Below are 144179 nucleotides of genomic sequence, written 5' to 3' on the forward strand. Positions count from 1 at the left end.
CTCAAATAATAGAGAAAGGGAAGAAAACCTTTCTGTAACCTAATTTTAAACTCATAACCTATTTCCTTCATTATATCCTTCACCATTTAGAGCAAGCAAAACAAGTTCTCAGGTCATCATTTTCCCATTAGCTGAGGACAGCAAGGATTCACTTTATGTGAATATTCTTTCCCTTTCCCACAAAGTAATTACCTAAGATTTCTAGCTAGGAAAAAAAAAATGGTGTCATTTCCAACCTGGAAATGGCATTGCTCATTAAGGTTGAAAAAGTGACTGGGGCTTGCTGAATCCTATGCAAATCAGTCCTGATGAGCCCTTAACTAATCTGTTTACAAACCAGACCTGCTAGACAGGCCTCAGTGATTTTCTATCAAAGCAAAGCACTGCTCTTTATGGGCATCTGGCTGTCCCTGAATGGGTAGTTTAAACATAGACTCTTTCCTTCAAAGTAAGATCAAAGGCTTTATTACTCCTAAATGAGTGCATTATTTCCACTTACTACCTTCTTGTTTGCAATTTGTGTTTATTAACAGCACTGTCTCAGGTTTACTTTGTGAATTACTAGTTTCTGAAAACAGTATGGCAGTTTTATGGAGCACAGTATCCATTTGTGGAGATTATGTAGCATATAATACATAGAATGGCCCATCAGATAGGACATCAGGCAAAGAAAATTCTCTACAAAGATGACAATACCTGACCAAGCAGAATTCATTTAGGATTTTTTATTTTTTTTTTTAGAAGAGGAAACCATCTGGCATAACAGGCTAACAAGATTCCCCAGCTCTAAAGAGCTGGAGATTAGATCGCTCTTTGACTGCCTTGAGGAGAATTTTCTTTGAAGTTTTGTTTCTTCTGAAGAGAGCAAGTATGCAAAGCTGGACCGCGGACAAGGGATGCCATCAGTACCATTCCGGGAGAAGCACAGCGAGGTATTTTCAGAAAAGAATAAGCAGATTGTTTTAAAAAACTGACGTTGCAGCATGTGCTAGACCCTCGTCTTGGAGCCCTCAGCCAGCGGCCTCCCAGGGGCCTGGGTGAGGGAGGACAGAGGTGCCAGCCCTTCCTGGTCCTAACATGGAGAGGAGAGCCCCGGCCTTCACTCCCGCCCTCCTATTCATCTGAGGAGGATGGAGCTGCCCAGAAAATTGCATCTTTTAAGATTCGTGGTGACACAGGTATATAAACTTGAGGGTGTCGCCGACCTGCAGAAGGAGCCAGGCTGAACTGCTTTGAGTACAGTGCAGTGCAGGGAACACCCAACCTCGGAAGGGGCAGCTTTTAATGTTGGGCCAGCCAGAAATTAAATGGGACGGCCACGGCGGGCCATAATCAGGGATCGAGCCACCACTCAAAGTCATACCACGTTTTAATATTTTTTTTTCTTTTTGACATTGAAGCAAGCATAAATTCACAATGATAAAAACACATTTATCAGCACCCCATGGTCAGATACCTACCGATCCAAAATGAGTTGGGCTGAAAGTGGTAAGTTCGACAACAGGGAAACTAAACCCATCGTAAATCTCTTTTAAAAAGTCTCCTCCTGCTTATCACCTTGTACGTGTCCTTGATGGCCCAGTTCTGCCACTGCCACATTGGGGAAGAAAGAAATCAGAGAATATGTATGAAACACTAAGTGAAAAACCCATTCCTGCACACACAAACAGTATCAGAAATTGAAGAAATAGGACATTCAGTTTGCAAAGACACCAGCAGAGAAATGTGTGACTGGCACACATTAGGAGGCCTTGAGCTCCAAAGGGGAGTTCTGAGCAGGAGGGCGTGAGGCAGTAACTGCATAATAAAATACTGTTCTCAGTATTTTATGTATACTGGATCTGTAACGTGGTAGCTGAGGCACAGAATTTGATATTCCGTCTCTCTCATTCTCCAACAGTTTGCTTTATCTTTCTTTCCAGTGCAGTGTCTGTCTCCTGACTCGCGTGTTAACGTTCACTGTTCGAATCTCCTTTGTCTAAAACATGGACCTTGCATCTCTGAGACAAAGGGTCAATTCTAGGCAAAAGGAAAAGCCAAATAAATGAGTTAGGAGTTAACTAGTAGAGCATACTTACATTAGCACAAATAAGCTATCAGGTCTCCCTGGTCATCTTGGCTCATTAAAGGGACAAAACTAAACCAAGCAAGGAGAATGAATCATGTTTGGCACTTACAGAGAGCAGACCTGGGGTCAGGGTTAAGGTCATTAAGAGGAGGAGAGAGAGACAGGGATTAAAGCGACGTTTGCTCTTCGAGTCTCTGAGATTGGAGCTCTAAGGTGACATTTCTGGGAAAGGCCTCCAATCGTCTAAAATTATCATGTTTCAAATTCTATCCATAAATGGAATGAAAATTAAGTTCAACAGGCCCAAAACAAATGTAAAAGAATAGTGAACTTGATATCATCTGACCGCTCTGCTCAGGGGCTGAAAAGCTCCATCTGGAGGTGGATTAACTCTTTCAGGGGCACAAGGCTATCTCTTAATGGTGTCGGGAGGAGTAATTCACTTCCAAAAGTAAGTCACTTCCAGACCATTCATTTTTATAAGGAGTACTGGCAACAATTATGCCCAATTTCATATGATTTAAAGGGAAAATAATGAAGGGTTTTTTTTACTTTCTGGTTTGACAACATCAGTGAGAAGTTTTCAACTCTAAGATAACTGTTGGGTACTGAAGCAATATTTGTTCTAACCTACAATAAACCCAACTCTAAAGCATTTTAGGCATTTATCATTTTTAATGACTACAGCAAATGCCAAATTTTGTCCTTTTGAAGATAAAATGCTGTACTCAAAAAGTCATGGGATTTGCATATACAGCCAGGGCTGGGAAGCACACCCCAAACCTGCCCTTTGATTTTATGAATCTGGCTGTGAGGAAGGTTTCCATCGTCTTTCCCTCTGCCAATGTCATTATTTTACAGAGAGGCCTGCCAAAATGCAGCTCATAGCTAAGCTTGTGTGTCAGGTTTATTCAAGTGGCTCATTCTAGATGAGCTCTCTTGCCATCTCTTCACCAGGCATGACGGACCATCATTAATAAAAATGTATTGATCTCTGACTCTAATCCCGGCTATAAAAAAAACCCTAATAAATGAGATGGCTATATGAGCAATAAATAATACCTGACCAGAGAGAGTCCAAAAACTGTCAGAAGCATATGCCTCACATTTTCTCAAGCCCTTAACTAAAAGGAAGCAGAATTTTAGAGCTAAAACAAACTTTGGAGGTCAGTGCATTGCTCTCGTTTTCAAAAGAAGGAAACTATCCATACGATATTGCACAGGTTATTGTTGACCTGGGGCACGGGTCTCCTGTCTCCCCACTGGGGACAGTTCTGGTAACCAAGACACTCGAAAGCACTCCTGCAGTGTGCTTCTGGTTCACTGTATTCTCCTATTCACGTTCTGAAAGAGGCAAATTCCAGTTTGAATGAAGAAGTCTTCATCCCTTTCAGGTATTCTTGAATTATGAAATGATGAATACAATAAATAGTAAAAGGTCATCTTCAATCTCTTTGCCACCGATGAGAGGCGATTCCATGTGCGCACTGGTGCGATGGACATGCTAGTTTATGGGTCTGACACCTTGCAGGGAACATTACAAATCCCTCTGATGTCCTAAAGCTTCCTCTTCAACTGAACTGAAAGATGGCTAACCAACCCCCACAACCCTCCTCCCCGGGGGAAGGTGCCTCCCCACTGGCTGGCCATTTGAGAATGCTCGAGGGTGCAGTTACTGCAGCTGAGGCCGGTAGTAACTTGTGCTGTTTTCCCCAAATAGCAGGCTCCTGACAGTAGCCTGGGTGGAATTCATGCACTTGGATAACGCTGTCCCATTCTCCGCTCAGATCTGCTGTTCTCCCCTTTGCTTCCCAGTCCCCACAAGAAGTGGACAGATCACACACATTTCTGACTGCCTGGAAGATAAGATCAAAATTCATGCCATGAGAAAAATGATCAAGCGGTAGGCCCAGTCCCTTTGGAGCTCACTTAGCGCTGGACTTAGCTGGGGCTGAGCATATGCTTCCTTATCATGATGTCAGATCAACAGGAGAGCAAAAGATTCTCCCAAACAGCTAACTAGTCACAGAATCCCTTGAATAAGTCAAACCTGTGTTCTTATGAAATTCACCTTATGCCTCAAGGTCTGTGTAGCATGTTACAGAGATTATGTTTGGAACCACCATGCTTCAAAAAGGGGAATGTGTGCATGCAAGTTGACGTTTAAAGTACATAAACAGGGGTGCCTGGGTAGCTCAGTCAGCTGGGCACCTGGCTCTTGATTTCGGCTCAGGTCATGATCTCGGGGTTGTGGGATCAGCCCCACGTTGGGCTCTGTGCTCAGTGGGGACTCTGCTTGGGATTCTCTCTCTCTCCCCCTCCTTCTGCCCCACCCCCCACCCCACACTCGCTTGCTCTCTCAAATAAATAAATCTTTTTTAAAAAAACATAAAGTACATAAACAGACAAAATCTTGCTACCAAAAATGCGTATTTTTCCCCAGAAGTTTCTTTCGACTAACAAAAATATATCAAAGTTTCACATTCTGCAAGACTTCTTGGGCAACCGTGTGTAACAAACTGCATCATTGATAACAGAGTAAAATAAACCTGATCTGCTACGGAAGACTCTTTCAGAAAGTAGTTTGCATGGTTAGTTCACCAGACACAAATGCAATGTCATAGCTTCCACTGACTCGGTCATTCACATGTTCACACATTCACCGAGCTCTTACTCGAATGCAAGGTGCTGAACTCGACGCAGGACTCAGAGCTGAACATGACACTTTCTCTGCCCTCAAAGAGCTCAGCAACTGGTGTGGAAGACAGTCGGGCAAGCCAGCACATATGATGTAATAGGATAAGACCTATGATACAAGAGATATCATCAAAGAGCTCTCTATGGAAACAGAGGGGAAGTGGTGTGGCCTGCCGTGGCTGAGGAAGGCCTTTTAGGATATATGGCGCCTGAGCTGGCCAACTAGGAGTGGAGAAGAGCATTTCAGGTGAAGGAAGTGACACGTGCAAAGGGACTGAGGTGTGACAAATGTGGCATCCTTGAAAAATGGCAAGTGCTGTGGTTCACAATCTTTGGCACCCAGGGTTATACCACAGACAAAGCCAAGGGCAACAATGCTGGTGAAGTACAATAGGAGTCGGAACATGAAGGGCCATGAACACCACGCTGCGGAGCTCAGACCGCATCCCAGCCTAAAGGATTTTATGCAGGGGAATGATGGGCCTGGATGTCAGTCTTAGAAAGATCTCTCTTGCAGGGGTGTGAAGGACGAACTGAAGAACCAAAGTGGTGGCCAAGAAGGAGCTGTGAATCTCCTGAGACAGAAAGATTAGTGGGTGCCTCTGGCGAGAGGGTGGGGGGTGAGAACAGTCAATGAAAGTGAATGGGCACAAGAGATTTGGGGGGGGGGGCGCGGTGATGGAAATGTTCTAAAATTGGATTGTGGTAATGATTGTACAACTCTGAAAACTTACTAAAAGTCATTGAATTTTACATTTAAAATGAACAAGTTTTATTGTATATTTATTATACCTCAGGAAAGCTGTTAGAAAAAAAGAAGAGCAATTGCAAAGATGCTGAAGCATCCCAGACAAGGAGCGATGAAGCCCTGAAGCAGGCTCTAGGGGTTTAGACCTCACAATGCAGAGTGGGTGGAGGGAGAGGGGAGTCAGGAATGGCTCCTGGGAACCTGGATGGGACTGGGACCAGTCAGAGAAGCAGGTCTGCTGGGTGGGACGATGGGGTATATCAGGTTTTGATATGCCAAGTTTGAGGTATCTGTGGAACCCACACCTGATCAGGGTTTCTCAAACTCTGCATTATGGACATTTGGGGCAGGATAATTCTTGTTGTGGGGCGTGTCCAGTGCACTGCAGGATGTTTAGCAGCATCCCTGACATATAACCACTGAATGCCAGGAGCACTCCCACCCCCCCCCCGTATGACAGCCACAAATATGCCCAGACATTGCCATATGTCCCCTCAGGGCAAAACTGCCCCAGTTGAGAACCACTTATGAAGAGAGAAAGATTGTAACTCATGATATTTTTCCTTAGTTTTTCTTTTTCATAGGGATATAATTCACACATCCTAAAGTTCACCATTTAAAAGTATACGATTCAGTGGTTTTTAATACATTCATAGTCATGCAACCATCACTATCTAATTCCAGAACATTTTCATCACCCTAAAAAGCAACTCCATACCAAACAGCAGTCACTCCCTATTTCCCCCTCCCCATTAGTCCCTGGGAACTACTCATCTACTTTGTGTCTGTGGATTTGCCGATTTCTGACATTCCATACGGAATCATGTAATATGTGGCCTTTTGTGTCTGGCTTCTTCCACATCGCATCATGTTTTCAAGGTTCACCCATATTCTATCACGTGGTAGTACTTCATTCCTCTTTATGGTCATTCTTCCATTGCATGGATTTGCCAATTTGTTTATGCAGTCATCAGTGGGGGGACATTTGGATTGCCTCCACTTTTTGGCTCTTATGATTAATGCTGTTATGAACATTTCGTGTACAAGTTTCCATGCAGACGTATATTTTCATTTTTCTTGAGTATATATCTAGGAGTGGCATTGCTGGGTCCTGTGGTAACTTTATGTTTAATCTTTCAAGGAACTGCCAAACTATTTCCCAAAGTGGCTGCACCGCTTTATATTCCTGGCAGGAACATACGAGGGTTTTGCTTCTCTCCACATGCTTGCCAACACTTGGGATTGTCCTTCACTCTTATTTTTTTGTTTGAAGTTTCCAAGCAAGCACTGAATAGTCAGCTCCATTGTTTATGACAACTTTATAGATGAGAAAAGTAACGGTCAGAGGAGGCTGAGAGGCTGGTCAAGTCCTTTCTAGCTCTACTACCCTTCACGTAAGATGCTTACAAGTCCGACACCTGATCTGTTTGTGCTGGTTGTTTTCAGAGATCCAGCCCTGCCTGTCCACTTCCCTCTCCGCTGCAAGATATTGCTTGGCAGGTGTCCTCTCTTTCGTGCACTACTTCTTTCCCTTTACTGGATTATCCCACTTTCATCAGCATAACCCTATAGTATCCCCAATCTTAAAAATACCAATAAAATTTCCCTTGACCCCATATCCCTGCCAGTATCTACCCCATTTGTCTGTTTCCTCTAACAGTAAAACTTCTTGAGAGTTGTCCCTACTCTTTGCTTCCAATTTCTCTTCCCTTTCCCTCATGCTCAATGTCATTTCCAACACACCCCAGCACACCTGCCAGAGCCACCAATGACTATGCCAAATCCAAATCATTAATTCTCAGCTCTTAACATTCATTACTCAACTTGTCAGTAGCTTTTGATACAAATAACCATTCCTCCTTAAGACACTGTCCTCATTTGGCTGCCAGGTCACGACTCCTATTGTTTTCCCACCCACTGTCACTCCTCCTTAGTCTCACTTGCTGGCTCAACCACTGAAACTGAGAGTAACACAGGGCATGGTCTTGGACCTTTGCTTTTCCCCACTTACGTGGCTCCTAGGCATCTCAAATACAGTTTCTTTTCTCCTAATACCCCCCACATCTTCCCCACAGTAAATGGTAACTCCTTTCCTTCACTTTGCCCACCAACCTTGGATTCTTCTTTGGACTTCTCCCCTTCTCTCTCATCCTATCCATCAGTTCGTGGATCTTTTATATTCAAATCTGACCATTGCTTGCCTCCTCCATCATTAACGTTGTGGCCCCAGCCCCAACTGCTTCTCATCCGGATTATTACAATTCCCTCCTACCTGGTCTCCTTGCTTCCACCCTTGCCCGCCCCCCGCCCCTCTCCACACAGCACCCAGAGCAATCCTTTAAAGAGTAGGTCAGACCACATCAATCCTCCAAATGAAATGCTCAGTGGGGTTGGCATTAAAGGATGTTTGCAAAATGGCCACCCTAATGCCTTTCTTTGTGTCCATACTCTTATGTCGTCCACTCCTATGTGGACGCTGGGCTTTGGCTATGTGACTTGCCTCGGCCAATGGGACAGTCTAGCCATGAAACAAGCAGAACCCTGCAAAATGTCGGTTCACTGGGGCTTGTCCTATGTTGCTGTTGACAGCCTTTCAGCCACCATGTGAAGAAATTCAGATTAACCTCCTGGACCATGTGGAGAGAAGCCCCAACCATTCTAGCTGTCCCAGCTGAGTGAGGCCGAACTAGACCCTCCAGCTCCAGAGGAGTGGGCCCGCTGTAGAAGAATATAGCCAACCTAGAGAATCTTGAAAAATAATAGACATCTGTTATTTGAAGCCACTAAGTTTTGGGGTGGCAATGTAGCAGTTAGCTTTTGCTTTGGCTAACTGATACAATGTTGATTTTGCTCAGAATAAAAGCCAAGGGGTGCCTGGGTGGCTTGGCTGGTTGAGTGTCCGACTCTTGGTTTCGGCTCAGGTCGTGATCTCAGGGTCTTGAGATAGAGCCCTGAATCAGGCTCTGTGCTGAGCACAAAGTCTGCTAAAATTTCTCCCTCTCCCTCTGCCCCTCCCCACATCACTCTCTGTGTGTGTCTCTCTCAAAAAAAATAAGTAAATAAAAATAAAAATAAAAAATAAATAAAAAAGAATAAAAGCCAATATCCTAACATAGCCTACAAGGCCCTACAAGTTCTGGCTCTCATCTCATGACTTCACTTAGAGCCTCCTTGTTATTCCTCATATCTAACATTATCCTACCTCTGTGCCTTTATACGTTCTGTTCCCTGTTCCTAGAATATTCTTTCCTCAGATACCTGCATGGCTTGTTCCCTCACTTCCATGTTATCTCTGTTCAAATGCCATCTTACCACCCTAACAAAACACACTGGGCACTTCCCATCCATCCCCCTTTTCCTGCCTTCTTTCCTTATTATTACCTGACATATTCATTAAACATTTATTTCTTGTCTGTCACATCCCCTCACACACACACATGAGACACCAGAACTTAGGGTCTACAAGGCAAGATTTTGTTCTGTTCATCAACATAGCCCCAGCACTTATAATAGTGCCTGGAATTTTTTGACCATGAAAATCGTAGTACTTCTGCCAAATTTGGTGTCTAGGTCTATCAACAAAAATTCCTAGGGGCTGTGGTAGGGAAAGTGGCAACTGCACTCAACACTGGGGGACATTCCATTTAATGCAGGCTGAATTCCCATGCACCCACAATCTAGAAAACATTCAAATGAATGCCCATTAAGGATTCAAACAGAGCCCAGCAGGATGCTGGCTTGGCACTGCCCAGTTGAAGCTCTGTTCCTTTTGACCTCCCCTCCCTTCCTTTTCTTCCTACCCTTTCCCCATCAGTCTGTAACACTAGTTTGTCAGATCATTTGGTTGCTCAACAAATGGCTGGGAAAACACAAAAACTCCAAGAAAGTATTATCAGCATAGAAATTTATTTGAATTCAAAATAATACAGTTATATTTAGAATAATGTAATAATTATCTAAAGCAAATATCATTGGCTCTGAAACAGCTCTAAAGATGTCATTCTTTTGAAGTCAAAAAATATGTAGTAAGAATGTACAAGGAAGCAAAAATATAAAAAACAAGTTTGCTGAGTATTGGGAACTGTAACAAGGACAGACTAAGGTAATGTAACAGAGTCCAAATTATAAAACATGCAGCAAGGAGTTCTCTAGCTTTATCAACTCCCTGGAAAATGAGTGACCTCAATACTGCAAGAATACCACCACTTGGTTAACAGGACAAACTTCCCGAGGGACACAGGTAGTCATTCACTATACTTCCCCTTTTTCTACCTCCTTTCCCCACATCAATTTCTTTTCTTTTCTTTCAGCTTGGTTCCATCCTGTTTGAAAAATATTTGGTTTTATCTGTGAAGTGGAGTAAATAATATCCTGACTGAAGTATGCAACAATGTAGCTGAAGATGCTCAGGGATCAAACTTTTGAAAAAGGTTAATCAGCTAGTTAGCAGAGACCATCAGTGGCTTTCAGGAAAATAAATTCAGATAACACGTTTGCTAAATAGATAAAAAGAATAAGCAGTTAAAAATGGGTCAACAATCCTAGGGTTCACTGGAACCTAGATAATCAAAAGCAGACAGCTGACCTTTGATTAAACCCATTTACTTGTGGAGTGAGCTATAAGGAGGCTCCAAGATAGAGTCTGGTGTCCAACAGTGTCCATGGCCAAGGGTAAACTCAGAAGCTCTCCTCCTCTCGAAGAAACTGGAAGACGGATGAGAAGTCTTTCTTTGAGTAACCCTTTGCACACATCATCCTGTAGATTTGATGGGCTTGACTGCCCAGAAGGATTGGGCTCTTTGTGCTGGTGGCAGAGTCTTGTGCTAAACCCAGATCCTAAATCAAACAAGGGCAGGAGGAAACACATTGAGACTGGTAGTTAAGGCTCTTTGGAACTGTGGCTCCTAAAGCTTTGGTTTCAAAGAAGAAACGAGGTCTGAAAAAATAAGATACTTACGAATACTGTGGTAAGTTATATATATTTTTATAAGTACTTTCATATAGCTGCAAAACTGCTCCAGACCGAAACCTTAATTTCTGAGTATCCTCTCCACTACTCCACCAGACCCGTTTGTTTTGTTTTGATTTTGGACAGGGGTTACTACACAGATGAGATCACAGAGGGAAATGCTTTTTCAAATCTGCAGAAGCCTGGAAGCCTAAGACAAACCCCATTATGACTGAATATCCATTCAATATCTTATGCAACAAATATTTAGCAACTGCTGTGTGCTGGGCACTGTTCCAAGGGCTAGCGATACAGGCATGGTAAGACCCAGTCACTGTTCTCATCAAGCTTGGGGAAGATGGACAACAGAACAAATACTAAAACTTTAGACAAGGACAAGCACTATGAAGAAAAATAAAGCGGGGCAAGGGGTTGGGAAGTGGCGGAACAGCAAGGGTTGGGTGGAAGGAAGGGAGTCCTAGTAGATGAAATGTTTAGGGAAGATCTCTCTGAGGTGGAGACACCTGATCTACAAATTGAATGTTAGGGAGTAGTGAGTTCTTTGGAGAGTAGGGGGAAGAGAGTTTCAGGTAGATGGAACAGCAAGGTAAAGTCCATGTGGGGGGACATGGCTTGGGTATTCAAGAAATAGCAAGCAGGCCAATGAGGCTGAATGTGAGCCAGGGGGCTGGAGAGGGAAATGAGTCCAGGATGGACACAGGTAAAACACAGCATCTTTAATGCATTTGGTAAGGAGTTTGGATTTTAAGTGCAATGGGACATCTGCCTTCGTGACAGTTAACATCTCAGCAAGTTAATGCTTCATTCTGAGGGTTTCAGAAAACTTATGGCTGTTTAAAAGTAGACAAAAGTGGGGTGCCTGGGTGGCTCAGTCCAGTTGAGCGGCTGCCTTCGGCTCAGGTCATGATCCCAGGGTCCTGGGGTAGAGCCCCGCTTCGGGCTCCCTGCTCAGCAGGAAGCCTGCTTCTCCCTCTGCCTGCCACTTCCCCTGCTTGTGCTCTCTCTCTCTCTGTCAAATAAATAAATAAAATATTTTAAAAATTAAAAAAAAAAGTAGACAAAGTTAACATTATAAATCTTTTATAGTTAACCGGTAGCTAATGAATATCCACTACCATAAAAATGGAATCTTGTCCAAACCTGAACTCTCTGAGGTTGATGGAAGACAATGAAGTCTTGGATAATTGGAATAATATTTCATTTTTTTTGTGATTTTATAAGAGCTGCAAACTAGTGTCAAAACCAACTAGGTCTTCTTACCATTACCATCCTCACTTCTCCCACCAATGGAAAAGCCAGCAAACAATGAAAGGGTAAAAGAAGAAGCAAGATGAGAAATATTTTTACTTTCTGAGGAAGTCTTTGATAATGGAGCATTTATTGATATGCTCCACTCAAAGGAAAAAATTATTCAAAGAAAAAATAAGTCTCTTGAATATGTATGATGGTATAGGTGCAAACAGGACTTTATGCTTATTTGTATAACTTTCACAGGTAGACAACAGATTTGAAAAAACTGCTTAATCTTAAAGTCTTCTATAGCTTCCGCAAACTAAAAAGGGAGTTTAATTGTTACCCACACAGTTAACAAACATACAGCTGCACTACTGCTTATACCCAGACAAACTTCTCTTGTTGACATCGTTTTGCAGCATATCTATAAGATGAGTTAATTTTCAAAGGACGTAGAGAAAATCTACATAGACTGCATTCAACTTTTAACCTAGTTAACTGGAACAGAAGAACTCGGAGTTAAACGTAACACACCAAAGAGAACACAATACTACCGAGAAGAAAAGTCTAGAGTTTTTCAACGGGCAAGTACATAACCCAGATAAAACCTAACAAAACCAAAAACATGGACAGTAAAATAGCTTTGGTGCCTGTTACCTGAAAGGATGCACATTCTAAAAAGAGAAAAGTGATTAGTCTCTCAAAGTCTGAGAGGCTTGTTTATCTTGAAATGTTAGAAAAAGAAGGCATCCTTTGAAGCTTATGATATGTAATTTAAAATAAACAGATCTTCCACTTCACTAGTCAAATAAAATATTTATGAATTCATGAGCTAAGTAGGTAGTTCAGGAAAAAATATAAAACAATAATAAAGTTTCAACAAGTTAATGGAGGACCAAGTTGTTATGTTTTACAGGGAAAGAGGTATACTGGGGGAGGACCAAGAGTCGTGATTTTCCATATGTTGTTCTCTAGTGGCCATCACAGACCAACATCTAGGTTGGAGAGCGCAAAAGAATGATCTAGTTTTCATATTGACTATGTTCTGATTATATACACATAACACGATAGAATTTTATGATGCTGAGACCTAGAAATAAATGTAAAAGCCTCTACTTCAACGACACACTACCATCATATCCCCTCCCACAATACATTTAATGGCAGTTGAGCAAAACATCTCTTAGGAAGTAAAGCCTTGATCTGCCCAAGCAGGTATGACTGCTTTAATCAATGTAGCATTGATAGGGATTTCTTTAACCTCCATCGATTTCTCTATACGAATCTAATTAGCTATGGTGTGTTTTAGTTAACAGCAATCCAAAATGATGAAAGATTTTTTTTAAGTTCCTGTCTAAGTACTCTCATTCCAAGCAAAATTAATAAATCTTCCTCTTTATAAGGGAAATCACAACTGCATTTCATAGAGGAAATGAGATTAAAGGAGACCAGTAACTTCCATGTGTTACTCCCGCACTGTCTCATGCTGTTAGTTGAAAATGCAATCATTTATTATCAAGAAAATAGTTTTAAAGGGAAGACCTTAACCGTGGCAGATTCTTCCTGGGCAGAGCCACTGCAGCAGGCAGCAAAAGCCAGGCGAACCACACCGGGGAGGACAGCGAGAGCGGAGCCCCCAGACAAAGCCAGCACGGCAGAGGACCAGGAGGCCAGACAAATTCATCTGACCCTTTTGACGAGAAGCCTCCTACCTCTTACTACACTCTACTTGTTAGCTGCTTCCTCTGCTCTGACCATCAGCAGTATTACAGGAACTGAGTAAGCTAGCGGCTCACAACTCACTTCATATGGAGACAGAACGGAAACTGAGCATAAATGTGATTCTTCCATCCTTCCATGTGCTCTAATAAATCACCTGCAGCTTCAATGAAAACAATACACTTAGGGAGCTACTTCCTGTTTCTAACAACAACCACACAGCACAATTACAAAAGCCTGTGTGGAGGACATGCAAATCTAAATACAGGATACAGACTGGCATAAAAATAAGTATTTTCTTAAATGAAACATGAGGAGAAATCAAACTGCAAAATAAGAAATAGTTCAAACACTGCTTTATCCAATAAATATTTAAAGCGTGATGATGATACGCCAGGAAGTGTGCCAGAAGCTGGGATGGAGGGGGCAAGGGCAAATGGGGTGCAGGCAAGGGAACAGCCAGCCTGGAGGTTTGCAAGTGAGAGACAACAAGGGGCAGAGTTCAGTATGACTGAAGCAAAGAGAGGGGCTGCGAGGGCAGAAACGAGCTGGTGGGACAAGCAAAGGCTAAAATCATCGAGGGCTTTGTAAGACAACTCGTAGAGACAGACTTTCATCTACAAATGATTGGAAACCATGAGACAGACTTAGTAGGAGAAAAGGCACACTCGGGTTTTTACATCTCAGGGAGCCCACTCGTTCCCCATGATGTAGAAAATGAATCGAAGAGGACTATGAAAGGCAAGGAGACCAGTAAAGGGCTGACATGGTATAATCTAAAGGAGGCTCAGCCAAGGTACTGGTTGGGGCAGAGGAGGGGACTGTATGAATTCAAGGCATATTAAGAAACAGAATGGGCAGAATGCCATGGAGAATAAAGGAAAATAAGCTGAATACAGTGTCCGGGTATAGGCTTTATTACTTTTGTAATGGGGGGGAGCGGAGTCAATTATGGGGGCAGGGTGGGGTGGGAAATAGCTCTACACAGAAATCTGGAAGTCTATCCCCCTAAAAAGTATTTTCTGAAGTTGAGATCACAAAGAGAAGGAGGTCAACAATTTGCTTTTCAAATGACTTTACACATCAATACATGTTCTTAAAGCAGGAAGATGTATTTAGAAATCTAGTATCATGAGAAAGATCCTCTCTTCTTTTGTGATGGGTGTATCCAATGTCAACGTATTATCAGAAAATTCTTACTGCTTCCATTCTAAGGATTTGGTAAATTAACGAAAATTTCTGATGAAGAACAAATTTTGCCATCTCATATAACAAACAAACCCCAAAACCCACAAAATAAAACTCCCAGCCTATTCTTCTCATCTGAAATGAACAAGATAAGGGTTTTTATCGAAGCTAAGTTTTAACTGATTTCTAGTGAGTGAGTGAATTTTAGTAATCCTGCCTTCTAGGATAGGCATACGCTTTGTTAAAAGGGGGTGAGGGATTAGACCATTAAGCACTTTTTCCCTCTCTTGGGTCGTCTCTGCATTTACCGTACCTTAGCCATGAGTGTTGCTCCGAATCCACCCTGATAGTTATTAGCTGACGGAACGCCATCCATCACCCCAGGTACGGGATTGTAACTGTCACTTGACCAACACCGTCCTGAGCTCATATTTAGGATTTTAGCCAATAGTTTGGGGTCAAGCCCTAACCTGTCAAAGGTCAAAGAAAAGAAGTGTTAAATGTCAAAATGTACAAGTCATGCGTGACCTACTTACGTATGAGGATGCTCCATCTTCTTTCTCCATTTATTATATGTCTTCAAAAATCAAAGCAGATTGATGAAAGCAAAGAACCCAATCTTAAATTATAGGGTATTAAAAGCTAGTGATTAAACATTTCAGATCCAGAAAGTTCTGCACTGAGAGAAAACCTTTTGCACTATCCTACTTTTAACAAACACCACACAACTGCCGAAGTCTTGTGGGTTTATCACACACATGGGTTTTCTAGTCTTTTGGATATTATTGCATTTATGTGTCACATAAGAACCTTAAACCAATATGATAATCTAAATTCTACCTTCTTCACTCACAAAATGATATATTTCAGAAAGAAAGATAAACTATGCATCATGGGAGTCCGTGTGGATGCATTTATATGTATGTTTATTCTTTTAGCTTTCATGAGAATGAATGCAAGAGATGAGCCATGAGCAGTAAAACAAGCTTAAGAGAAGTTATCATTATAAAAGAAGACATTTCTTGCTGCAAACTTTTCTTTATTTATTAAATCTTCATTAGACGATCTTGCTTATGAAGCAAGTCTGCACAGAGCTGTGACATATGCTATCTATTCAGAGACATGCATTATAGTTCTGGGTCAACTGCTGATAAGGTTACTGATCCTGATAAAACAAAGCTTGCCCAAGCGGAAACATCATTTGTTCTATCACTGAGCTGATGGCATCAACGGCTGTTCAATGTGGACCCAGAAAAAAAAGAGAATCAAAATGCTATAATAATTTGATTCTGAGTATCTTAATGCAGTTTGGGAAGCAGAGTTTTGCTAAGTATCACTGAATCAAGTTTCAAATAAAACTTTCTACCCAGCAATTTATTGGTTTCTTTCATACAAAGAGCCATTATAAAACAATTGTCATAAAAGCCTTCTGCTTTTTCTTAGAACCAATCTCTTCCAGAATTAAAAGAAAAAAAAGAGACTGAAAAGAGACACAAGAAAATGTGAAACAGATTGTGCATTTTGGCATGCCTAAGTTGTTTACTTCCTGCGTTTGAAACCTATGTCTTTTTATTTCCCAATGTGAGTATCACGAGCAGTACAACAATCCTCCAATGCTACAGCAGGGGGTTGGGGCTAACAGTCAGGATAAGTATGCATTTACCACATAATACAACTGTTATATAATCAGGCTTTCAAGAAGTAGCCGTGGTTCAAGGAATATATATGGCATGCCACATATGTGAATTCATATGGTGGCCCATGTTATTACAGGGGTTTTCTTAAGGATTATAACAGAGAAGATTCACTCTAAATCAGCTGCCATACATTCCATTCAATGGTAGATTGCCAGAGAGAAAGTCAACAGTTCATTCATTCCTTTATAAAAATCCAAGTTTGTTATTGGTGTAGTTTGCTATTGCTGCCTTCTTTCCCCTTTTAAATAAAGTGAGGCTATCAGTATGCTGTTATAGCAGATGACTTGGGAAAAGATAAAGCCAATGTGCTTAGGGAATAATCTGAAAAGTAAAATCCCAAAGATATTAACAATCAATTAATCTGCTGTAACTGCAAATACATTCTCTAAGCACAACTGTTCAAGAATATCTATGTCTAATGTGTTCCATGAGTAGGGAACATTTTTAAGACCCCAAAACATGGTTCTTCCCTTCCACTTGAAATATAATTTAGGCGCTTCTGAATTTAGGTTTTCTTTTAAAATGGCTCATCACATTTAAAGCAGCAGAGATACTCCTCTCTTCATAATCTACCTGGTTATACTCAACAGAACCTCACAACAGTCTTTACTGTTCAAGCAATTCATGCTCTGTCTCTAGGACTCACCAAAATGGTGAACAAAGCTTATTATCCTTTGTAAAACCCTACATTTCATTTTTCTTGAGTGTTCAAGGAAAAATACTGGCACTGATTTATGGAACCCTGTTTGGTGAACATATTACTATTTAGAAGCATCCCGAGGGGCACGCAAAAAAGCCAGGCGGCAGTTGCTACGTGCTCACTTGCAAATCTGATGCTTCCCCACTGTGCTGACTCCCCTTTAGGAGACGGCTACTCCCTCTCCGCTTTTCCTCCCCCGACTCCCCACCCTACAGCAAAGTGTATCATTAAAAAGAGCAAGTTAGAAGTGTTTTGCATTTCATCTTTCTGAGAATTCTTCCACTGGCACATATATAACTGACAGTTAAAATTAGACATAATATTAAAATCAGTTACTGAAGTCCTCTGTCTTCCACTGTGCCTAAGGCTTGTAATGGTCTGAAACCAGCTAGAATACACAGTAATTGTCATTCAGAGAGTCTATCCTAGAACGTCATGCTTCACTGGAGAAGACTGAGTTTCCATTTGAAATCAACAAATTAATCCAAGACAGGTATCTGAAAGGGCAAGTTTAATAGGAAGCAGCTACTGGGCTCTCAACCATGATAAAATGTTATTGCTGTTTCCCTGTAAATTGGCTGGGAACATATGATACTTTCTGCATAAGAGCCCCATTGCTGTTCAGGAGATATACAGCTCAAGCCATCAAAAGGATGACAGTCTGTCAGTCCCCATAATAACTTGCCACTGGATGTGGTTCGAGAGTGTGCGCGTGCATGCATGTGGCTTTACAATTGCTGGAATGTTCTCTGATATAAACAGAGAATGAATTCATTGCTCTGACCGCATATATAATGCAACTCAAATAAACATCACTGTGTCAAATCTACTCACCTTTAAATCATAAGAATTCTAAATGAACTTTTGAGAGAAGTAAAAATGATGCATACACTGTAAAAAAAAAAAATTAAAGAGAATCCAGATGTTTGCCTTCACTGTAACCAAGGCTTTTAAAAGGACCAAAAAAGTTTGTTCACCTTATATTCTCTAGAAGTATCTATACTGTCTGGTTTTATGTAAGAACAAAGCAAATTATGTCACTGAACTGATATGTTTGTATCACAGAAACAGATCTGGAAATGAAACACTTAAGACTATGTCAGTTTTAATCAATCATTCACTTACTCATCATTGTTTACACAGATCTGCCATGTGCAGGTGCTGTGCCTGGAGCCAAGGAGACACAGTAAAGAAGCCAAGAGGCTGTGCCCACCTTCTAGGGATGGGCCAGTTAAGACACATACACACAGGGGCGCCTGGGTGGCTCAGTTGGTTAAGCAGCTGCCTTCGGCTCAGGTCATGATCCTGGAGTTCTGGGATCGAGTCCCGCATCGGGCTCCCTGCTCAGCAAGGAGTCTGCTTCTCCCTCTGACCCTCCCCGCTCTCATCCTCTCTCTCTCTCTCTCATTCTCTCTCTCAAATAAATAAATAAAAAAGAAATCTTTAAAAAAAAAAAAAAAGACACATACACACAGGTAACTTTTACCTGAGGCAGGGGAAGTGCCTCCCTTCCCTCTCTCTCCCCCTTTCATTCATGGGACAAATCTTTCTTGAGTACCTACTATGTACTAGGTATGTTCTTAAGACACAACAATGAACAGATAAAGCCAACCCCTTCCATGGAGCATGCCTTCTAGTTGGGGAGACAGGCAATAAACAAGCACATGAATAGACATGCCAACTGGTGGGGAGTGCTCTGAAGAAACTGCTTTAAAGGTACAACTCAATTCAAACACTAACCACCACCACCACCATCAATCACATCGATAACTACCATGTTGAGCACTTACAATGTGCCAGGAACTGTTTTAAAAGATTTACATGGATTAATTCATTTAATCTTAGCAACAACCCTGTAGATAGATGCTATTATTTCTCTCATTTTATAGAAGAGAACAGCTTAAGTCTGTGGCAGAGCTGGGATGCAGGCATTGACAGACACCCAAAATCCCACCATCCTGAGTCTCACTGGGTCAGGTGGGTAGTGAACTTACAGTCAATAAGCCAATACGATGGTGTTTTATCAGTTTATTAAGAAATTTGGTCAGGGCGCCTGGGTGGCTCAGTCATTAAGCGTCTGCCTTCGGCTCATGTCATGATCTCAGGGTCCTGGCTCCCTGCTCAGCCGGAAGCCTGCTTCTCCCTCTCCCACTCCCCCTGCTTGTGTTCCTGCTCTCGCTATCTTTCTCTGTCAAATAAATAAAATCTTAAAAAAAAAAAAAAAAGAAATTTGGTCAAACTTTTATTATAGACCTTTTGCCACTTGTTATCTATTATATATGTATTAGGGTATACAACTAAGAGGCTTCATCACCTAAATGAAAATGCAACACCGTCCTAAGGGCAGTAGCCAAGAAACTAAAATTATGCTTGTGGAAAAGTTCTCATCTTGAACAGTCTTCCAGAGGTTCAACTGTTTTAAGTTTCTTTTAAGGTGGAAGACAATATGGTTGTTGCTAGAGGGGCCTGTGCCCTGGTTGGTAATGTGAATGACCTGTTTGCCACCAATACTGAAAAAAAGAAAAACAAAAAAGTCAATTCCCAGTGGAGCAAAAATAAAAACATAATAGCCAAACTTCCATTATCAACATTGTTCCTTTGTGATGCACAGGAACAAAACTTCTCTAATGCAAGCAGGGTACCTTCAGTGCCATAAAACTATGTTCTAAGTCCCAACTAGAACCCAGTTGGAAGGTAGAAAGGTCCTGGGTGATAGACATTAGGGAGGGTATGTGCTATGGTGAGCGCTGTTTATTGTGTAAGACTGATGAATCACAGATCTGTACCTCTGAAGCAAATAATACATTATATGTTAAGAAAAAAAAAAAAAGATAGCAGAAGGGGAAGAATGAAGGGGGGTAAATCGGAGGGGGAGACGAACCATGAGAGATGATGGACTCTGAAAAACAAACTGAGGGTTCTAGAGGGGAGGGGGGTGGGGGGATGGGTAAGCGTGGTGATGGGTATTAAGGAGGGCACGTTCTGCATGGAGCACTGGGTGTTATGCACAAACAATGAATCATGGAACACTACATCAAAAACTAATGATGTAATGTATGGTGATTAACATAATAATAAAAAAAGAAAAAAGATTCTCAAAATATGTTGTATACCCATATTTTTTATGCTTTACTTTTTTTTATAGCATTTTAAAATTTCACTAACATCCATAAAGAGTCACTGTAAAAGATCATAGGGTCAATAAGAGTTTTAAACTATGATTTTATTCTTCTATTTTTTTAAAAAAATGGGAAAGTGTTCTAGAAAAAATACTGACTTATGAGGATGAAATTAATCAGAAATGATCACTTCATAGGAATAGGGGACTCAATTTGTAAATGTTGACATTAATGCTCTAAAAAAATTTCACTTCAGAGTGAACAGAATATAAATGTGGCTGAGCCACTTTGATGCTGTACTACTTTGTGGGAATTTACTACTTGGGAATTTATGCTTGCTGATGCCAATTTTCTCTTTCACCTTGCAAAGCTCAATAAATCGTGGCCACTCTCTATACTCTATTAGAGAACAATCCTGTCATTTTAAACCATGTCTGTAAACCATGGAGAAAAGACAATACCAGAAGCAATCATTTTTAGGACTTTCAAACCACTGAGAATCTTTGTAAGATAAACTGATAAAATCCTAATGTTATGAAAATAAGCAATTCATTCATGTAATCTGAAGCACCAGGAACTTACAAATTATTATAACAGTTAAGTAAAACTAGGGAGTTCCTAATTTGTATACATTCTTTATATGTGATATATGAAATATATACCGATATAAGTATATATAAAATATATATTATATATATAGAGAGATACATTATGTATGTACAGTTTTGGAAAACTTAAAGATTTAAAGGTTCATCTCTCTAAACGCTGTTTGTATCATAATTTAGGATTAAGGCCAATAATAAAGGAAAATCTATTTGTTGCTTTTGCTCTTAACATTTCTATTTGGACTTTTATCACTTTCCTCTTCTCTTTCATAACAAACTCACTCTAGTAGTCAATGTATATATTTCATTGTATACATTTTATTCAATTCATTTGATTCAAGTGACTTTCATACTATTCTTTATTAGCTGGTGTTTGCAGTTAGACTTCTATAAGCACTAACCATACAAAAATTTCATTTTAGAATAGCAAGTGATCATTTAATAAGAGTTTTACTAGGAAAATTATCTGAGGAAGACCACAGGATACATCATTATGCCTAAGGAATACCCTGATCCAGTAATGCTCAAAGTATGAAGCAGGATATAAAATAAACTGGCAAAGATAAAGAGGGAAATTCTAGTATAGTATACCCTAGGTTATCTACGTTTTTGCTTTTTTATTAGATATTCATTTATACCCAGAAGAATGAAGATAAAATTCTAAAGATTCATATGCATACTAATGCTCTAATCCTACTATCAACACCAATTAATTTTGTATGCAATTTTGGTTCCAGAAATTTACATCTTTCTCTTCCATGAAATTAGTCTAGAGGATGGACATGAAAACAAGTTACTGGTAACAAGTTTTTCATTTTATGAGTAAGTGACCCATAGCCTGAAACTGGCTATAATACAGACATACCACTCTGAACAGCTTCCTGTATACTACCAGTTTTATTAAGGCTTTGTACAGATATGCCTTACCATCTTACAGACATTCAATTTTAAAATGTAAATGGTACAGGATATTGATAAACCAATTAGCACTGATGCAAAGCAAATTCCTCTTTTATCTCAATTACAACATGACAACTTAATAGGTCAAGATAGTTTAACATCTGAGACAAGGGCAATTCAATAAACAGCGGCATCTTGATATGGTAATTAAGAGGAAATGTGAATCCATTACTGTGTTTTAAAAAATACCTCAAGCACTTTGGCTCTTTTTATTTCTTTTATCAAAAGCAGTGATATGAAACACTACTCTGATTTGTGATATATCTGGTAAGCAGCTTGGGGAAGTGTGAAGAAAACACCTGAATAAAGCACCTTGCTAATTAAGCATTTTCTAAAGTAAGAAACATATATTTATTATCATGAAATACAAAACATTCAAAAAAACTAATTAGGTGATTAATCATATGTAGCATTCCTAACCCAAAAGATTAAAGGCTAAAATTAAGACATTAACCTTAAGCATTCTAAAAGATGATGATCATCATAGGAGAAACAAAATTCCTGAATCACTTTAAGCAAAGTATGAATGCCATTTTATTTTAACGGAAAGATATATCCTTAATTTAAAGTAACAAAACCACAAACAAGTTAAAATGAAAGGATTATGCACATGAGTTGCAGCTTTATGAATGCCATCCAGTTTATCCCAAGACTAAACAATCAAGAGCCTTTTTAGTGTAGATTTTGGAGACTATATTTAAAGTAGATACATAAAACCAGTCATGTGATAGGATAACACTTGAATTCACTATACATTAAAATGCTGTTTTATACAAATTTGTCCTACACTGCCAAAGTACGTTTAAATTTTATAGTAGAAGTGTTTCTTGCATTTCAGTACAATAGAAGAGATGGAGGATAATGTAACTTTGAACATACAGCACAATACATTTTATGGCTATGGTAAAGAGTATTCATGCTCTCCAGGGTCCTATTGGTCGTCCAATAAGCAAAATCTATTAAAGTTCAATAATGAAGTACTTTCAAAATGCTCCTGGATCAACTCATTTATCTCTCATGAACAGTTTTTTTCAACATCAGAAAATCAAATAGGGAAGCTCATAAAAATTGTTAGTACATGAAAATATATATTCAACAAACCTGATTCCAAGATTCATAGCTTCAGCAGTTCCAATCATACTAATAGCTAACAGCATGTTGTTGCAGATCTTTGCAGCCTGAAAATAAATGGAGTACATATTAAATATTGTTATTTTCAAGTTGTACTTCACAGGAAGTTGTTCTTTACCCAACTCCACAGGTTTCTTTCTAAAAATCAGAGCATTTAACTGTTGATTCTCTCAAATGGGCAAAGGAACGTGGTGCCACATGCCTCCTTCTGAGCCTACCAGGCTATCTGGTAGCAGACCCTTCCACTGGGTAAGAACCCCATAGTGGTGACCAAGCTCCTCCTGGGAGCTCAGTCTATAAGGAATACCGATCTATGTGGCATGACAGCTCTTTTGTTTCCAGTCTCATTGATATTGAGTTGACATACAGCACTGTACAACTTCAGGTTGTAGAGCATAAAAATGATTTGACTTACACATATCATGCAATGGTTACCATAAGTTTAGTTAACATCTGTCATCTCATACAGATACAAAAAAATACATGTATATATATATTTTTCTCCTTATGGTGAGAACTCTTAGGATTTTCTCTCTTAACAATTTCCACATATATATCATATGGCAGTGTTAGCTCTAGGCATCACGTTGTACACAAAATCCTAGCACAATTGCTCTTTATGGAATGGGGCTTACATTCTAATTGGGGCAATGGAGTAACACAGTGAAGATAAAGACAACAAACACACAAACAAAAACAACTGAGTGGAAAATTGTATGGCTATAAGACAGAGACAGTAGGAATTCCAAGATCGCTGAAGGCAGGAGCAGAGAGGAAATGGAACCTGAAACCCATCTTTTAGAAGTCCAGCCAGGAATTTAAAATAGGCAAGAGAGAGAAAGGAGGACAGCAGAGAAAAACGTAAATATATAAGAGGGATTAAATATATCAGATCATGGGATGTTCCTGAGAACAGTAAGAAAACAGACTCATGTACGTATGTTTTAAGGAATAGTGAGAAATTTGATAGTTAAGACTGGGGCAAGAGCTGTGAAAGCTAGGGTGGAGAGTTAAAATTTGACCTGACAGGAAACAGGCATCCATTCAAAGTTTCAGAATGGGGATGTCTATGATGATACAAACATCTTAATGGAGTTGGTTTTGGTTTCAGTGTTCGGCAGAGTGGTAAACCTGGCATCCAGGGTTTCCGAGCGGTACACAAGGTATGAGAGACTGGACCAGGTAATGTGAGGAATGGTGAAGACTGTCAACAACGAGAGACACTGAAGCAAAAAGCAACAGAACTTGGAGACTGGACAAAAGAACGGAGACAACAGGTGTATCTGAGATAATACCAAAGTCTTTTTTTTTTTTTTTAAGATTTTATTTATTTATTTGACAGAGAGAGACACAGCGAGAGAGGGAACACAAGCAGCGGGAGAGGGAGAGGGAGAAGCAGGCTTCGCGCTGAGCAGGAAGCCCGATGTGGGGCTCGATCCCAGGGCCCTTGGATCATGACCTGAGCCGAAGGCAGATGCCCAACGACTAAGCCACCCAGGCGCCCCAATACCAAAGTCTTGAATAAGATAAAGAGGGTGCCAGCGACAGGACTAAGGATTAAGAAGAGAGGAGACTAGTGACAGCGAGCGTGTTGGTGGGAGGGGGACAACTACTTTGATTTCAGAGTTCAGTGTTCTTATTCACCTCTATCTGATTAGAGAATTGATACATTTCTAAATGAAAATTATCTGCTTTTCAAGAAAAAGATTAAAGTGTGTAGGTTACTTCTTCCTGACTATATTACAAACAGAACTATAGCAAGTAATTAGATGGAGGATAACAGCAATTCAGACACCATGAGCACTTCATATGGAAGCAGTTTTGAGAATGATTTCAGTGGCCACTAGGATGATGTATTAGAATCTGAATGATGGAACTTTCAATATCTTTTTTAATAAGTTAATCAGCTGATGTCCACTTAATTCCAACAGGAATGATGGAAAATTTATTCCAAATTAATTTAAGAAAACCTGAACAAACAAAGGGGTACCTGGGTGGCTCAGTTGGTTAAGTATCCGACTCTTGATTTTGGCTCAGGCCATGTTCTCAGGGTTGTGGGATCAGGCCTTGAGTTGGGCTCCACACTGGGCATGGAGCCTGCTTGGGATTCCCTCTCTCCTTCTGCCTCTGCCCCTACCCTCCCCCGCCCCACCCCCCCATGCTCTCTCTCTCAAAAAAACAAACAAAATAAAAATTCTGAGCAAACAAAAAATCCATAGATTGAACAAAGTAGGGAGGAATAAGAAATAAGAATGTGGTCAGGAAAGAGAAATGAACATTAGCCAATTTTATATTATCAAGTCAGTGTCATTAATGTGAAAATGTTACCTGCCCGGTCCCAATAGCTCCACAATACACCACATTGGAACCCATGCACCCCAGCAACTCCTGGGCAGCAGCAAATTCATCTTCAACTCCTCCCACCATAAACGTGAGGTTCCCAGACCGAGCAGCTCCCACACCTGAATGGTTTGGGGGTAAAGGGATAGAACAAAAGGATACATTTCTTCAAGTGTTTAAGTAGGTAGTAAAAATTAGAGAAAACCCCAAAACAAAAATATCTTGCCTCCAAACTGTATTTATGTCAGGCACATATAAGACACTCTAAATCTCTCCTGAGAATACGTGTGTGTCTGTGTCTGTGTGCGTGTGTGTATTTTTAAGTAAGCTCTACACCCAACATGGTGCTTGAACTCATGACCCCAAGATCAAGAGTCATATGCTTACAGACTGAGCCAGCCAGGTGCCCCTCTCCTAGAATATTTTAAAAATTAAGTATTGTGGAGTTTAATCATAAACCAAAAGGGACATACAGATTCAAACTCTTATTCTCAATTCATCTCAAATATCTCGCACAATCACGGCATGAGAGATATGGGAATCTGAAATGTGCACTTTATTCACGTGCACCTATTATTCCAAGAAATCTATTCAGTAATAGAAAATATATGAAAAAGGTAACTTGTGCCCTGACCAGTATGAGAACAGCCTGAGGGGTCTGCTGCCTGAGTTTGGATTTGGGGGTCTCTGGCCCATTAGCTTACTCTCCACATACTATCTGCAGATGAGATCTACAAAGAGGGACCTGGCTCTTTCTCCCCAGACAAGTAGGCATTTTCAGATGGCCAGAGTCCGTTTTAAGGTAAAGAAAACAGTTGCTTATTTAGACTGATTATTCTGATGTGCACTTTCCAATATTATTTGATTTTTCTTTTCCCTCTTGCTATATACTTTTTGGGCAATTCATTCCTAGTGATATGAGCAGGAGGAAGAAATAAGCTTTGGTTTGGCTACTCCTTCGTAGCTCTAAACAAAGGTCTGATGCATATTCATTGATTGAAATGATTGGTTAGCGCACAAAACATGTCTTAGACTTGTCTTAAAAAAGGAGGGGAAGCTTCATTCATCTAAATTTTTATTAACTATAAACAAAACCAAGAGTATTTTTATTGTTTTTAATATTAGAGAAATTTTAATTCATAACTTTCAAGTTAGGTTTTGTTGATCAAAACCAGGGAAGTATGTGGAAGAGCTATATTAGTACAGTTTTTGCCTTTACACTTTATTTTATAGTACAGCTAGGAATAAAGAAATCGTAATTGTCTGTGCTATGTATCAAACCTGGCCGTTAGAACAGACAACTGCAAGTAATGGCCTACTTTTTAATTTAATTTATTCAATGAAATACATAGTTTATATATATAAAAAGCCCAAGTGAAGAGATCCCTATTTCACTGAAATTGTGAATATTTTGCTATTGCCAAGTCAAGTAGCCTTTTCCATTTTACAGTTCATGCTATTTTAACTAATTATTAAAAGCAAAAGAGGTCAGCATTATGTTAGCCAAATAATTGTGGAAGAGGGAATGCCCATGTGTTACGAAAACCTGAGATGCTCACATATATGGTTAAATTACATTATTTCACAATATTTTCAGACACACTTTGGAAATGATTATGTACAAAAACCCAATTATAACAAATGCTTTTAATTAGCCAGTCTGTGTCCTTTGAACATTCTGAGAATGTTGAAGTTTAAGTGTCTGTCACTTTGTTAGTTTCTAATTTACTTCACTAAGATGGTAGATCATTATTACTGTTTTACAATTATTTTGCTCAATTTCTATAGCCATTTTTATTCAAACCACATAACCATCCTTACTCCTAATCCTGTTGATCTGACCTAGGAAAATTAAGTAGACGATTTAAGTCAAAGCTTACAAACAAATCCGGCACTATCCATCATAGGTCAATAGCTTTGTATCTAGATTACAGATTGCTAAACAGCTTCACAGAGTCATTTATTAAAGGAAAATTAATGCTGACAATGGTTCTCAGCTGGTTAATCTCTTGACAGGTGTACTTTCTCACTTGTTCAAACACATATTTCAAAAAGAAGAAGTAAGTTACTTAAGCAAGAAAGACCACAAAAGAAATAATAACTCATCTTTTAATTCAGAAGTCTGTGGTATTTCCACTCTCTTTCTCTCAATGTGGTGGCATCATCATTAGGACTTTTTCATAACCTACACTCCAATGTCAGGGTCTTACTAAACTGGGTAATCCTAAAGGTTTGGCATTCCTTGGGACCAAATGCTGTCCTTCCATATATATTCCTCTATATGTGTGACACTATGAAGCCTGGTCCCATTGCAAAGGCAAAATTAAGACCTAAGTAATCCTACAATAAATGTAACCATTTTGAGCTTAGGAAATACTACCTAGGAAGGTGGAACTCTAAAGTTATGTAAGACATTCTATGGATTTCAGAAGACACTGTACAGATTTTGATGTCTATCAATAATAAACAATACATTTATTATATGGCCATGCCACTGTAATTCAAGTCTACTTCCCAAAACAGGAAAACAGACTACATACTTGTGCAGTTGCTAGAATATTGGGACAAGTAGTTTAACCTTACACTTTAGTAACTGTATACATAAAATCGAAATATATCCTGTACTTAACTGTATTACAGCATTTACAACTCTAGTGCTTCTCTCCCATGACCGCAGAATCAGAAAAACTGAACTCATTTGTACAAATGAAAAGGCAAATGCCCAGACCATTCAAAACAGGTGGCTAGACTACCCTGTTTTTAAGGGGATAGCCACCTAACACTTCTGGAGTCTGCTTCAATTTCAATCAATCTTAGAGGGGAAAAACACTTTACATCTAATCCAAGTCTCAGTCAGCCTCTCTCTCTTTTTCTCTCTCTCAAAGGTATCACAGGAAGCCTCCATTACCTAACCTGTCTTCCTTCTTTCTTTCCTTCCACTCCTATTTATGGTGGACATAAAAAAATCTGACCATGGGAGAGCCATCTGTCAGTGGTTCTTAACCCTGGGAAGGAAGAAGAAATTGTCCTTGTCCTCAAGGAGTTTGAAACCTAGTGTTTGTGGTGGTGGAGGTGAGTGTGTACATGTGTATGAAGAAGAGAGAAGGTGAACAATTATAAATAGTAAAAGATGAATACTACAGGAGAGGTCTGCATATAGTCATCTGAAGGTTCAAAGAAGAAAAATATCATCAGCAATTATCTGTTCAGCGCCTTTAACAATTTGCTCCATCCTTGTGCTGAGGAGAATATTTGAAATACAACTATCCAGAGAGTCCAAAACGTAAGGTCATGGTAGGTATAAAACACAGTCTTTGCCCTCAAAAGGTATAAAATACAGTTAGGGAAAAGAGACATATACTCAGAAGTAAATGCCAAAAGGCAGCATCATGTACCAAGTGTCATGGATGAGGACAATCGCCACCAAATCCTGATTCCCTCTTTCCTTCCATTTTTTGACCTCATCATTGAAAGACTAATGAGTTCTCAGAAAGAGAAAGGGTGAAAAAGGAAACAAATTGTTCTCAAAGAGTAATGGTCTTGCCATCAACTGTGGGTAGGCTTTGAAAACTTTGGTAAGAATATAGGTATTCTGGGGGCGCCTGGGTGGCTCTGTCTGTTGAGCGTCTGCCTTCAGCTCAAGTCATGATCTCACGGTCCTGGGATTGAGCCCTGGCTCGGGCTCCCTGCTCAGTGGAGAGCCTGCTTCTCCCTTTCCCTCTGCTCCTCCTCCCCACTTGTGCTCTCTGTCTCAAATAAATAAATAAAATCTAAGAGAAAAGAAAAAGTTTACCTCCCTTCTTAAAATAAATAAATAAAATGTAAAAAAAAGAGTATAGGTATTCTGAATCTATTTGCAGATCGTGTTCAGAGCAGTTTAAAACAACACGAGCTGAGCAAATAATTTTGTATGTTTTATATATGGACACTTGAGTTCTGCCTGTTATCTAAATATACATAAAACCCTATCCCTCTTCACAAAACAACTTAAGTTTGCTTTTTTAGATGAAAACAATTAGAAAACTGAGAATCAGAATTAAGAACAAATACAAAAATGAAACCAAAAGATTTCACAATGAATTTCAAATATGGGTCTGAGTATCTTAGAAGTCCCGGCAAACACTATTTGGGAGAGGAATAAAGCAGCCTCAAGGAAAATGGAGTTCTTCCTTGAGTTACATGGTTTAAAAAATTCTCATTTGGAACTTTATGCAGGAGATGGTAAATGAAATAAGACAATGTTCATCATATTTTTATATCAAAAGCAGTAGTAATTTTTTCAAGGTAATTCAATTCTTGTTTTATATCTTTTTCTAATTCAGCCCATCTGCAATAGAGGTCAAGATTAACAATAATCATCTCAGTCTAATATTTTATGTTTATCTGTGTCCCAATCTTTGGCAGTTTTATTTGTTATAAGAACCAAAACAGGCTTAAGTTTCAAGTTATGTGTCAACATGAACATAACCAGCAGCTGAAGCATTCATTATTCACTATTACTCAGCATTTCTATATAGCGTCTCACTATTTTCTTTTTCTTTCTTTCTTTTTTTTTTTTTTTTTTTAGAGAGAGAGAGCATGCATGCTCACATGCTCGAGCAGGGGGTAGGGGTAGAGGGAGAGAGAGAATCCCAAGCAGGCTCCATGTCCAGTGGGGAGTCTGATGCAGGGCTCGATCTCACAACCCTGAAATCATGACCTGAGCCAAGATCAAGAGTCGGACACTTAACCAACTGAGCCACCCAGGCTCCCCACATTATTGTTTTCTATTAAGTAAAAGTTATTCTTTCTGAAGTACTTGTATGTTTATGTTCACCAAAAAGAAGAACTACATAACTCACTGTATCTTCCCTTTGGTCTTGAGTCGTAGGAGACAATGAACTTTCTTTTTTTTCTCCTAAAATGGTTTCTGACTTTTTAAGTTTTACTTTTCTTGTCAATGGGCTCTAACCACTTCTCTGGGTTTCTCATCTACTCCCTGCAACAAAACCCCATGTATCCATGCCTTTCTTGCACAACTCCCTTGTATGAAATTCCCTTGCTTTCCTTTGCCTGGCTAACTCCTGATTATCTCCCAACACTCGACTCATGTTAACTCTAAGAAGCAATTCATGACCATAATCCCCTTTCTCTATTTTTGTAACATTTCTAGTGGTATCTGTAATAACGCACTTACACTACTCTAATCAATGATTTTTCTGGTGTGTCTCGTAAGGATCCTTATGGGCAAGAGCTGTTTGAATCTCAGCACCCAGCATATAACATGTGTGTGATAAATGTTCATTGTCTTTTTAGGAGGTGAGCAAAGAAGAAATCAATGGTTACTAAAATAACCAAGAATACTAATTAAGACTAAGACAATGTTTTCTAGCTTATCAAAAAAGCTCAACTTTGGAGTAGGATGATTCTCCATATGCGGTAATGGCACGTTCACTTACTGCTGCATAAACATGCGTAAGTTTAAGTGCACATGTATGGAGACATTACTATGAAAACACAAAAAAATGAAGAATATGTAATCTGAGTTAAGAGACTTGGAGTGAGGTCACAATTCAAGGTCACCCCACTTGGACAAGGTATAACACCTTTCAATCTTGGTTCCTCCCTCTGAAGATAGTGATAAAATCACTTGCCATACATACTCTGCAGCTCAAATGAAAGAATACTTTGGAAAGGTATTTTACACGGTTATCACATAAATGTTATAAAAAATTTTTAAATATTAAAATAAAATTAAATATAACAAGTTATACTAGGCCTGAATATGTCAAGGTCTATGGCCTAAGAGCAACAAAGAACTGAAATTTGGAACTTATCCCTACTGAGAAGCTGAACCAAGGGTTATGACAGAAAATCCATTACGCAAGTGCCAATAATTTAGAATAACCATTTACAAGTCACAAATAAGGAGATCATTTTCAATTCTAGGACTATCAGAAAGAGGCCTTCAAATCCAGAGAGGAAAGAGATTGAAATCTAAAAAGTACAATCAAATTATATTTGTTTTTGATACTGTAAAAAATCTTGCCACCAAAGCACTCTCACTGATATATAGCAAAACGTAGTAAATCACTTAATTTACTCAAAAGAACTTAAATGTTTTAACCAGTCTGCCATCAAAAGAGATCAAGAAGAGGACCAATGGGACTTGGGCTGCAATGTGAGCCGTCTTTAAAATGCAATTGTTCTAATCATTTTCTACAGATGCAGCCTCACAAGGGGCTGCTGTCACAGGGACCATTTACGACTTGTTATGGTGTCTCTATTGTTTACCAGCGACATTCGCTGAAAAAGGCGACAGCTGGGACAGAAAGCTGCTACTCATCGAACAATATAATCCCGTGAAAGTAATCAACAAATTTAAGGGTGTTAATTAACTTTACACTTTATCATGTTCAATTAGTTGTCCTTTCTAGAAAAGATTGCCATGCACAATCAGTTTAGAGCGTGCCATGTTTGATTTGTAAGTGATCACTGTTTCTGTTTCAGAGTCCATGTCAGATGTTCTCTTGGGTTTTGGTGACACAGATGAATGGCTCTGCACATGTTAGGGGGTGATCTGGTTTAACATAAGCCAGCATAACATAACCCCTTGTTAACACTATTTCTGGCATTATCCGTGCTAGAAACAGAAAAGCAAAAACACTCTCAACACTATTCTAGAGTCAGAGAAACAAAATTTACTTAGTTTTTCCTGAAATAAACACAGACACAAATACATGGGAGAAATAAGCAATTTTTCATCATTATTTTTCAAAGTAAGACTTGTCTTTCAGGGGCATGTTTGGGATCATTTCCTCCCAGCAAGATCTCGAAGCTCTGCTGCATTATGCACAAAGCACCACTGTACCCTCGTGCTTTACATAATGCAGATAGCCTTTTCCATGGCAGGTGAACAAATGCTAGGGATGTGTTGTTAAGTACTCGCTGGTGTTAAATTCTAGAATGTGACTTTTAAATCCAGAAGCTATATTTTATAAGTGTGGGGAATCTGCAGGGAAAGTATATTAATCTAGGAATGCAATTTGCCTTTTCTCTTACCTTTAATGCACCTGTCCCTACTTGCTAATAGGACAAGGAAAAGCTCATAATGGAGTGACAATACATTCAATATTGCATTTTAATGAAAGTCACTGAAGTTCCTCTGCACTGATAGAGCTTTTGCATCAAAATATTTCAGAAGTCACTGATGAGGTGAACAAAACCGGAAACAGGTTTGGCAGCAGGTGTCTTACCTTCAAAAAAACAAAAGCAAGGGACAGGCATCTATCTCTTTTTTTTAAATCTTTTTTTTGAAGATTTTATTTATTTACTTGACAGAGAGATAGACAGAAGAGCACAAGCAGAGGGACTGGCAGAGGGAGAGGGAGAAGCAGGCTCTGCACTGAGCAGGGAGCCCGATGTGGGACTCGATCCCAGGACCCTGGGATCATCATCTGAGCCGAAGGCAGACGCTCAACCATCTGAGCCACCCAGGCGCCCCAGGCATCTATCTCTTAAAAACAAAAACCAAAAACAAAACATCTACACTGGATTCTGAAACATCTTCCTAAAGCTATACCTTGTTCTTCTACGACTAGCTGTTTCCTGCCTAATATAAATGAAACACATATAAATATACTACAGCTGGTTAGCTAGTTAATAGCATGCATAAGGACAAAGCCGAACTTCTTCAAAATAGAAAAGTTGTTAACTCTGAAAGCTAATAATGTCCTAAGTTAAATATTAAAGAAGGAAATTATAGGCTATATCTGAAACAGCTGAAACCACAATACACAGCAGCAGAAAACATTAGTTTTCTGCAGAAGATCTGCAGGGAGAAGGGAAGCGGTCGATAGATCCTTAAATTGGAAGCAATAGCCGTTCTTCTATCCCAAGTTGGCAGCTGCTACATTTGCAGACCTGGTTCATTATTTACCCATAATGACCATCAAGCTGCAGTCAAAGTCAGATCACAACAACTGTCAGCAGCTCTTTTAATTAGCCTTGTTTGAATTCAGATAAATATCACAATAGACCTGCTTATGCTGAAAGAGCAACAGAACGTTCCACATGGAGCTGGGCGGGCTTGAGAAGGACCAGTGAGTGCAGTATGGAAGCCATCAGACAGAAAGAGAGTGGGGTTTTTAAAGGGTACGGTAAATCAGAAAACAAAATGGTTTGCTTTCATTTTGAAAATCACTTTAAAAACCAATTCCCTGACATTCACCCCAGATGAAGATGGTGCACAGTGTTGGATTGCAATGAAAGTCTTGGCTTCTGATAGCTTAATGTCTGGAGTCCAAGGAGAAAGTTAACTTAATGCCTTTGGAGACTGTGATTTTAAAAACTCCACCTTGTAGACAATGTATCTTTCAGCTTTAAAATTAATTTCTAAAAGCCAAGTTAAAAAAAATCTTTCATTAAATATCTTGCAACTTTATTAGACTTTTCTAATTTCTATTTGACTTTCTTTAGGAGCTGCATAATTTGCAACATTTTTCTGTAATAGGAATCTGGTATCTTCTATACATTCCTTGCATTCAGCATTAAAAATCACAAGGCCAACAACCAGATTTTGAGTAATCCAATTCCTGCCATATTCCACACCACTCGGGCTTCCCCCCTCCAGTCTGCTTGAGAAGTAAAACAAGTGTGACGATCACCTGCCTTCTATTTTACAGAGAATTGATTGTTCACATATATTCTTTACAACTTTGGGGGTAGGTAAAAAGTGGCGGCTGACAGAGAAGGGAGGGTAGAGAGTAAGAAGGAGTAAGAAAAGGCAAGATGATAACCTCATAGCAAACCAAAGTAAACTGAGGACAGCAAGAAACTAAAGAGAAGGTGGTGCTAAAAAGCTACACTCAGCTAACGAGGAATTATCATCTCTGGAAACCACTCAGGAATCCCTTTGAGAATCTAGACTCTTGAATTTTGGAGTGGGCATAGTGGAAGAAGTGGTGCTTCTAAATGGAAGCTGGACTCAGTCCACTCTCATTCTTTCTAGGCGCTCAGCTATTATATATTGTTCTGTAACCATTTCTGATGCTGCACAACATAACATTAAGGAAGAGTAACCAGATTTGCATGAGGATCAAGGACGTGCTGTTTACACAGGGTTTGGATCACACTATTTCCTTATTGAGTAGAAAAACACTCCTATAGGAAGTAATAAAAAATCATTATATTTGTGGTCAACTTCAAGTACTAAAACCTGTGTAATAAAACTTTTACAAAGTGTTGTGAGACCAAATATGTGATAAAGGCAACTACTGAATGTTGACAGTGTAAGTGGGGAGAACTCTTCATCTGGCTTCACGAAAATGAATCATAGCAAAAAGGAGTATTTCTTGGGTGGGTGGATGGATTAGCCTGGTGATGGGTATTAAAGAGGGCACGTTCTGCGTGGAGCACTGGGTGTTATGCACAAACAATGAATCATGGAACACTACATCAAAAACTAATGATGTAATGTATGGTGATTAACATAATAAAAAATTTAAAAAACAATAAAAAATATTTCTTGCCCCTTTCATTGAAAATAAAGAACAAGCCACATACATCACCATCTCATAGATAGCCTTCCCTCCTTACCCTTTAATACACCCTACCTCCTGACTATGTGCATAGCCAATAGTTGTAACTTGGTCAGTATGTCAAATACAAAGACAACAATTAACTTGTTGTTCCAAGTCTAGACTCTGGCTCAATATATATGAATCAGAATTTATTCTTTAAGAATACCAAACAAAGCCTCATACCCATTAGGATGGCTACTATAAAGCCAAACAGATACAACAAGTAGTGGAAAGAATGTGAGATATTAGAATGCTCATGCACTATTGGTGGGAATATAAAATGATACAGCCACTATGGAAAACAGTATGGTAGTTCCTCAAAAAAATAAAAATAGAATCACCATATGATCCAGCAATTCCATTTCCGGATATATACCCTAGAGAACTGCAAGCAGGGTCTTGAGGAGATATTTGTACACCAATTTTCATAGTGGCATTATTCACAATAGCCAAGAGGTGGAAACAACCCAAATGTCCATCAATGTATGAATGGATAAACAAAATGTGATACATACACACAATGGAATATTATTCAGCCTTAAAAAGGAAAGAAATTCTAACACAGGCTAAACATGGATGAACCTTGAAGACATCATGCTAAGTCACATAAGCCAGTCACAAAATGACAAATACATTGTCATGATTACACTTATATGAGGTACCCAGATAGTCAAATTCACATAAAGACAGAAAGCAAAATGGTGACTCCCCCCAGAAGTTGCTATTTAATGAGCATATAATTTCAGTTTTGCAAGATAAAGAGTTCTGGAGATAGATGGTGGTGATGGTTGCACAAAAATGTGAATGTAGTGAATTCTACTGAACTGAACTGTATACTCAGAAATGGTTACGATGATAACTTTTATGTTATGTGTATTTTACCACAACTAAAAATAAAATAAATTTAAAAAAAACAAAAAAATTTTCTTTTTATTGGTGGTATTCTGATTCTCACACACTAAAACCCCAGAGTATTTCAGTGAGATGCTATTAACTTTTAACATGCTGATAATGTTTAATATAATGATTTTTATGAGCCCTAAATGTAGTTATCTAGAGAAAACTGAGGAAAGCCATACTAGTCTTATAATCTCCATTTAAAAAATAACAATTAATAGAAAATAAGCAAATGTACACAGTTGAGGCAAATGGGTCAAACTAAGATCCTCTGATTCCCAGTAGTATCCTAACTTCACTAGGCCAGGTGGCTTCCCCAAAGACAATATGCACAAGTTCTGAGGAGAGGTCATCTAGGAGTTAAGCTGAAAAAAGCAAGAGACTGACCAAAGCACAAAATCTACAATCAAGTTGGGTTAAACCAAAAGCTTGGGCTAAAGAAAGAAGCAAACGATTATAAATCCATAGAAACTGGTATGTGAACTTAAGCCACAAACATGGTAGTAGGGAGAAAAAAAATCCCACCATGTTATATGTGCCACAGATATATACCTACCAACATTCATAAAAATGAGATGCCACCTAGAGTCTTGGCACGGTTGGGCTGAAGGGTGGGGGTACAAAATATAAGAGGATGTAAAGTGAAGTGAAATGGCTCCAAGATTTAAGAGAAGGCAATAATCAATCCCAAGATAATAACTGGGAGCAAAGTGAGGGCTGCTGCTTTCCCTAATTGTGAAGCCAGATTTAGGCCAAGAGGCTACGGTTATTTAGTTTCCCTTTTCCCTATAGGCATGAGAAATGGTGGTGCCTTTGCATGAACTGTAGATTCATACCATTCAAGGCAGACCAACTACAAAAAGGCAGCCCCTGCGTAGAAGCAAATCAGAAAAAGGATTTACCCAAAGCAGGCAATGAGAAGAAGGTAAGAAGACCAAGTCTGGCATATGGCGAGTAGGCAGCAGTGGGGAAGGAACAGCAGACCTCGGCTCAAGCTCCAGGTCTGACACTAACAGTATTATTTTGTGCAAATCAACAGCTTGGCGCCTCAGTGCCCTCACCTATAAAATAAGCCTCATCTCCAATTCTACTAATTTGCGAAATTGATCAATTTATCGCAGCTAATTCATATATCCATTCAGGGGGTATAGCTCAGTGGTAGAGCATTTGACTGCATACATCCATTCAACTTTACTGAACTCCTACTATAGTACACAGCACTGTGCCAGTCAACTTCAAGGCAGGATGGTATTTTAATAGTCTCTAGGCTCAGAAATCTTCCAATCTAAAACAAAACAAACAAAATATTTCCAATCTAATGAGCTCCACATGTTCAAACAACTTTTGTCTTCCCATTCTCTCCTCACGCAGAACCCAAACTGGTTCTTCCTCCTACGTGTCCTCGCTCAGTTAAGACAACTACTATGATTCGCAAGCACTAGAAATCCCACGGCAGCATTTCTCAAGGTCAGTTCCCCAGCATATGACTGCCACAAGATATTAATGGATATTTACAGTGATGTGGTGGCCATGTTTTGTTTCCAGCCCATAAGCTTTCCCATCCTCCTTCTCTTAACAAATCCTGCCCCTCTGGCCAAAGGGCTGTACTCATGGACAATAAGGGCATCCCATCTTTAGGGCAAGAGTAACTAGTCCATGGGACCAAGCAAATCCAACAAAACCAAGAGTTCTGCCCTGGGTTGCTAAGCTATGGCTGCTGAGGGCTCACACGAAGACTGTGTGCAGTAAGATAATGAGGTTGACATGCAAAGCATAGCAGAAACAAGCAAATAATAAAGACAGAAAAAAGGAGAGTGTTTTAAGCAGCACCAGGTCCTCAGTTCTCGATTCCTGAAGCTCTTCTTTCCATCTGAGAGCTTTCCTAGTCATTTCCAAATCCCCATCCAAAAGTCCCTCAAATTGATTAAAGATTTTGTGGTAAAATAATATACCTGGCTAAACAAAGTTAAATGTCTAAGAATTTAAGGACTTAAATATGCAATATGCACCTTGAATATTTCCAAGAGAGGGATAGGAAAATGCACCATTTCTCAAATTTATTTGATCACGAAATTCCTTTTTGTAAGGAACATCCTCAGAATTAGTTTTCTCCGGGGCTATGCTCCAGGAAATGCTACCTTAGAGTCATTTGACTTCTTCCTACCTTTCTATATCCAGCTACTAATTTCTGTTGATTCTGGTCTGAAATTTCTCTTCTGGTTAATACTTTCTCAGTGGGTTATTTTCTTTCCGTTTTGACATAGCTTTTCCTTTTTAAAGATGCTTGGGCATATCTCATAAAGAGTAGATAGCTGGATTTTTAAATTATAATTTCATGAAAAGTGAATTTAATTTGCTTACATTTATTGTGATTAGACATATTTCTAGCACTTTTTTGTATTTACTTTCATTTTTCCTTGAAAACCTTTTTCCCTCCTCTCTTGCCTTTTGTTGTATTGATAAAAGTCTTCTAAGTTCCTTTTTATTTTCCTGTGGGCTTTGCAAGCTACCAATCACTTTTCTATTCTTCTAAATGATAATCCTTTAAAACTTTAAACATATATAACTAACTATAAATTTTTCTAATAACATCAGAAGTTTTTCAGGATTTCTATTTTCTCTCTTTTTTAAATTTTTTTAAATTTTATTTATTTATTTCAGAGAGAGAGAGAATGAGAGATAGAAAGCACGAGAGGGAAGAGGGTCAGAGGGAGAAGCAGACTCCCCGCCAAGCAGGGAGCCTGATGTGGGACTCGATCCCAGGACTCCAGGATCATGATCTGAGCCGAAGGCAGTCGCTTAACCAACTGAGCCACCCAGGCGCCCGATTTCTATTTTCTCTTAAACATGATGTGAACCTTAGTATGCATTAAGCTAGGGGATATCACTCTACTCCCCCAAACACAGTAAATCTTACTGTCCAGTGTTTTTTAAACACTGGACAAAAAAAAAAAAAAAAAAGTTTTACCTTTTTTTTTAAACACACACAAAAACAGGTTTTTAAAAGGCAATAAAGTTAATAATTTGACTTCAAAAAATCATTTTGTGCTCATGATTCTTCCTTATATTCTCTTTCTCCTTAGATTGATTTTTTCTTCTTACTAAAGTACATCATTTAATAATTCCTTACGTACAGTTATTTTGTTGACTATCTTCTTTTTTATGTATGTAGAATTTGTTTGCAGGCTCATTGTGAATGGAAAACTTTTCGTTTACTCCCCACCCCTTGCCCTGGCCATCTGTGCTCGCTTCTCCCTGTCTACTATTTTACAGTTGTCTCTTTTGGCTTCCTGGACCAGTTCTTACACTGGCTGGGGGTTGGGGTGCCTGCTCTTTAGGGATATTAGGGAAATCACAGATCCTGTCATGGAGCCAGCAGATGGCTTGGTTCAGTGCCTGGTCTTACTGTTGTAATGTCTTTCCATGTCCTAGGTTCAAAGCTTGCTAAAAACTATAGCCCTAGGCAATGGTCAGCTGGGGATTTGAGCTTCATGGTCTGCCAGCTGTGTGCCTGGGACCAGTCCCCATTACTCACATGGAGTACTTTTTACCCAGGAACAGAACTCCCAGCCACTACTGCCCAGTTCTGGACCCAGAGTTTAGCTAGCTGATGGCTTTTGCATCACTCAATATACTATATTTCCACTCTGTTTTTGGTCCATGGAGACATGTATCTTATCTTGGAGCACAACTGTGTCCTAGTTATTTTCTTGTATATTCTATTACTATTTTCTATGATTTTCATATACTTTGAACAGAACAGGTGCATTGAAACATGAATTTACTCTACCATCTTAACAAAACATATTTTATTTTTCTCCCATGTTTCTTTTCTTTCCATTCCCAGCTACTGGCTCTGGTTGTGGCTCTGTTCATCTTTCACCTAAAATATTCCAACACTTAGTTGGTCTTCCCCTGCCTGTACACTCTCCCCTGAACCCAACTGTCACCAATGCCATGAGAACCATCTTATCTGTCTAGTTGAAATCTTTCAACATCTCTAACTTAACTCAAGATTACAAGTTTTTCAGCATAGCATGCAAGGTTCTTCCAAGCTTGATCTCAGCTCACCTTTTCAGATTAATTTCTCAGCCCCTGACCCCACCACCTGGCATTCTAGCCAAACAAGATGATTCCTTCTTTTCCCCCATGTACAAAAGATGAACTTCCTCTTTCTTGCCTTCCTACACTCATGCTGTCTCTTCCTGGTATGCTATACCCACCCTCACTCCCAACTCTAGCACCCAGCTCAGGTTCTGCTTAGCTAGCAAAAATGCACTTACTCTTCAAAAGTTCAGCTCAAGTGTCATTTCCAACCCCCACCCATAAGTACTCAGTAAATTTGTCTGTGCATCCTCCACACACATTTTATTTGATCGCATCACTCTCTATTTGCTTCCCCTAGACCCTGAAGTTCTTTGCATAATAACCATCTAATAAATTTCCAGCAACAAGAGAAGTAGAGGAGGTCTTATAATGTAGAAAATAATGAATAGCATTTTATTAAGAAATTTAAAGTTTTTAAAAATTTTATTAAAATTTTTTCCATGATTTGTTAATGAAAACAGAAGGTAAGGAAAATCAGAGAAACCTGTACAATATGATTTAGAAAATACTATATCCAGAATACATAAAGAACTTACACAACTCGACACACCCATGCAAAAAAAAAAAATACCCCAATTTAAAAATAGGCAGAGGACCTGCAGACATTTTTCCCAAAGACGACATACAGATGGTCAACAGACACATAAAAAGATGCTCAGCATCACTAATCACCAAGGAAAAGCAAATCAAAACACAATGAGATATCACCTTACACTTGTCAGAATGGCTATAATAAAAAAGATAAGAAATAAGTGTTGGTGAGGATGTGGAGAAAAAGGAACCCTCATGCACTGTTGGTGGGAATATAAGTGGGTGCAGCCACTATGGAGGTTCCTCAAAAAATTTAAAAAAGAAATACCATATGATCCAATAATTCCACTACTGGGTATTTACCTGAAGAAAACATAAACACTCATTCAAAAAGATAAAGACACGGGGCGCCTGGGTGGCTCAGTCGTTAAGCGTCTGCCTTCGGCTCAGGTCATGATCCCAAGGTCCTGGGATCGAGCCCCGCATCGGGCTCCCTGCTCAGCGGGGAGTCTGCTTCTCCCTCTCCCACTCCCCCTGCTTGTGTTCCCTCTCTCACTGTGTCTCTCTCTGTCAAATAAATAAATCAGATCTTTAAAAAAAAAAAAGATATAGACACCCTTATGTTTATTACAGCATTATTTACAATAGCCAAGACAGAGAAGCAACCTAAGTGTCCACTGATAAATAAAACGGATAAGGAAGATGTGGTGGGTGGTCGGGTGTGTGTGTCTGTCTGTGTGTGTGTGTGTGTGTGTGTGTGTGTGTGTGTACACATAAATGGAATTTTATGACACCATAAAAAGGTTCAGATCTTGCCATCTGCGACAACATGGACTGACCAGAGAGTATTATGCTAGGGGTGCCTGGGTGGCTCAGTCCATTAAGCAACTGCCTTCGGCTCAGGTCCTCATCCCAAGGTCCTGTTCATCTGGAAGCCTGCTTCTTCCTCTCCCTCTGCCCCTCCTTCCCCTCACTGGTTCTCTCTCCCTCTCTCTCTCTGATGCTCACTCTCAAATAAATGGATAAAATCTTTTAAGAAAAAAAGAGTATTATGCTAAGTGAAATATGTCAAAGACAAATACCATATGATTTCACTCATACATGGAAACTAAAAAACAAAAATGAACAAACAAAAAAGCAGAATGAGACCTATAAATACAGAAAACAGACTGATGACTGACACAGGGAAGGGGGTAAGGGAAAGAAATCATATAATATTTGTCCTTTTATGTCTAACTTATTTCACTTAGCATAACATCTTCAAAGTTCATCCATGTTAGAGCATGTATCAGAATTCCATTCCATTTTGAGGCTGAATAACATTTTATTGTATGTACATAACACATTTTGTTTATTCACTCATCCATCAATGGACACTAGTGTTGTCTCTACTTTCTGACCACTGTGAAAATTGCTATTAACACTGGTGTACAAATAACTTTTCAAGTTCCTGTTTTCAATTCTTTTGGGTATATACCCAGAAGTAAAATTGCTAGATCATATGGTAATACTTTAATTTTTTGATGAACTACCATACCATTTTCCACAGAGGGTGTACCATTTTACTTCCCATGAGCAATGCACAAGGGTTCCAATTACATCCTCACTTGTTTTTGTTGTTGTTTTTCCATAATAACCTAAAGTCTAATGAGTGTGAAGTGGTACCTCGTTGTGGTTTTGATTTGCACTTCCGTAATGATTAGTGATGTTGAGCATCTTTTCATTTTTTTTTTTAAGATTTGAGAGAGAAAGAGAGAGGATGCTTGTACCAGCAGGGGTGGGGCAGAGGGAGAGGGAGAAACAGACTCCCCGCTGAGCATGGAGCCTAACATGGGGCTTGATCCCATGACCCTGAGATTATGACCTGAGCCAAAGTCAGATGCTTAACCAACTAAGCCACCCAGGTACCCCATTTTTTGTTTTATTGGCTATTTGTACACCTTCCTTGGAGAAGTGTCTACTCAAGTCCTTTTCCCATTTTTTAATTGGATTATTTGTTTTTTGTTGATATTGAGTTCATTTTATCCTTCAATACATATTTCATTTTTATTTAGGAAATTTTAATTTAAAAGCTTTTTATTTTTTTGTTAAAGATTTTATTTATTTATTTGACAGAGAGAGCACAAGCAGGGGGCGCAGCCAAGGGAGAGGGAGAAGCAGGCTCCCCGCTGAGCAGGGAGCCCAATATGGGGTTCGATCCCAGGACCCTGGGTTCGTGACCTGAGCTGAAGGCAGATGCTTAACCAACTAAGCCATCCAGGCACCCGTAGAAGCTTCTTCTTATAATCAGCTTGCTTCCTTATAATATACTTTCAAATTCCATTCAAAATTTGCATTTACTTTTTCCTAAAAGTTCTGTTAGCTGCATCCCCACTTAACATATATATATATTTTGAGTTCTAAGTATTTTTTCTTATATGAGTTCTTTGACTAAAGAATATGAATTTTTTTTTTTAAGATTTTATTTATTTGACAGAGAGAGACACAGCAAGAGAGGGAACACAAGCAGGGGGAGTGGGAAAGGGAGAAGCAGGCTTCCCGCCGAGCAGGTAGCGATGTGGGACTCGATCCCAGGACCCTGGGATCATGACTTGAGCTGAAGGCAGATGCTTAACGACTGAGCCACCCAGGCGCCCTAAAGAATATGAATTCTTTAGAAATGTGATTTTAAATTTCAAATGTATAGAAGGTTTTATTTTTTATTTTTTTGCTATTGATATCTAATTAAATTGCATTGTGGTTAGAGAATGCAATCTATAAGATATAGATGCTTCGGTGTTGAAGACTTGCTTTGTGGTCTATTGTGTGGTTAACTTTTAATAATTTTTCAAGTCTTTTTTTGTTGTTGTTATCTCTATACCCAATGTGGGGCTCAAACTCACAACCCCAAGATCAAAAGTCACATGCTCTTCCAACTGAGCCAGCCAGGTGCCCCTAATTTTTCCAAGTCTTGAGAAATACATCTCTTCTTCAATTTCTGGGTAAGAGGTTCTATATATGTTCTTCTGATCCAACCTCATTGTGTTTGCTATTCAAATCTATCTCCTTATCAATTTTTTATTGTTGTTTGATCATCAATTGCTTAAGAGAGGTATACTGAACTGTCCCACTGTGACGGTGTCCCTTATTTGTCAATTTCTCCTTGTGGTTCTACACTTTTTTGCATCTTACATTTTAAGATTATTCTACTAGGTACAGTACCTAATGTTTTTAGAGCAGGACTTCAGGAGATAAATTCTCTTAGTTTTCCTTTAGCTGAGAATATCCCTATTTCACCTTCATTCTTGAAGGATATTTTGCCGTATTTGGAATTCTGATTTCAGCTCTATAAAGTGTTGTTCCACTGCCTTCTGGGATTCATGGTTTCTCTGAAGTCATTTCAATCATTGTTGCCCTGCAATGCATTTTTCTCTGACTGCTTTCAAGATTTTTTTTTCTTTTTCTCTGGTTTTCAGCAGTTTGATTACACTATATCTGGGCATGGGTTTCTTTTGAGTTTATCCTTTCTCAGGCTCACTGAGTTTGTTGGATTTGTAAGTTTGTCTTTTGTCAAATTTGGTGAGCTTTCAGTCATTTTTTTCTTCAAATATTTTTTTCTGTACCACACACCCTCATCTCTTTTTAGAACTCCAACGTCACAAATGTTAGGCCTTTTGATATTATCTCATAGGATCCTGAGACTCTGTTTTATTTCTTTAAGTCTTTTTTCTGTTGTTCAGAATGAATAAATTCTATTCAAGTCATTTCTGTCTTCAAATTCACTGACTCTTTCCTTTGTCATATCCACTCTGCTTTTAAACACACTCAGTGTTTTGGTTTTTTCTTCAAATTTTTAGTTACTGTATTTTTCAGTTATAAAATTTCAAGGTTGGCGTCTTGATTGTCTTTTCACTTGAGAATTTATCAGACTTTCCTGGTTCTTCCTATGTCAAGTAATTTTTCATCATATCACAGATATCTGGAATATTATGAGACTCTGGGTCTTGTTCAAATTCTCTGAAGAATATTGTGTTTGGGGTTTTGTCTGTTTGTTTTACCAGGCAAGCAACCAGGTTAGGGTCAAACCAAATTGCAACATGCCTTTTGTGGGCTAAAGTCCAAATGTCAGTTGAGTTTTTAAAGTCTTTGCAGCACTATTTGAATGTGTTCTACACATGCATCAGCCAGGGGCCAGTCTGACACTTGGAAGGCTGTCTAACCCATCAAGTTCTTACATCCTTTGGTACACTGTTTCGGATGAGATCCATGCTGTATGACTCTGGAGGATCCCAACAATTTATACAACATACGGGACCCCTTTCTTGAGTCCCCTCCTATGAACTGCTCCCCCACTGACACTCAAGTACTCCCAGTTCCAATTCTCCCTTTGTGGTCCTCTGCCTATAATGTCCTACGATTCCTGAAAAAGGGTATATATCTGGGGCCAAGGAAAAGAAGAATTAAAGAAAGTAAAAAGCAACAGGGATTCCTCCCCACTCTTTTGACCATAGTTCCTCTGGTCAGAGAGAAGGAGTCCCCTGCTCAGATCTTTCAGAGTCTGCACGGCTGCCACTGTTACCACAAAATTGCAGTTTCAGGAATAAGGCTTGTCAGTGTGGCAGTGCTAGGAGTAAACAAAAGTGAATTTCCCCCCCTCTCTCTGTCTCATAGGGCCCCTATTTCTGATTCTTAGACCAGAAAGTTCCTTTCTCTTGCAACTTTTTTTGTTTATACTCATGCACAGTTCCAGAATTCACACTGTCTTTGAGCCCAGGCTGGGAGACACAAAGGGTAGGGGAAGGGTTTCATGGAGTTTGTTGGCAGAACTTTTGTACTTCAGGTTCTGTTTTCCTTCTCCAATCTACCTGCTACCATTTACTTTTCGGAGTTCTCCAATAGCTGCTCCATGTGTTCTTCCAAGGTTTTCAGTTACATTCAGTAGAAGAAAAGGGGCAGTGCTTTTTCACCCCATCTTAACCAGAACTGGAATCTCCCAATCATTCTTGAAGAATAGTTTTGTTGGATGCAAATTCTAAGTTGACAAATTATCCATCAGTACTTTGACAAGATTGTTTCACTGTCTTCTGGCTTCCATTGTTGCTCTTAAGAAATCTGCTATTCACACAAAAGACTACATATTGTATGAATCCCACAGGCATATTTACATGATGTTGTTACCTATCCTAAAATAGACAAAACTACAGTAATAGAAAGCCATCGGTGATTACCTAGAGCTGGGGGGAGGGAGTGACTACAAAGTGGCATTAAGGAGGGGTACCTGGCTGGCTCAGTCGGTAGGGCATATGACTCTTGATCTTGGGGTTGTAAGTTCGAGTCCCACGTTAGATGTAGAGATTACTTTAAAAAAATCTTTCAAAAGGGAGGAGCATGAGGGAACTTTCTGGGGTGACAGAAATATTCTATATTTAATTGCAATGATGATTACATGACTATATCTAATTGTCTAAACTCATCAATCTTTAAAAACTTAAAATGGGTGAATTTTATTGTACCAAATTATACTTCAATAATGCTGGGAGGAAGTCTGGTATCAAACTCTTGTTCTTTTGTAGGTGATTTGTCTTTTCTTTCTAGCTATTTTAAACCTTTTTTGTCTTTTATTGTTGGTATTTTGCAGTTTTACAACCATGTAATTAGTAAGCTTTCTTTTTTTTTTTTTTTAAACTCCTATTTAGTATATCTTGTGCTTCCTGTTTCTGTGGATTTATGTCAATTCTGGAACAGTCTCAGACATAATCATGTTGCCCATTTCCCCATTCCCCTCTATTCCATCTGGAACTCCACTCAGATGCATGTTTGACTTTTTCTTCCTAGCTATATACTCATGTTTCTTAACCTTTCTTTCATATTTTCCATCTCCAAGTTTTGCAGTATTACATTTGGGTTATTTCTTTAGATCTCTCTTCCTATTCACTAATTTTTTCTTTAGCTCCCATGTGTCATTTATCTATTCATTTATAAATTTCAATGATTTTTTTTCCAAATTTGATTACTCTTTTCTGATATTCTCTTCCTTGTCCATCTATTTTTAATTCCATCTTTTATTTCTTTAAATGTCTTATATATAGGCATTTTGAATTGTATTTGGGGAACTTCAGTATCCATAGTTATTAGATATTAAATTGTTCCTGTTCACTCTTGCTCTGGTGACTTATCTGGGTCTGGGTTTTTTTTCTTTTTCTTTTTTTGGTTAGCTCATATTTACTGTGCTTAATATTTGTGAATTTTGAGAGTCCTGGATTAAGGATGATTTTCTCGAGAAAGGATTTTTATTCTTTTTATAGGTGACAGGCCCTACCAGCCTTGCCATCTCAAAACCCCTTAAATTTGGGGCACTGGGGTGGCTCAGTAGGTTGAGTATCTGACTCTTGATCTCAGCTCAGGTCTTGATCTCAGGGTTGTAGGTTCAAACCCTGCATTGAGCTCCATGCTGGGCATGGAGACTACTTTAAAAAAATAATAATAATAAAGCCCTTAAATGTATTGGTTGAGTGTTCTCCCAATTGGGTGCACTGTTTCAATCTGAATTCTACATCCATGAGAACCAAAATTACAAAATTACAAAAATTCAGGGGAGACTGATATATTTTATTTCCTATAACCAGAATCAGCATAGACAGACAGATTTACTAGTTAGTCCCCTTTACCAGCAGGGAGACTATCTGCAGGCCACCCTTTTCCCTGGGGGAATGGCCTCTGGGTATTTTGGCTTTGTGGAGGGGGGAGAATGGAATGGAGGGATCAGCCTTCTCACTTCGTATGAGCACAAGGCCTAGTTTTCCATTAAGCCCATGATCCTTCACCCATGAGTATTAATACTCCAAACCCCTGGTACCTGGAATCAACACTGCTCCCAGAGCAGGCAGAGCTTCTGGGTTCCTCACTCTGATTTCAGGTTACTATTCAATTATGTAGTCATTGAGGATTTCCCTTATTTTTTGAGGAATCTGAAATGCATTTAAAAGTATGCTTGTTGTAATTTATCCAGCACCTGGGTGTTTTATGACAGGAGGATATTTTGACATACCTAATCCACTATACTGCCAGAAGCAGTAGATGGCTATGTAAAGAAACAAAATGGGTCCTTAAATGTCAAAGGAAAGATTGATTTCCATCTTATTTTTATGCCAGGATATCTTTAACTCTCTTCTGATAATAAAACAGTTTTCATCTTTACCATTAGTACCTGTATTACACTAAAAATTTACAACAGAATGTTGCTTTTATGGCATCTGCTTTTACAAGTGAAATCAAGAAATTTCATCCAACTAGATATGGCAGTCAATCAAGTTTATGAATACTTTCCGTGAAAGTAATCTAAAAGGAAACATTAAGTACTGGGAATCTCTAGATCACTTTAATTTTGTGCTTTACTTATTTAGGTTTGTTTGAAACATCTCATAAAAAATATTTACTATACACAAATCAAGTATTTACACAAAGTACCCATTCTTGGCTCTTTGGGGTATACAAAAATAATTAAGACAGGATTCCTGTTCAAATTAAGTTTTGTGATCCATACAAGAGTTATTGCACTATAAAATTAACTTTAATATTAAGAAAATTAATTGCCATAAAAAATGTTCAAAATTCAAAGGAGGAAAACATTATAGCCATTTGTGAACTGAAACTAGGAAAAATGAGTGGGCAAAACTTTACTGAAAAGATCCGATCAATATGGGCCATGAAAGATGATTAAGATCCTGATGGGCCAGCAGGGAATGATCTGGGGTACAAAGGGAAATTCCAGGTAAAGTGAACTGTGAAAGCAAATACATAAAAGCATAAAAGTATGGGATCTATTTAGAAAATAGTAAGCAGGGGCACCTAGGTGGCTCAGTCAGTTAAGTGTCCAACTCTTGATTTCGGCTCAGGTCATGATCTCAGGGTCATGGGATGGAGCCCCGCGCCAGGCTCTGTGCTGGGGGTGGAGCCTGCTTAAGATTGTCTCTCTCCATCTATACCTCCCCCCATTCTTTCTCTCTTGGAAGGAGGAAAAGAAGGAAGGGAGGGAGGGAGGAAGGGAGGGAGGGAGGGAGGGAGGGAATAGTTAAGTAGCTGAATTTGGAACAATTAAAACTCCAGATATACTGACTCTAACTTAATCTTCTTCAAATATGCCATGCCCTTTTCCAATTCCAAACCTCAAAAATTATCTTTGTCTTGGAACCTCCTCACCCAACTCCACAATGCATGATAAACACCTATCAGTTCTTTAGGAAAGCAACTGACCTACAAATCAAATCCAATAAATACAAATAACCCAAACTATAGCATCAATTTATCATGGAACTCATTTATACCTCTTATGGCAATTATCAATCTGCACATAATGCAGTATCTTTTTCCATGACCACCTCACTTACTAGAGTGTGAGCTCCTGAAAACAAGGACTATGACTTACTCCAACCCAGTAATTTATATGTATGTACGTGTGTGTGTGTGTGTGTGTGTGTGTGTGTGTGTGTGTGTGTAATCCTCACAACAGGAATGGAAGAAGGATAGGAGGAAAGGAGGACAAACCTGTAAATTTCCATGCAAGCACTGAAAGAACTTTGGCAGACAGTGAAGAACCACAACATGCCACTGGCTGATGAGAAATAGATGTTAACAACAGACTCTAAGGCTGTGCAGTATCCAGGACAGCAGCTTTTAGCCACATGTGACTGTTGAGGACTTGAAATATAGTTAGTTCAAAATGAGATGACTTTAGGTTTAAAAATATACACCAGATTTTGTGCAGCCACTCTGGGAAACAGTATGGAGGTTCCTCAAAAAGTTGAAAATAGAGGGTACCTGGGTGGCTCAGATGGTTAAGCGTCTGCCTTTGGCTCAGGTCATGATCCCACGGTCCTGGGATCGAGTCCCGCATCGGGCTCCCTGCTCAGCAGGGAGCCTGCTTCTCCCTCTGCCTCTCTCTCTCTCTCTGTCGCTTATGAATAAATAAATAAAATCTTTAAAAAAAAAAAGTTGAAGATAGAGCTACCATATGACCCAGCAATTGCACTACTGGGTGTTTACCCTAAAGGTACAAATGTAGTGATCCAAAGGGGTACATGCACCCTGATGTTTATAGCAGCAATGTCCACAATAGCCAAACTATGGAAAGAGCCAAGATGTCCATCGACAGATGAATGGATAAAGAAGATGTGTACACACACACACACACACACACACACACACACACACACACACACACAGGAATATTATGCAGCCATCAAAAGGAACGAAAGCTTGCCATTTGCAAAGACGTGGATGGAACTGGAGGGTATTATGCTGAGCAAAGTAAGTCAATCAGAGAAAGACATGTATCACTGATATGAAAGGGTTCCTAGAGTGGTGGGGGTGGGAGGGATGGAGTGGCTGGGTGATAGACATTGGGGAGGGTATGTGCTATGGTGAGCACTTGTGAGTTATGTAAGACTGTTGAATCACAGACCTGTACCTCTGAAACAAATACTACATTATATGTTAAAAAAAAGAAGAAGATAGTAGGAAGGATAAAATGAACGGGGGGAAATCAGAGGGGGAGATGAACCATGAGAGACTATGGACTCTGAGAAACAAACTGAGGGTTCTAGAGGGGAGGGGGTGGGGGGATGGGTTAGCCTGGTGATGGGTATTAAAGAGGGTACGTACTGAATGGAGCACTGGTGTTATACGCAAACAATGAATCATGGAACACTACATCAAAAACTAATGATGTAATGTATGGTGATTAACATAACATAATAAAATTAAAAATATATATATATACACCAGATTTCAAAGACTTATTATGGAAAAAAAGGGAATATTTTTTATAATGATTACGTGAGGAAATTATAACATTTCAGGTATCTTGGGTTAAATGAAATATGTTATTAAAATGTTAGGGCACCTGGCTGGCATAGTTGATGGAATATGTGACTCTTGATCTTGTAGTTGTAAGTTTGGGGACCCACACTGGGTATAGAGAATACTTTAAAATCTTTAGTTACATAATTATAGAAATAAATAATAAAATGATATTCAACTGTGTTTCTTTTTAGATTTTAATGCTGCTACTAGAAAACTTAAAATTACCCATGTGGCTCACATTGTATTTCTCTTCAACAGTGCTGTTCTCAGAATTTGAACCTAAAAGACCAAAAAATTTGAAACTGTGGTACGCTATAATAAGGGAATCAAGAGGAAGAACTGGTTTTACAGAAAAGATGAGCCTGACTTAGAATATGAGTTTGACTTAAGGGATCCAAGAGATCAAAATGCAGGTCTAAAAAGTAGAAAAGTCTATGATGGGAATACAGAATTAGGAAAACTCTACAGGGATGAGACAGTTAAAATTTTGGAAGAATAGGTGAGTCCCCACAGGAAATTTTAGATCCCTCAGCTTAGAAGGAAGAAGAGGACGTAGGTAGGTTTTCTCAAAGGGTAGGAAGAGCTAGCAACCTAGCTGGCATCCCAAGTTGGATCTCTGAAATCATTACCTGCAGCAACGTGATATTAATAGCATCATAATTTCAGAGTACTCTGGGTTGAATATATTTGAGGTCGAAAATAGGGACCTAAATATATTAGATGTTGTTGCCAAGGAAAAGTACATTCTGAATTCGAACAGGTTAACTCTCCACATGTTTGATTATAAACAAATAAAACCCCTGTAAATTAGTTTCTATTATAATAAAGTACATACATAGGTTTAGGCATGTGAACCTTTTTACTTATTACTCCTCTAGGTCAGATACTTCTCTGTCTAATAATATGGAATTTATATACTACATTCGACCACTGGAAGTAGTAACTGAAAAAGAGCTGAAAAAAAATAGTTCAAGTTCAAAATCCACATATCCTCCACATTTCTTTTTATTTTTATAGAGACACAAGAAATTTGCAGCATTTATAAGCAAAATTTTTAACTAAACTCCCAATTTCTTCAAGATAGAACTATGCAAATGTAAGGAGCATCATTTCAAAGTATAAAATACATTTTTCTCCCATGAGATTTAATAAAGAACTCCTGTAGTCCCAGTGATATCACAAAGTGCGTAATCAATAAAAGCAAGTTGACTCTTAGTTTACATGTGTTCAGACAGAACTCATTTTAATGGACAAAGGTCTATGTTTTATCAAAAAAATTTCCAGCAGAGGATATCCCACAACTCACAAACCTTAATATTATAAAATTGGGCGCCTGGGTGGCTCAGTCGTTGGGCGTCTGCCTTCGGCTCAGGTCATGATCCCAGGGGCCTGGGATCGAGTCCCACATCGGGCTCCCTGCTCAGCAGGGAGCCTGCTTCTCCCTCTCCCACTCCCCCTGCTAGTGTTCCTGCTCTTGCTGTGTCTCTCTCTGTCAAAAAAATAAATAAAATCTTTAAAAAAAAATTATAAAATTATTTTAATTTTCCAATCACCCTGCCAAATGGGTTTTTTGGTTGGGAATTTTACTATTTTTAATTTATTTGCCAAGAATCCCTGGAGTTAATGGATACACAATGCAGATGAGGAGAGAACACATGTACACATGTTGTTACAACGCAAGGCGGGATGGTAAGTGGTTTACATATAAACAGTGGTTCACTTGAGAGGAAACATTCAGTCACTGAGAAAACAAAGCAGCTGATTCACACTGAAGTGGAAAAGGAACCCAAAGGAGGGAGTTAAGATACCAGCTGAAACACAGCAAAGAGCAGGGATGGGAGCAAGAGAAACCAAGAATGGACAGGAAAACTTCAGACAAGGGAGAGGGAGGAATGGACCGGAACCATTACACCAACGATCATGTAAATGTAACTTTCCTTTACCGTGAAACTTTATTTTTAAAAGAACTTTTGGCCCATGAAAGGGGTGGAGGTGGTAACAAAGTTAATTACATCTCATAATTAGTCATTAGGACTAGATAACAAAGCCTTCAGCAGTGTACTACTCTAATGATGGAGGACCAGCATCTGAGAAATATAATAGTATATTAGCATAACCACGTATGCAAAATACATAGAACCACTGCCACAGTTAACTTGTCATTGAATGATTAAACATGAATTCATAATTAGAAAAATCCACACTGTTATTTATTGGCTTTCCTGACTGTTCTGGTTCATTAAAAGTTGATTACTAAACAGTGACCTCTAGTGGCCCATAATTTTCTAATGCTATATTGTTTCTAGCACACATTCCAAAAACCTATTTACCTAAATAAGGCTATTACTTTGAAGATGTTAATATTCCTTTTCCCTATAAAGGGAAATATTGCTTTCACTCATTCTCTCTTTAAAATACATTCTCTGTGACAAATACAAAGTGGTTAAAAAAAAAAGCTCTCTTGCTTCTACACATTCATTAACAAATCGTGACTGAACCCCTATGTGGGTGTTTGGGGTGTTTTTTTAATACTTGGAAACTCCATTAGATAATAACAGAATGAACTTCATTCATTCTATATTATCTAATTAGAACCTATGTCAAAATTAACAACAGTCATGCTACTATCTAATTACTGCCTATACACACATGGGACATGCTGAAGACACGTTTTATTTTAAAATTCAAAGGTACCGGTAATTTCAGATCACTGCATACCATACTACTGAGGTTTATCTTAAAAGGCAACTGATTATTTAGTAACTGTAAAAAAAAAATCTAGCTCATTTCTAAAATTTTTCTTAAAGGTTTTTTTTTTAATAACAACACTTCTCAAGAAATCTACTTCTATAGCACAAAGCAAACTTTCCAAGCATCATCTCTCCCTCAGCATGATTATCTTTTTAAAGTATTCAAATGTCTATACTAGTAATTCTGTAAACATATCTGATTTTATTACTTGCTACCCAGGTATACTCATTATTAAAACAAGGTTTCAGAAAGGCTCACAATGAAAAGACGACTTTGGGTATATTATTAAAAGAATTATATGTATATATCTTCATCCCCCCAATTCAGTCATGGTATTGATCCTGGTTCTCTAAAGTAGTGGTAATGCTGTACCTTCTGTAGATAATGTGACTAAGCCTCCAATAAATTTAAGATGCAAACAAAAGAAAGATATATACTGCCTCATGTACTATTTCTACAGAACATGTGGGTGTGGGGTGCCAGTCGTTTCCTGTGATGATTTAAGAGAGTAGCTGGATAATGAGTTATACCTTCTGTAGAGAACCGAATCACCATTTAATGCTATTATCAACAGTTCATGACCCACCAGCAAGAAATGTCAACCTGATTAATATAAACACTGCTGACCTCAAAAAAAAAAAAAAAGAAAGAAAGAAAACTTACTCCTCACTGTTATTAACATCTACTGTTCTTTAGTATGAAAATATAAAAGCCAAATCTTTAGGTAAAAATATTTTTAGAGAATTTGCTATGCAAATTTTGCTAAGTGAGGGTTGGTAAGGTTCTGAAAAGGTAGAACTGAAGACAGCACTTAAATATATACATTGGTTACAACTAAGGGAAACATCTTTTTGGAGATACATGATTTTATAAGTTCATTGTGTCATTTAAAATATTTATTTTATCTTTTTAAACAGACAGCAAAAACTAGGGTTAGAGTAAGATATCATTTTGGTTACAAAGCTCACCGTTAAACTTACTTCTGATACACAAGTTTCAAAAACAACCAGAGATAAGATCAGAAAGATCTAGAAATACAGAATTTGGAATGTCATATTTCCTTCCATGAGCACTGGTACAAGAATGTTGGTATGAAAGATTCCTTTTTCTCGGTGTAATTGTAGTACATTCACTTGCAATTCAGCCTGTTTCTGCTTTACACAATGAGCCATTTTTGGCTGCAGGTAAGCCTGAAAACCTGGAATTTCAGAAGAGATTATTTAATGCTATCATTTTCAGATTCCAAAAGGTTAAGAGAAAAGAACACATCCTATGGGAAAACTCATTAGTTCACCCAATGGACAGCTGATCTTTACTAAAAAATGGAACCAAATTTTCCTCATTACAATAAGCTAGGTTTTTAGAATCTACAAAAAGTAAACCAACTCCTGCTCCTTTGTACCTGGTTGAAAGGCTGGGCCTCTAAGAAAAGCATCTGACAACAGGCAGAACAAGTCAAGGTTCTCTACAAATGAATGCCAAGCTTGTAAAAATTTTATTTAAATCAGGCTCCCTGCGGTAACCAAGAGTTTAACCTGAGACCAATATTAAGGAAAAAATCCAACAAATCCAGAATGAGGAAAATTCCATTAGATAATTGAGCTGGACTCCAAAACTGTCAACATCATGGAAGAATTTTTTTTTTTAAATGGAGAGTATGGGAATTGCTCTAGATTAAAGAAGGCTGAAGACAAATGACAACGAAATGTAATGCATGAACCTTTATTAGACACTGGATCAAAGAAAAAAAGCCCACTTATCTGGAGGATAATTGAGAAAATATGAATATGGGCTCTTTAGTAGATGACATTACAAATCAATGTCAAATTTCTTGTATGTGATAGTTTTGGAGTTACATAGGAGGATGTCCTTCTCAGGAGATTTATTAAAAATATTTGGGTGTGGGTGAATGGTTCAGCCAAAAGAACAAGTGTGGGAGGCTGGGGGGAGAGCATATAAATTGAAATTAGAAACAGAACAACTGATTAGATAGCAGAGCACTGATCCACATATAATGGAATCTCTATATACTGATTATTTAGAAATGTTTCAAGAATTCTATTTTTACTGTCTTTTGAAAAGGTAGGAGGTGAAGGAGGAAAAATTCTGACCCAAAGACCAATGTAGATAAATACTGCACCTTGATTAATAAGAAATACTTTCTTAAAACATGAGTTAAATTCTTATAAACTGAATAATTCTTCATTAATTTACATTATTATATTGCCTAGTTACTCTGTATCTCCATTTTAACAATCAGGTTTATATATATGCTTTCTCTCTCCAGTAGCTTTGAGTTTTCCCTGGCAATAGCTTCCCAAGTAAATGAGTAACCACGCTAATGGTATTTGTTCTAGGGTATCTACCAGGGCATTATGTATGGAAATTACCTAGCTGAGTTCCATCTGAGGGTTGTTTTACAAATAAAAACTCAACTACCAAAAAAAGAAGCTAGGAATTTTTATCCTACTACTATCTGACTCCCATTAGTAAAGCAACCTGGAAGTAAGGCTCACAGGCTGTTTCTTGCTTTTTTTTCCCCCCTAAGATTTTATTTACTTATTTGAGATAGGAAGAGAGAGAGAGAACATGAGCTGGAGTTGGGGGGGGGCGGTGGCAGGGAGGGGCGGAGGGAGAAGCAGGCTCCACACTGAGCAGGGAGCCCAACAAGGGCTCAATCCCAGGATCCTGGGATCATGACCTGAGCTGAAGGCAGATGCTTAACCCACTGAGCCACCCAGGGGCCCCTCACAGACTGTTTCTATAACACACCGCAAGCTACTAAGTTACAGCTTATGTAATTCCGTAACACTTATTTCCATACTGAAACTACACTGCATGTATATTGCACACGTGCACTTTCAAAATAAACAGAAGTCTATTTGAATAACCACATTTCTATAAATTAGGGTTTAGTGAAAAGTGATATAAAACCAAATTAGAATATATGTGGTTGTTTTTCCTTTGAGTTTTCATGAAACAGGTGTCAAGAAAATAAATTCTTCCTGTGATTTTAATGAACGAAATGCAATCAATTATAGTAAGACCAAAACAGATATAACTCAATATAAAAATCATCATCCCTTGCCTCCTTAATAGATGAGAAAAAGTGACAGAGCAGGCATTTGCACCCAGGTCTTCTGAGCAGCAGTGCTGGGTAAAAAGAACCTTGGGATTTGTACAGATACACTCATTTGTGAAACTGCCACCAATGAAATCCATCCGAAAAGAAAAGCTTGAGCACTCAGAAATCAGAAAAAAATCTCAGCTCCCAGAAACCAAAAACTATCTAGATAACTAGAACTATCTGCCTAAAAATTGTAGGAAAAATTTTCAGATAAGCGTATTTGTCGGAATTCAGTAAAAAACTCTTAAAACCAAATTTCTGGTAAGATTTTTTAGCTTCCAATTTGGTAAAATGTATTTACCAAAATACTTGGTAAAAATGATTTATTAGGTATGTTTCGTGCTCTTCAGAGTATATACTGTAATTTATATCTTTTCTTTTTAGACAGATTCATACATCCACTCACTCCTCTATTCATTCAACCCAAGTTTGGGTGCCTACTATCTGTTAGGTTCTGATCCAGGCACTGAGAATACAGCAGTGAACAAAACAGAACAAATCTCTACTCTTGTGGAGCTTATATTCTAGTAGAGTGGTTATCAACTCGAACTGCATATTACAAACAATTCTCAGAGATTCTGATTTAAGTGGGGAGAATGCAAGAGAGGTAGAAATCAGAGTGGCAATAAAGAGGTTAGCTTCAGATAAACCCCTGATGGTTCATCCAGGGACAGGAAGGCAGAGTATATGTAAGCTAGTAGATGTGGTTGTAGGATCATGTGGAAGTTCTTTCATAACTGTCATTTTCTTTGTGAAAATAAGGAAGATCATCAGCTGACACTGGGGAAGGTTATTAGTGGTTGGAAGAGAGAAGAGAAGGTACGAAATATTGTTTAGGTAATGGAAAGAGTGAACTGTCAAGCAGTCTTAAGGGTCCACTTGAGATCAGTGATCCTTAATTTACAAGTGAAACCAGGCCAACATGGTCATCCATTTACTCCACCATGTTCAGCTACTCAAGGGCAGGTACAGGGCAAATGAATAGCTGGATTTGCTCAGGGATGGGGTCTAATTCAATAGGGGGAAAGAGGTACAAGAGAGCTGTTTATCCTATACCACGGAACATAAACTGGATAGGAAAGGAAGTGGAAGACAGGAATGAAGAGGCTATTTTATTATTCTGCTTCAGTTCTAGCTCCTCCAAGCACTGCCGTCAACTATATCGCTTATCCTTTTAACACCTAAAATTCCCTTCTTTTAAAATACTCAATTCTGGGCACCTGGGTGGCTCAGTCGGTTAAGCGACTGCCTTCGGCTCAGGTCATGATCCCGGAGTCCTGGGATCAAGTCCCACATCGGGCTCCCTGCTCAGTGGGAAGTCTGCTTCTCCCTCTGACTCCACCTCCTCTTGTGCACTCTCTCTCTCAAATAAATAAATAAAATCTTTAAAAAAATAAAATACTCAATTCTGTTTCTTTTACAAAAGGTAGCTTGATTACTTTTGTTCAGGAATGACCAAACACAGCCTATAATCATAGTTTCTTTTATATTTCAGGACAATTTAGCATTTGCAGGTCTTTCAGCATTTAAAGACCAAGACACTGAATATCATTTTTCCACTTTCACCAAAAAGAAAGGAGATTCTATCATAAGTAGAAATCTGGAGAGACAGACCAGACCTGCAAGCCACTAAGTTACAGCTTATGTAATTCCGCACAATTCAAACAGATTTGACCTTTTATGGTTTCTTTGATAAAGGCAGATCCTCTATGCTATGATTTAGGATTTAGAGTCTCTTTTGAACAGAACTATCACTTGACTATCTCTTCCTCAATTGGTAGGTAACCCAGGCTTCTTTATTCTCCTTGAAACATCACTGTATGCTTTAGGAGTCCATAATCCCTTTCTTACAATTGTTATATAAAAACCTCTAAAAGCAAAAGATCTTTTCTTCACTCATTTTACAGCAAAACCTCACCTGAATTGAGGTTAGGTTATTTACAGTCTCCATTTATTCTGCTTAGTTTGAATATTCAGTTACTTCCCTGCAGAAATAATTAATGTGTCTGATTACAGAGGGCTGCCCTGGACCCTATTAGGGATGTTACATAATATATGGTAAATATAAGGTTACTATCTTTCTAAAAGTCAAAAGCAAAACTCACATGGCTCCAAGAGTTTCAAGTAAGGGATTATGGACCTACAGTGATTTTTTTTTCCTTTTTGTATTTTAGGAACAGGAACCCAAACTTCTGACTTGGTCATATAGTTAATAATAGTTCACTTCCACTTACTGAATGATTATAATGTTTTATATGTGTTATTTTAATTTAACTGAACACTGAGGAATGAGTCCTTAAATCTGAGATCTTAGAATTTATGAACTTTAATCAAATCTTTTCCCTACCTCAGAATCCATGCAGCTGGTCTGCCACAGTGAGGAGCCGAGCTAGCCATCCCTTGTGCTCATCTGGTGGTTTTCATTTCTCTTTAATCAGAAGTAGCATATTACATGGGTAAAACGTACAAACCATAGAGTCAGCCAGGCTTGGGTTTGAATTTGTCCCACCTCCACAAGTGGCTAGGACATGTTCCTTAACCTCTCTGTTCAATCTTTCCTACATCAGCAAAATGGGGAGTGGGGAGCAGTACTTACCTCACAGGATTATAAACAAGAATTAAATGAGATAAGGTCTGTAAAGCATTCAGCTACTTCACAACAGTACCTGGCTGGGGACTTACTATGTAATTGCAGCCCATGAAATAATACTCTCCTTTACCTACCTCTACCAAAGGCAGGTATATGATGCTATTTACTTTCTGAATTATAAATGTTATTCATAAAATTTTTTCACTGAAATAAACTGATATTTACATGATATATGCTCTTCTTGTTTTCAAAGGACCCTTATTTTGATTTCAAGAGGAGCTTTACTGGCCATTGAATGTCACAGATACACTGCTAGCATACAGAATTTTAGTGCTAAGACAGATGTTAGAATGAAGTATATATACTGATCAACTAATATATCCCAGGCATATGACACCTCAATTCTTTCAACAAGCCTAACAGGTAGTTATTGTTGTCCCAATTTTTAAAATAAGGGGAGGGGCGCCTGGGTGGCTCAGTCGTTAAGCATCTGCCTTCGACTCAGGTCATGATGCCGGGGTCCTGGGATCGAGCCCCGCATCGGGCTCCCTGCTTGGGGGGGAGGCCTGCTTCTCCCTCTCCCACTCCCCCTGCCTGTGTTCCCTCTCTCACTGTGTCTCTCTCTGTCAAACAAATAAATAAAATCTTTAAAAAAAGGGGGGGGGGAATTTCAGTTTAAGTAACGTAGATAAGGTCACAAGAACAAGACGTCTTCGGGGTGCCTGGCCGGCTCAGTCGGTAGAGCATGCGATTCTTCATCTCAGGGTTGTAAGTTCAAGCCCCACGATGGGCGTAGAGATTACTTAAAAATAAAATCTTAAAAAAAGAAAGATGTCTTCATCAAAAGCCAGGAGGAAACAGTATCGTGTGATAGAGCCCTAACACTCTTACAGCGTTTTTAAAACTTCTTCACCTTCCAGGGGTGCCTGGGTGGGTCAGTCAGTTAAGTGTCAGCCTTCACCTCAGGTCATGATCCCAGGGTCCTGGGATGGAGCCCCATGTCAAGGTCCCTGCTCAGCAGGGAATCTGCTTCTCCTTCTGCTCCTGCCCCCACTCGTGCTCGTGCTCTCCCTCTCTCTCTCAAATAAATAAAATCTTTAAAAAAAAAAAATTTCTCTACCTTATTTCCCCAGAGAAAACTGCTAAATACCTTAGCGTCAGAGAATACATTTGTAATAGACACAGTATAATTTTTTATAAAAATTGAGTCATATTGTGTGTTTCACAATCTCCTTTTCCTAACACTGTAAAGTTTTTTCGTGTCAAATATTTATCGTTTTGATTCATATTATGTCATTTAATCCCTAATTATTAATTCCCTCCTCCTGGCCATCAGGTTTTTCCAAGTCATCCTTATTTTATTATTTATTTTTTAAAGATTTATTTATTTATTTGACAGAGAGAGCCAGAGGGCACAAGCAGGGAGGGGGGAGCGGGAATCGCAGAAGGGAAGGAGAAGCAGGCTCCCCCTGAGCAGGGAGCCTGATGCAAGGCTCCATCCCAGAACCCTGAGATCATGACCTGAGCCAAAGGCAGACGCTTAACCAGCTGAGCCACCCAGGTGCCCCAAATTATTTTAAATCAGTGGTTCTTAAATTCAAGACTCCAAAGCTTTTGCTTATGTGGATTTTATCTGTCAGTAATTACCCTATTAGAAATTAAAACAAAGAAAATTTTAAAATATTTCTTAATTCACTTAAAAATAATAAACCCACTACATGTTAACACGCTTTCATGAAAAATAACACACTTTTCCAAAGCAAAAGAACATTTACTGAGAAGAGTATCCCTGTCTTAAATTTTGCAAATCTCTTTAATTCTGACTTAATAGAAAACAGGTGGATTTTCATACCAGCTTGAATGCAGAAGCAGATATACGTTGTTTTGGTTGAAATATATAAAGGAAAAGCTGATTTCATATGGATATGTGGTAGGCAAATGGAGGATTATTTTAATAATGTTTTCAGATAATTGTGGATATCTTTGATATTACACCAAAACTTGACACACGGTGGTTTTTTAAAGACTAACTGCACATGTGTAATCTAAAATTGTTATCAACAAAGTTTTTTTCAGTCTGCTACATTAAAATCTATCTATTTTGCACTTTGCATCTTTTACTCAGGCATAATTCTATAACATCATACAGTGGTTCAGTGAGTTATGTAGATCTTCCAAATTCCTAATATCTGGTATTAGGAATTCACATTCTTTAATAGTACAACAAATCTCTTCATAAGTCTTTACCATTAGGAAGCTGTCAGGTTCCTAGCATCAGACACAAGTTCTCAAAAATTCTAATTTTTGCTGAAAAGATTCAATTTTATCATTGGCAACAAATACTGTATCAGATGCTTTCCTTGAAGTAGGAAACCTACTTTGTTCTTTTTCTCTAAAATGTCTAGTCAGTTATTCTTTTAAATAAAAAGTGTTCCACAAACAAGTAGATACTTCAGCCGGGAAGTCAATCACAAAAGTACTTTCCTCAAGACAACCACAGTACCTACTGCAGCACAGCGTTTTGTGCATACTTTCCATTTCATCACACAAGATATAAAAAAACCACATGTATGCAAGTCAAGATTTAATATTAATACATTTTATTGATTCATCAAGGACATTCGTAAGCGAAACTACATGTGTCACATTGAAGAACACACGGACACTGTCTTGATTCATGCTAAGGGTTTGTAGCTTTACCCACCATTCCATTTGCCCTGTAATATTAGTATTATTATGAAAATAACGTTGACCTCATGGCCCCCCTGGAGGTCGAGAACACATGAGAACCAGTGTTAACAATGCTATAAGTACATTCATATAGCTAAATCTTTACATACATTCTTAATTTGGGGGATAAAGTCCTAGAAGTAGAATTACTAGAGGAGTTATTTATATACATGTTTTAAAGCTTTTGATGCATACAGCCAAACTGTACTCTGAACTGGCTGAAATAATTTACATCCCCAAATTTGTACCTTCGCCAATTTGAAGGTGAAAAATGGTTAAGTCTTCTGGACTGTTCTTATTGCCATAAAGTCCAAGTTGCTCCAGTATGGACTGCTTTGTTTCACTAGAATTTGGTTGTATGAAAAGTGAGCTTGGAGCTTATAACAGCAAGTTTCTCACTTTACTGGAAAATGCTTCTAAGTAGAGTTTTCCTGCCCTTAAAAAAAAGTTGTATTGTCTAGTTACATGACTTTTTAGAGTAGGAATGTTAAGATGGCAAAATTCTCAGTTTAAGAACATGGATGTAAACTTTTTAATAGCAAGCACTAAGCTGGCCTTCTTCCGCGTTTATTCTAATCTGAGAAGATGGGTGGTTATATGATTCCTCCACGTAAATGCAGTCCACCTGGACACAGGAGGGAGGGTAACCTGAACACACGGACTTCACACCAGTTCACTTACTTTCTTTGTAGTTTATTCTTTAAACAAGTCATTGTTTCCTATGAGCAATAAATCCAAGATAAATTATTATCACCAATTTCCCAGAAGGAAACATGTCCTTGTTACAAATATGCAAAGACAGAAGGAAACATGAAAAACATAGGCTCTCAGGAAGGTGGCCAACCTGGTTTCAAGGTTTTAAGAATACAAAGTAATCCAGAATGACTGCAGTCTAGAGCAAATGTGTAAAATCAGGCCTACCGTCTTTGAAAAAGAGGGGGATCACGCTGGGATGTGTTAGCTTTGTGGATTTAACAGTGACCACCTCTACTTCCCTGGGACAGATTTCTTTAGCTTAACAACCTTCGCTGGTGACTTGTGACATTCTCCTGCCGGTCCCTGCAGGTCCAGTACCCTGACAGGCCATTATGAAAAGGCTCTCTAACAGGGCCACTGGCTGTCAGAAGCCACCAGCTGGCCTGCCACAGCCCTGCAGTCGCCAGGGTCCAGCTGCCAGTCTGGGCGGTGCTGTCCATGCTGAGCAACGTGCCACCCAGCTGCTGCGTGGTCACGTCCATCTGGAGCTCTCTAGCTAGACAAATCTCTATGCCTGTCAGATCTCTTCAGCAAGCCTTGTTATGCAAATTCAATTACTCAAGTGTGCCCTATTACTGCTGGCTAACTGCTCCTAGAACCAATCTCACACTGACAGTCAGTTCACATGTTTTGCTCACCAAAAAGTACCTCATTTATTCTTGCTTTGCTATTCCCTTGTATCATTAAGCTGAACAGCCAAAGTCCACGGTATTCTAACCTCTCTGCAGTGGGCTACCGTTCTCCACAAAGAGCGCAGAGGAAAATTAATTACAAAAGAAAACCTTCTAATCAGACATGAAGTGGTGTTAAAGCTGCAGCCTCCCTACACTTGACAAGAGATGATTTTACTACCAGAAATAAGAAATTTAAATCTTAATGACTGAAAGGAAAATCTGGTATAACAAGTTAAACTGGACTAGAAAAAAAATGAATTATTAGGAGAAAAATGCTGTAGTAGTACTTTTACTAATACCCACTTTTAAATAAAAAGGGAAGAAGTGACAAGAAATTTCAGGTGAAGTTCATGCTGATGGCTCCCTGCCTTGTCTACATCCCCCACTCCCGGTGCCCCCCTCCAGCCACACATACCCCTACCAACATGCACTCCCTCCCTACCTTTTCCTCCCTCCTCTCCTTCTACCCTCTTGGCCTCCCCCTTCAATTAGGTTTCTTTCTCTTTTAATAGCTCATTTTAACAACAAATAATTTGGAGATTATATCGGATATGAGGACTCAAAGGCAATTAACCATTTCTAAATGCAGTTTAGGAGGAAAAGACTCTAAGTAAATGTTTGCTTATGAATCATGCAATGATACAAATACCAACACAAATTTAGTGAAAACAGGTATTACAGAGTAAAGAATGATATTTGGACCCCATTCCCTAAGGAATGTTTTTAGCACAGGAATGTTTAGAATCTTTATTCTTAAAATAACAATTCACTGTTGACTGCAAAAATGAAAGAATGAAGACAGCTGGCCAACCAAAAGCCAAATCTGAAACATATTTCAGGTTTAAAGCCTATAATACAAGGGAGGGAGGGTTACTGATTTTCCTGGTTTGCTAAAATTTCTAAATAAACCTAGAAATAAATAAGGAGGTCCAAGGTAAATACAAGGCAAGAAATTTTGTTAAATATATATACATATATAACTGTATAATATATACAGTATTTTTGTATCAGCATGCATACATAGTAATTTTTAAGATTTATTATTTTTAGAGAGAGAGAGCACAAATGGGAGATGGGACAGACGGAGAAGGAGAGAGAGAGAAAATCCTCAAGCAGACTCTCTGCTGAGGGCTGGATCCTGACACGGGGCTGGATCCCAGGACCCCTAGATCATGACCTGAGCTGAAATCAAGAGCCAGCCACTCAACCAACTGGGCCACCCAGGCACCCCCATAGTATTTTAAATACATATAACAAAATATATAGTACATTCAAATATATCACAAAATCACCTTGTTATCTGATAATTTACTAATTTATATTTCCTTAATTTTGCTTCTAGAAATCACTAACAGTTCTTCAATTATATCTAAGGAATCAACACTCTAAAAGCATTATTTGTTATATTCTCTATTTATTTTTACTTTTTTTACCCTGATCTTGATCAGATAGGAAAAGTAGTATCTATATGCTTGCCCTTAAACCCCTAAAATCATTGTTTTTAAAAACTGCTTCTCAGGGAGCTTGGGTGGCTCAGTCAGTTAAGTGTCTGTCTTCGACTCAAGTCATGATCTCAGGGTCCTGGGATCAGTCCCGCATCGGGCTCCCTGCTCAGGGGGGAGAGTCTGCTTCTCCCTCTCCTTCTCCCCCTGTTCATGCTCTCGCTCTCTCACTCACATGCTCATTCTCTCTCTCAAATAAATAAAATCTTTAAAAAAAAAACCTGCTTCTCAAATGCTTCATTTTTAATGATTCTTAAAACCAAGTACCTTTTAACTTTTGAGAGACAAAGGTTTAAAAAAAATTTACACAAGTTAAAATTAAAAGAGAAAACAAATTATTTCACTCCAATATGTAAAAGTATAAATATACTATGTATACAAATTAGGAACCATCCATATTTTTAAGAAAAAATAGCTATCTCACAGTAAGACTTTTTTTAAATGTGGGAATGGCGCTATTAGGAAATAAGGTAATACTGAAAATGTGTTTTATTTAATGAAATGTTTTTATCAGCATGTTATATTTCTACTTATAAATTCAAATTAACAAAAAAGGGTAAGTGAAGTATACTTCTATTACATTTAGAAATCACTAAAATGCTTATATTTCAATTAGAAGAAACCAAAGATTTATTTTAATTGTTTACTTTTTATGGTGGTGACAGGATTCAGAACACACTCTCCCAAAATACGGCGCCTTGCATATGACAGAATTTGAGAAACTACAGATGCAGGAAGGACCTCCCCTGACCTTCCCTGTCCCCTGAAGTAGGTCACAAGACCCTGAAGTGAGGGGCACCCTCCCTATACCTAGAGGAAAGAAATATCCTTATCTCCAAAGACAGAGAGGAACTCTATGAGAGGAATCCCAATGAACAGGCCTTGCAAAGCTTCCCCCAGTTGATTACCCTCACCTGATACCCTTTGTCCTATCATATTTTTCCACTTTACACTCTTCGTCAAACTTGGTCCAAAAACAGCTTTAACCAACCATTGAGGGAGGTGGGTGTTTTCCTCCTTATGAAGACTGCCGATTATGTAAAACTCAAATAAACTTGTCTGCTTTTCTCTTGTTAATCTGTCCTTTGTCAGTCTCATTTACTGACAAAAGAATCAGGAGAGTAGAAGGGAAAAAAATATTTTTTTCCTCCCCTTCAGTGAATAAAACCTTTCTCCCAAATCTTTACAAAGTAGAAAATCAGTAACTAGGACTCATCCTTAAACTACTCTGCTAGAGTCTCAAATTCTTATCAATTGAGAACTTCATTTTTTTTCCACCTTAATTAATTCCAACAGTGATCTTAATAACAGGAGTAATAAACACTATTGAGCACATACTATGGATCAGATACTTTTCTCTAAAGACAACCCTATGAAGTAGGTATTGTTTATAATGTCCATTTTACAGAGGAAGAAACTGAGGAACAGAGGTGTTAAATAACTTGCTCAAGGTCATATGGCCAGTTTGCAGCAGGGAAACTAACTCTGAACTCCACTGTCTCCACTTTATTATAGAAACTTAGGAGAAAACTAGAAATCAACTATGTGGTGTAAGATAATCACCAGATTGTAAATGTAGTCTTGGGAAATATACTTCTGAATATAAATTAAACTGAAGACGGTTATGACAGCAGTTTTCTCTACGGCAGGGATTCTTTGGTTCATTTCTGGAAATGAATGGACTTGCCCAAGTCTATACAACTAGAAAGCGACTTAAACTGGAGTCCTTGAATCCAAAAATCCCATGATCCTTGCATCACACCACCGAGTCTCTTCTCATAGGTCTAAAAGTCCTGTTTCGCAAATCAGAGTTCTGATCTGGGAGTTCTGATCTGGGTTTCAACATTCCCAAGTAAATAGTAATGTATATTTTTCCACTCCGATTATGTTAGAACATTCTGGTAACGTCAACCCTGAAGTTGGGGCTTTGGTGAAGGGGGAAAAAAAGGAAAGATAGAAATTCCATTATTTGCTTTTCACAAAAAGCAAAGGCCTTAAAAATGGCATTACAGTAAGGACTGTGCTCACACGGGAGACTGAATGGTCATCTTTTCACAGATAAGTGAGAGTTTTCATCTTACATATTATTTCATTTAAGCCTCAGAATAATCACCACAGACTCAGTACTAATATTCTAACCACTTTTAGTTACACCTAGAAAACTTAAGGCTCGGAGAAATCAAATAAATTACCCAAAGATACAACAGGTTGTGGGAACAATGGAACTCAAATTTGTCTTCAGATTCCTAATATAAGTGCTCTTTTTACAATACCCAACTTGCTTTCATACTGTAATTAAATACTTTGCTGCCCCGTTTATCAGAATTTCCTTCCTATGCAAATCTGTCTACTTTCAAAGCAAAAAATACTGGTCTCCAAATTTCCAAATCATGTGAACTGTTTCTTCTTGATTTTTTCAAAAGCATAAAGCACAAATATAAAGGTTTCCCACAGAATGAAGTCAGCCAAAAACAAGTACAGTACTTCACAGACCCTCTGGGGCTGGCAGAGTTTTAAAGGAACGCCTGCTATTACTTAGCCACTGCCCATCTGATCCCTTTAGAGCCCTGCCTCTACCTACACCTCAGCTGTATAGTGCTCTGAAGCTATCTGCTAACTCCTTCAGAGTCCTAGATAAGGGTCTCACTGAATTCTGTAAACTAGAAATACCACTTTCTTCAAAGTATGGTCATAATATTAGCACCTGGAATTAGAAAAGCACTTTCTTATCACATTGAAAACATACTACCAGGAATGGCTGAGTAAAATTTTATTTCCAGCCTTTCTGTGAGGCAGCCTGGTGGTTTCAATCCTTGAATATCTCCCTCAAGGAACAGAGAAATGGTTAACAGGAGGTGAAAACATCTCAGGAAAGATGCTAATGCTGCAAGAGAACCGCATTAGTTTTTCTTTTTAAGGGACTTCAATGATAACACCATCATATTTTTGGTATCTCCCTATCTATATACTCCCTTATGTATATCCCAATGTATCCCACTGCATCACAACAACAAAAATACTGTGCAGCTTTTCATGATAAGACTAGTATCTCTCTCCCCTCAACTAGATTATAAATTCTATTAGGGCTAGGACTGTGCCTATTCTGATTGCTCACTTTCTAGTGCCAATGGAATGTTAGACCATTCTAGAAACATATTAAATATTTGTTGAGGGAATAATGAAAACACACATTAAAGAATCATGGGATACTTCCTTAACATAATTTTCTTAAAAAATCTCCCTCTAGCCAAAAGCCACCATTGTGTTTATGATCAAATCCATAAAAGCATTCTCATGAATATCAGGAAAATGACAAGTTCGTCTATTATCACTACTATTATTCAAAACTGTTCTAGAAGTATCAACCAATGTAATTAGTTAAGGGAGAAATAAGACATCTAAGAAATTTAGAAAACCTGAGGAAAAATTATCATTTTTAGAACTGGAAAACCCAAGATGACCAACCGAAAAACTACTAGAAACATAAGAGAATTCAAAAGGAAGCTGATCTAGAGGGGAGGGGGGTGGGGGGATGGGTTAGCCTGGTGATGGGTATTAAAGAGGGCACATTCTGCGTGGAGCACTGGGTGTTATGCACAAACAATGAATCATGGAACACTACATCAAAAACTAATGATGTCATGTATGCTGATTAACATAATGATAAAAAAATTAAAAAAAAAAGGAAGTTGAGTTCAGGGGTGCCTTGGGCGGCTCAGTTAGTTCAGCATCTGACTTCAGCTCAGGTCATGATCTCAGGGTCAGGCTCCCTGCTCAGTGGGGAGTCTGTTTCTGCCCCTCCCCCTACTTGTGCTCACTCCCCCCCCCAAAAAATTAAATAAAATCTAAATAAAAAGGAAGTTGAGTTCAGATTAACATACAGAAATTGACGCTTCTTATATTTATGAACAAGTGGAAATGTTAAAAAAAAAAAGAAAAAGAAAGGGCTCCATGTATACCAACAACAATAATAAAGATAAAAAGACTTTCGAATAAACTGTACAAGAAATGTTTAGGATATACAAGAAGAAAACTTGAAAATCCTGCTAAGAGACATAAACGATCAATGAGTAAATCTTAAACTTGGCTTTGTAAACATATCAGTTTTCCATAAATTAATATATACACAGTGCAATCCCAATCAAGATATTAATAGAATGTTTTGGGAGGAATATGATAAAATGACTTTCATGACTATTTAGGACAATAAACAAGCAAAAATAGTCTGGAGAGTTCTGAAAGGGAAAAAAGACCCATGAAAGGCTATCCTCCCAGGTAGGGTAGACAGGAAAATAAAGCAACTGAAAGTAAAAATGTCCTACTTATGGAAAAATCAACAAGGAAATATCAATAGAAGAGTATAGAGAGCTCAGAATAGACCCAAATACGTATGGGCATTGAATATATGAAATTAATGGAGTTTACAAAATTAATGGTGAAAGATAGATTTTTCACTAAATTGATTTAAAGAAGAAAAGGTAATCTAGATCTTTACCCTCATTCCCTCCACAATAAATCCCAAATGAATAAAAAACTTAAATTTTTAAAAATGAAATCACAAAGCAAAATAAAAATGTGTAAATCTTTTTTTAAATTTTACAGTCTTGGAGAGATAAACAGAACATAAGAGTGAGAAGCCATAAAAAGTAAGACTGACAAGTTCAACGACATAAAAATTCAAAATTTCTTATATTTCAAAAAAAAATAAACAAAATGAATAAAAAAGAAAGGACAAACTGGCCAAAAATATTTGCAACATATCTATCTCCCCACACGTATTCACATTCATTAAAATATAAACTCCCTAAGAGCAGGAATGCGTATGTGGGTGTGTGGGGTGGGGGGTGGGGGGAGTTCTCTCTGGTGTAGTCCCAGGCCTAGATTAGTACTTAGTACATGGTAGATAGTCAATAAATATTTGTTGAATAAATGAATGAGCACTTGACAGCCATACATATCAATTTTGAAAAGATCAATGCCTAGCACAGGGCCCAGCACACCCTAAGTACTCAACAAATACCTGCTGAATGAATGAATCCAATAAAAACATGTCCAAAGAATAGGAAGAAACAATCACTGGAAAGAAAAAAACAAAAACAAAACCAAAAAAATGGCCAGGAAACATTATTAAAATGCTCAAACTCATAATGTGGAATTAAAAAAATGGAAGAAAGAAAATCAAAACCACATTATACCATTTTTTAACTATCAGACTAGAAAAGAAATGTAAAGATAGTATTGGCAAGACCATTAATAAATAGTTTCCTACACCCTTAATGGAAGATTTAACTTCGGTGAGAAAACTGGCAACACTGACCAAAATTTAAAATACATAAACTCTTTGACCCAGTAATTCCATTTCTTAGAATTTCTCTTACTGGTAAATTCACATACACTGTACATGAAAAAATCTATGTCCCAGAATATTTAGAGCAGCCTTTCTATAACAGAAGTCTGTCCACTTAATAGAATGCTTTATAATAATTAAAAAGTATAAATCTTTTACATATTAAGACACATTAAATTACAGTAAATGAAAAAAATAAGTTGCAAAAAAGAATTGTTTTTTGTGTGCATATGCATATACACATAATAAAATCTTTTTAAAATATTAAAGACACTATATTCAATTAGAATATACAAAAGTTTTAAGAAGAAAAGGGAGATAAGAGTATTCATTTCATTAAAAATATTTAGAAGAGAAAAATAAGCAAAGAAATGAAAACAAAGGGAGGAGGAATAAAAGTACACAGAGGAAGATCTTCTAAATAGAGAAGTGGTAAGAAAACCTGGTGGCCCTAGAAATCCATAGTTATGATTCATATCCTTATTTCCAAAAAGGATTCTGAGGTAGTTTATGACACAAACACATGGACTGTAAGCACTAAGAGGAAGGAGAGTGGGTCTTTCATGCTCACCATGTATTCCCAGTGCCTACTAGGCAGTAAGGACTAAGTAAATATGCGATAAGGTAAAGTTACACCTGAGAATGGAAACCACATAGAAAAGGGAAGGCTGGTGATGATTATTACTGGGTGCCAAATCTAGCTCTGATTTCCTAGCAGTCACAGTAGAAAGAAAAACTTGGATGCTACAAGCCAAATATCTTCCAGCAGGTACATAGGTTACTCCCCACTGTGGGATGTGGTGCCAGAATTCCCCCAAACCAGATTCATTTGCATACTCTACATCAGGTGCTGTAACCACAGTCAAAGACCTGGGAGCACTTCAGACACCGCTGAGACCACCGAGTTCTCCGATGATGGTTCACCCCCTTTTCCCCAACACTAGTAAAAAGAAGGGACTCGAGACTGCAGACATTCCTATCCTTCCCTGTGTTGCTTCTAACTATTAAAGCTAGGAATACATAAAAGCTAGAACATAAAAGATAAAGGAGCTGGAAAAGGGAGTTTCAGATACAAAAACTAGTCAACTTTTAACTCCCTATAGTAAGGAAGTAATTAATGCAAATAAATAAAATTGAGGGTAATGATTATTTGCAAATCACTCCACAGATTCAGTTCAGGATACAGCTTTATCCCCAGATTGTATCCAGTTGATCTAGAATGGGAATCCCTCAAGAAAGAAAAAAGCCAATGTCTTCAAATTAGGTAGTTAGGTTAGAATCTCCTAACTGTTTGTCAAGGGATTTGATCAAACATTTGCTTCAGTACAATATCTAAGGGCTGGCTAACACCTTTCAACTCCAGTGTAGATAAACCACAGATTTGCATAAAAGCTATTGGAAGTACATGATTATCTAAAAGTTATACTGGTTACATTAATCAGAATTAAACTTAAAAAAAAAAAAGGCATGGCCAAAGAGGGACTTTAGACTCTTAGAATATTAGAAATATGCACAAAGAAGTCTTTTTAGCAATAAAACTAGGGACAGCTACGCTGTGTAAGACTTCAACACTGCATGAACACAAGAGAACTGCATAACTTCTTTGCTTCCATTCTTATTTTGCAAAAGAGGAACAATTCTTCATTATGCAGACATCTCTCTCTGTATGCTCTGAGGGAAAAGGTTTGATTATTTCTACCACTTATATTATTTCAGACAAAACTGATCATCATTTCTGGGTTTTGCTCCTAAACCTTTGTAAAAGAAGAGGAAAAAATCCCAAGCATCAGTGAAAAGTTCACATTATTATTGCTGATCTGCTGATGGGCTTGTTTCCCCAACAGTTTGAATACTATGATTCCATTTTCTTCAGGAAACAGAAAAACATAGTAATCTTTCCAGATCAAACTTCCACCAAGCAGTTTTAGTACTACATTTATCATACCTAGCAAAACCACCAGAGGACAACTCCATCTGCTACAACGAAACAGAGAAAGATAAAGGTCTCCAAACACTTAATAGCACTTTCCCAAAAAAGGGCCATAAACCTAACACCACTGAAAGAGAAATGCAATCTGCACTTTGCAGACCGAGACAGGAATTGCTTCAATACTATCTTTTTCCCTCTTCCTCACCATAAAAACTACCCACCCCTAGTTGTGATGTACAGATCTACATCCCAAGACTCTTAGGAAATTAGGAACCCACAAGTGCCAACAAAGACAGGAAACAAGGACTTCTTTCCCACACAAGCTTTATCGCCATTTCATTTCAATAATTACATATTGAGTGAACATTGAAAAGCAAAAAGTATGCCCACTCAGAGGCACAAGCAAGACAAAGTAAGTACAACTCAAACTAGACATACAATAACACAATCACCCCTGCCAAACCAAGGTTAGACGCAGAACACCTTAGGAGAATATGAGAATGATCCCATCCATTTGCCTTAAATCATTCCTGGGAAAGAATAATTAAAGGGTCCATTATAAAGCAAACACCATATCAAAGATATGGGTTCACATATGAGTACATACCCTTAAGAATCCATCAAAGCTCTGGTTTAGGGTCCGGAGGAAAAATGTTTACTAAATGCCTTCCTTGGGTCCAATTTAAAGAAGGGTAGAAAGGAAGGAACTTACTTTAAGGAATTTCACTGGGAAATGCAAGGAAAAAACAAACAAACAGAAGCAATTAGATAAATTTTTCATCCTAAACTTTATTTTGAATCCTTTACATTTACTTTTTAGTTTTTAAAATTATGATTAAAATTCAGCAGGAAAAAGTAAAATAATGCAAATAAAATTAAACATCGATGACTCAAAAGATGGAGGGTGAGGAAGGTTTTTTTCTCTCTTCAAAAAAGGTTTGCATGAAAAATTGTAAGTAGATGTTTGTTGGTCCTCTCTTTGTGTACACTGTGGTATCATATAAAAAATTCAAGAACATTTAAAATTCAGACATAAGTAAGTGGAGGGTCTATCAACCTTCATTTTTGTTGCCAATGGGAAAAAAATTCAGTTTAAGTTACTATGGGATGTGGAGGAAAGAACAAAGAAAATAATCTCTTATTTTTTAGATGCTAAAATTTTGTCTTGGCAGGGTAGGGAGAAGTGCCAGGTGAAGATTCACATCTCCACAGATGCACATCTATGATTCTCAATGGAAAGTAAGTGGGAAATAGTAAATGGTTAGAGTGTGAAACCACAAACAGCTTATTGCCATAGTACCTTTTCCCAAAACTCATGCTCCGGTTGTGACCTCATATCCACACGACACATTCCACAAATGAAAATAAAAATCAGCAACTCCTTATCTTGGAATTTATTTCAAGTTTATTTTAGTGTTTAACTGTATTGTAAATATACTTAACAAGGGGTGTTTGGTGTGGACATCAAAATTATTATTCTGAAGTGCTATTTTCTATTATTTTTAACTCTATACCCACATATAATTGATAATACTTATAAATTCCCCAGTTCTCTCCCTCAAACAACAAAACCAAAATGGGTATTTTTCTTCTGGAGTCCTTATTTTTCTTTACCCTCATTACTACAGTTTTCCCATTTCACCTTCCCTTCATAAAAACACTGTTGTATGTGCACATACTTTCTAAAATATCCTAAAATATCACAGCTCACCCTTTTAAAATCACAACCTCAATCTTCAAAAAACACATCACCATTTAAATCTGATATACAGATAAAGACCAAGAATTGCTCTTTTTTTTCCTGATGAACAATCTCATTATCATAGGCCGCTGTGGTTAGAAAGATAACACCACTGAAGTCAAGCAAAACTAAACTTGACCTTCATCCTGTCATAATCAGATGACCCACCAAAGGTCCCTTCCAATAACAACCAAAAAACAGGAAAAGAGCAAAAACACACAAAAATAAATTTGGCTAAACTCCAGTTTTCATCACTATCCAGTTGGATGGTTTTCTGACCAGCAATAATCTTTATTCCCTTGGAACTTTACCCTAGTAAGGGCCAGGGTCAGAATATCTCTTTTTTTTGCCAGAAATTTCTTGCCAATATTCTCTGCTCTACTCTTTCGTTTCACAGCAATCAATCCAGTAAGCATTTCTAGAAACAATGTGGATAAAGGCCAGGAATATTAAGAATAAACACAACAAACTGAAATGAAAGAAGCTTCATATATGACTACCAAAAAAACCTGGGAACTGGTACGAGGCTCTTCTTTAGTGCTCTAAGCTACAGTAACAAGAATGTTGGTTTGTTTTTCCCTGCTGAACACACCAACATAAGGGAAAGGACTTCCTCTTCATTCTTCTTTCCAAACTACTGCCAATCACATTTGGAGCTAGAAATCTATAAGGATGAAACCAGACATATCTATCAGATTATTTAAACACCTGAAATTCTCAGGGTTGTTTGTTTCCCAAATATGCATTAGCATTTCAAACTGCAGCATAGTTGATTTTTATAAAAATCAGAGAAAAATTGGCAAAGCAAAATGTCATAAACATCAGATTTTCTTACAGACTTCAATGAAACCTATGTTTTATAGTTAGACTATAATGAGTATGAGTTTGTTCATTTGGTTTTAAACATAATCTGAATTACGTATAGAAAGCATCTTTCAGAGAGCTTTCTTTAGGATAAAACTATTAAAACACACACACACAAACCCCCCCAATACACATACACACACACACCCACACTACTCTTAAAGGCCTTTAGTTAAAAGCTGTTGAGACAGATTTTTTTTTTCGTAATATGACTGAAGAATTATATATATTCAGAGGGGTTAAAAATATTGACAAAATAAAATTCATCAATTCCTAACACATTATAATTCAGTAAAATACCCAATGATAGTTGCAACATCAAATAAAACTAAAGAGTACACTTTATTATTATTAAATTAATATAGCTATTGAGCAATAAGCTGCAAACACTGTTAGTCTTAGGTCTTAATGTTGAAAACTATAAACATATCAAAAAGTATACATGCACACAAACTCTCACTAATCTTTTGTAAAGGCCATTTTTTGGTATTTAAAAAAGTTGTGACTAATTTATTTTGGAAAATAAAAAATTTAAAACACAAGGTAAAAGAGAAAACATACTCTAAATAAGACACACTTTGGCTCTTTTTAATACCCAACTTCTAAAAGACCTTCCAAGGAAGTTATTTTAGGTTTAAAACTTATGGTTTGCATTTCAGGTTTCCAGATTTTGTCTCTTTTATTCCTACAGTTGCCTAAATTCAAGCATATAAAACCAAAAACAAAACTGTTTTAAATTACGTATGTGGGGGCGCCTGGATGGCTCAGTTGTTAAGCGTCTGCTTTCAGCTCAGGTCATGATCCCAGGGTCCTGGGATCGAGCCCCACATCGGGCTCCTGCTCGGGTAGGAAGCCTGCTTCTCCCCCTCCCACTCCCCCTGCTTGTGTTCCCTTTCTCACGGTGTCTCTCTCTGTCAAATAAATAAATAAAATCTTAAAATAATAAATAAATAAATAAATTACGTATGTGGGGGCGCCTGGGTGGCTCAGTCATTAAGCGTCTGCCTTCAGCTCAGGTCATGATCCCAGGGTTCTAGGATCAAGCCCCGCATCGGGCTCCCTGCTCCGCGGGAAGCCTGCTTCTCCTTCTTCCTACTCCCCCTGCTTGTGTTCCCTCTCTCGCTGTCTCTCTCTCTGTCAAATAAATAAATACAATCTTAAAAAAAAAACAAAAAACAAAAAAACTACGTATGTAGACTTTTTTGGTCGACTAATAATTCTTTGTATATTTTGATTTGGGGTGGACTATGTCACTAAATGGTGGTATCAACGGAGCATGAAGAAAGTATTTCTACTGAGTTTGTTTTTAAATAAACAAATGAAAGCTTTTTCATTATCCTAACAAACTAAACAAATGCCAGACTTGAAGGTATTAGTCCTATACAATATTTTAAAATCTTCTACCTAAAATGCCTTCTTTTTTGCTACATCAGGCTAATTCTTATAATAATTACATATGGTCATGTGGTCCCTTCCTAAATAAGCCTCAACTTCCTCACTAAAAAATGAGGATAATATGCATTTCATGAGGTTGCTGTAAGGATTAAATGATCTAAAATACATAAACTACCCAGCATGATAGCCTGACACACCAAAGGTACTTAATAATAAATATTAGTTGCTTTCTTCTAGAAAATTCTGTATTATGAAACTTTTTAAGGGTGATCAGAGCAAAGCTATTTTGAATCCATTTATTGATAAGGCCTTGTGCAATTTTATGCTTTCCACTCTATTAAGATTGTCAGATTTTTTTCCCAAGGAAGCATGGGGGTGGGGGTGGGGTGGGGCGGAGCGCAGCAGACAAAAACTGAAAGAGAAAAACAACACAGATGTTGTGGCCCTTACTTTCATTCTCTTAAAGTATTTTTTTGATAAGCTTGACTTTTTATCGCTCTTATTATCTATTTTTCCAAGAAATACATTTTTCTTCGTTTTTTGTTTGTTTGTTTTAAGAAGTCAAATCTAAAACTAAACAGATATCCTATGCCAAAGCACACCTCAAAGCTGGTATCTTGGTTGCTGAACATTTTACAGTATAAGGCCTCAGTCTCTTTACAAAAAAAACCAATCCTCTAAAGATTATTGACAACTAAGCGTTCTCACAGTTATGAATTATTTCACACCTCTTGAAGGTTTAACTTGGTTAATTTTATATGCAAACATACTTTCTCATTCTTTACTCTCAATCCTACTGTGTTTTCTATGCCGCAAAATCCCGATGGCTAAACTCGCTGCAACCCAGCTCACTTCTCAACACCCCCTTTTCCACGCAAACATCCACCCCTCAAGAAGAGATGCCCCGCATTGTTTGTGCTGAGCTGGAAACAATACACTTCCACTGCGGTTAATTTACATCAGATGTGGCTGGCCTGGGGAGCGGAGTGCTGTCTTTTTTACCCTCTTTCTTCTCCCGCTCTCGCCTCCCTTTTTTTAATTTAAATTACTCTTTTTATTTTAAAAACTTCCGGATGTTTTATTACCTTGGCAACTTTACTTTTTCTCTGACCAAACTTACCAAAAAGGTAAGTTTAAACAGTTTTTGCCAGGTTAATGTCTTTTCCTTTTTTCCACGTGTATCTGGCAACCCGAATCCATAGTGTTAAAAGTACAATATGATGTTGCTTTTCTACCATGCTAACTCATGTTGGACACAATTTCACTGTGTTTTGTAATCTAAATTACAAAAAAACAAAAATGTTATTTTACATGCAGTTAAATTGGCTATTCTCTAATCATCTTTATTAATAGCAACACATGTGCTCCTAAAGGATACAAAAGGATTTGATGCTTGCTTTTGCTGTTTTTATTTTTATTTTTTAGAAAACCCTACAATATTACACATGCAAATACAGTAAGTCATTGTTTCCTTGAGTAATATTTATAAAGTATTAAAATTTTTTAACTTTTGAAATCTAATATTAACAATACTTTATAGTATTTAAGTATACTTTATAGCCAGTTTTGCTTTGAAAGCCAAACGTCTCCAAAAAATATAATTTTTAAAAATTTTCCAGATATCTGAAAAAGTATAACTATTTTTAATAAAATTTATGATTAAAGCCATCTCCGAGACCAATATCCTAACCTTCCAATCAAATTTCACTGAACTATTTTAACTAAAATCAAATAAGTTAAACATGTTCCATCAACACAGTTTAAAAATAAGGTATGCAAAGATTCCCAGCATATGCAAATGACACAAATAATTAAGAATCACATTTCAAACTTAAAACACTTCCACCTATGAGATTCTAAAAGTATGAGTATATGGTTTTAACTTTTAACTTTTACTCTCTGTACTACTTTCTCTTCCCTTCTCAAACCAGCTCCCCCTGTACCCCCAACACACATATAATAGATCATTTAGGCCAGTGGTATTTTAGTACATCACCCCTCCTCCACTTAGACAGTCTTGCCTTTTATATCTCTGTGGAGGTTCCCATGGCAACACTCACTTACACCAATACTATTTCCAACTGAAATGAAAGAAGCCAAAATCTAAATGCTCCATTACCAAATTACCCACACCCTGAAACGAATAAGGATTTTTTTCTATTATTTTTTAATGAAAAAGCTTTTGGAATTTCTACAAAAAATAATATTACAGAAATAACTAGGAAAACAGTCATTGTAGGCAATTTTATATATGCATATTATTACATGAGATTTGCATGGGCTTTTATTACATAAAACCGGTATTCTGAGCCAAGAGTTTACTCATTTATCATCATGAACAGTAAGTATAATTTTTACTAGTCCAGTCTACTGTATCAAGTTCTTTTTTTTTTTAAATGTTGACTACACAGCTCACAAAAACCCTGGTGAGAAATTCTAACAAAACAAGCCAAGAAGCAATTCATGGACAGCAGGAGGCAATTCCAGAACACAGGCACAATCTATAAAGAGAAACCACTACAGCTTTTTGATGTTAAATAAGTAGAAATATCAGTATACCACAAAGCTAAGAAACAGACTGTTGTATCAGGTTTAAAAGTAAAATATTCAGGGTCAAATGTCTTGAGTACCTTTGTCTAGACTATTTTCAAAAGTACTACTTTCAAATTTTTATAATTTTTAAAACAAAATTCTCTCTTTGTAATACTGAAGTCTGCATATATTTAGTTTTAGTACAACACACATTCCAAACAAGTTGTTCAAAATATAGAGACATGGGGGCTTATGAGTGTTTGAGAGAGAGAGAGAGAGAGAGAGAGAGAGAGAGAGAGAGAGAGAGGGAGAGGGGGGGAGGGAGGGAGGGAGAGAGAGAGAGAGAGTGTGTGTGTGTGTGTGTGTGTGTTTAAAAGCAAGAACATCAAGATGGGAGGTCAAACGTTTACTTTGAAAACATACATTTCTTAAACAGGTTGTACACAGTTCTAAGAAGCCTCACAGAAGAGACAAGAATATAAAATGAGAAAAATTTCATAAAGCTTTCTGATAAATGATCAAAGCTAAGCATTAAACATCTCTGCATGGTGAATACATTTTTTAAAAGGATAAAAATCAATAGAGTGTACACTGAACCTTATTTATTCTGACAACATATCATAGCACCTGGATAGGCTGTATTAAAAATTTGTTTCTGTACAGTTTATTAATATATGTGGGTTCATAAAATAGAACAATATGTATTTTAAAGTAAAAATCATACTTTTATAAAATTTACAATGAGGGTTTTTTTTCTTGCTTTTACATTATCACTTTCTTAAAATGAGCTGATTCAAAAGACTATAAAGACTCCCTCAAAACCAGTACAGGAAACTGCAAGAATTTACTTTCCCAAAAGCAGCTTTTAAGACATGAGCATGAACTGCCTAATGAATCTCATAGTTAGGCTTGTGAAAAGGACCGACTTGCACCTTTCTGAGGTCTTTCCCTCTTTTTAAAAATTCCCATACAGTGAAACCTGCTGACACTTTTTTTTATAAGGGCTGGGGCAGGTGTGAGTGTGTTGGGGGAAGGGGTGATCTGAAATATTGGGGAGTTTCTGCAACATTTGTGAGGGCTTTTATAGGCAGGATCCTCTTGAGTATTTAGAAAAGCAAAACAAAAATAACTATTAAATGTTCATTTTACAAATAAAAAAATAGCAATCCTTTGCAAATGTTTCAACATTTTACTTTCATTTCAATATTAACCACCTAAAAGCAAACATTTGCAGAGTTCAGAAAACCTTCCAGGTCTTTGGAGACATTTAATCAACGTTGATAGTAGATATATTTTTAAGCCAACTTCAAAAGCAAAATCCAGACAAAAGTATTATAACCTCTCTTGAACAAAAAAGAATTTAATTTAAAAACCTTCCTTTATCACAAGCAGGTTTGGATGCAATGCCACCTGGTGGCACAAAAAAACTCTTAAGTAGGCTTTGGTTTTTAGAAACTGAGCTGTTGAAGCTCCAACCATCCCTTTGACTACCCTCTCCCAAACAAGTTATTCATCCCAGAGTTTAACAATAAATGATAATTTTTATTTCAGAACTTTAAAGCAACTAACTGCATGTGACAATTTCTTCAATGTGTAAATACCATAAAAGAAGCAAAATATTTTTTCCAAAAACCTAAATTATATCACAGCTTTAATTTTTAAAAAGATGAAATGTTTAAGAATGGAGGGAGGGGGCAGGGATGGAGTAACCGAGCTGCTTTGTAAAATTACACTGTATAATTAATTCCATGGTAAGAATGTTTTTATGGTGTGTTTTGGTGACCTTTTATTACCATCAAGTTCACAATGCTGGTGGGCTGCCTTTTAATCCCTCCGCAGACAAAGGCCCTAAATAAACACAGATCCCTTCCTGGGAAAAAGTCCACTCTGGTTAAATGGTAAGGAAATGAGTAAATCATTAGTAATCTTTAAAGCCAAAGCTATAAACTCAAGTTACCTTAAGTTGAAATGAAAGTGTCCTGCAAGAGTTTCAAAGTTCTGTCACAGATAGAAATCTCCAGCTCTTGACTCCAGACTAGGCGCCAGCTGATAAACAAACAATTTAAGTCAAGAGCTGGAGAATTCCCAGCTTTTTCATTTAATGGCTTTGGCCAAGAGTATTTATTGCCTCCAGTTTTATTCTCACTTAGCTCTAAGAGGAAATTTAAACTCATCATTATCTTAAGGCCCCATATGGGTAGCAGTCAGCTCACCTGATAGAGCTCCTCTTACTCTGTACCAGTTTGAGTCTCTAACTAGAAGTGATGTAATAATGTAAACTAATTAACTACAGTTTTAGGTTGACTTTTTAACAGGCTAAATAAATTTTGTTCAATATAGTTTATATTCCCACTCGGGGTAGTAACAATTCCAAAAAGTTTAACTTTACAGTTTTATTCCAAACTACCAGCTGAAATGGAAAAGGACACTGTAATCTCTCTCATTCCCCCACATGCTCCTGGCCCTGCTTCTCCCTCTCTCTTGCCCTTGTCCACTAGCCCTTGAATACTATATAAACTTTTCTGAATCAAATATAGACTATTCCTATTAATTTTTAAAGATCCAGTGTTGTTCCATCTATTTCCTAAGAGAACAGTGTGCAAGATTTAAGATGTAAATGTCTTATCATGAAAAGCTGTTGATTTTATGCAAGTACTAATAAGAATATAAAAATACATCTTGATTAAAGATCATTAGAAACCATCAAATATTTCTTAATGCTATGTTTTAAAATTTGCTCTTAAAGATTACAGATCTCAAAGTCACCATGCTGTTGCTTTTCTTCCTTTCTCAAAATTATCATTTACTTTTAGAAAAAAAATCTCACCTCTACTTAGGATTTTATGTTGAAATAATTCTTTTAACTACTGGAATGTTTGCAGATATTTGACAGTTACAATAAATCAACTATTCTTCTTCCTCTAGCTGCCTGTCTAATGAAAAAAATTTGCTGCAAGAAAATGTTTATACCCTAAAAATAGCTTTATAGGTAAAGGGTTAATAAAATATGGCATTTATTCAAAGAAAGTTCTTTCCCTCCCACTTCTTAATTTTCAGAAAGTTTTATAAACCTATTTGGCTGGAAAAGCCAATTAACCATTTCAGTGTCTGCCAAGACTATATTTCTACTCTTTTAATATATGTACATAGTACGTCAAAAATGTTGGCCACTTGAGAACAAGTATTACCCTAACACATAAGAATTAGGGGAAATGCAATGTAATTAATGATAAAACTATTTGTAGGCCCAGCTTCATATTATGTTTAATTTTTAAAAAACCTCCCTAAGAACAATGCTGTCTCAGAGACCACAGTGGATGAACATTCGGATGACCATAACTAATAGTCAATAACTCAATAAAAAAGATGTCATGGACAAATCTTAAAATTCTTAATACCCTTCTAAAAAAGTCCACATTCTCTCATACTGATAGAGGTAATCTGAGCTAAGTACAAAACACCACCAACAAAAACCCTCTACCTTTAGGTCAAGTTAAAATCACTTCAAGGAAGACGGAAGGTAAGTGTGCTGCCATACCTTCACTGGCCCTGAGGGAAGGGTCCTTACTATGAAATGTACCTTTGAATTTAAAAATTTTCACAACTGGGCGCCTGGGTGGCTCAGTTGGTTAAGCGACTGCCTTCAGCTCAGGTCATGATCCTGGAGTCCTGGGATCGAGTTCCGCATCGGGCTCCCTGCTCGGCGAGGAGCCTGCTTCTCCCTCTGACCCTCTCCCCTCTCATGTACTCTCTCTCTCTCATTCTCACTCTTTCAAATAAATAAATCTTTAAAAATAAATAAATAAATAATAAATAAAAATTTTCACAACTAAAACACCCAAAGCAATGCAAAACAAAGTAGAATCATACAGCAAATAGGATTTAAACTCTACTTAATCTACTTTTCATCTGCTAACATTACCAAACTTGAAGAAAATCAGACATCTAGAAAACCACAAATAAGTCTGATAATGGTTTGATGGCAATGACAAGGCCCTTGTGAAATTCTTAATTCCATTTCCTCATCCCACTTTGCCCCCAGTGCTATCCAGGGATCACAAATGAAACAAATAAAGACATAAAACGCAGGTATAGTGGAACTAATTTCACACTGCTTAGGAATCAACAGATGTTAATAAAAAAATAAATTATATATAAGTAATAGCTTCACGGGATTTATTTGCTAAATATACTTTAACCTTTATATAAACACCACTAGGCAGTTCTGAACTGTGAGCAGACCCAATTGTGTCTGGTCTGACTTACATCCTGAATGGCAATTAAAGGACATTAAAAATACCCTAGGATTACTTCAGACAGGACCCCTGCCTTATCCATGCACTTTCCAACATAACCAGGTGAAGGAAACACAGTATCCCTCCACCACAGGACAGAGCCTGGCAAGAGCAACCCTGGTAATGGTTGCTTGACTGGAAACTGCAATGCAATTAAAACCTGGCCTCCAGATTGGGAGATGGGGGAACTGCAACTGCAAGAAAGTGATTTCTTAGAAATGAACTCGGTTGTCATTAGCAATGATAATTATTACTAACAATAAATGATAACAATAACAACGCTGAATGAAGTGATCACCGTGCCTTCTCTAACCCATTCTTCTATTTTCTTAGGAGACAAATTATTAAAGCTGCCTCAACTATGTTACTTTGGGCAGTGAGTCAGCAGTCTTCTCTAAACGTGTGAAGAACTCGTTAACACCTTATATAGGGACTCCTGTCCATGACAACTGTGGTAGGGGAGGACTTAGGCATGCCAAAGAATGTAAAAAGAGGTTTTTTGGGGCACCTCTTCTTAGGGACTAACTTCAAGGAAATCTCTGGTATTTACCAAACATTTCTGAACTAGTGCAAACTGGAGAAAATCCTAGGCAAATAGGATATTTACTGAATACAAGGTGATAAGTAAAATTATGGGTAAATGTAAATGGCTAACATAATTAACCCATTTTTGGTGTGTTGGTATTGATGAATCTTATGTCATTTTTAAGGAAATGGATTTGTCCATCAATCAAAATTAAAGAAAATTTTAATTATTTGAATTACTAAAGCTTTAAATACCACCAGAACAGACCAAGGAAAGGCTTACTTTACCTAATATTTTTCAAGACCGAATAATTCAAGTCTCTCCTACAAAAGTGAGTGCCACACCACTCTGGAAAACAGTATGGAGGTTCCTCAAACAGTTGGAAATAGAGCTACCATACGATCCAGCAATTGCACTACTGGGTATTTACCACAAAGATACAAATGTAGGGATCCGAAGGGGTATGTGCACCCCAATGTTTATAGCAGCAATGTCCACAAAAGCCAAACTGTGGAAAGAGCCAAGATGTCCATCGACAGATGAATGGATAAAGAAGAGGTGGTATATATACACAATGGAATATTATGCAGCCATCAAAAGGAATGAGATCTTGCCATTTGCAACGACGTGGATGGAACTGGAGGGTGTTATGCTGAGTGAAATAACTCAATCAGAGAAAGACATGTATCATATGACCTCACTGATATGAGGAATTCTTAATCTCAGGAAACAAACTGCGGGTTCCTGGAGTGGTGGGGGGTGGGAGGGATGGGGTGGCTGGGTGATAGACATTGGGGAGGGTATGTGCTATGGTGAGCACTGTGAATTGTACAAGACTGTTGAATCACAGATCTGTACTTCTGAAACAAATAATGCAATATATGTTAAGACAAAAAAAAAAGAAGACGATAGCAGGAGGGGAAGAATGAAGGGGAGTAAGTCGGAGGGGGAGACGAACCATTAGAGACGATCGACTCTGAAAAACAAACTGAGGGTTCTAGAGGGGAGGGGGGGTGGGGGGATGGGTTAGCCTGGTGATGGGTATTAAAGAGGGCACATTCTGCGTGGAGCACTGGGTGTTATGCACAAACAGTGAATCATGGAACACTACATCAAAAACTAATGATGTCATGTATGGTGATTAACATAACAATAAAAAATTATTTTAAAAAAAGTGAGTGCCACAAAATGTCCTTTTTTTTAACTTTTTTTTTTTTTTGAAGTAATCTCTACACCCACCATGGGGCTTGAACTCACTACTCCAAGATCAAAAGTCCCATGATCTATGGACTGAGCCAGCCAGGCACCCCTGCCACAAAGTGCTTTTAAATTTTATAGTAAGTTAATAATGTAAAAAGAACTAAAAATCAACATACTAGTACAATTCTTTAAAGGGAAGAACCCATGAAAATGAATTATCTTAACCCTGTTAAACCAACTTATTTCAAAACATTAAAAAAAATAAAATCTTACCGACGAAAGACTAAAATGTAAGAATAAACGCCACACCCAATACAACTGTGTAATCAAACAGCCTGTGAGAACATGAAAAAAAGACCTATTGTGTGTGATAGCCCTTCCCTCTCCACACATTATCAAATAAGGCAAATTCAATTATATGAAATTTGGTAAAATAATTTACTTTTGGACAGAAATAGCAATGTTTCAGCCCAAAGCCACGTAAAATTGCCAAGTTATAAACTTCTCTAAGAAAACGTTTTAGTAGAAATGCCAACAGACCCTTAACTATAATGGTGTTACATGCCGAAATAGAAGTAATTTTTGTTTTTGTGGTCCCTTTACCATAAATTAGATACAGATCTAGTGGAAAAACAGGGAAAAACAGCAGATACCAGTTCAGTGAGCAGTTAAGGCCAAGACTATATACACTGGATTTTAAAAACAATAATGGAGTCTACATGAGACTTTCATTGAGGAATTTACCAAGCAAGTCTAACGCTCTAACAGAAACTCCTTAATAGATTTTGGGCTTACTACTCCATATTCTAAGAAAACCTTGAACAAATTACTAAAACTTAACCCAGCCAAGTAGAGTATAAAATTTGGTTTCCTGGTAGGGAACTGTTACACAAACACATACACATCAGTTCAATTATTTAATTTTGACATTAATCCCTAACTGGAGCAATACAGTTTAGCAAATCAATGAGGCTTGCCATCCCGGACAGCCTTGGGCTAACTACAAGTGCCACTTTAGAGTCACTTCAACTCAAGGTCTCTGTGTAACTCTACAGACATATGAGGCAATCAGTGAATTTATCCTTCAATTATCCAAGCACAGCTAAGTGCTATAATTACCCCCTTGGAGCAGACTGAACAGTATTTGGTCATTAGTCACAAACGATAGTTTTTAATTTGCTTTATGTCCAGCATTCATTATACAAGAGAACTGATCCCATTGGAACTAATCCTGTAGTAGCAGACCCTCTCTCTACACTAAAAAAAAAAAAGCACATATCCAGAACAGTGACTAAACGACAGACATGTGACATTAAAGAAGGATTACTTTCATAAAGATGTGATTTACACAAGACAGGTAAACAGATTAGGGCATCATTTTGAGGCCAGGGTCATGGGCTAATTTATATAAAGCCCAGTTAGCTTTCCTTTGATAACCACAAACTGATAAACAAAGGCATGGTGTCAGACATATGGGGAGTCAATGTAAAGGTGAGTCTATTTAATAAACACTGAGCGCAATTACCTGCTAAGTGCTGGTGATACAAAGATAAATGTTTCACAAACATACCAAGCTTCTTCATGCCTCAGAGCCCATACAGAGCAGTCTGCTCCACTGAAATACTCTTCCCCTGAAGTTGTACACTCAGATCTCTGCTTGATGATCACTTCCCCAGAGAAGACATCCTGTCCATTCTATGTAAAAGGACCTTCCCCTGAAGTCTCTGTTTCATTAACTGTTTATTCTGCCTTTTTTTTCTTCATAGCACTTCTAATTGAAATTATTTTTGTTTGTTTATTCTCTCTATTCCTACTAAATCACAATTCAGGAGACAAAAGACTTTGAATATCTTCAAAGCACTACCTCTAGTGCCTAGACCATACCCACTACATAAAAGTACTCAATAAATGTTTGTTGCATGAAATGAAGAATGAAGCGTTTCCCTTGCAATCAAGACATAATAGAAAAAATTAGGTAAGAGTATATAATCAGAAAACAGTATATAATCTTGTAAGAATTATATAAATAGAATAATATTAAGTACATTTCAAGTGAAGAAAAAATGAAGACCTTCATTTTTAGAGTTACCTTCTTTCCCTAAAAGTTCTAGGCTCTTCCTACTATCAAGTGAATGTCTTTGAGTTTATTCAAGTATAACAAAACTGAAACTAAAGGTGATAAGAGAATTATATAAGCTAACCAATTTCCTTTCTTCCTTGCTTAAAGAATATCTACTAAAGAGCTGTCAAATCTAATTCCAAATTCCACTGGTTCCCCTTGGATGTAACTGGGAATCATTTATGAGGTTTCTAGGTAATCTTTAATATAAATTTTCCATTTCCAGAATTAAAAATTCTTCTGTTGCCCCAAAATGAACTGTGTAAGTCAAATCAGGTGTTACTCTCTCTCTAAATATTCATACAGATGAATATATGGTAAAAGTCAAAATAAGTTTTAGTAGCCACCCCAGAAAGGACAAAGACGGTATTTCTTTACAGTGCCCAGCATGTTGCTATGGTCAAACTGTTTTTTTAAATTTCAATTAATTAACATATAATGTATTATTAGTTTCAGAGGTAGAGATCAGTGAGTCTTACACAACACCCAGTGCTCATTACATCACATCCCCTCCCCAACGCCCATCACCCACTTACCCCATCCCTCCACCCCCACCCCTCCAGCAACCCTCACAGTTTGTTTCCTATGATTAAGAGTCTCTTATGGTTTGTTTCCCTCTCTGATTTCGTCTTATTTTTTTTCTCTCTTCCCCTACGATCCTCTGTTTTGCTTCTTAAATTTCACATACGAGGAGTATCATATGGTAACTGTCTTTCTCCGATTGACTTACTTCGCTTAGCATAATACCCCCTAGTTCCATCTATTATGATTAAACTGTTAAGAGTTCCCTTTCTGGTTGCTAAGTACTGGGAAGACTGCTGTGCTACATTATTTTGCACTTTGTAACAATTTACAAATCATTTTATTAGTATGTTTTACTAAATTCTAAGCTTCTGAAGTAAGAACTTTAAGTTGTCCTGCATATATTCTACTTCTTTTATCCTACGCCCACCCTTGTGATCATACCACGCTTCCCAGTGGCATCTAATATTACAATATAACATTCCGAACACAGTAACTACTTATCTCACTGATGTTAAAATGCAGAGGCAGTTACTTGAACTTCAGAGAGAGGTTAATAATCTGGAGATAAATAAACTGGAGAACAGCTTGGGAGTGAGAAATAACTGCAGGACGGCTCAAAATATTTAACATTAACCCTGAATTTAAAAAATAGAAGATTATCGATTCAATCAACCGTAGTTTATTACATGCTCACCAGGAGATATACACTGGAGTTAGAAAGCTGAGAAAGACATGGTATCTGCCTTCTTCGGAGTCTAGTAGTAGAAGAAACAGGCACAAACATAAGCATAACACAGTGGTCCTTGCAGTGGCATAGATACTATACTATGGGGAAATAGATGAGGGCCATGGAAAACAGCTTCACTGCCTTCAGGTATAATCCTGTTCAATTCCAAGTCCTTATACCTCAGAACAGATCCTATCCTAGTCAAATTCAAACATGGTAGGAATATGTCAAAATATTATTTTACTTTCTCTTTTCCTGGACATTTATTTGATTAACAGCACCAGCCAGTGGATCCAAAACAGGAAAGACCCAAAAACCCCTGGTTCTATCCCAAGCCAGCCACAGAACAAAAGACTCCTGACAGCCAGTTAATAAACATTCTAGGATGGGGTCAACACAATAAGACTGATCTGATCTCTCCAGAAGTCTCCTGATTTGAGAATAATGTCCTCTCAACCATTTCTTCTCAAATGACTCTGGAACAGAAATGTTAGGCCTCTCCCAGGTAAGAAGCTAACCTCTGAGAGTTAGAAAAGACGGCAATTCTCCCCTCACCTCCCCGCCAAAAGTTTCACTACATGGCAGTGCCAGGTAGCTAGCAAGACAGAAGACAGAGGACCAGCCACTAGATAAAATTGTTAGAAATGGGATTAATAGTAGGCCATTGCTTTCAAAAACAGAAAGGCTACCATACCACAGGATGGGACTAAAGGGAAGAAGGTCTGGTGGGAAGATCCTTAGACTGAGTTGGGAGAGTAAGATTCTAATTCTAGATTGGCTATCAAACTGGAGAATCCTAGGCAAGTCACTTAATTAACATCTTTGGATCTCAACTTCCCATCTATAAAATAACAAAGTCAAATTAAATTACTGCTAAAGTCTCTTCTAATAATACAGCTCAATTCTAAAAGCAGAAAAGACACTTAAAAGCTAGACGTACTATTTAACCCCCAGCAGTCCATGAGAACACCATAATGAGACTTACTGAATTTTTACCAACTTATTTTTCCAGATCTTACTAAATATGGGTATCTCATACCAGCTCACCAGGACAGCTACTTAGGTAACATTTAGGCAAACATTCTCCTTTGTAATCAGGACTACAGAGATATAAGTCTGGGACCTGTTTACAGGAAACAAAACTCTTTTCTGGACTGGCTTAATAAACTTCACTTTGGCAACTCAGCTTTGGCATTAAAGTTGGCCTTTTATGCTAACTACAGGATTATCATTCTCCTTCAGAAAGGGTTTATAAAACTTAGACTAGGGCGCCTGGGTGGCTCAGTTGGTTAAGCGACTGCCTTCGGCTCAGGTCATGATCCTGGAGTCCCGGGATCGAGTCCCGCTTCGGGCTCCCTGCTCAGCAGGGAGTCTGCTTCTCCCTCTGACCCTCTTCCCTCTCATGCTCTCTATCTCTCATTCTCTCTCTCTCAAATAAATAAATAAAATCTTAAAAAAAAAAAACTTAGACTAAATAAGCATAGGTAGCACACTAATTGATACATTAAGTAACAAACACCTGTACGTAACTATGGTAATATCAACTATATTGGCTCTATCAGTTATCTATTGCTATACTACACCCCCAAACTTAGTGGGTTTATTTGCTCACAATCCTACGGGTGAGTAATTTAGACTATCTTATTGCAGCAGCTCATTTCCTTGTCAGGCCTGAGGCCACTAATACAGCTGCAGTCATCTGGGAACTTGACTCTAGCTGGATGGTCAAGATGGCCTCATTCACATGCTTGGTGGTTAGCGCATGTCCCAGGTGGCTAATCCAGGCTTCTCTATGCAACAGCAGAAGAGTCCCCAGGAGCAAGACAGGGCAAGACTCAATGTACAAAGTGCTTTTCAAGTCTATCCTTGTGTAACATTTCCTAACATACCACTGGCCAAACCAAGTCAGATGGCTCAACTCAGAGTCAATGCAGCACATGGTCACACAGGGTGGATTCAGAGATGTGAGTCATTAAAGGTTATTACTATAACAATGTACCACACTAACTGTTGGCTATTTTTAGCACTGTACTGAGATGGATGATTTTATAAAGGACAACCTTCCATTTAGCAATCTTTATTTTCCTCTTAGAATAAATTAGAACTTTACAGAAAATAGTATTTCCTAACGCAGTGGAATGTGAGACAAATCTAGTCTTGGTCTTGAGCCAATGGTTGGTTTCTTCAGTCCAGCCTTTCTAGAAAGTCTCCAACTAGAAACTAGTCTTCAACTACAAATTACATATGTACGTGTATATGTTTGTGTGTGTGCAGGTGTGTGTACCATTATTGATTACAAAATAATTTTGGAAAACTTGCAAAATTATGGAAAATCATAATACCCATAATACTACCATTCCAAAATACTCAGATACCTACTATTAAGATTTGATATAATAATATGCTTTAAAAATTTTATTAGTGAGAATCCCTGTCCTCTGATTGAAATAATCGTATGATTTTTAAGTATGTTAATGTGGCGAAGCAGATTTATAGATTTTCTAATATTAAGCCATCTGAGTACATATGAGATAAACCTGATTGTAGTGTTTGATCTCTTTTATACATGGCTGGATTTAGTTCGCTAATGCACTTCTGTATTCATGACTGATATAGACCTAAAATTTTCTCTCTCATTTCTCTCTCTTTTTGATTGAAGTTATCAGAGTTACATGTCTTGTAGAATGATTTGGGAAATGTCTCCTTTTTTTCTATTGCCTGGAAAAGTTCATATAAAATTGAAATGATCTGCTCCTTGAAATGCTGGTAATATTTCACTTGTAAAGAATCATCTGGTCCTAGGGGCGCCTGGGTGGCTCAGTCGTTAAGCATCTGCCTTTGGCTCAGGTCATGATCCCAGGGTCCTGGGATTGAGCCCCGCATCGGGCTCCCTGCTCGGCGGGAAGCCTGCTTCTCCCTCTCCTACCCCCCTGCTTGTGTTCCCTCTCTCGGTGTGTCTCTGTCAAATAAATAAAATCTTAAAAAAAAAAAAATCATCTGGGCCTAAAGTTCCCTTGTGAAATGACTTTTTCTTTTTAACCACTTCCTCAGCTATTTTAAAGTTAAAAGATGATTCAAGGAGGGGCGCCTGGGTGGCTCAGTCGGTTGAGCATCTGTCTTCGGTTTGGGTCATGATCCCAGGGTTCTGGGATCAAGCCCCACATCGGGCTCCCTGCTAAGCAGGGAGGCTGCTTCTCCCTCCCCAACTGTTGCTCCCCCTGCTTGTGCACTCTCTCTCTCTCAAATAAATAAATAAGTAAATCTTAAAAAAAAAAAGATGATTCAAGCTAATTAATTACTTCTTCAATCTGTTCTAAAAAGTTAAATTTTCTACGAATAGCTCTAGCCCTACCCACAGCAATTTGGACCAAAAATTCACAATTCTTCAAAGTTGTGACATCCTTTCGCCTGAACTTAGAACAAGCAACATATTTTGAGAGTACTAAATAACAAAAGTGAGTTTTGTTTTTTGTTTTCAATGAGGAAATTGAGACTCCTTGTAACAGGTCTAAAAATAACTAGATATATCTCGGGTACCACAAAACTGTAATTGCTATTTCTGACAAATAGAAATAGGTGTGCACAGATTTTAGCTGCCACTTACCACCAGAAACAGGGGCATCCATGAAAACTGCTCCCATTTTCTCAACTTCTTTGGCCAATTCTTTTGAAACTGCAGGATCAATAGTACTGGAGTCTATCAGTAGTGAGCCTTTCTTCACTTTTCTAAGTAAATAAAAATAACAGTTTTTTAAAACTATAAACCTATAGTTTGCAATTCTGAATAAACATTTTATGCAACTACCTATAGAATTAGAATCTGCTAAAAGCTGCCACATATCAAGGAGGTCTTTGCTTTAGTATTAAAAGCATTATTAGAACTGCTTCAGGGGCGCCTGGGTGGCTCAGTTGGTTAAGCGACTGCCTTCGGCTCAGGTCAGGATCCTGGAGTCCCAGGATGGAGTCCCGCATCGGGCTCCCTGCTCAGCAGGGAGTCTGCTTCTCCTTCTGACCCTCCCGTCTCATGCTCTCTCTATCTCATTCTCTCTCTCAAATAAATAAATAAAATCTTAAAAAAAAAAAACTGCTTCAAAATCTCAAATCCATTTTCAGATCAATTAAAGTTGAAAGTAAACCCAAACTCTTTCAAACAAACCTAAATAATCTAATAAACTACATGGTATAAACTCTGGTTTCAGGTGAAATACACCATACCACAATAATAGAGGGGCAATTTAAAACACCTATTAACTTTAAAAGGTCTACTTGGTAGGATTTAAATTTTTGTTTGTAAAGTAGCTGGGGCTCTTTAAAAAGTATTTTATTTATCTTTAACAAGCCATATTGCAAATTTCACATTTTCATGTCATTTCCACTAGGTAGAATAAACATAAACCATTAAAATTTAGCCATTTGCTTCAGGGTGGCATACTCTTTAATAACTACTGCTTTTTAAAGATAAAATAAAACATCAAAGAAGCAGAAAGGAAAATAAAGGAATGGACCTGGAAGTCTCACAGATAAAGTTTTTTTGTTCTTTAAGGTAAATGTATATACATACATTGGCAAAGCAGGGAAAACAGTCTTTTCTTCTAACATATTTTACATCAGTAGTAAACGGCATTCTTATAATAAGATATTTTTGTTTGTACTATAAGTGCAGATTATATCTACCTACATGGTTCCTTTATAATCTACGCCTACCTACACTGGCTAGGAAACTGACCTAAGTTATCATTTATTTAAAGGGCTATGGCTTACCTTTAACTCAAACTTCCCAAAGTCCTTACTACAGATTAACTATCGCAGATAACACTTCATCATAATTATGACTGGAAAATTAGAAATGAATAAATATAAATATTGAAGGAGGAAATAGAAAATCATTGCTAAAAAACTATTAAAGAAAAATCCTTTATAGAAAAAATAGCATACAAAATGCTTTAAACAACAATTTTAATAAACATATGAATTGATCTGGTCCAAATGCAATGATTGGGTATATTCCACAGAAAAGAAATAGCATGCTCTATTACAGATCACCTCAGTATGTGGAAGTTTCACTTTATGTGAAAAATAAGAATTACATTTACCAGTGTTGTATGATATTAATATTCTTAAGCTCTTAAATCTTTAAGCAAATGGGAAACTGTCTCAAAAATTACATATGCACTAGGTATGGGGAAATGATTCCAACCCAGAAGAAAATAAAGAACCACCCATGAAAAGCAAAGTAATAGTTCAACGTAAAGCCACATTCTCTGAAAGCACTCCTAGACAAAATTGCTTGCTAGATGGCCACCATATTCGTTAGTAAAGAATATTAATAAACACAGGATTTTGTCCCCAAATTTTTAGTAACTTTTCCTAGACAGGCAACACAGGGCCATAATTGGGACAGACTAGATAATGAGAGACAGCTAGGTTACCTCAGGACCACACACACCATGGGCCTGAAGGCTCCATCCAAAATGAGCACCTTTCAACCTTCCCTGAAATCTAAACATTTATCTTATCAGTTTTCTGCCTAATATCCAAGTGTCTTTTGCTTCCAAGTTTGTTAGTTTTCTAAAGCAATTCAATTCCCAAAAACCTCATATTTCACGTATTACAGCTTCATGAAATTAAACCCTTTCTTTTAGCCCTACATATGTCTACAGGACCTACCAGTTTTTTCTAGCTCTTTGCTGAAATTCAACAACAAAACAAGTTAGAAACAGGAACAAGTAAGACCAGAAAATTAAATCAGAAATTCAACCACTGTCATTCTAACACAACCACAAGGATTTGGCAATAGGCAGAAATCAACCAAAGGTTCTTAAAGCCAGGGAAGCTAAGCACTGGCTAGAAAACTCTGACCTAAATTACATTTTATTTAAAGAGCTACTGCTAACCTTTAATTCCAACTTCTCAAAGTTCTTACTACAGATGTACTAACCCAGAGGACATACAATAACTTTTTATAATATAATAAAATGTTAAATAATGGTGTTCTTTCCAGTGTTTGGTTTTATTTTTCATAGAAACCTTTTCCTGAATTTCTATAAACCATAAGAAAATTATGCTTGTAACATTTGTACAGTTTAAAATGCAAGCTTTATAAGTCTCTTAAACATGCTAGCGATGAAAGCATAAGGTTAATGCAAGAGTTAAGGAAAGAAACAGAAACAAAAAAAATTATTCCCAAAAGTCACATACTTGCTTTCAGTGAAAAAATAAACCCTTTACAATGAGAGAGAAACCACGTCATTCACTTTTAAGAAAACAGTATAGAAAGGTTTAACAAACATAATTGTAATTTCCTAAACTGTTAACAAATGTGAAATTCGTGGACTATCATAACAAGAAAATTTCCATGGTTGAGAAATACATACTTTAGAATTCCATTTGCTCCAGAATAAGCTTCTATTGCATTGATACTGGTGGGCAACATTGTAATAATTCTGTCAGCTTTTTCAGCTACATCTGCTGGGGAAGACACTACCTTTAAAAAAAATTACAAAGGCACATTATTTAAATTAAAATGGAAGCAGTTTCTAGAGCACAAATAGGATCCACTTTTTATGCATGCTGACAACAGAGACAGTGAACAAAACTAATTCTTGTTTCCAAATGACAAAAAAAAAAAGGTTAATGCCTAAAATAGAGTCCATTCCTTATACCCATATAGATGCAGTTTCTATGGAATTGAATCTACTGTTTATTTTAAAAAGTGTGAAGTGAGTTGAAGGGGAAAGGGCAAAACCCAACAGTCCTGGGAACGGACGTACTTCTCATGGATTCCTCCAACTTGGATTCTGAAACAGCATACTTTTTGGTAGATGCTTTGACTAAGAAAAACATTCAAGTGCAACAGGGATGGTAGCTGAACTCCAGGATTCACCAGTGATTCCACAGGCAGCAAAATCCCCTAGCAAATTCTCAAGCCCCGATTACCATCATCCTCCAGTCTCCATTTTCAACGGAAAAAATAGCAAAAAATTAAGCTTGTATGGAAATGAAAAGGTCAGGACAAGGATATGAGCACCTTCTGCATTAGCTGTAAGTACTACCATAAAGGCTGAGCATGTGAGCTACCAGCACTCATGTGGAAACTGTAGATACAAGAAACACACACAGGGCGCCTGGGTGGCTCAGTTGGTTAAGCGACTGCCTTTGGCTCAGGTCATGATCCTGGAGTCCCGGGATCGAGTCCTGCGTCGGGCTCCCTGCTCAGCGGGGAGTCTGCTTCTCCCTCTGACCCTCTTCCCTCTTGTGCTCTGTCTCTCATTCTCTCTCTCTCAAATAAATAAATAAAATCTTGAAAGAAAGAGAGAAAGAAAAGAAAGACAGACATACAAATAGGCATCAAGGTACACTCTCATTTCCATCCTCATTTCTGCCATATGATGACCACAAACATACTGTCAAGGAAAGTTACTGTCCATCCTCTGTTTGTGTGCATGTATGCAGAGATGTACATGCCCTCACCGGCGTTCCTCAAACCCCTGCTCTCTCTCACACATGCCCTTGATACACCTGGCCAGCGAGTTGGCAACCAAAGAAGTCAGAAGAGACTGGAGCTCACTTCTTGATTCAAACTCTCCTTTAACAAAAATAATCCATCACCCCACCTGTCATAAAAGCTTTATCTCTCCTTAAAAAAAGACTAAGGGGGGCGCCTGGGTGGCTCAGTCAGTTAAGCGTCTGCCTTCGGCTCAGGTCATGATTCCATTTGGAATCGAGTTCCACATTGGGCTCCTTGCTCAGAGGGGAGCCTGCTTCTCTCTCTGCCTGCCGCTCCCCCTGCTTGTGCTCTCTCTGACAAATAAATAAATAAAATCTTAAAAAAAAAAAAAGACAAAGGACTGTCAGGAGGATAACTGAAGACTTCTCTGGAGAATGATGTACGCATGTATGAGAAATGGACATATTTTCTCTAGAAAATGTGAACTGCCATGTAAGCAACCTAGAAATGGGAATGCCTCTGATTTTTGTGTGGCGGAATGATACCTAACATTTTTTTTTTGTCTTTGAAATGCAGTTGATGAAAGTGGAAGAATGGAAAGGCAAACAGTGTGTAATCTAAGTATTATGAGCTAGAGGTAATCACAATTTTCCCTAGAAGACTATTAGCTCCAAAATCAAATTTGAGACAAACACAGTTTTAACATAAAGTAATTTAGTAAGTCATACTTTAAAATTTCAGGCAGAGGGGTGCCTGAGTGGCTCAGTTGGTTGGGCGACTGCCTTCAGCTTGGGTCATGATCCCAGAGTCCTGGGACTGAGTCCCACATCGGGCTCCCAGCTCAGTGGGGAGCCTGCTTCTCCCTCTGACCCTCTCCCCTCTCATGCTGTTTCTCTCTCGCTCGCTCTCTAATAAATAAATAAAATCTTTAAAAATAAATAAATAAAACAGAAAATGTTTAAAAAAAAAGGAACATTTAAAATAAATAAATACATAAATACATAAATAAATAAATAAATAATAAAATAAAATAAAATTTCAGGCAGGGGCACCTGGGTGGCTCAGTCGTTAAGCATCTGCCTTCAGCTCAGGTCATGATCCTGAGGTCCTGGGATCGAGCCCCGCATCAGGCTCCCTGCTCTGCGGGAAGCCTGCTTCTCCCTCTCCCACTTGCCCTGCTTGTGTTCCCTCTCTCGCTGTGTCTCTCTCTGTCAAATAAATAAATAAAATCTTAAAAAAAATAAAAAAATAAAATAAAATAAAATTTCAGGCAATCAAGTATCCTAATTCTGTTTATTAACATTAAATGCTGGAGCACCTGGGTGGCTCAGTCGTTAAGCGTCTGCCTTCAGCTCAGGTCATGATCCCAGGGTCCTGGGATCGAGCCCCGCATTGGGCTCCCTGCTCCGTGGGAAGCCTGCTTCTCCCTCTCCCACTCCCCCTGCTTGTGTTCCCTCTCTCGCTGTGTCTCTCTCTGTCAAATAAATAAAATCTTTAAAAAAAAAAAAACATTAAATGCTAACATAAAATATCTCTGACCCTAAAACAAAAAAAGAGATACTCCTTCTTTCAATGTTTCATTCTAAAGGCAATATGGCATTTTAGAGTCTACAATGTACATTCAACAGTACATTTTGATATATCATCAGGATTTGCCCTAAAAATTCTGGGGAAAAAAATTTTTTTTCTGTGAAATTACAAAGAAATACTTCAGTTAAGTAAAAACCTTTCCTACTCCCAAATAAATGCTGAGATTCAAAAAGAGGCAACATTTGCTGGCAAACAGTTCACATTTACTCAAGAAAAACAGAGCTGAGTAAGATGAGTATAAGAAAAGGAAAAGTTACAGTAGTATTTCTCTACTCCTGGACTGCATTAAAAATATGGGTTACACAGAAAGCCTCATCTTTTCATCCCTCCTTCAGTGAAGTAATACATACAATGCAAAACAATGGCATACCTTTTTCAGTGGTCTTTCCTTCCATCTCAGCTCCATCTCTCTTGATCTTTCAGAGACCACGAGGTAAGCCCAGAGGTCTGTCAATTTCAGACTTTCTCTTAGGAATTCAGTGAGTCTCTTCCATTGAAGGAAATTCAATTCTACCCAGGTAACTCCTTGAGAGGTGCCCTCAGGGGCACCAACAATTAGTTCACAGATCTAAGTATACTTCACACCTCCAAGCTTCTCATACCCATGAACTGGCAGTGCCAATTCATGCAACTGCCAAGTGCATGGGGTGTCCAATCAGCCCCCTGCATCCCTAGCATCTGCTTCTTGGGATGCATGGGTTGCCAGAGTCCTGCTAACCCTCAATTATACATTATATAGTGTCAAAGCTCACAGGTCTGGAAAAAACACACAATGATAGTGATAGCTGGAATGTCACCACTGTATTGGCCACAACTGCTCTGTATCTAATGACTATATACATTTGGTACATTATAATAACAGCCTCTAATTTGCACTACAGAAGGCATGTTTATTAGACAGATACATAGACATGTGTGTCCAGCTATTCAAATCATCTTGACTTCCATGTGATGACTTCAAGACTGAAATAACTGACTGACAAAATTTGGCCACGACTCAAAAGCTGGAGGGAAAAAAACAAACCTTGTTGCCAGCCTGACACTAACCACAAAAGCCTTTAGAAGCCAAACTAATTAGAGTCCCTACAATTACATTTACTAATTGAATGGATAAGCAAAGACAGCATGAATCAGTGAAAGGAACACTAATTTGGGAAGCCAGAGACCTAGGTTTAGTTGCAGCTCAGCCACTAAGCCCATGTGTGGTTTTGTGAAAATCACTTAACCCCTCTGGCTTCAGTTTCTGAATCTACAAAATAAGAACAGTGATTTGGGTTATCTTTAGGGGGTTCTATCTCCAAAGTAGAAAGGAAACTTAGGTAAAGAAATTTTTCACTTAAGGCTAGAAAGGTAGAGCCTCTGTGAAAAAGGGCTCATGGGATATGATCAGTACAAAGGTACAGCATTAACAAGATTCTTCTGCACCTCCCTGTCTGTGGATAGTCACTTGACCTGGCTGACTCTGGGCCACTGCTCTGCTCTGTCTGTCATGATCATCCAGAAAGATCTCTTGCTAATTCCATCTGCTTCATTCTTAAATTATTATGAATTAAGATGACTCTACTTTTCCATTATCTCAATTTTAAGTACAGGAGATTGGTTCCTTTGTGTATCACGATATCTCCAGTCTTTGAGAATTTTTGCAGCCAATTTCTCTGGATTTAGATTCATCTGTATGCTAGTACCCATCAATGGCAGGTATGCAATACAAGGAGTAGAAGACTGGATGAATTAAAGACAAAATCTGCTTTGCTGGGTGGGAGGAAGGAGGGAGGATGGGAGCATGGAGGCCCAGAGTAACCTGAGGGAACTGCACCTCCTTTTTACATATCCATTGGAAGGAGACAACTGTTAACTAGTTGCTTTCCACAAAGAAAAATCTCATTGTCTCTTCCAAATAAAACAGTCACATAAATTAAGCTCAGCATGGCTTCCAAGTAAGCCAAATGGGTAAGAGAAACTTGCTAAGAAACAAGATGATCATGACCTTGGTTAAACCTGCCACTCTCTGTTTTTTTTAATCTTTCCAAGTAGAAAAGCACACTGTTACTGCAAAATTACACTACACTTGAAAAACTGACAAAAACAGCTTGTACCTACATCTTGAAACATTTGGTCAACAATGACAGAGCCCACTCTGTCATTAAATGAGGCTTTTAAAGTCCTCATTTAATAAGACCTGAGTGGATGCCAGCTTAGATCCCAAGAGAATTACTTAACCAAACATGCTCAGCCTTACAACCCTGGAACAACAAGATAGCTTCCAAGTTTTCAAAGAGAAAACAAAAGAAAAGACAATCTAATTAAGCCTAGTTTAACCAGAAAATTCACACAGGAATGGTATAAAAGTCCCAAGACTTTTGGCACAGATCAGCAGCATCTCCAAGGAAATTCCTAGACAATGAAAATGAAGCACAAGTCATATGCCCTTGATGCTAATGCTTAAAAAGGGAAGTTGCTATCTTCTGCAAAATGAAAGCAGGATGGAAGGGACAGTGCAGAATGTATTCTTAAACAGGGACGCTATCAAATCACTTTATCTCCTAGTTTGGTTTTAATTTTTACCATCATTCTTTCATTTAAAAATACGTCTATAGGGTGCCTGGGTGGCTCTGTCAGTTAAGTGTCTGCCTTGGCTCAGGTCATGATCCCAGGATCATGGGATCCATTCCCACATCGGGCTCCCTGCTCAGGGGGGAGCCTACTTCTCCCTCTCCTCCCAGCTTGTGTTCTCACTATCTCTGCTCTCTCTCTCTCTCTCAAATACATAAATATTTAAAATATACATATATATATCTATAGTTCTCTTCCAAGGCACTCTGGACTCAGTGACTTGGCCAAGACACTGGTATGTTTCTATGGGTGGTGTTGGGGAATGAAGATTTGAGAGACAGATGGTAGAGATACCACAACCACCACCGTAACAACAGTAGTAAGAACAGTAACATCAGTAATAGCACACTGTAGATGCCAGGTTCTCCAGGACTGAAAAGGTACTATTAAAATCCCCATTTTATAAAACGAGGAAATTTAAGTAGAGAGAGGTTAAATAATCTGTCCAAAGTTACACAGCCAGCAAATGGTAGAGCTGAGATTTAAGCCCAGGCAGTCTGGTTCCAGGGTTTATGTTTTAATACCACTGCATTAACAATTTATCAATTCATGATTTCTAATAAACAAAGCCTTCATAATTACATTTGTAATATAGGTTACCTTCTTAGAAAAGATTCTAAAAGTTGAAATGATGCATCGTGGTAGGTTAAACCTGAGTTTCCAACAGAAATAAGGATATAATAAAGGGATACTGAAAGAGGAATGCCCACAATTTTTGTGGAAATAACTGAAATTAACATATTTAACCAAGTATAGGTATCCTGTTAGAATAACTTTTTTTTTTTTTTTTTTTAAGTAGACTCCATGCCCTCCATAGAGCCCAACATGGGACTTGAACTCACAACCCTGAGATCAAGACCTGGGCCGAGATCAAGAGTCAGATGCTCAACTGACTGAGGCATCCAGGTGCCCCAAATTAACACTTTTTTTTAAAGTAAACTCTATGCCCAACATGGGGCTTGAACTCACAACCCCAAGATCAAGAGTCACATGCTCTACCTACTGAGCCAGCCAGATACCCCTAGAATAGGTTAAAATTTAAAGGCATAAATAAATTGATTAAATACTATCAAGCATGTCAAACATTTTTAACATGTCAAAGTTTTTATTTCCTTCATAATCCATGTAATATGTTCTATTACTAGATTGGGCTTAAAGAAGACCTCCAGGGGTGGAACTTTCTAAAGCATTTCTTCACCTGGAACTGCAGGTGGCTATCATGTACCTTGAGGGAGGTAGGAGCCTCGGAGCAAAGCAGAGACAAGAGGCAGACAGAAAAGAATCTGATTACATCTGTGCCCAAAACTCAGCTGTGCCTTGGGTCAGACCACTCCCCAACTTTTCAGTTACAAGAAACAATAAATCCCCACCTTTTGCTTTAAAAAAAAAAAAAAAGCGCTTCTTCAAGGAAATGTCCAAAGATCTTTAGAACCAGGTATCTCTATTTTGGTACTTTCTCTCCCTGAAAATTTCTCACTGAAAGCACAGTCAACATTAGAAATCAACTAGCCAGTCTATGGCACCGTTGGGGGAAAAAAACTCGTTTTCTTTGGCAGCCATTTTATCAGCTTCACCTGACATAGTAATGTTGGGAGAAAGGGGGGACACCTGTCCTTAAAATGGAAGTGTCAACACAAAAACTCTGAATTGTTGAACCCTTAAATGCTTCATTGCACTATTGTGCACAATGGCAAGAAGTTTCATGGTTTCATACACCTACATTTTTCCGTCCCATTCTAAGTCTGGTCTTTGCTGTTAGTAGATTGAAACTCATTTTTTTCTTTTACCCAACATTTTATAGCTATGAAATAATAATGCTGACATTTTAATATATCAGAACTTATTCATCCAAATTGTTACTTTTTAAAATAGTGCTCTTAGGAAATCACACTTGTTCAAACGACAATGCCACCATTCAAAACGTTTTTTTAGGCTGCCAGCATAAAGTATTTAACAAATGTTTTCATTTTATTATGGCATGAGACTTCCCCTCAGGCCCAAAGCTTTCTTACCCTTTATCCTTCTCCCTTCATTCATCTGTTTCACATTCCCTTACCCTCCACTGCTGTTATAATCAATACTCAGAGGACCTCACAGAGTCAAGGTCACAGAGGAACCAGAGATGTGGGGAAGAGAAGATGTGGGAAAAGAGGATTCTCTCTTCCAGGCTGTTGCCTCAGTGTGAACCATCCACAGAACTTTTCCCACCATGTGCTGGGGGTAGGGATGGGAACTGCAGAAGAGAAGCTAAGACAAGTCTTTACCATTCACTAATCTGGGAGGAGCAGCGACCCAGAATCCATCTTTTTTCCTTCCTCATACCCACTTATATGTCTCAAGGAAAAGGAAAATCCAGTAACTGAATCTATGTCCTAGAATCTTCTCATTTCTATTTAGGAATCTGAGAGATCCTGTCTCTACAACATTCATTTCAGACTATACCATTTCTGTTTGGAGGTGAGCAAAGATTATACACAATATTTTTATAGTTCCTCTGAGAAATAAATGACTCTTAACACTTAATAATTACTTCCCCCCCCAAAAAACCGCTTCAGTACTTTATTATAGTCAAAATGCAATTTTAATAGAAACTTCCTTGTACTATTATTTAGTCTTGCCACCTGAGACACACCTGACACCCTGCCACATCCAACTCAACCTGTTCTATTCTCCATAGCACTAGGTGGACTGCTAGACATACAGGAGGTATTCAGAAATTCTACCCTAAAGTAGAATTCTACCCTAAAGTAGAAATCTCTAGAAACTTAAACCTGCTCTTTACATAGGCATTATGTTTCTTAGTATTTACTTCAAGTCTATCATCCAGAAGTGGGCTGTTTAATTTTATTTTTTTCTCTCACTTTTTTCTATATTTCTTGGGAAATATTTAGTACTCTCCCAATTCTGGGATAACATTCAGCCCTTACTTTCTACCCTACAACTTGCACAGAATTTCCTTCACATCTCAAAAAAACAAAACTCTAAATTCGGTTACTAATACATCATCTCCTGTCATGTGAGTTATTGATAAAGTTTAACAAATCCAAACAGGAACTGACCAGTAGATGTTATCACCTAACAGGATATACTCTAGTCCAAAAATTCTTGAAACAACAATGACAGCCTAAGAACCAAACACTAGAGATATGCCATAACTCAGCTCTGTACTTCATTATGGCATACAGTGTTGCTAGGTTGTCTCCTGCTTTATGGCCAATACCATATTTACTCACAAAGTACTGCCATACAATATTTGTGAAGTACATTCACATATATTCTCATTGAAGCCTCATAATCTAATGACACAGGTTGTCATCATTCCCATTTACAGATGAGGAAAACAGCTGAGGTAAAATAACGTGCCCTCAGTAAGAAAGCAGGTGAGTATCTAAGTTGGGATTCAAACTAAGTTTCCTATCCCTAAGCCTATTCTTGTCCTAAGACAAATTGTGCCTCTCAATAAGATGAGAAGCTATTTCCACCAAACTACCTGCTTTCACAGCACAATCAGTAAAATTACTGTCTCAGAAAACTGATACATAGCCAAAGCAAGCACTATGACCTAACCTGGGAAATGTTCCCAGTCACCTGCCAAAGAATAGATCGCCTCAATCTTTGTTGCAGATAGATGTTGGATGAAAGTTAACAATAACAATAATACATATATATACACTTGTATATATATATAAAACAACAAATATATAACATGCATAAAATTAACAGTGAAATAGGTTTATAATTCCATTGGGTATACTCCTCAGTTGTCACATTTATTTTTAAACATCAAAATCTAGAACAAATCTAAAGAAAAGGACTTACCTGTTCACCTGCATCTTGAAACTCTTTGCATGCATCAGGGAACACATCATAAATAATGAGTGGATAGCCATGTTTCATGAGGTTTTTTGCCATTGGATTCCCCATGTTGCCCAGTCCAATGAATCCAACTGGAGTCTTAGAAGCCATTGACCTAGAACACACTGATTTCAATAAATTACTTTCAGTAGGGGCAGTGACATTTCTTATTGTAAACATTCATTCAATATTAGTAAGTCAATTGCTACTGAGATGTTTTCTATTTTTAAAAAAACCTTTAAAATGCTAGTTTTAGATGTAATATATGGTGATTAACATAACAATAAAAAATTTAAAAAAATAAAAAAAGCTAGTTTTAAACTAATGATCTAATCACATTTAAAGACATCAACCATGTACAGACAAACATCTAATTATTTAGTTCTGCAGGAAACAACTATACAATTTTAAGCAATCTCTCCTGTTTTCTACCTCTGTAATATCCCTTTACCATTTTTAACAGTAAATTTAAAAATGTTATCATTTCTAAAATATGTACTTTACCTATAATGTGAAGTACTCTAGATTCTTCATATCTATATTATCTCCTTGAATAATGTGTATGACAAACCGAAAATATTCCATAAAACATATATCTTGGACAAGGTACAAAAATGGAAAAGCTTTTTACCTTCCCACCCCCACATTTATAGAAATCATCCCCTCCAGTGGTATAAAAAACATCTTAGTAAAACGTTAAATCAACTAAGTCACCATTTTATAAATTGCATTGTAGGGGAGAAGACGGGGATGCTTCCATAGGCTTTAAATGGCAAGGGTAATAGTTTCAGTGCCTTGGGCTAATAACTCCATGCACTTTCAGAGAAGAGGCATTTCCATTTACAGAAAAGGAATTGTTTTTAAAAAAGCTGTAAGCAGGTTTTGTTTGATTTTCTTCTTTTTCACCGAAGGCCTTTTTGAAATAGTACTGGGGCACACAATGCAAAGTAATGCTTTTTGCAAGAGAGAGCAAAGGGACTTTGCACTGCCATGAAAATAACCTTAAACATAGTTTCTTCATTTCTAGATTTAGAACTCCACTCAACAAGTATTTACTGCATGAAGTACTATGACAGAGCCAGAGATAGACATAAGCAAGATACATACAGTCCTTGCCCTCGAAAAGCTCCCAGTCTACTGAAAGAATAACTCCACTTGCCCTTTCCCCTGCCATTGAAAGCTTTATTTTTCCTTTGTCTTTCAAGGACTCCAGTTATAAAACTGTGTACTGCACCAACTAATCACAGTCACCCTTTTAAGTTTCAGATGCTCTCAACTGATGGATCCCTGCTCTTCCTTAAATTTAATTGAAATGCAATCAGATTTCCTAAAAGCAAATTATTTGAAGCCCTAAAACTTAAGAAATAGAGGTCTTGAGAGAGACAAACCGTAAGAGACTCTTAATCATAGGAAACAAACTGAGGGTTGCTGGAGGGAGGGGATGGAGGGATGCGGTAAGTGGGTGACACTTACCCCCATGGACACTGGGGATGGTATGTGTTATATGTGAGCTCTGGATGTTACATAAGGCTAATGAATCACAGACCTGTACTCCTGAAACAAGTAATACATTATATGTTAATTAACTGAATTTTAAAAAGAAAAGAAATAGAGGTCTTCTGGGGTGTCTGGCTGGCTCAGTCGGTGAAACATGCAACTCTTGATCTCAGGGTTGTGAATCTGAGCCCCATGTTGGGTGTAAAGATTACTTAAAATAAAATCTTAAAAAAAAGAAACAGAGGTCTTCTTGGGTTAGAAGCATATTTAATTCCTTTTAACTTGATGACTGACTCTAACATTTCCATTAAATATGGGTGTCAATCTTGTGCAACATCACCTTACCAGTGCTAAGTTTAACACCATGGGTATAATAGGATTCCTGTGTCTGACTTTCTGGCCCACAAGGGGTTCAATGACAGAGAAATGACACCTAATTGAAATGTTATGATATTAAACAGAATGAGAAGCATACTTTGTAAAAGAATTCTAGCACTAATAACTAATGATGATGCTAATAACTATTGTACCAGAGTATGGTATTAAGCTTGGAAGGTATCATTTAACTAAAATCATTAGAAATTATGACGATGGTGATTTAAAAACAGTTAATTTAACAAGCAACTCTAGGTCTACTGTTTGACTCTAGGTCAAACAGTAAGTATGGCAAGGTAGAACCACAATTCATTCACACATTCAACAAATATGAAACAACTATTATGTACCGTGCCAGATGCCACAGAAGACACAATGACATACAGTCCTTGCTGTCAACAAGCTTAAAATCCAAGTGGAAATAAACTATGTACACAAATACTAATACAATAAAATTGAATATAAGTATAAAAAACAATGCTGACATAAAGGAGAATTCATCTGGTTTAAGCACTTAAAGAAGGTAGCACATGACCTGAGTATTCTAGGATTTCAAATGGGAAGGAGAGCAGGAAGGAAGGGAACTCCATATAAAAAAGAATATGAGTATATGCAAGGAAATAGGAAAGCCAAGAAAAAATATATAACAGTAAAAATTATTTTTGGCAATTTTACTACATGCCAGATACTTACTAAGCACTTTATAAATAGCACTGTCATCATATTCTATCATTAAGCCTCCTTTCAGCAGACAGCCCGGACACTTAGTGAATTTAAATAAAATGCCCAAGACTATAGTAAACTGCAATGCCAAGATTCAAATCCAGCCAATATGACTCTAGGTTCTTCACTTTTAACCACTATATGACACTGCCCTTCATTCTTCCTAGAGGATCCACAAAGAAACAAAACAACATGAATTAAGACTGAAAGAAACAATGTGGGGTGCCTGGGTGACTTAGTCGGTTAAGCATCCACCTCTTGATTTCAGCTCAGGTGATGATCTCAGAGTCTAGGGATGGAGCCCGTGACAGGCTCCACACTCAGCAGGGAATCTGCTTGAGATTCTCTCTCTCCATCTCTCTGCCACTCCCCACTGGGTGCTCTCTCTCTAACATGGATGGACAGATCTAAAGAAAAAAAGAAAAAAGAAAAGAAAAGAAAAGAAAACCATAACGTGGAAGACTGGAAAGCATGCTAAACAATTTGACTATATTTTGTAAGGAAGAGGTACTGCCACAGGCAGCAATCTCTTTGACATCAACAGCCTTAGCAACATTTTTCTAGATGTCTCCTCTGGCAAGACTAACAATAAAAATAAACCACTGAGACTAATATAAAGACTAATATAAAAGTAACAGTAATACTACCATAGGTCTCTCTTTGTCTATTTGAGCTGCTATAACAAATATACCATAGTCTGAGTGGCTTAAACAGCAAACATTTATATCTCCCGCCTCTGGGAGCTGGGAAATCGAAGATCAAGGTGGCAACAGATCCAGTGTCTGGTGAGAACCCACTTCCTGGCTTGTATATGGTCATCTTCTTATACCCTCACATGGCGGAGAGCAGAGAACAAGAGGGTAAGTTCTCCTCTCTTTTTATAAGGATACTAATCCCATTTGTGAGGGTTCCACCCTCATAACCTAATTACTTCCCAAAGGCCTTACCTCCTAATACCATCACAGTGGGGGTTAGGATTTCAACATATAAAAGAGGGGGGCAAAACATTCAGTTCACAATTAAGGTCATAGTTAATAAAAGGTGGTGGCCTTGGAAAAGACAGATACGAAAAATTTCAAAGGCAGAAGGAAAAGGACATAGCAATAGATTGGATTCTGGGCTAAAATAAGGGAAAGATCAAAGATGACAGCAAGAAAATAGTGCTATCAATAACCTAAGTGGAGAAATCAAGAAAGAGAGCTATCTCCATTTTAAATAAAGTAACTGTGAACTGTCAGTGAGCTGAAAGATGTCCCACAGACTTAGAAATATTATAACCAATTATGATCATCTCAAAGATAGGATGAGAAAAAAAGACACATATTTGGCAACAATCTGCTTTAAGGTGAGAACTGAAATTGTGGCAGTTGATAAAATTGCCAAATGAGAGTAAAAGAGACTGAAGAACAAAGCCCAAGGGAACATCAGCATTTAGAGGTCAAAAAGGAGAAGAGACCAACTCTAAACCGACAAAGATGTTAAAATTAGGGGACAAGGATATTATTTTTTTTAAAGATTTTTATTTATTTATTGAGAGAGAAGGATAGAGAGAGTGCATGAGAGGGACGAGGGTCAGAGGGAGAAGCAGACTCCCCGCTGAGCAGGGAGCCCAATGCGGGACTCGATCCCGGGACTCCAGGATCATGACCTGAGCCGAAGGCAGTCGCTTAACCAACTGAGCCACCCAGGCTCCTGGGACAAGGATATTAAAAGCTATAATAACTGTAGTCTGTATGTTCCGAAAGTAGAGATATGAAAAACACAAAAAAGACCCGAAATTGAATTTCATAAGATGAAAACGAACATATGTAAGACGAAAATCACACTGGATTAAAAGCAGAATAGATAATGCAGAAGAAAGGAATAGTGCTCTTAAAGACATAGCAATGGAAACTATCCAAAACAACATGCAGAGAGAGAACAACCTAAAGAATAAAAAGAACATTAGTGAGCTGTGAGACAGCTTCAACTAGCCAGATACACATGTCACTGGAGTTATCAAATGAGAGAAGTGAGAAGTAGAGACAAAAAAAAAAATACATGAAGAAATAACAGCCCAAAATGTCCAAATTTGATGAAAACTATAAACCGCCCCACCATACTACAAGCTCAATGAACCCCAACACAGGAAACATAAACATAACTATACCAAGACACATCATAATCAAAATGCTCAAAAGCAGCCAGAGAAAAAGACATTATATGCAGACGAGCAAAGATAAGGCAGATTTCCTGTCAGAAACAAAGCAACTGAGAACACAGCAGAGCATCATCTTTAAAGTACTGAAACAACAACTGTCAAGGTAGGAATCTATATCCAGTGTAAAAATACATAATCACAAATATTTGTGTATATGAAGGGGCAGGAAGAAATTTGGAGGCATGTTGGATATGTTCACAATCCTGATTGTGGTGATGGTTTCACAAGTATAGACATATGTCAAAACTCATCAAATTGTATGCTTTATTTTTTTCTTAAAAAGGATTTATTTATTTGAGAGAGAGAGGGTGCAGGAGTGGAGCGGAGGGGCACAAGGAGAGGAAGAAGGAGACTCCCCACTGACCAGGGAGTCCCACGTGGGGCTTGATCCCAGGACCCCAGGATCACGACCTGAGACGAAGGCAGCCACTTAACCCACTGAGCCACCCAGGCACCCCTAGCCTTCTGGTTAGTATTACACCACCCCCTGCCCCCGTTTTGTTAACCGATGTGCTGTATATCATCATCATTACACTTGGTCCTTTGACCCCCTATCCCCCTCCCCTCCCGGCAAATACACAGACATACTTTTCTGCTTTCTCATTTCATTAAGTCCCTCTCTAGGTTTATCTGTCTCCAGCTCAGACTTCAGACTTATTTATAATCAGGAATTTTAGTGATGCCTTTGATAGCGTTTCTCCACTTCCTGCTCTTATTCTGGGTAGCTTCTGTTGTCTGTGGTCTATGTTCCTCCTGGCTGCCACTTAAGTAATGTTACTACTGATAGTCAAGGAAATTTGGGGATTAGATACAATCCTTTTATTAATCTCTAGTTCATTCCTTATTACATATTCAGATTACCCACAGCATTTCCACATCGTTTACTTAAGGCTGCCAGTCTGTGGAATCTGTCAGGGGCAGAGAAGACAGCATGACCATGATTGGTGTAGGCTATTTGGAACTTGCCTCTGGGTCTGGGAGGAAGGATACTGGAGAGTCAACCTGCAATGTTAATGGTTGTGGATCCACTTTGCTGGATCCACTTTATCACCATCTTTACTCTGTGATTGCTTCAGAACTGACTTACCACCATATGTCAACTTGATGAAAGCTCTCTCTAGTCATTCACTCATGTAACATTAGTAAACACTCACTGTGTGCCAATTCATGTATTTTATCTTATTATAAAAGTAGTTGCAAAAGTTATATGCAGGGGCACCTGGGTGGCTCAGTTGGTCGAACCGCTGCCTTCAGCTCAGGCCATGATCCCAGGGTCCTGGGATCGAGCCCCACATCGGGCTCCCTGCTCAGCGGGAAGCCTGCTTCTCCCTCTGCCTGCTGCTCCCCCTGCTTGTGCTCTCTCCCTCTCTCTCTCTCTCTTGCTCTGTGTGTCAAATAAATAAATAAAATCTTTTAAAAAAAAAAGAATTCCTTCTTTGTCAAAAAAAAAGTTATATGCACACGGTAAAAACTCAAAAGTTATAAAAAAGTCTTTTCTTTAACTCTGACCCATCAGTCCAACTCTCTAGATGTAACTACTGTTTCTTATGTATTCTTACAGAAATCAGTAAAAGTTAATGCATATATATTCTTTTCCTTATATACCATATGTTATTACATATAATGCTCTTCATCTTGCTTTTTTTCACTTAATAACCTATCCTGGAGATTTTTTTCATTATACTTCTAGATAACACATTCTTTTGAACATCTGCATAATATTTCATTGTATTTCATTGTATCTCTCAGCAGAGCCTGCTTCTCCCTCTCCCTCCGCCTGCCACTCTGCCTACTTGTGCTATCTGCCAAATAAATAAATAAAATAAAAATTAAAAAAAAAAAACCAAGCCAGAAGTCTAGTTCAGCTTTTGAAATATTGGCAGTATAGCAATTCCTAGCAATGAGATCTTGGAAGTAGAGTGCTGATGTTGTTAAAGTTGAGGTCCAGCTTTGGGTGGGCCAATATGAAAATCAATGAAGATAAAGTCTTTTAATGATGGGCTCAGTTTAGGCTCAGCTGTTCATTTCATTTTTGCTTGTGGCAAAGATAGAGAAAGGGTAGTATAATTAGATGATTTAATGTCAAGAGAGAAGAGAGTTTTTACTGATGGTGATAATATTTAAGAACTTCTCTGAAAGATGGCCATATACAAGACCTAGGTTCCTTTCAAGGCAAGGTCACTTCTTAGATGTATGCCCCTGAACTAACAAGTTACTTAACTTCCCTAGACGTTAAGTTTTATCAAGAAGAGTCACTACTTCAGGTTACTTAAAGATACTTAATGACTCCTTGAGATAATATACGTCAAGTGCCGAGGAGTGCCTGGCACATGATAGGTCATTAAGTATTTACTACTTTTACTATCAGTAGTCAAGAAGCAGTATGGGGGTACTTGTGTAGTCCTATGCAAAATGCCCATTTTGTCTAGAAGGTAAGAAGAGCCAGAGTGTTAGAAAAAGGGATACAGCGTATTTTAAAGGATGCTCTCTATCTGAAAAAACAGAGCTCTTTTTAAGGTGAAGCATCAGGAGTTCTTGGACAATATAGAATATGCTCCCAAAGAGGCAGAAATTCAAATAAGTATAATAGAATTATTACACTAAAAGCTTTCAAACTTAATACATTTTCCTTTAAGTAAGCCCCACAATTAATGTGCAGAAATAGAATCAGATGATACCTAAAATCAAGCAGACAGGAAATCAGTCAACACAATACAAAGGTGACACCGGTTGACTGGTAAAGAAACTAGCTTGAAAATTTGGCAAAATTAAATTCTAAATCTATAGGTGTAAGTTTATAGGTTATGTCCTTTTTCTCCAATGAGACAGGGGCAAAGTTATCCATATCTTGGTAACATGTAGTGTTACCAAAAACCAGGCTACTCTAAATATCAAAGTGCAAAAATTGTAGAAAACTGGAAAATATGTCATCATAAGGGAAAAAGTTAATCTCACTACACAAAAATCATCACTATTAGCATTTTGCATAGCCCTGCCAGTCTTTTAAGTACATTTTCTCATTATATTGAGATTATACTGTATACACAAATTTTATCCTATTTTATTACATAATATTATGTCATCTGTATTCTATCTGCTTTAATATTAAGAATTACCAAACTAAGGGTAACTTGAGTCAAGTTATTTCAGAAATAAATATTCTCCTTATGTAATTTCACAAGTCTAAGGTCAACTTTTGGTCCGAGGACCATATATGCAGCTTTTCAGAGCTTCATGTGCAACCCTAGAGGCTAATGTTAAGGAAAAAAATTGCCACGTATTTTATTTATTTACTTTTCTTTCTTTTATGTATTTTATTTATACTATGCATTGCTTTGAAAGTAGGTTTCATATACACAAAAAGGGCCATAAAAATGTTATTCCCATTTCTGTACATGATTCTGGTTAATTTTCCCATCCCACCTTTGGTTGGGTGGTCATTTTAACATGATGTGATACAAATTATTTTTCCATGTACATATTGATGAGTCACAATGAATACAAAGGGCCTATAATTGTAGATTTTTTCTTGTCAGTTTAAAGAAGTCTAAACTAAATCTAATTACCTTTTAAGATAAAATACAAAACTTTTTACAAATGGTGATGAAATAGTAATATATGTGGAGTTTAATATTTCTTATATTTTTCCTTTTTGATGCTTTTAATATTTTTAAAATTAAGGTATGCTATTAACCAGCAACCCTTAGGTTTCTCTCTCTCTCGCTCTTTTTTTAGTAAATATTTGTATGGATCTTTATAATAGTATCATCCATATGATATAAACAACCTAAACATATGATGGAGACAAATACCCCACAGAATTCAGAAAACTAAATAATGTTACTATTTGAACATGGTTCTTTCAGTCCCTAGACTCTAGATTTGCATGTAATTTTTTTTTATTTTTTAAGACTCCAATGCCAAAAAGTTAATGCAAAAGTAAATTTAGTAAACTAAAATTCACAGAAACATCTAAACAATTCCACCAAGTAAAAACGATTGTTGAAGTGTTTTAAGCAATCATCACAAAATGAAATATTTAAAATTTATCATAAATCTATATCCATACATCTTTGGGTCAAAGAACCCAAAGAACAAGATTATATGCGAAAGTAGTCTAACCAGCACTCTGAGGTAGGCTCCTCCCATTGAGAGGCAACTACCATAGTCTTAGGCCTCAGGCCCTTCCAGCATGAACTGAAAGATTACTTTCATAATTCTAATGGGTACATCCAAGGTTCATTAAAATATCATTAGAACACCTTGTAAAACCTCTAAATAGCACAGATGTCTTCCCTGGCTAATCAACACTGAAACAATAGCACATTCATGTGAAAACTGGTTTAGCAGAATCTGTGAGTTTGTATCTTTTTACTGTGATTGTGTAGCAGACATCTGTTCTCTTGCATCACATGGAGCCTAAGCCAGTAGAGGAAACTCACTCTTCTGCTTAGGTATTACTGAGTGGGGAAGAAGGGAAGCTATTAAGCACGAAATTCCCAGCGTGGCTGTTTGTTTGGTTTTTTTTACGTGATCAGAAAAATATTAATACCAAGGTATTTTAAAAATTCTGAGTATGAAACTGCTCAATAGTGCATTGTTACAACTCTCAAGCTTTTACAAAAAGACAATGCCAATGTCCCCATAAATCAACCAGTATTTCAATTAAAGAGGAATGCTGGTGTAGTAGCAACTGCAGGAATGAGGAAGAATCAAGAACTACCTTCTAGATCCTGATGAGATACCCTGATTCATTCAGCCAAGAGGCCTCAGGTTCTTCATTGGAAAAATGACAAAGATTAGATCTCTGTGGATCTAAAAACTGCCTCTTCCTAAGTCGATGGGGGGCTTCCATAACTTATAACGGTATGCGGGGAGGAACAGGATAGCTTCAGGCCACAGTTTTGAGGACGCTGAAAGTGCCTTGGTTAACAATCTGACAGAAGTGCCATCTTCAGGTAGCACAGTTACAAAGAAAGAGGGGGCGGAGGAGGCAAGTTCTGCGGGTCAAGGGTGATTTAAAACTTTACTGGAATGACTTGTCCAATGGTTTGTACAGACGACCACTTGTGGAAGACCATCCTACGCGATTAAGGTGGTAAAACAAAAACCAAGCCCCACTGCCCGATGGCACGCCCACCAGGGTGCATCCCTGGAGACGCTGAAAGGTCAGCCAGCGCTGTAAACCTAGGAGTCGCAGGCATAGGTGCCGGGTCGCCCCTGGAGTTGGGCCCTCCAATTTGCCCTCGGAGCCCTAACTCCAAAGAAGCACGCCCCGGAGCCCAATATTCCTCCCTTACCCCAAGCTCTTCCCACCCCTTCCTAAGTCCCGAAAAAGACGCTGAAAGCCATTCATCTGGATCCCGGACAGGGTTAACGGGGGCGGGGCGGAGGGAAGCACCAGCTGTGCGAGAGGGAGCCGCAGAAGAGGCCAGGCCTTGGGACCAGCCAAAATTGGGGGTTTTAAGCCCCGACCCGACCGCAGCGCCTCCCGTGAAAACACGTCTTAGGCCGTCAGGGCGCGAGAGGCGGGTAGTCGGAGGAGGGACGGGGGGAGAAGGCGCGAGGTCCTTACCCGCTGCAAGGCTGGCCGCTGCCGGGTGCTGCCGGCGGCTCCAATACCGGAGGCCGGAGGCGGCTCCACGGAGCCGTAAGGAGGCTGCCATGCTGCCCCCGCCCCGCCTCCCCGCGGTGACCTCCGCGGCTCCCCGCTCACCCACTGCCTGCGAGCGTGCGCCGCAAAGCCGGCAGGATCCACCGTGGCGTGGGGCCGCGCGCGCACGCGCTCTGCACCTCGGAGCGGGCACCCACCGACGACAGGAGGAGCGCGCCGCGGAGAGGCGCGGCCCGGCCAGACAGAGGTCGTCGGTCCCCTGACGGATAGGGGACTAAACCAATCAGGATTCTCAGGTCCCCGCACTTCGCTAACCACCAATAGGAAGCCTCTTCGAACCCCACCCACATCAAGCGCCCTGGCCCCACCCCCAAGCTCCTCCCCCGGCTACCGACTGCAGGCGGGAGTCCAGTTGTTTATCAAAACGCCGCGGTTGTGCGGGAGGCGGTGGCTGCCAATCACTACCGACACCAACGAGCGCCTGACCCTCCAGAACCGCCCCCTTGGAAGGTGTAACTGCATGTGCTGCCTCCGTGCAGACAGGAACGAAACTTTGGCAGCAGCTGCTGTAATTTTTATGCAAAAGCAAAAATTCCTGGTCTAAGTATAGGGACCCATAGGGACTTCAATAATACGTGGATCTCCTAATGTTAGTATTTGTATTTTTAGCGTCTGTTCATTGAAAAACAACAAAAATCTACCATAAATGTAATAACTTTGAAATTCATTTCATTTTATTTAACACAACAGTTTGTCCATAAATTTGGAAAACAGTAGGAAAACAGATTGGTAACATTGTTCTCTTTGATGGGTAGAATTACACAGAACTCTATTCCAGTATATATTTCTCTAATGTTTGAAAATTCTGCATTTTGTAAGCAAAAACTAAAGATAATTGAAAATCCAAGGAGGGGAAGAATGAAGGGGAGTAAGTCGGAGGGGGAGACGAACCATTAGAGACGATGGACTTTGAAAAACAAACTGAGGGTTCTAGAGGGGAGGGGGGTAGGGGGTTGGGTTAGCCTGGTGATGGGTATTAAAGAGGGCACATTTTGCGTGGAGCACTGGGTGTTATGCACAAACAATGAATCATGGAACACTACATCAAAAACTAATGATGTATGATGATTAACATAACAATAAAAATTATTAAAAAAAGAAAATCCAAAAAATATGTGTATGTGTGTCAGAGAGAGAGAGAGATTTATTCATTCTTCTGTCTGTGCTTAGTGTACATATTTGAATCTCTGAACGCTTTGGCAATAATTGCAAGGCTTCCCATCTCCACTGACCCCATCAAAGGGTTGTGAGCCCTGCGCATTCCAAAGCAAGACTTGCAACCTTTGCAGAAAGGTAGTATAGGAGGAAAAACAGTGAGGAATGTCTAGGGCAATAGAAATTCCAAGGTGTCCACCGCCCCCCAAATTTATTCAACTTATTCACTTGCCTAGATTGTGCTCACCCAACCTTTTAATCAGAGTTGCAGAATCAACAGATTTGACTTTGACCTTATGTTTTACTTTTGCCCAGTCACTCATGGAGTTGGAAGTGCCAAAAGGAAAGGAATTGGATAGTTTCCAAGCAGGTTCTTTCATGCTTCTGAGTAGACTAGCAATGTTTCCAGGAACTAGTACAGAGTTCAAGGTTCACGGTTGTAACTGGTACAAAAACAACTCCCTTCTTTGGCTGTCTCTCCACTCCAGCCCTCTATTCTATACCAACCAAAAAGAAGGAAGGAAGGAAGGATGGAAAGGAGTGAGGGAAGGAAAGGAGGGAGGAAGGAAAGAAGGAAGGAAGGAAGGAAAGAAGGAAGGAAGGAAGGAAGGAAGGAAGGAAGGAAAGAAAGAAAGAAAGAAAGAAAGAAAGAAAGAAAGAAAGAAAGAAAGAAAGAAAGAAAGAAAGAAAGAAAGAAAGAAAGAAAGAAAGAAAGAAAGAAAAGAAAAGAAAGAAAGAAAGAGAAAGAAAGGAAGGAGAAAAATTATTTCAGCATTGGGACAGTCTCCTAGATTTGGGTTCCCATCCAAACCTATTTAATTGGTTTCTGGAGAATGTCTCACCTGATCTTCTCTCCCCAGTTTATTTGGGTTTTAGCTGGAATAGACTTCCTGCAATCAATAAATGTAGCCCTACGGATTTCTATAATTAACTGCTGAAATGTGCTCTGCCTTTCAACTATGTCAACCTACATAGCAGAGCTATTTACAACACAGGACAACATATCATTTGATCTCCCAGCTCCTAAACTTTATATCCGTCCTCTTGAGATTTTATATCCAATCAGATTATTTTTGTCATTTTTATTGTGAGCTACTGTTTTTTGTTTCTCTAGGTTGTTTATAGAGATCTTTTCTTGGAAAATGAGTATTTCTTTACAAAAGGTTGCTTCCTATGTGCAGCGTTTTCCTAGGACTGGAAGGGAAAAGGAGCTCAGAAAGAAGAGCAGGTAGAACTAAAGCTGAGCATGAGATCTTTTTAATTTGTGCTTTTTTTAAAAAAAACTAATGTGATGGCTTTGAATAAGGAATGAGTGCATTGAAAATTTGATTCTTTTGCTCAACCAGGACCAGGGGATAAGTCACAATTTCTCCATATCCCTACATCATGTAGTTTAATATCTTCTCCCAGAAGCCCTTTACTGATTCATATATTAAGGCTCTGAGATTTTTATAGAAGTTTATAATAAACATTATAATTTTTTAAGTAATTACAATTTGAAGGTGCTTGTAGATATTATTGTGTTTGCAAAGGCTGTTACTGCCCATGGCTGGGTTTATTTGATTGCCTTCCTGATATCTTTGAAGGGCATTGTAGCTTTTCTCTAGATCTCTGCCATGTAGTTTTGTTTGAAATCGTGTTTCAACACATTACAGCCTCTTTGCTTCTGCTTCTGGGTAGATGGAATAAATATATTTTTCTCTATCTCTCCCAATAAGTACAACTAAAAACTTTGGACATTATATATAAAACAAATTTAAGAAACTCTAAAAGGTGGAGAAAAAAACGGCATACTAGCTAGGGACCTCAGGACCCAGAGACAGAGGTAAGTACTTGGGTTTTTGTTTGGCCTTAAGTTCCCCTACTGGATACTAGAGAAGCCAAAAGCTAGAAACCTAATAATGCCAAGAGGCGGGGCACCTGGGTGGCTCAATTGGTTGGGCATCTGCCTTTGGCTCTGGTCATGATCCCAGGATACTGGGATTGAGCCCCGCATCGGGCTCCCTGCTCAGTGGGAAGTCTGCTTCTCCCTCTCCCTCGGCTGCACCCCCTGCTTGTGCTCTCTCCCTCTCTGTCTCTCTCTGTCAAATGGATAGATAAAATATTTTTTTTTAAATGCCAGGACATTTTTTTTGTGGGGAGACAGAACTGCCCCGATAAAAGGCTACTCTCTTTAGCCAGAGGATGAGAAAGGGGCAGCCTACCAAAACATCACTTTTACAAAATAACTACTCTGCTATAGACAAACACCACACAATAAAAACCTATTGCCCCCACCCATGCCTGGAAAGGCCAAGTGAGGAGCCTAGACTTGCACTCTCTATAGGCTATAATGAAACACCCCAACATCCTAACACCCCAATCCCCCTATACCTCAATCCTGCTGGTGTGATGTCAGAGAAAGCCAAGTAGAGGGCCAAGAGTTATATCCCACTGCTGAGTTTTAACAAGTACCCCCTCTACACATATGCCCCATCTCTCTCCTCACAGTGCCATTGGAGACTATGTGGGGAGCCTGGACTTCCACCCCTACTTGACAGTAATGAGACACCCCTCCTGCTCCTTGCTGAGAGAGAGGAGGGGCCTACTGGAGAGTAAGGACTTTCCTCACTGTCTGGTATAAGGAGGCCAAGCATCCCCACTATGGTGCCAGTGAAGAGCACATGGGGGGCAGTAATGAGGATCTCCCACCCCTTTCAGCTAGGGAAGTATCAGTGGAAGCCTAGTGGGGAGTTGAACTGCTACCCAAGCTCCTCAGTAATGAGGAGCCACACCCCTACCCCATCAATGTCAACATGGGCAGAATGGGGAACCTTGACTTCTACACTTATGTCCCATTAACATAGACAATGCCCCCTCTATTCCTTTTCCAGGGCACTGTCAGAAAAAGCCAGCTAAAATAGGTGGTTTAAATAAGACCCAGGGTAGAATAATACCCAAACATCCATGTTTCAACCGAAAGTTGTTCATCGTACCAAGAACCAGGAATATCTTAAACTGAATGGGAAAAAAAAAAAGATGTCAATATCCCATATATCAACTATAACAAAAATATAGAGATTTTTGGCTTTGTTTGTTTTTGTTTAAAGAGATAATTACCAGAGGCCCGTGCCATAATTTCGGTAGCCTTCAATCACTCTGATATTTCCTGGTCAGATTACTTCTACATTTGGCCAAATTCATCTGTAAAGAGTATAAAGCAGTGGTTTGCAATCCCAAATGCATGTTAAACCGTTTTCAAAATACCAAAGCTCAGTCCTCATCCACAAGTAGCTTCTGGAGTAAGTCATAGAGCATTTGAAATTGTTTTTAATTTCTTCAAATGATTCTGCTACACAGTGAATATTGAGAGCCATAGCCATAGGAGGTAAAACTAAGGCATAAAAGATGCCCAGGAACTAATCATGCTGGCAGTGACAGCGGGCATAGAGAAAAAGAGACAGGTATGAAAGATATCTGGGAGGCAAAACTGATAATACCAGTTACTTCTGAAGTTGAAGAAGACTTGAAAGAGAAGTCATCTAGGTAGAGCCCCAGGTTTTTGGCTTGGGTGACTGAATGGTTGAAAGTGCCATTTCCCAATATGACGAACTGGATTATGTTGAGTTTGAAGTGGATGTGTCCAGGAGCAGTTGGCCAGATGGAGAATCCAAGTTAGAGATACATATTTGGAAGTCATGGGCTAAGAGATGGTAAAGTAAGTCATGGGTGTAGATGGGATCATTATGAACATTTTAAAGGAACACGGTTGGGGTGCCTGGCTGGCTCAGTCAGTACAGCCTGCAACTCTTGATCTTGGGGTCATGAGTTCAAGCCCCATGTTGGGGGTAGAGTTTACTTAAGAAAAAAATTTTTTTAATTAAAAAAAGTTAAAAATAAGGGAACATGGGTGATGATGAAACTCCAGAGAACACCCTAAGAAGTGGGTGGAAGAATTAAAGTTTATGGAAACTGAGAGGGAGGGTCCAGAGGAGGAAAGAAATAAGGAGCAATATCAAAGAAGTCAAAGCAAGAGAGAAGTTCAAGGAGGGAATATTTCTTTTTTTTTTAATTTTTTTATTGTTATGTTAATCACCATATATTACATCATTAGTTTTTGGTGCAGTGTTCCATGATTCATTGTTTGTTCATAACACCCAGTGCTCCATGCAGAACGTGCCCTCCTCAATACCCATCACCAGGCTAACCCATCCCCCTACCCTCAAGGAGGGAATATTTCACAGTGCCAGTTATTATCATGTAAGTGATAAGATAAGTGCAAAAAGCTTAGTCTTTATAGGCTCTTGCAACTAAGAGGTATTGTTGGCTTTAGTAAGGGAGAGCAGATGTAGTGAAACGGTGGGGCCAGATCACGTGGGGTCAGATCACGGTAGATCGAGGAGAGAATGACCAATGGCAAAATGGAGAAATTCAGACAGTGAATACTGTCTGCTTTTTCAAGAAACTTGGCCTATGAAGTGAAAGAGAATTTAGAGGGAAGTAAATGCCAAGGGAGGCCTTTGTTTACTTGTTTTCGTTTTAAAGAGGAAAGACATTTGAGTATGTTTAAATCCTAAGGGGAAACAGTAAAAAGACTGAATTGAAGAAGTGGGTACTGATAGGTGATAGTTTGGGGGTTATTACTGAACAATCCCTGGGATTCTTCCTCCTTAATTAAAAAAAAAAATGCTTCCCCATTTAGTTTCTACGTAAGACCTATAGTCAGAAGGAAAGCATGTAGAGAGCCTCAGTTAATAAAGCTATGGATTTTCTTTCCAGCAACAACACAAACTTAGAACAATCCTATAAACACATAGTGAGGTATAATAATTTTTAAAAATACAGATCAGGGCATCTGGGTGGCTCAGTCAGTCAAGCATCTGACTCTTGATTTCGGCTCAGGTCATGATCTCAGGGTTGTGAGACGGAGCCCCACATCTGGCTCTGTGCTCAGCACAGCGTCAGCTTGCAGTCCTCTCCCTCTGCCCCTCTCTCTTTTCATGTGCTCTCTCTCTCTCGAATAAATAAATTAAATAAATCTAAAAAAATACAGATCAAGTCAGGAACATGCATACATTAAAGATGACTACTTGGCAGCAAGAGTTTTAGAGAAAGAAAAGTTGCTGCCCCTTCTTCTCTTGTTATTGAGGCAGACTCCCTCCATATATAGGTATACAGTAGACTTACAATCCTAATCCAAACTCGTTGCCGATTCTTGTTAGCTTACAGTTCCCATTTTCTATTACCAGACAATAAGAAAATGACCAGTGGGTTGAGCTGAAGCCCCAGCCTAATCGATGACTTTCTACACTAAGTACTCATCCCTTAGGGAAATGAATCTTGAAATACAATAACAAATACAATGAAATGTTGTTTAGTCATACTCTGTACAAATTTTGGTCAAGCATATATTGAGAATACATTTATCCATTGCTCCAATTTTTTTTGAGAAGCACTTAAAAAAACCATACCCTTTGACCCATAGTTGTAACCCTAGAAATCTATCAGAAAGAAATAATCATAGAGGGTTATGTTCATAGAAGTGCTACTTATAAATGGGGGAGGGAAAAACAAAAACATACAAAAAGGAAGGACTAGACTAAATATATTCTGTTACATATATACTGTAGAACACTGTCCCCCGATATCTGTTCTTCCCTTCTTCCAGGATAATAGAATTTCTAGCTGGAGACATGGCCAGTAGCATCAAAACTAAATTTCCCAGTTTCTGTTGCATCTGTGTATGGCAATATAACGAAGTTCTGGAGGCACTTGGTATATAAAATTGTCCCTTCTTCCTTCATCCTATTGATTGGGATGTAGATGTGAGAGTTGGCATGCTATCTTAGACCATGAGCACAAGGGCTATTCCTGAGGAGTGACAGAACAGAGATAAAAGTAGTGCCCAAGTATACCCTAGTAGAGCCATCACAATAGCCTTGGTTGTTCACCGCCAGACTTATATGGGAGAAAGAATTTAACTTTGGTCTTGTTTAACCCACTGTTATCTTGCGGTTTGGGTCACTCACAGACAAACCTAATTCTAATTTATATATACATGGACATTTATCAAAACATTTAAAATATTGTTTCCTAAGAAGTTTTAGTAGTATAGGAAAATTCCCATAATATAATGTTAAGTGAAAAGAATCAAGATACAGGGGCACCTGGGTGGCTCAGCCGTTAAGCGTCTGCCTCCGGCTCAGGTCATGGTCCCAGGGTCCTGGGATCGAGCCCCGCATCGGGCTCCCTGCTCCGCGGGAAGCCTGCTTCTCCCTCTCCCACTCCCCCTGCTTGTGCTCCCTCTCTCGCTGTGTCTCTCTCTCTCTCTCTGTCAAATAAATAAATAAAATATTTTAAAAATCAAGATACAAAACTGTTCTTGCAACATTTTGCAATTTGTATTGTATTAAGTGTATACATATATGCATAGGAAAACAAAAAGTAGGATTAAAGATGTTTTTTCTTATCTCTGCTTTTCTTCACCTTTCCTACCTCACCATCCACAAAAATCAATTCCGGATGAACAAAAGACTTACGTATAGAAGACAAAATTTTAAAGCTATTAAAAGAAAATGTGGAAGAGTATCTTTGGAATAAGGAAGCGTTTTTTTTAACAAGTCACAAACAATAAAGAAAACTATTAATACATTCAACAGTATTATAATTAAGAACATCTGTTCATAAAACTATAACAAATAGAAAGTGAAAAAACAAGCCACTGGGGGCGCCTGGGTGGCTCAGTCCTTAAGAGTCTGCCTTCAGCTCAGGTCATGGTCCCAGGGTCCTGGGATCGAGCCCCGCGTCGGGCTCCCTGCTCCATGGGAAGCCTGCTTCTCCCTCTGCCACTCCCCCTGCTTGTGTTCCTGCTCTCGCGCGCTCGCTCGCTCGCTCTCTCTGTCAAATAAATAAATAAATAAATCTTTAAAAAAAAAAAAAAAACAAGCCACTGGGAAAAGATGTTTGCAACACACCAAACCATCAAAGGATCAATATCCACTATATATATATTTATTTTTATTTTTAAGTAATCTCCACACCCAATGTGGAGCTCAAACTCACAAACCTGAAATCAAGAGTCGCACGGTACAGCAACTGAGCCAAGCCTGGCGCCCCACCACAATATGTTTTTAAAATCCTACAAATCAACATGAAACATATCAACAGCCAGCAGAATAAAAAAGTAAAAGATATAAACAGGCATCTTATTAATAAACATGAGATGCATATTAAAATCATGTGAAGAGATGGAGGAACAGGAGCTTTCTTACATAGCTAGGAGTATAAATTAGGTCAACAACACTGGGAAATTCCTTAGCAATACTCAGTAAAGTTGCACAAACTCAGTAATTCCACTCTTAAATATTCAGCCCTGTGAAAGGCATCTATATGTTCATCAGGAGCCCTGTGCAGGAAAGATCATAATACTATTGTCCCAGTGGCAAAAAACTGAAAACAATGCAAATATCCAACAGAACAAGGAAATACATTGTGTTGTATGCATAAAATGGAATGTCATTTTAGCAGTGAGAATGAACGCAATATCACTGCTCTCATTAACATGCATGACCCTCAAAAACAATGTTGAGTGAATCACAAAAGAAAAATTACTTTTATAGAGTGCTCAAAACAGGCAGAACAAAGTATTTCTTTGTATGAATACATACATATGTAGTAAAATGATATTAAAGGAAGAGAATGATTAACACCAATTACAATACAGAGGTTACCTTTGATTGGGAGGAAGAGGAGGTGGGGTGACTGGGGAGAGACACACAGGAGTCTGCAAAGCTATTAGCAAAATTCTGTTTTTTAACCTTCGTGATAGATCCAGGTGATCATTTTATTCTTTAAATAATAATGTTTTTACTAAACGTGTACATATCATACACTCTTGTAGGTATGTGATTTAAAAGAGGTTTTTTTTTTTAAGATTGTATTTATTTATTTGACAGAGAGAGAGCGAGAGAGGGAACACAAGCAGGGAGAGTGTGAAAGGGAGAAGCAGGCTTCCTGCTGAGCAGAGAGCTCGATGTGGGCTCCATCCCAGGACTCTGGGATCATGACCTGAGCGGAAGGCAGACACTTAATGGCTGAGCCACCCAGGCGCCCCTAAAAGAGTTTTTAAAAAGGAACAACTTGGAGCTAATTTTTTTAAAACTAAGCACACACCCGTAGTGTGCCTAAGAATGTAAATTTGTGAAGGTTAGGACACACTTCATGGGGATCATTTACAGTTTCAGGCAATACTCGGGAAGTGATGGAAAGAACCTGGGTCTCTAATGGAACCTGGGCCTCTGCTAATATGGACCAGGATAACAAGGTCAGCCCTGAATCTTTTACCTAGACTATTTAAGTGCCTGTATCTTGGGATATTTTTTTTTTTGCAGCAGCAGCAGCAGCAACAGTTTGTCCCTTGGCTAATAAAGCCATTGTCCTTCTTTATGTGTTCCTTGTAAACATCAGCAGAGTAGATAAGACATGACCCTTGACAACGGTATGGTGCTTATATGGTATCGTCTGGGAAAAGATCAGCTGCTTCCATACCTTAGAAATTTCGTTTTCTCCCTTCTTAGGACTTTCAGGCCCTGATACACTGGGACAAGTTGGCTAAAAACTACAAGAGACCAAAGTTGACACCAGAATGCAAATTGATTAATTTACTAGGAGAATTAAAACAGCAACACCCTTGCAGGCATATTTAGCGTATTCCATCCCCTATAATAAAGCTACATTGAAAGCTAATTCATCAGAAGCTGTTTCAGTGACTTGCCAGAAAATTTTAAAGTTCGTGTGGTAAAGTCATTCTCTCCCTGTAGGGAGAACTGCTTGGAACTTAGAAGGTTGCTTCAGGATCATAAAATCAAAGAAAGGGAAACATGAGTTATACGTATAGCGATTATCCTTTTACTTTTGTAACCATAGTGACAGGATCAAATTCAAAAGCTTAAAATCTCCCATCTTTATCTTCACATCTGAAATGGTATTGCAGCAGAGAGCAAAAATAGGTCAAAGGCAGAAGGTATGGCTTCCTTTTCCTGACCCCAACCCCAACCCTAATCCTTCCTTTTCCCTGAACAACAGGCATTACCAATGTTTGCCACTGGGACTCTTCTTTTTTTATCTCAAGGCCTAGTCCAAGAGGGGTTGCTTGTCTTTAATAAGATTTTCACCTGTTTTGGGGAAAAAAGAAAAAAATATCTCCCTAGATAGTAGACTTTCTGGGAACGACTCCCTTTGTTCTGAGAATATGCTATTTATTATTTTTTTGGTGGCAAAACATCTTTTCTCTTATGACATGGTGGTGGTCGTAGTTGATGGATCTTTCTCATGTCAGTCTTTGGTAAATTCAAAAGTTGGCAGCACTTCATCAGGTTCTCCAGTTTTTTTTAAGGAGTCATAAAACCTGAAGGCCTACTGTTTTATCCTCCTGCAGATGAACAAACACCTTTTTGATTGACACATTTTTAAGTTATATTAATAACTTCAGACTGGTTACACTGAAGTTTTCTGAGTCTTCAAGCTATCCTTTGGGTGATTCATTTTTGTTCGTTTTATAACTAAACTCTTAGATGTTTTATTTTATGTCCTTTACAAGTTATCAGGACATAACATGATAGCCCTGAAGTATTTAGAACATCCCATGAATTCATTTTCTAAGAGCAAAGTAATCATGTCTTATAACAGTAATAATAACATCTACAATTTCTTGAGCATGTGCCACATGCCAGGCACTATAAGTTCTTTACCTGGATTAATTCAGGCAGTCCTTTCAACAACCCTAGGAAGTAATGATAATTATTATTTGCATTTTAAGATGAGATGATCAGAGCACAAAGAGGCTATTAATTTGTCTAAGATCACACAGCTAATAACTGGACCTGGAACTCAAAACCAGGTGATCTGATTCCAAAGTCCATGCTCATTTTGTGTCTCAGAAAAATCAGGTTGCCTTCTCATTGACAAATTAAACCCCGCTTTTCCATGAGACAGAAATCTGAAGAAGCCTCGTAGGGCTTTGTGTAGCGTATTTTTGAATACTTGGTACTTAAAAAATAGTGCTAAATCTAATCTATCCTATCCATAGAAATACACAAACAACTTGCATTTTATAGGGTAGAAAAATGAAAATCCTTCTCAATAAGTCCCTCCATCCTTTTTTACTCTTCTCTTTGTGAACATTTTGCTCCTAAAATAATTCATGACTACGGCTTTATCAAAATTGGCATTTCTTCTTTTTTAAGATTTTATTTATTTTTCGACAGAAAGACAGAAAGAGAGGGAACACAAGCAGTGGGAGTGGGAGAGGGAGAAGCAGGCTTCCCGCTGAGCAGGGAGCCCGATGCAGGGCTCGATCCCAGCACCCTGGGATCATGACCCGAGCCGAAGGCAGACGCTTAACAACTGAGCCACCTAGGTGCCCCAAGAATGGCATTTCTTTTTTTTTTTTTAAGATTTTATTTATTTGTCAGAGAGAGAGACAGAACACAAGCAGGGGGAGAGGCAGGCAGAGGGAGAAGCAGGCTCCCCACCGAGCAAGGAGCCCGATGTGGAAATCAATCCTAGGACCCTGGGATCATGACCTGAGCCGAAGGCAGCGGCTTAACCGACTGAGCCACCCAGGCGTCCCCCAAGGATGGCATTTCTTAAGAAGTTTTCCCTTGTACTAACACTTGTTTTCTTTTTCTTTTTTGAACAAACTTTCAGGTTTTAACCTACTCTGTCAGTGTGACTGAGATAAGACCTTGTCTCTCTGTTCCCTTTTTGGGGACATGGCCTTGAATTCTGTTTAAAGAGGGTCCTGCTTCATCTTTCTCCATACTGAATCTTCCAAACCTTCCTTGGCCTTCCCCACACTGACCTCTCATGAGTGTACTCTATGTAACCTTTCCTAACAGGTGTCTTTTGAGAAGTCCACATCATTGGCCAATTTTCCACATACGGTTAGTCTCAGCTTTCATGCTTTGGGTCTCCCAACCACATTGTATAATGTCAGGTCTAGTCAGGGTTTCCAACTCCTAACTCTTCAGAAAGAAAATCAAACCAAGGGGCGCCTGGGTGGCTCAGTTGTTAAGCATCTGCCTTCGGCTCGGGTCATGATCCGGGGGTCCTGGGATTGAGCCCCTCATCGGGCTCCCTGCTCAGCAGGAAGCCTGCTTCTCCCTCTCCCACTCCCCCTGCTTGTGTTCCCTCTCTCACTGTCTCTCTCTCTGTCAAATAAATAAATAAAATCTTAAAAAAAAAAAAATCAAACCAAAAATCATTCACATTCAACTCTTCTTTTAATGGGTTCTGTATATTACCTAATGTGTCAAGGGTTCCCAAGACCACCCCCAGGTTTAGGGCTTCACTAGAAGGATTCAGGACTCAGCATATAATCATACTCATGGCTATGATTCGTTACAGCAAAAACAATACAAAGCAAAAGCAGCCAAGGTAAAAGGTACATGGGGCAAAATCCACATAAAACCATGTGTAAGCTTCAAAGAATCCTCTCTCAGTGGAATCACATGGGACACACTTAATTCCCTGGTGATGAGTTCTGATATGTAAAATGTTGTCTGCCAGAGAAGCTCATTAGAGACTCAGTGCCCAAAGTTTTTTACTTTTATTTTTTTTAAAGTTTGCTACTCTTGTTTTTCTTTTTTAAGACTTTATTTATTTGTCAGAGAGAGAGCACAAGCAGGGGGAGTGGCAGGCAGAGGAAGAAGCAGACTCCCCGCTGAGCAAGGAGCCCAATGTGGGACTCGATCCCAGCACCCTGGGATCATGACCTGAGCTGAAGGCAGACACTTAACGAACTGAGCCACCCAGGCAACCCTCAGTACCCAGAGTTTTTACTGGGGGCTGGTCACACAGGCACCCTCTGCCTAGCACAAAATTCCAGACTCCAGAGGAAAGCAGGTGTTTGGTATTAACTGCATCACTGGTACAAAGCAGTTTAGGGACAGTGAGCCATTCTTATTAGTTAGGGTGGTGGGAACACTTCCCAAATCCAAGTTCCCAGACACTAGCCAAGGGCTAACCTTGTAAGGAGACCTTTCAAAGGATAGCATTTGGTTTGCCAAGGTAACTCTTTTTTTTTGAATACTTGAGGAAGTACAAGTAAAGGAGATCTTGTAGAATAGGTCTAAGGCAAAGTCCTTGAGGGAGAGCCAAGAGTCTGAATCTGGAGCTCCCAAACATATTGTCAAGCCCAAAGTGAATGAGAATGAAAACCCAAATGGGAAAGCAAAGCAGGAATCTGACTGAATGAAAGCCCACTGAGGGTTTTGATCAGAGGTGATTGATCCCAAATGCTGCTGTGTGCCTTGGGTACCGCACCTGGTGCGCAGCTGAATCAACTGCTTAAAACGAAAGAGTCAAGCCTGGCAAATGCTCTCCAGATTACCCCCACAACATGGCAAGGACACATCAGGGAAGAAAGCCTGAGACTGCACACTGGGGTGAGTTTTGGTTGTGAAAGCCAGTGCCATGCCAGACTTCTGGGCCTCGCCTTTTCCACTGTCCCAACCTCTTTGGTACCAGCCAGAGTCTAATGTCTCTACAGTGTCTGACACACATCTAAGCAAACTTTCAGAGGGTCAGAGGCTGACTTCTGTGGACAGTATTCCCACAACATATAGCTAACTGTTCCTACAACTGTCCATGCTTGGCAGAGCTCTGGAAAAACTCTGACAGTAGTGTGATCTGGGAGAAAGGAAGTCGTCCCATGCAACTCCAGCCAGTTATATGTCCCAGGAGACAAAGCTTGGATCCAGGCCTTTCTGCTGTGCCAGGATGCAAACTGAGAAGACCACTGGGACCCTTTCAAGAGAACTAATTTGACTCATTAGGGGATCTAATAGTCCCATATGCAACATAACTTCTTTCATTAGTCAGACAAATAAAGGATACTCTTGGCCAAAAGATAAGTCAGTGATTCCAAAGGAGCTCTTACGCCTTTTCCTGTCCCCTAAGCCTGCTAGGGGGTAGTGTCATACAATTTAATCATAAACCATCTTTTTTTTTTTTCCTCCGGGCCTATCTCAGGCGTGATGGGGCTACTGATAAAGATAATTTATGTGTCATCTGTTCCTGCTCACACTTTGCACTGAACACTCAACCATGCACCTGAAAGATGCACCTGCAACCATGTACCTGCAAAATGTGGTGGAATAATACAAACCACCAAATGGCTTCCTTTCTTACAGAGCAATTACAGGGCCCCATACTTAATAAGCCCTTATTTGTAGGGCATTTTAAATCCAGGTCCAAGTCTATTTCCCCTCACCCCTAAACTCATGGCCAAGAATCTATGAACCAAGTGCTAGAATATTTCAGATTCAGGCCATCCTCTTAATAGGGCAGTTCCCCTTAGTAGAGCAACCTTCACACTATGGAATTTTTCTCTGAATCCATTCAGCCAGCACTTAAAATACCCATAACAATTACAGGTTTCACTCCAAGTAATTCTCCATTACTCACTTCAGTCACCACTCCAGCAAACTACCTAGAAGAATTCCATGCAGCCCAGAAGAAAACATCAGGCTTTTTGGGACCTAAATGATTAGACTCTGAAGTCTGAAATATAGTCAAACAATAGTTGTCTTGGGATGCCTGGGTGGCTTAGTCGTTAAACGTCTGCCTTCCGCTCAGGTCATGATTCTGGGGTTCTGGGATCGAGCCTTGCATTGGGCTCCCTGTTCAGCAGGGAGATTCAGACCGTTCCCCCTGTTTGTGCTCTCTGTCAAATAAACAAATAAACTCTTAAAAAAAAAACAATAATTGTCTTGTAGGTGGCACACATGAAACTTTCAGCTTTATTTGCGTTATATAGGTCTTCAGGAATATCATCTCTTGCTGGGCATACTATGAAAAACAGATAAGCCAAAAGTTTTAGAATTGCTGTTATTTCCCTTGAGAGTATCAATATTTACTCTAAATTGGACTAGATTTAGAACAGACAGAATGTCCATAGTAATTTTAATATGATCCTGTTATTAGCAAGGAAATATTCTGTTGCTTATTTGTCAGGCTTTTTGTGGGCTTCTTTCTATAATTTTTACATTGTTTCTTTGTAGCAAATCACTAGTGAGAGAAAGTTAAACCTAATGAATTAATTCCACTTTGGAGTTTGTAAATTATTGTACATTAACCACGATGACGTTTATTCTACAGTCTCTCCAAGCCTGATACTCTTGAGGGATATAGTACTATTCCCCCAGTGGTTATATCCTAAGTTATAGGATGATCTAACAAATAGCCAATTCTGTATCAAATGAGAGGGCTTCGTGTAAGTCATATCTCTTCAAAAGACATATCATGATCATTATTGTCAGGTTTTATTCCGTTTATTGCTGCAGAAGAGAAATTAATTGGTTTTCTTTGACAATGATTTGATATAAACTGGGATGATTTTGTTCAGGCAACAGTGAAAAGACTTTCATAACAGCATTAAGGAAGATTAGGGTGGGAATAATGGTTATTGTTGGTTGATACCCATATCCATCTCCACTTTCTGGCTGTATCTTAATTGAGGTAACCAGGATGACTCTTCACGTGTGTGCCGGGGGACACTGTCACACCCAGTTCCAGAGCAAGGTTATTTTGAACAAAGAGTAATGCCATCACCCTCATTAGGGTGACTGGTGCTGGAACCCAGACCTAAGCTGATCTGCAGATGACAATTCCTCTGGTCCCAGGGACTGGTTCAGGAGCAACATATAAACCAGTCTGGGCCAATAAGAAATGAGAAGAAACATGCAAAATCTTCTGAGAAAGAGTTGTCCTAGTTCATACAAGAGAATCACAGAAAGAAATTCTCTTTCTCTGGATAACAGGGAGCACAGATGTGAAGGCAGCATGAAAGAAGCCAGTAGGAGGGTGAATCCCACCAACACAGGAATAACAGTCCTGTCAGGCTGGACTAGCCTGAACCTGAAACCAACCTTGCTCTGGACTTCCATTATGTGGACCAATGAACTCCCCGTTATATAAGCCAATAAAAACTAGGTGAAGTCTAGTAGCCTAATTGAAAAGGTGAGTTAGTTTTAATTTTATTTCAATTTCAAAATATTTCCTTTTTTCTGTTTCTTTTCTTAAGTAATCTCTACACTCAACGTGGAACTCAAACTCATGACTCCGCAATCAAGAGTCATGTGCTCATCTGACTGAGCCAGCCAGGTGCCCCTCACTTTTAAAATATTTTAAAGTTTTACAAAAAATTTTTGACAAGCATATGGTAAGATTCAATCAGTGTAAAAGGACAATCAAAGTAAATGTCCAACTCATTTCAGGTATTATCTACCTCTCCAGAGTCAATCCAGAGTAATTTCACACACATATATGTGTATGTCCTTGTTTCTATTCAAATATAAGCACAGTATACGCACTGTTCTAACATCTTGCTTTCTGTACTCTGTGTATCTTGGCGATCATTTCAAATCATACATATAGATTTATCTCATTCTTTTTTTAATTCAGATAGCCAATGCATAGTACATCATTAGTTTCAGATGTAGAGTTTAGTAATTCATCAGTTGCATGTAACACCCAGTGCTCACCCCATCATGGGCCCTCTTAATGCCTGTCGCCCAGTTACCCCATCCCCTCACCCATCTCATTCTTTTAATTTTTTTTAAAGATTTTTATTTATTTATTTTGAGAGAGAGAGAAAGTGAGCATGCTCAGGGGAGGAGCAGAGGGAAAGGAAAAGGGAGAGAAGCAGACTCCCCACTGAGCATGGAGCCCGACTCAGGGCTGGATCCCAAGACCCTGAGATCATGATAGCCAAATCAAGAGTTGGATACTTAACTGACTGAGCCATTCAGGTGCCCCATCTCATTCTTTTTAAAGACTGCATGATATTCTGTTGTAAGGACGAACCACAATTCATTTAACCAATTCTAATTTTTGCCACTATAAATAATGATAAAATGAACATCCTTAGATTTACATATTTGAATAAAGATGTGAGTATAAATCTGAGGAGAAATTCCTAGAAATTTAATAAGTGGGTCAGAAAGTACATACATTTTGGGCACCTGGGTGGCTCAGTCATTAAGCGTCTGCCTTCGGCTCAGGTCATGATCCCAGGGTCCTGGGATCGAGTCCCGCATCGGGCTCCCTGCTCAGCGGGAAGCCTGCTTCTCCCTCTCCCACTGCCCCTGCTTGTGTTCCCTCTCTCGCTGTGTGTCTCTGTCAAATAAATAAAATCTTTAAAAAAAAAAGTTTAAAAAAAAATAAAAAAATAAAAAAAATAAAGTACATACATTTTATATTTTAATAGTTATTGTCAAAATTGATAGAACCTCTTTACAAGGGCTTTTGGCAGTAGCTATTAAAATAAAAGATGAATAGGGGCACCTGGGTGGCTCAAATGATTAAGCATCTGCCTTCAGCTCAGGTCATGATCCCAGGGTCCTGAGATCGAGCCCTGCATTGTGCTCCCTGCTCAGCGGGAAGCCTGCTTCTCTCTCTCTCTCTGCTACTCCCTCTGCTTGTGCTCTCTCGCTCTCTCTGTCAAATAAATAAATAACATCTTCAAAAAAAATAAAAGATGCATACACTTTTTTGGGGACATGGAAAAATATTTAATGTCTGTAGGTTTGCCTCATCCTCCCATTCCTGTTTTGATTTGACAGCCTCCCCAAAACTGGCAGTACCAGAGAAAATATGGGCACTTTTTCTCAGCAGGATTTAAAAACTATTAAGGCCCTAGTTTTCTCGACTTGGAAATGATTTCATGTGAGATCATTCAACAGCATACCTCAGGCCTCTCTGCTCAAGGCAAAAAGCCTCCTAGTTCTACAGGACCCTTAAGTCTTCTGCAGCCTAGTGCTGGGAACTGTGCAGGTGGAAATAGCAGTAGCCTCGGGCACTGCACAGGTAGCCCCCATACACAGTGGGGAGCCTCATGGAGGTAGAGAACATCTTGTAGCCAATGTCAGCTAGTTGCTTAGCAGTTGGCAACTGCCTCTAGGACTTAGCTCCCTATGTGAAAGAGGGTACAGCATGCCCAGCACAGCACAAATCCACTCACTGAGCCAGATGCATACACTTTTTCACATAATAGTCAAATAGATTGTTTTTCCTTATGTTGTTCCATTTGCTCAAAATTATATTGCATTTTCGATTGATCAATATTTGGACCGCAGCTTTATTTGAGTTTTGTTTGTTTTTCTGGAGTTTCTAATTGTCTCTCTTTCTTTTTTTCCTTTGAGAAATGGAATATGCCTGCTTCACCACATCCAAATATCTTCCAACAACTTATTTATTCTATGTGTAGCATGGAATTTATTTATTTGTTTGTTTGTTTATAGTTTCCATTGAATACTTGCTCTAATTTGGAAAGGCTTATTTCTGGGGACACCTGAGTGGCTCAGTTAGTTAAGCAACTGCCTTCGGCTTAGGTCATGATCCCAAGGTCCTGGGATTGAGCCCCCCACATCAGGCTCCCTGCTCAGCAGGGAATCTGCTTCTCCCTCTGACCCTCCCCTCTCTCCTGTGCTCTCTCTCTCTCTCTCTCTCAAATAAATAATAAATAAAATCTTTAAAAAAAGAAAGAAAGAAAGGTTTATTTTTAGACCTGCAGCATTAGCAATCATTTGGGATTTCTGTTGATTGAAGACTGGGTTAGTCCCATGTTTTCTGTATTCCAGGTCATTTTCTCTCTGATTTCCCTCCTTGTTTTTTCTCAAGTATGACAAATAACTTCCCATGAAAGGGAACTCTGAGTCTGAGTATCTTTGTCTTATTCTATTGCTTACTTGACAGTTTGACTCCAAGTTTCCAACTCCAGAATATCTCTGAAGTTCTACTTGGACAGACTTATTCCTACTGCCACTGATTGTATCTGGGTCGCGGCTTCCTTCCTTCTGTTTAATCCATCACATAATTTCATCTCTTTTTTTGACTTCCATAAATTAAAAAAACAAAAAACAAAAATCAAAAAAATCTTTCATCTGTTGGTGGTTCTCATCTTATTCTCTTCAGTCTTATGATTTTATTTCCTTTTTTGATTTTTATTCCTTTACTATCATGTTAATTGCATCCAGACCAAAGAGTGCAGTTTGACATTCAAATGGGAAGCCTTTCCCTGATTCTTCTGATTTGGATTAAAAAAAAAAAAAAAAAAAAGAGGCCGCCATCATGAACGACACAGTAACTATCCAGACCAGGAAGTTCATGACTAACCCACTACTTCAGTGAAAACAGATGGTCATTGATGTTCTTCACCCTGGAAGGGCAACAGTACCTAGGACAGAAATTCGGGAAAAACTAGCCAAAATGTACAAGACCACACCAGATGTCATATTTGTGTTTGGATTCAGAACCCATTTTGGTGGTGGCAAGACAACCGGCTTTGGCATGATTTATGATTCCTTGGATTATGCAAAGAAAAATGAACCCAAACACAGACTTGCAAGACATGGCCTGTATGAGAAGAAAAAAACATGAAGAAAACAGCGAAAGGAATGCAAGAACAGAATGAAGAAAGTCAGGGAGACTGCAAAAGCCAGTGTTGGTGCTGGCAAAAAGTAAGCTGGAGATTGGACAACAGAAGGAGTAAAGATGCTGCAGTGGCTTTATCTGTGGTGGTTGTGCAGATTTTTCATGAGAGGATCAATAAACTAAGAATGTTAACATGAAAAAAAAAGAATTCACCTGTCTGCTTCTTTTCTTTCTTTCTTTCTTTTTTTTTCTTTTTTACTATTTATATATTTTAGACAGAGAACACAAGCAGGAGGGGCAGAGGGAGAGAAAATCTTAAGCAGACTCCATGCTGAGCACGGAGCCTGATGTGGGGCTAGATCTCATGACCCTGAGATCACGACCTGAGCTGAAACCGAGAGTCAGATACTTAACTGACTCTGCCACCCAGGAGCCCAGCACCTGTGTACTTTTAGCTCATTGTGAGATCTAACCACTTATGTAGTTATGTAAAGTTGAACTATATCGGTGGGATGTCTTCTTCCAGGAATATTAGGCACTTAGCATTTCAGGATGGTTTTAAAGTATTATCATAGACGTCATAGGAATTTACTTATCTATTTACTATAAATAACTGAATGGGTATTCCTATTAAGCATTGGTAACAGCCTGAACTTTTTGTAGCATTGATAGGGTATGACTTGGGATGAAGTCATATTAGTCTGGAACTAATTGGGTGAGTGGAATGAAATTACTTAAATTATTTATATTTTGTTATTATAAGTAATCCATTATAAACATAAAACTTATAAGCAGTGGTGTACTAGTAAATATTTAACAGCCAGCTCTTTAGGGAAAAAAGTATGTATAAATATATGTTTATTATAAATTTGTATAATATGAAGGATGTGTGGTGTACAATTTACAAATAACAAGAAAATGATAAATTACAGAAACTTGTACCATCCATATAGCTAATGGATTCTTAGAGCATGCTTGTATTGATTTTTACTAAATTTTTGTATCTCTAGCTAACATGTGGTTGCAATTGGACTATGATTTGACATGTGGAGCTGCCTCTCAATCTGCTCTTTTCCTAATAATTCTATGGTCATTAATTCTGACCTACGTAGTCAATTTTTCATGACAGCTTTGCTTAATAACTAACTTGCAAAATTACTGAAAATTTAACAATCAGCTCTCGCAAATTGGTACAAGCCAACTCTAGTACGCCACTACCTATAACCTCCAGTTCTCTGACCTCGGTATCAAAATGAGGACCCATCTATCTTTTTTATCCAAATAATACTTCTCTGAGGTCATGAAAATATCTTTCTTCTCTGTAATCCCTCCTCTGTAACCATTCCCCATCTCCTACTGTAAGAAATCCATAGCTCAGGAACTGGGTGGTTAGCCCTACTGAGGGATCTCCAGAAGAGAAAACTAGAAATTCAGCTGGTCCATCAAGGTGGTACATTGGGCTAGGGCTGGGCTGTTGCTGGTGTCACAGCCACATGGTGGCACCCTTGAAACACAGGTATCACAGCTGCCTCAGTACCCCTCCACACACCAATCCCATCCCCCAGCTTGCTCCAGAACCTTGCAAAACTTGACGGTGAACCAGCCTACATCTCTTCTAAAAACCTAGCAACTCCCTCCTCTTGCATACACAGTTCCTTTCAGCACAGGAAATTCCATCAGTGCAAACAAGCCCATTGGCATACTGCTTGCCTAAAAGTGATGTCACAGGACTTTCCTGTGCCATCTGTCCCAGCAACTTCACTTGTTGACCGCTGGTTTTTAGACCTTGTCATTTATATGTTACTGGGAGCTTCACTGTCTCAGATTTACCTGTGATGTAAGTAAATATTTGAATACCAGTCCAGGGCCTGGGGAAGCTCAAACCCTTTTAATAATTTATGTGTCCTTACTTATCTGTTTCTATCTTTCCCTGTCCACTCTACCCATGCGGCCTGTCAGATTTTGGTCTCTATTAGATCCCAGTGGAAAAACTCCATTCTTTATCACCTTCCATAAGAAATTCAACAAAACTCAGCACTTTTATATTTGGGCAACTTCATCGAAGTGGTCCCAATTTCATATAAATATCCCAGGAAAGGACTCTAACTGGCCCAGCTTGGGCATGTGCCTACCATGTGCCAGTGTATGGTCAGGAGGATGAGATAGTATAACTGACTAGACCTATACCACATGCCAACTTCTATGATGGGGGAGCATAAGTGGTAGCCCGGAACCACGTGGAGTGAGGGAAGTATGATGTGGGAAACAAAGGAAGAAGAAAAAATGTTAAATTTCCTTACTACCTACAGCCCATTGACAAGTCCTTGAAACAGGCAGAGTGACCTTCCTCTAGGGACTCAGCTGCCTTGATGTTAACACTTTGCTAAGGGCAAAACACAATCTTAGCCTGACCCTCCAGGATCCTGTAAGTCTACTAAAACATATAAAAATTCCTTTGGAAACTTCCTTTATTTCTACCCGCCCCTCCAAGATACATGTTGGCAATCATCCCCCAAGCATATGACCTACTGATACACATCTGAAGGCTCTCATGATTCAGGTTTTATTAGACAGTCATAAATGACCTTTTCCTAACAATAGCTAGCCCCCTCAAGGTCCTGGAAACCTCACTTCCAAATTCCTTAGAGACTTACGCTATCCCTACCCCCCTCCCAACTTGAAAGTATATAATGGGCCGCTCCTCACGACCCCGGTGCCGCTCTTTCTGCCCACGGGTCTTGTCCCCATGCTTTAATAAAACCACCTTTTTGCACCAAAGAGTCTCAAGAATTCTTTCATGGCCGTTGGCTTCGAATCCTAACGTCTTTTCTACATCAAGGAGAATACTCCAGGGGAAAGGGGGAAATGGTACCTGAAGATGAAAGACAGAGTGCTGAAAAAACAAAAATAACAAACATCTACTTCCGGTGAAGATCTGGCCCTTCCCGCCCTTCCTCAGGGCTAGCTCTTTTTGGATGTTTTTACCATTCCTGGAGAATAACAGGGAAAATAATGGGGGGGGGGGGAAGAATTATAAAATGAACACATATTTAACATAAAGTCATGCCAAAGAATGTCCTTTGAAGTATTCCTTTGACATAGTTGCTTTTCTATTATGAAGGTTAGATTTTTGTACAATTGGTATTCTCAAAGTGGAGCACAATTTTTGCATGCTTTCAACCCCTCTGACATGTGGTATTACTTTACATTTTCACTTAATGTCTATGTTTATTAATTGAATTTAAATTATTATTATTTTTAAAGATTTTATTTATTTATTTTTGCAAAAGAGAGAGAGAGAACATGAGCAGTGGGGAGGGACAGAGGGAGAAGCAGACTTCCTGCTGAGCAGGGAGCCCGACGTGGGGCCCGATCCCAGGACCTTGGGGTCATGACCTGAGCAGAAGGCAGATGCCCAACTGCCTGAGCCACCCAGGTGCCCTAATTAAATTTATATTAAATAAAATTTTTTTTAAAAAAAGAAAGAAATCAATAACTGTGGTGTAGAGTTATATTAAAAGAATTAGGCCTATGAGTCATTTATGATCTAAAACCTGCCTCTCCCACTTACTAATTGTGGAACCGTGGGCCAATCACTTAAGCTCTCTGAGCTCACTAAGAAGCTCATGAGTAGAATTAGCATGATAACATAGTGTTCATACGTTTGTTGTGCGGATTAAATAAAATAAAGCATGTAAAGCACTTGGGGGAAAAAAGTTTTCACTTAATGTGATAGAATAATTTAGCACCTTCAGTGGAAACATCAAATCAGAAGATGCCTTATGCCACTTAAGCCGAGGCAAAATATAATAACTAAGTAATCTCATTGCTGTTCCTTCACTCTTACTATACCAGCTATATAATGTTGTGTCTTACAGGCTTCTTCTTCTCTAGAAATTCTGTATCAAGATATGAGACATAGGCCGTGGAATGTGAACTGTTCTGATAATGGGAAGCATTAAAGTAGTTCCCTTCATCCGACTGAGTTTCTGGAGCGCCCAAAGCTGTTTGAGTGTCTCATCACTGGAAGGCTATCTTGTAGCTTGTATCTTTGGAGCCTACACACTTCTCTTCCAAAAAGGAAGTGTGTACAGCAGACTGGGTAGTCATACTCCCGGCATACATGAAGACTCTCCTTTTAAAAACATACAGCATGGGGCTCCTGGGTGGCTCAGTCGTTGGGCGTCTGCCGTCAGCTCAGGTCATGATCCCAGGGTCCTGGGACAGAGCCCCGCATCGGGCTCCCTGCTCAGCGGGAAGCCTGCTTCTCTCTCTCCCACTCCCCCTGCTTGTGTTCCCTCTCTCACTGTCTCTCTCTCTGTCAGATAAATAAATGAAATCTTAAAAAAAAAAAATCTTCTATTTGGGGTAAAAAAACAAACAAACCACAACAACACTTGGATTGTTTTAATGTGATCGATTTCCAGATTCTCAACTTCCACACATCTCTTTCCTCAACAGCTGTCCTCCCGAGGGCTGCCAGACCTTTCCATGTTCACCCTACTTCTCTCCTAACTTGAGTCTTCTCTCGGTGCATTGCTCCAGGCTGGACAAATCTGGGAGGAACTTCCTAAGTGGATAATGAAACACTGCCTCTGAGGGGGCATCCTCCCCTTCCCACCCCAGAATAAAGCAAAGAAAGCCTCCGGAAAAAGCACTTAAGTCTTATTTTATCTAGGCAACAAATTATTGGCAAGTCTCCACACCTTATCTATCTCTCCTCTGTCCCTGTCACATGGAATTAAGATTCGAAAATGATAGTATCCTAATCATTTAAATTTTAAAATGATAATAAGTCTGACTAAGCTGATCAGTTTGACAATGAAGACTGGCTTCAAAAGTGATATATATATGGAATAAGATATATCTATAATATATGTAACTTATTCCATAAACCAAATGAGCTAAACCTACAGCTCCAAGGACTTGATAAAAAGTGAAAGTGTATATTCAAATTACAATACAGCAGGAAGTACATTCTTTACAATAATTTAAACTTAAGTTGCAACATTTTTAATTATTTTATTTTTTAAGATTTTTATTTATTTGATAGAGAGAGAGAGAGAGGGAACACAAGCAAGGGGAGTGGCAGAGGGAGAGGGAGAAGCAGTCTCCCCTGCTGAGCAGCGAGCCCAATGCAGGACTCGATCTCAGGACCCTGGGATCATGACCTGAGCTGAAGGCAGCCTCTTAACCAACTGAACCACCCAGATGCCCAAGGTACAACATTTCTAGATATCAATGTAAGATACTAAAAGGGATCCTGTATTTTTCAAAATTCTTTCAGGATTACGTACGCAAAGAATTTTGAAGATCCCTGGTCTCAAGAACGGAAACTACCTCAGCAATTTAAACTCTTCGTTAGGAAAATGTAGCCATATAACTTACAGCTATAATTAACTATGAAAAATCTCCCATTTAAAAGAAGGATGTAAAAGAATATAACATCTTAGTAAAAATTCATACTTAACTAAGCTAACATTTTTCTTATGTTGACTTAATTTTTTTTACTCTTGAGCCTAATCAAATGCGGGTTTCACCCTGTTAAATATAGAATTTGGCCAGAGGACATACTAAAGCTTTCCGTCGCACCATCTTTCAGCCTGTTTGTTTCTGCTAGGTGGGAAGTGACTGGTGCTTAAACTCTATTTTCCTGATATTTAAGCCTACGAAGCCTATATTTGAACCCCCACAAGACCAAAACTTTCCGATTACAGTTCTCCTGGTGGTGGTCCTCCCCACACACTAAATATCAAAGAAGAAAATAGCAATTTTTCCAGACTCTGGTAGATCCCACGACTTTTTTGACCCAATGGAAAAGAAAATTCCAAAAGCACTTCTAACTTTTACCTTCCTCTTCTATCTCTGCTCCTTAGACATCCTTAGGGTCATTTAACACAATATGATGTGAAATTAATTACAAAGGTTTGATTCTATTAAATTGCCAGATGGGTTTATTGACCTAGAGCCAAACTGGTTTCTCTACTAACTCGAATTTTCCTCTCTGTTTCTAATAACTGGAAAACGTTGAAACATATAAAGACATTGTAAATCCTTAGCAGCACTGTTTCCTCCGCAAACGTACCCTCTTATCCATTAATTAGCTGCCAACTGAGAGCAAAATTTAACCAGGGACAGAGAGACCCCTGAGAGCTGGAGAGAGGGAGGAGGAGAGGGGGCTCCAGAGGGCAAAGGGAGCTGTTTGGAGACAGAGTGAGTGTTCCAGGGACACGCTTCCTATTGCACAACCTTGCCTTTGGCCAGGCCAGTCCTGGAGGACAAGGCCTTCTTTAGACACCATATTTGGCCTGGCATAACCTTGCTTGGGGGAGTAGTAGTCATTTCTTGATATGCATTTGGAACAGAGGGTTCACTTGAATTTTATTTTTCTTCATTTCATTTTTATTTTCTATCTGTGTTGTGGGCAAAGCCCCTACAGTAACAAATTGGCCCAAATCTATCTTTGGCGACAAAGATCTAGCTTTCAGAAAGATACTCTGGCTATCGAACTCAAGGGCTTTCTCTTATTTCCTCTTGTTTTCACAGTACATTCAATGTTCTGGCTATTCCAGCTATGTTTTATGTTTGTATCCTGTAGAGATTTTCCTACCCACTTATTTGGGGAAGAAAAACTCCATCAATTGTCTTTCAAGAAAATAATCCCCAAAGGGTAATTACATGTTTCCTGGGGTGATAGGAACATTTTCTAGTCTCATCAGCAGAGACTGCTGAGCACAGTCCGTGCACAGTGAATAATTGGTAATGATGACAAAGCCATAAATAAGCAACATTAAGAAGGTGTGGATTCATTATCAGTAGATGATTCAATGCTGAACTTGGGTACGGAGAAGAAACAACTTAATTATTCATGTAATATATTTTAAAATGGTAAGAGAACCATTGGTTTGTAAAGCAACTCTTTGCCAGCTCAGATTAAATGAAGATTTAAGTGCCGTTAAGTGCATGCTTATGCACTTGAGAATAGACAGAATCCTTTAACCATTTCATACTAGTAAGAACGTTGAGGTCACTAAGAACTTGCTAAGACTTTCTCTACACAAAGCCTCAAATTGGTCTGTTTTGAGACATGACTTACAAATCTGTTTTTAGTATCATGTACAAATAACCTTAATTTTTAAATATCAGCAGGGTCTATTTTGTAATTCTTCTGCAGCCCTAAGAAGATTCCCTCAACGCCTCCTCGGGTACTACTATTGGTAATACAGGTATTATTGAAAGCTCCTGTTTTCCACAGCCTTCTAAGGTTAAACTAATAAATACTAAATTATATTCTGGCTTACTTTTTTGAGGTACCAAATCTAGTTTCCTTTTAAAGAATAAGAGGATAGGGGCGCCTGGGTGGCTCAGTCGGTTAAGCATCTACCGTCTCCTCAGGTCATGATCCCAGCATCCTGGGATCGAGTCCCGCATGGGGCTTCTTGCTCAGCGGGGAGTCTGCTTCTCCCTCTGCCTGCCACTCCCCCTGCTTATGCTCTCTGGCTGTTTCTCTCTCTCTCTCTCTGAGATAAATAAATAAAAAATAAATAAATAAAATCTTTAAAAAAACAACAACACAAATTTAAAGCATTTCCTTTGATGAACTTCTGATCAAGATTGGCAGAATGAATCCACTCAGAAGGAATATCCCACTGGTACAAACCACCTCCTGCCCTCCACAGCATAACAGAATGTTTAGTAATTTCTATTTAAAAGACACCTCCAAGCTCCGAAATGAGATGGGTAAGGTGGAATACAAAATATAAAATGATATGTCTCAATGCATGTGTTGAAATAAGAAAAATGATAAAGTTAAATTTGTATCTTTTGGCTTGTAGAGAAGTTTATGATATATTAAGTAAAAATAGTAAGTGGAGCAATGTGTATAATAGGTTCTGTTTCACAGAAAACAGGTAAACCTAAAAATCATTCAATTTCTCTTTTTTCTCTGTGTGTGTGTGATGAACAAATTACATAGGTTTGATTATGCTACATAATTTTTGGAAAGATATGTGTTAATCTTTTAATGTGCTTACCTTAGACACAGCAGGGATAGAATACAGAGATGAAATCAATTTTTTCTTTATATAACTTTGCATTGTTTCAGTTGATACAACCAGCTTGTATCATTTTTATAATTTGAAAAACCCCAAATTAAGGAAACCATAGAAAATTACATGAGGCTCAGTTTTACATAGTTTCTAGTTCAGGATTCATTTGTAAATGTTCTAAATTTTATCTAATTATAAAAGTAATCAATATTCATTTTAGGAAAACTGAAAAATATAGAAAATCACACACACTGAGGATAAATATCATTAATAATTCCAAACCCTAAACATGAATACTATGAACACTTTTATATAATCATGTCTGGTCTTTTTTTTTTCTATATGTGTGTATGTGTTTGTGTATTTTTTTTTAAGTCACATACTGTGCCTACCCCACTTTTTAAAAACCTAACAAAAGCAAGTTTTCCCAATAATCAAATATCCTTCTTTAGCAGTTATTTAGTGACCACATTGTATTCTACAAGTGTCATTTAGGATTAGATTCAACTATAACAAAATAACAGTGATTTAAATACAAAAGTAGGGGGAAGCCTAGCTGGCTCAGTCGGGAGAGCATGCAACTCTTGATCTCGAGGTTGTAAGCATGAGCCCCACGTTGGGGGTAGAGATTACTTAAAAATAAAATCTTAAAAAAAAAACACACAAAAGAAGGCAGATCACTGATAGTAGCTGGGCCCCAACAAGTCATGGCTGGCTTCATCATTGCAGGGTCTGGCACAAAATGAAAATGTGGGTTTTCTTGTTTAAAAGTAGGAGAAATCCCATTACAATACTAAAATATAAAGATTCTTCTTCTCTTCTAAAAACTGTCTCTTGTCGTGGTGTTTTCTTACTTCCTATTTAATGTTATTCTAAGTAACAAAATAAAGAAAAATCTAAATTGCTAGTATGAATTTTACCCTTCATCTTTATATTAAGTAATGCCAGTTTTAAATGCAAATATAAAAATATTTCATTTATATGGGCAATCACTAAAATCACATAATTCACGTATCATAACTTGTGCAAGTATTTGTACCCTGTTCTTACCAGGACAGTAACAACGTTACACAAAATTAAATCAACTGTTTTTATTTTACTTCTTGATATACACACCTTCTACCAATACTCTCTACCTTCAGCTTAGTGATGAGTAAGAAACATTGAAAGGAAAAGGAACTGTGAGTTGCCTGTCTTTCCTTTTCCTTCCATGTGGTCATTTCCAGGGTAAGGTGTTGACCACCACAGGAAAGCAACACGAGTCAGAAATGATACAGCAGGGTTCCTTGATTGTCATGTTTCTAGAAATGTCATTGCCTTCTCTCTGCATAGCAAGTTCTAGTTCAAATGGAAAGTGTAGCCTCTTAGGGCTGTCAGAGACCCAGCTGCTAAATCAGTTGTAGATGTAACACACTTTCCTTGAACTCTCTGAGTCTTACTGAACTCCAGCTCATTGTGGAACCACAGGAATTCTGAGCTCTTGAGGCTGTATGCAAACAGAGCAACAAGGAACAGCAAGCTAGCATATTGCATGCACCGTCTTCTCACGCACATACTCTGTTGCTCTATCAGACTTCACTTACAAAACACAACTTCAAAGACAAAATTATTAAGAATTTCGAGATGGCGACAATAAAGCGTTAGGCCAAGCTGGAGACCTCCTAAGCAGGGGTCCTGGTATGACTGCGCAGTTCACGTGCCCATGAAGTGGGCATGTTCCACCAAGTCTGAAAGGACATGAATTCCTTTTATCTTGTTGCTCCTTTAAGCTCCGTGTGGGGCTTCCACCTTCAAGGTCAGTTCATGATCTAAATAGGCTGCTGGAGTTCAACATCAGCAGACAGAAGAGAGGGAGAAGTGCAAAAACCCAACTCTCCAGACTGAATCAGTGCCCTTAAGGGGCCTTCTCAGAAGCCCAGCTCTGCTTGCATCTCATCAGCCAGAGGGCTTAGTCATGGGGCTTTGCTGTAACTCTAAGGGCTGCTGGAAAATGGAGTCTTTTTTTGTTGGGTACTGCCACCCTGAGTGAAATCAGGCTGTTACTAAGAAGTAAAGGTTAATTGGGGCACCTGGGTGGCTCAGGTGGTTAAGCATCTGCCTTCGGCTCAGGTCATGATCCCAGGGTCCTGGGATCGAGCCCCGCATCGAGCCCCGCATCGGGCTCCCTGCTCAGCAGGAAGCCTGCTTCTGCCTCTCCCACTCCCCCTGCTTGTGTTCCCTCTCTTGCTGTGTCTCTCTCTGTCAAACAAATAAATAAAATCTTTGAAAAAAAAAGAAGTAAAGGTTAATTGATAAGGATAGGCAACTAATTGTCCTGCCAAGCCAACATAAAGATGTAATTTATTTCATCAAGGCTTGATATTTATTTATGGGGTTGTTTCTGATTTTTCACCATTAGCAACATCATTTACAAACTTTTAAATTGTATAGTACTCTAAACTTTTAAAAACTTATTCCTAGACAACTGGTATATGTCTTTGGAAGAATCTTTCTGTTTATTAAATCAAACTAAACAATATGTACTTAATTAAATTTGCAATGGTTACAACAGTTAAAAACAACAGTTTTTTTTGTAAAAAAAAATGAACAATTAAACGTTTATGTTGATATTTATTCTGACATAAACACTGCACGGGGCAAGGAATAGCTAGCTAAAGATAAAGACATGTTAAAGTATGTGGCTTTTATGATCCTCTGATCCTGTATAGTACTGTTAACTTATGCATGACTAGATGACAAAAAGCAAAAATGATATAAGCAAGTCCTGAAGATTGCTGATTTTTTTGAAGACAACTTACTTCTATCTGAATCAATCTCCTGTCAATATCAGGATCCATTGGATCATCTTATGCTAATGCTATTTCTAATATTAAATATCAGGATGCTTTCTATAATCTTGTGCTAATGTTATCTAATTTCTAATATTGAGTACCTGGATGCATTGTGTCATCTTGAATTAATGTTATCTACTTGAAGCACACCAGAACACCAGAAATGAGCTATTGCTCATTTTTATATTGGCATTTGCATAGCATATAATCAGGCTGTTCTTTCACTGGTGAACTCATTCTCTCTTCCGTGCTAGTAACTCAAGACTAAAATAACTTGAATGTTCTTAGCTCATTTGTTTTGTCACATCTTTGCCAAG

The 144179-nt window shown here is 38.5% G+C and overlaps 1 protein-coding gene across 2 annotated transcripts; it reads right to left on the reverse strand.

The window, feature by feature from the left end:
* Positions 1-9450: 9450 nt before the first annotated feature.
* Positions 9451-113450, reverse strand: HIBADH (3-hydroxyisobutyrate dehydrogenase). Of its 2 annotated transcripts, none has more exons than XM_028119369.2 (8): positions 113316-113450; positions 102910-103070; positions 93815-93924; positions 91045-91166; positions 25163-25296; positions 22805-22881; positions 14936-15092; positions 9451-10349 (listed from the first exon to the last, which is right to left on the reverse strand). In XM_028119369.2, the coding sequence occupies exons 1-8, from the start codon at positions 113404-113406 to the stop codon at positions 10191-10193; spliced, it is 1011 nt and encodes a 336-aa protein (XP_027975170.1). In that variant the 5' UTR covers positions 113407-113450; the 3' UTR covers positions 9451-10190. The 2 variants fall into 2 exon arrangements, with proteins under 2 accessions (XP_027975170.1, XP_087874595.1); XM_088018469.1 differs by lacking the exon at positions 9451-10349 and adding an exon at positions 10359-11491.
* Positions 113451-144179: the final 30729 nt, after the last annotated feature.

The sequence above is a fragment of the Eumetopias jubatus genome, unplaced genomic scaffold (assembly GCF_037043125.1).
Source record: "Eumetopias jubatus isolate StellerSeaLion01/CBP00866 unplaced genomic scaffold, mEumJub1_p1.0 scaffold_14, whole genome shotgun sequence".
NCBI lineage: Eukaryota > Metazoa > Chordata > Mammalia > Carnivora > Otariidae > Eumetopias > Eumetopias jubatus.

Bases quoted from the DNA above. Each gene is read 5' to 3' on its own strand.
- HIBADH (XM_028119369.2), bottom strand. From the start codon at position 113,406: ATGGCAGCCTCCTTACGGCTCCGTGGAGCCGCCTCCGGCCTCCGGTAT. The intron at 103,071-113,315 runs GTAAGGACCTCG...TATTGAAATCAG, and splicing joins AGCGGCCAGCCTTGCAGCGG to TGTGTTCTAGGTCAATGGCT. The intron at 22,882-25,162 runs GTAACATTTTCA...ATTTATTTTCAG, and splicing joins GAGCTATTGGGACCGGGCAG to GCTGCAAAGATCTGCAACAA.